Genomic DNA, 143,249 nt, shown 5'->3' on the forward strand with positions numbered 1-143,249 from the left:
AAATTCAATACCAATTCTGGAGAATGGCATTAAAACATATATAATATCATATAAGAAAAAAAAATACCAATTCTGTGTGACACAATGAATTGGTCTGATTCAACTAGGGTTGAAAGAAAGACTGTTAACATTCTTTTCAAATGCATTGGTGGGATTTCCTCTCAGTTTTTTTGATTTCCTTGATTATCATCAGAAATGCGTATTATATTCATCCATGCTATATGTATGGGAAGCATATTTTGGCCTGATGTCCTTACCTATCAAACCCAGACACAAGCATAGACAGACAGAACAGAGTAAATACTGAATACGGAGTGGACAACCCAGGTCCCACATAGTCTTTCCCAATCCAGGGCCACCACCATTAAAGCTTCTTCTCTTTACATTTGTTTCATCATCTGATTATTCTCTGATACCCTTGTTCCCACATCCTACCCTGTTCTATAAATATCAGGAACAAGTTTTTCAGGGTTTTGTTGTTTTTGCTTCTGCTGCAAGGAAACAACATGATGATGACAGCAGCAGCTTCTCCTGTCAAGTGTGGGCTGGACTCACTTCTGTGTCTCCCAGGTGGTGCTAGTGGTAAAGAATCTGCCTGCCAATGCAGGAGGTTCAGTCTCTAGGTCAGGAAGATCCCCTGGAGGAGGGCTTGGCAACCCACTCCAGTATTCTTGCTTGGAGAATCTCATGGACAGAGGAATCTGGCGGGCTACAGTCCATAGGGGCACAAAGAGTCGGACATGACTGAAGCAACTTAGCACGCATGCATGGACTCACTTCTAACTGAAAGACTATGGCATAAGTAAGGGTGTGTGTCTAGGTCACAAAAGGTCTCACAGCTTCCTGCTTGATCTCTTTCAGGTCATTCGCTCCGGAAAAAGTCAGTAGCCATGTTATAAGGACACACAACCAACTCTGTGAAGAGAGCTACATGGTGAGGGACTGAGACATCTTGTAAGTCCCGTGAACCATCTTGGAAGTAGAGCCTTCAAATGCAGTCAAACCTTCAAATAGCTGCAGTCCTGACTGACATCTTATCTGCAACCTCATGAGAGACCTGGTGTCAACATAGCCACTCCCAGATTCCTGACCCTCAGAAATATGTGAGACAATATATTTTTGTTGTTTTAAGCTGGTACATTTGGAAACAAGTAGTTATGCAGCCATAGATAACTAATAAGACTTCATGATAATTTGCTCCCTTCAAAAGGCAAACATATATATTAGTGGAAATGATATATGAAGTGGCCACTTTTTGTCCCCTGATTTTGTTTAACAATTCTCCCCATAAGAGACATCACATATCTGCTCTTCTTCATGTATTACTCAATCAGTTTTTTGTGGAAGCCATAGCATTTGCTTAGGGGTAAAACTGAATGAACAAGATGAGTACACCTGAAACTATAAGACCCAACCAAGGGGGACTTAAAGCCTGCCCCCAAAGAACCAAGAGATAAGAAATCAGCGTGGCTGGAGAAGGAAAAAGTGGTTTCAAAGAGGAGGTTAAATATTTTCAGTATATTCTGCATAGAATAAAATTGTTTTTCTAACCAAAAATAAAAAAGTAAACTAATATCAATTGAGAAATACTGAACTGGGAACAAATGGAAGACTGGACATTTTATGTGGCAAATTTTCCTATCCAGTTCACATACACTTCTATAAATTTGAAGAGCATGCTGTAACAGTTTGTGAACTATTTGTCCTTGATCTAGTCAACAAAGAAACCTTATAGAACAGAAGGAAAGTGTGTCATCACAATCAATAAACAATAAAGCCAACTTGTCAACTGGGAATAAACATACACTGAGCACCTACTGTGTACCAGGGAAGGGACTCTGCATGGAGAAAGGTGACTTGCCTTAACCACCCCTACTTGGTAGCTGCAACCCAAGTATAGACTCTTCTCCCCAGGGTTGGCACATTTCCTATTCTTGCTCTTTGACACTCTTCCTCCACAAAATAGATACAAGCAGGGGCAAGGAATCTGGAAATTGAGCTAAATGGGAAGGGGCAAATTCCTTTCACCGCCACAGACTTCATAATAAACATCAATTATGTAACATGAGTATAAACTAAAGATCATATTCATTTTGTCATTTAATCTAAGAACAATTTCATTTTCTCCAGCAATCTGTTTCTTTACCAAACTAAGACTGGTCCTTCCCCCTCCCTGATACTTGGTTTCTACTTCTTTGAAATGAGAGTAACAGTGTCCCCTCCTGGGGTTGATCTGAAAATGAAATGGCATCATATGTGTGGGAGAGCAAAACCCTGTGAAAATTGAACTCTAGCATCTTAAAAGGGTGTGGAGAAGGCAAGAGTCTCTTGAGGGAAACAGACAATGGTGTTGTTTACCAAGAGCACAGAGGACTTGGAAGAGAGGACTGGAAATGTACTTTGGATCCATGGAGTGGGAAGCATTGAATGCCAGCTCAGGACTCTACAAATAATGTCAGGAAATCCAGCCTGGATAATGTGCTTTTGGTTGGAGCAGGGGTAGGAATATTTTGGCATAAGAATGCCAAAAAGAATATTATTTCAAGTGATAACAGCATACAAGTGTTATCTTTTGTCTCTTCCACTTATTTCAAGATCTTATTTGTTGTGGTTAATATGCATCATGCTTTATTTTCTAGACTTTTAAGTTCTAAATTTCATCTCAAATGAAGCTGTACACTTATATAACATTTTTGATTTTACTCACAACTTTCTGACAACAGTATTATTCCAAGACCTTGGGAGACGGAGGGAGGTGACAGCTAGGTAAACAGTATGTCCTTCTGTTGATAGGCAGCGACATGTCTCTGAGAGTCTAGGTGATGAGATCACACCAACTTCAGGAATCCTCTTGGGGTTTAATGTGCTTCCCAGGTTCCCATGGAAGTGACACAACCCATGCTCAAGAAATATGACTTTTCTTCCATCTGAGACTCCATCCCCACTTCTTACCTTAACCCCAAACCTGTTCACTCCTAACTCAGGCCCCTGTAGGGTCCATGCTTTGTGGAAAATAAATGGTTCCACTTTGGGGTCAAAGTCACACCTCACATGAGGTTTAGCACATGATCAATACTCAGTAGATATTTTTTGAATGAATGAACAGTGGATGGATAGACAGATGGGAATTGGCCCCAGTGCTCTCTCACTGCCTCTTGCCTCCAGCCGTACTGGCATTCTCTCAGTCTCTTTTACTGCCTGCTCTCTCTGAACATACAGCCTTAATTAAGCCTTCTCCTCAACCTCCAGCTCCAATACAATTAGTCTCTATTCTTCTGTGACTTCTCAGCTCAATAAACATTCTTAGAACAACATTCCTGACAACCTTGACTAGTCAAATCTCCCCATTTCACAGGCCCTCATAGCATCATGGACCCCCTCTTCCCTGTACTTATCCTTACTGCAAGTGCACAGTTGTATAGATATTTGCATGCTATTTGGCTCCCCTACTAAGCTACGAGCTCCATGAAGACAGAGACCTTGTAGATGATTTTTGCTCACATCTGTTTCCTCAGCATCCAACATGCTTGGCAGTAAGTTGGCCCTCAATAAGTATTTTGTGAATGCATGAGTAGGCATTTTTAGCTGGTCTTTAAAAAATATTTCCCCCTGTCCAGCAGGTTAGACTGATATATACTACTAGAAGCACTGTCTGAGAATGCCTTCTATCAAAGAGGAACAGATCCAGACAACAGATAAAAGCAGTAAAGACAGATTTTATTCCTTACCTTGCAATAGGGGAAAAGAGACTTCAGTATAGAACTGGGCTCAACTCTGAATACAATAGGACATGTGGGGGTTTATAGCCAAAGAACAGAGTGAGAGAATCAGAGGATAGAAAAACTACTGAGAGGAGACATGAAAGGGAGAGAGATTCTTACTAAACTGACAATGAAATTCTTGCTAGAAGCAGGCCAAGATGATCAAATATCAAGGATGGGGGATGACTTTGCAGGATTCTTGCTCAAACTATGAGAGCCATCCTGAGGATATGACCACAGGATAGGGTCCCAGAACCAGGCCTAATTGTAAAGGAGACTTAGAAGAGCCTGGTTAAAGTTTGGTCAAGGAAAGAGTCTTTGTCAATTCTTCAGGCAGTTGTATTTTTATCATTATGACCTACCCTTCCTGTTAGTCTCCCCACAAAACATACCATATCTCCAGTATACTTATTACTCCGTAAGCATTTTAAATATTTATTTCAGGTATAATTTATATTCATAAAGTTCACCTGTTTTGTCTATAATTCAATGTTTTTTTAGTAAATTTAGTCATACAAACCATCACCACAATCTAAGCTTAGGACATTTAATGAAATGTCTCTAAAAAACCTTTCATGCCCATTTGCAGTCACTTTCTCATCCCCACCCCATAGGCACTTTGAAGACCCTCATGTTTGCCTAAGGATAAAAAATGCAGCCTAACTACCAAGCAAAAATCAAAACTACCACATGTGAAATAATTTGACAACCACCGAGTATGAACTGTATTTCATTATTTGCTCAAAAAGATTTAGGAGACAACAAATCAATATGAACTGAGGAATGAAAGAATATTTCAGGAAAGATGTAGAATATCTTAAGGCTTTCTTGCAGAGAAAAAATGCAAAAAAAAGAGGACAATAATATGAGTTGAGGAATACGAAAGCAGAAGATCCAAGATGTTTTCAGAACATTTTAAAGTTCCAGTGTGGTGCTATGACACCTGGCCAGTCAACAGTGGGAGCTTTTAGAACAGAAGAAAGAGGGTTAATCACAAGCCATAAAAGTTGAATCAACACTCAACTGAAAATAAGCATATTTTGAACGCTACTGTGTCCCAGGCCGGCTTCCCTGGTGTTTCAGTTGATAAAGAATCCACCTGCAATGCAGGAGATTGAGGAGGCCCATGTTCAATCCTCGGATCGGGAAGATCCCCTGGAGGAGGAAACGGCAACTCATTCTAGTATTTTTGCCTGGGAAATCCCTTGGACTGAGGAGCCTGGGGAGGCTACAGTCCATGGGGCCAAAAAGAGTCAGATGTGACTGAACCACCACCACCACCACCACCATCGTGTCCCAAGCAAGGGGCTCTTCATAGAGAAAAATAGATCACCACCTGCTCTCTGGGCTGCCCTGGGGTGGGGGAATGCTGGGCACGAGAAGCACAACTCCCCAGGGGATCAGCCCAAGATGACCCATGGAGGAGGCCCCAAGGAGGCTCCAGGGCCATTCCTTCCCTGGCCAGTAGCCTGGTTTAGCCTTGGGCCTCCTACTTCTAGTGCCCAGCTGGACCAAAGGGAGCCAGTGGGGCTTGGGAGGGGAAGGGAGGTTCCCAGGTGATGAAATAAAAATTCATATTTTAAGTTAAGTTCTTAAAATTCATATTTTAAGTTAAGTTAAAATCTTTTCTTTTTCATTTGGCCTCCTCCCTGCCCTCCAGTATATATCTGCTTTCCACGTTAACCAGATCTTGCCAGTGGCAGAAATACCTGCCCAGTCATAAAGATCAATTTTATGCCAGCCATGTAACTCCTTAGAAAATAGCATTCCTTTCTCAATCCTGTAAAGGGTCTCAATGACCCACCACTCACCTTGTATGTGTAGTCATCTTTGCTGAATGTTATGTACAGTATACATGCTAATATATCACTTTCCTTAAAGATAGTACAGAACAGACTGGTCATAGGACCTGGAGAGATACTGGGCCATATTTAGGGCAAGTTCTTAAGTTAAATACTTACTTATTAACTTATTAATCTTACTAGCTATATTCAGTTCAGTTCAATTCAGTCGCTCAGTCGTGTCCGACTCTTTGTGACCCCATGAACTGCAGCACCCAGGCCTCCCTGTCCATCACCAACTCCCGGAGCTCACTCAGACTCACTTCCATCGAGTCAGCGATGCCATCCAGACATCCCATACTCTGTCGTCCCCTTCTCCTCCTACCCCCAATCCCTCCCAGCATCAGAGTCTTTTCCAATGAGTCAACTCTTCGCATGAGGTGGCCAAAGTACTGGAGTTTCAGCTTTAGCATCATTCCGTCCAAAGAAATCCCAGGGCTGATCTCCTTCAGAATGGACTGGTTGGATCTCCTTGCAGTCCAAGGGACTCTCAAGAGTCTTCTCCAACACCACAGTTCAAAAGCATCAATTCTTCGGCGCTCAGCTTTCTTCACAGTCCAACTCTCACATCCATACATGACACTGGAAAAACCATAGCCTTGACTAGCTATATTACTTACATGCTATTTTACAAGATTATTGTTTCTTACATTACCAAATGTATGACAGCCTCCAATAAAAATAATGATGACCAGGCTACTTGAAAAAATTGACCAAATATAGTTCTGTAAGGTTAATGGTTGTAATAGTGTAACTTTAGATATGGGAAGAAACAACAAGAGGGAATCTTTTCCTGGATGATAACTGTCTAGTAAGACAGGTGGTCCAGAGACTTTTGGCTACTGTTAACAGGGCCTAGTCTAGGAATAGCACATTGAGTGACCTAACAATGAAATCCTGGTCTGACCTAGGAATGAGCATTCATAGTTCTGTGGGACAAAATGAAATGCCTCCCAAACTTTGGTCAAAATGAAGACCAAAGGGGAGGGTAATCATAAAACAATGTTGCCCACTATTCAGTTCTACAAGAATCAAGTTATTAGCCACTGAAGTTACTGACCTACAGTACACCCTGAAGTGAATTCAGGACAAAGCTCAGGATGAGGCACATTGTTCACTGGGAGAACTGGCAAAACTGGCCCTTAGAGAGTTAGATATTTCCAAGAGAAAATTTTATGAACCCAATTTATTGCATCTTCCTATATTTAGAAAAGCACGCGTGCACATGTGCATGCATGCATGCATGCTCACTTCAGTAGTGTTCAACTCTGTGACCCCATGGACTGTAGCCTGCCAGGTTCCTCAGTCCATAGGATTCTCCAGGCAAGAATACTGGGGTGGTTTGCCATTCCGTTCTCCAGGGGATCTTCTCAACCCAAGCTCGAACATGCGTCTTATACATTACAAGCAAATACCACTGAGCCAGCAGGGAAGCCCTTAGAAAAGCACAAAAACCATTAACTAAAGTATCTGTTCCTCAAAAATAGCAGTAACCTTATACCAAGACGTGTCCTTGATTTCAAATACCCTTTGTCAAGTAAAAAATATCAGTAGCTATCTGGCTCTACAAAGATTGAGCCATTTTGAGTTTATTTTTGTGTATGGTGTGAGAGAGTGTTCTAAATTCTTTGATTTACATGCAACTGTCCAGCTTTGCCAACACTACTTACCGAAGAGACTATCTTTTCTCCATTGCATATTCTTGCTTCCTTGGTTGAATAATAATAATCAGGTCCTTAACTGTGCCTTTTTAAGTCTGTCATTCATTGACAGTTATTGTCTACTCTGATGCCTTTGCAAAAAAGCTTCATCTTCAAGAAGATTCATAGAAAGGACTTTTTGACAAGTATGTTCCAACAAATTTCAGATCATACCACTGAATTGGATAAGAAATTAAATAATTCTAATGGAAACCCATTAGACTACTCTGATGCCTTTGCAAAAAAGCTTCATCTTCAAGAAGATTCATAGAAAGGACTTTTTGACAAGTATGTTCCAACAAATTTCAGATCATACCACTGAATTGGATAAGAAATTAAATAATTCTAATGGAAACCCATTAGAATTTAATGGAAGTGAAGAAGAACTAAAGAGCCTCTTGATGAAAGTGAAAGAGGAGAGTGAAAAAGTTGGCTTAAAATCCAACATTCAGAAAACTAAGATCATGGCATCTGGTCCCATCACTTCATGACAAATAGATGGGGAAACAATGGAAACAGTGAAAGACTTTATTTTGGGGAGCTCCAAAATCATTGCAGATGGTGACTGCCGCCATGAAATTAAAAGACACTTGCTCCTTGGAAGGAAAGCTATGATCAACCTAGACAGCATATTAAAAAGCAGAGACATTACTTTGCCAAAAAAGGTCTGTCTAGTCAAATGTCTATGGTTTTTCCAGTAGTCATGTATGGATGTGAGAGTTGGACTATAAAGAAAGCTGAGCACCGAAGAATTGATGCTTTTGAACTGTGATGTTAGAGAAGATTCTTGAAAGTTCCTTGGACTGCAAGGAGACCCAACCAGTCCATCCTAAAGGAGATTAGTCCTGAATATTCATTGGAAGGACTGATGCTGAAGCTGAAGCTCCAATACTTTGGCCATCTGATGTGAAGAACTGACTCACTAGAAAAGACCCTGATGCTGGGCAAGATTGAAGGAGGGAGGAGAAGGGGATGACAGAGGATGAGATGGTTGGATGGCATCACCGACTCAATGGACATGAGTTTGAGTAAACTCTGGGAGTTGGAGGTAGACAGGGAAGCCTGGCATGCTGAAGTCCATGGGGTTGCAAAGAACTGGACATGACTGAGTGACTGAACTGACTCAATGGAAACCTGATGGTTTCGTAAAACTGTTAACAAAAGATAAAGAATTAGCTGCATATGACTGAGTGAACTGATAAATATGGTTATAACTTTATGGGATTTTTTGGTCTGAAATATTATTGGCTTCTAATCTGTGTTCTCCAGACATAAGGAAACCTTTCTCCTTAAGCTAATTACAAAAAAAAGTGAAAGCACTAGTCACTCAATCATGTCTGACTCTTTGCAACCCCATGAACTGTAGCCCACCAGGGTCCTCTGTCCATGGAATTTCCCAGACAAGAATACTGGAGTGTGTTGCCATTCCCTTCTCCAGAGGATCTTCCCAACCCATGGATTGAACCCAGGTCTCCTGCATTGCAGGTGGATTCTTGACTGTCTGAGCCATCAGGGAAGCCCTATATTAATACCTTTGTAAGCAGAATTGATTCCCAGGTAGCACTAACGATAAAGAATATGCCTGCCAATATAGGAGACACAAGATCCCTGGGTAGGGAAGATCCCATGGACAAGGAAATGGCACCCACTCCAGTATTCTTGCCTGGGAAATCCCAAGGACAGAGGAGCCTGGCAGACTACAGTCCACGGGGTTGCAAAAAGTCAGACATGACTGAGCACACATACACACAAAAGCAGAATTGTAAAATTTATCTTTTCTCTCTGAATGATCCCTCCATAAATTGGAAATTCTTAGGTTTCCAACAGCCTTAACAGGCTGTTATCAGGCTTAAGAAAGGCCACCTACTGACAGATGAAAGAATTTCAAGATATCTTGGGGACCTCAAAAAGAGAGGAAGTCATCCAAGTCTATAGATACTGAAGGTGATAACTGATCACAAGTCCATGCCATGGCTTTCCTGGCCTGAAGGCCTTTTGAAATTTGAATCTAAGATTATGAAAAGTTCCAGCAAAGCCAGTTTTTTGAAAAACTCTGTATGCTCAATCACTTATGTAAATAATCAAGCCAAGATTATCGAAATCAGACTTATTTTACACACAAAATAGTCTTAATTTAGCTATAGTTAGTAGAAATAAGGGTAATTTTAGACAGAAAAAATTATGTTTCAATAATACAGCTTTGTAAACATTCTTTGACATAAATCATACGAATGTTTTCTTAGGTTAGTCTCCTGAGGCAATAGAAAAAAATAAAATAAACAAATGGTACCTAATCAAACTTACAAGCTTTTACACAGCAAAGAAAACCATTAAAAATGGAAAGACAACCCTATGGAATTGGAGAAAATATTTGCAAATGATGTGACAGACAAGGACTTACAACTCGTACAACTCAACAAAAATCAAACAACCCAATTGAAAAATGGGCAGAAGACCTTAATAGACATTTCTCCAAAGAAGGCATACAAATGGCCAGTAGGCACATGAAAAGATGCTCAACATCGCAAATTATAAGAGAAATGCAAATCAAAACTACAGTGAGGTACTACCTCACATCAGTCAGAATGGCCATCAATGAAAAGTTTACAAATAACATGGACTTCCCTCATGGTCCAGTGGTTAAGACGTCACCTTCCAAAGCAGGGAATACAGGTTTGATCCCTGGCCAAGGATCTAAGATCCCACATGCTGGCCAAAAAAAAAAAACAAAACATAAAACAGAAACAATATTATAACAAGTTCAATAGACTTTAAAAATGGTCCACATCAAAAAGTCTACAAATAACAAATGCTGGAGAGGATGTAGTGGAAATGTACGTTGGTACATCCACTATGGAAAAAACAGTATGGAGGTTCCTCATAAAACTAAAAATAAAATTACCATATTATCCAGCAATCTCACTCCTAGGAATATACTCGGCCAAAACTATAATTCAAAAAGATACATGCACCCCTGTGTTCACAGCAGCACTGTTCTCAATAGCCAAAACATGGAAACAGTCTATATGTCTATAGACAGATGAGTGGATAAAGATATATATATAATGGAATACTACTCAGCCATTAAAAAGAATGAAATACTGCCATTTGCAGCAACATGGATGCAACTAGAAATTATCATACTAAGTGAAGTAAGTCAGAAAAAGAAAAATACTATATGATACCACATATGTGTAATCTAAAATACAACACAAATGAACTTATCCACAAAACAGAAATAGACACGGAGAACAGACTGATGATTGCCAAGAAAGGGCTGAGGGAAGGATGGACTGCAAGTTTGGGAGTTTGGGGTGGGTAGATGAGAACTATTACATTTTGAATGGGTAAACAACAAAGTCTTAATGTATAGAACAGGGAACTATATTGAATATTCTGTGATAAACCATAATGGAAAAGAATATTAAGAAAAGAATATACATACGTGTATAACTGAGTCATTTTGCTGTAAGCAGAGATAGGTACAACATTGTAAATGACTACACTTCAATTTTTTTTTAATTTTAAAAATAATACACTTTTGTGGATATTAAGTTCTAGCGCTGAGGTTTGGTTGTTGTTGCTGTTTTAGTCGCTAAGTCATGTCTCTTTTGTGACCGCATAGACTGTAGCCCACCAGGCTCCTCTGTCTATGGGATTTCCCAGGCAAGAATACTGGAGTGGGTTGCCATTTCCTTCTCCAGGGGAATCTTCCCAACCCAGGGATCAAATCCAAGTCTTCTGCACTGGCAGATGGATTGTTTACTACTGAGCCATCAGGGAGGCCCCTGAGGTTTGGCATTCACTGACTAAGACTCCCTTCCTAGATGACTCCTTGTTGCAGTGTTATACTATTATAAAGCTTAATTAAATTACTAAAAGGATACCCTATAATAAGTTTCTTTCTGAACTTATCATAGTAATCTATCTTGGAATAAAGATCAGATGCCTCATGACCTGCAACTAGGATATTATGCAACTGGAAAAGATACCATTTAAAGGACTGCCTCCAACCTAGAAGGAAGGACCCTTTTCAGGTTCTCTTAACTAACTCATACACAGCAAAACTGAATGGAATTGACTCTGGATTCATATTTCTCACTTAGAAAGTGCTCCTGCATTGGACTGGTCTGTACAGAAGACTGCTGATCTCAAAATCACCTTAAACCAATGCTCCGACATAGGAGGAACTACACCCATATCATGATGAGAAGATGATATCAGAAGCAGAAAACTATCCCAAGGTACTGGATCTGACCTGTATATTTACAGTGCTTTCTTAATTTCTTGATTGTTGCTGCTTTGTCACTAAGTTGTGTCCAACTCTTTGGCCCCCATGGACTCTAGCACGCCAGGCCTCCCTGTCCCTTACTATCTCCCAGAGTTTGCCCAAGTTCAATTTCTTGGACTTTTGCATAAATCAATGTTTTTTCTAGCTGTTCCTCTATCGCTCTCCAGACTTCAGTCCCCTTTCCCCACAGCTAGCCCACTGAGTGGTAGGGAGAGGGTCAGGTAGGGGTGCCTCTGGAGGACAAAGAAAGAATCTGATAAGAATTCATTCTTCCCTCTCCTTGCCTGTTTTCCATAGATCCTCGATCCCACACTTACCTACATCCAATACTTCTGGGTTACCTTGATGGATTTATCCTCTCCAAGGCTCTAATTGGACGGCCCTTAGGAAATTTATTCTAGAAGAAAGAAGTTATAGTTCTGTTTTGGCCAGTATTGATAATTAGTAGATGGGATTCCCTCCCTTGGCCAATCAATCATACTTGCTCTGAGCATGACCATAAATGACTTTTCTTTTAAAGTTACTCAAGCTCAGTCAGAGAAACTAGCTAAATTTCAATCAAAGAATATAACCTTCTTCAGTTATGGAATAGATATGATTAACATCAGGTTACGATCATCTAAGTTTACAGCCCCCAATGTTAGGAACAAATGAATCATACGAAGGATAATCAGCCTAATGACACTAGGTAATTGAGCTGGGTGCCTTATGGGCAATGCCAAAATAATCATTACCTTGAAGATAGAGATTGGTATGGAACAGACCTGGGGATATACTGGGCCACACTTAATCAAAGTTCTTATATAAGTATGTACTTATAACCCTATTAATGTTACTAGCTAGGAATTCCCTGGTAGTCTAGGGGTTCCGAATCCATGATTTCATTGCTGAGTTTGCAGGTTCAATACCTGGTCAGGGAACTAAGATTCCACAAGTCACATGGTATGGCCAAAAAATAAACAAGCAGAAAAACACAATGTTATTAGTTATATTACTTGTAGTCTGCCTATTTTACAAAACTATTGTTTTTTGCATTACCAAAGTATGATTGAACCTCCAATAAAAATAATGATGGCTAGGTAACTTGGAATATTTGACCAAATATAGTTCTATAAGATCAATGATTGTAATAGTGTAACTCTAGTGTAACTCTAGATATGAGACTAAGCAACAAGAGGGAACCATTTCCTCGACCAGAACAGACTAGTACATTGCATGGCTTATCAATGAAATCCTCACCTGACCTGGGAATTAACATTCCTCATAGTGTGGAATGCTAAATGGTCATAAAATGCCTGCACTTAATATGCCAGCAAATTTGGAAAACTCAGCAATGGCCACAGGACTGGAAAAGGTCAGTTTTCATTCCAATCCCAAAGAAAGGCAATGCCAAAGAATGCTCAAACTACCACACAATTGCACTCATCTCACACACTAGTAAAGTAATGCTCAAAATTCTCCAAGCCAGGCTTCAGCAATATGTGAACCGTGAACTTCTAGATGTTCAAGCTGGTTTTAGAAAAGGCAGAGGAACCAGAGATCAAATTGCCAACATCTGCTGGATCATCAAAAAAGCAAGAGAGTTCCAGAAAAACATCTATTTCTGCTTTATTGACTATGCCAAAGCCTTTGACTGTGTGGATCACCATAAACCTGGAAAATTCTGAAAGAGATGGGAATACCAGACCACCTGATCTGCCTCTTGAGAAATTTGTATGCAGGTCAGGAAGCAACAGTTAGAACTGGACATGGAACAACAGACTGATTCCAAATAGGAAAAGGAGTACATCAAGGCCGTATATTGTCACCTTGTTTATTTAACTTATATGCAGAGTACATCATGAGAAATGCTGGACTGGAAGAAACACAAGCTGGACTCAAGATTGCCGGGAGAAATATCAATAACCTCAGATATGCAGATGACACCACCCTTATGGCAGAAAGTGAAGAGGAACTCAAAAGCCTCTTGATGAAAGTGAAAGAGAAGAGTGAAAAAGTTTGCTTAAAGCTCAACATTCAGAAAACGAAGATCATGGCATCCGGTCCCATCACTTCATGGGGAATAGATGGTGAAACAGTGGAAACAGTGTCAGACTTTATTTTTCTGGGCTCCAAAATCACGGCAGATGGTGACTGCAGCCATGAAATTAAAAGACGCTTACTCCTTGGAAGGAAAGTTATGACCAACCTAGATAGCATATTCAAAAGCAGAGACATTACTTTGCCAACAAAGGTTCGTCTAGTCAAGGTTATGGTTTTTCCAGTGGTCACGTATGGATGTGAGAGTTGGACTGTGAAGAAAGCTGAGTGCCCAAGAATTGATGCTTTTGAAATGTGGTGTTGGAGAAGACTCTTGAGAGTCCCTTGGACTGCAAGGAGATCCAACCAGTCCATTCTCAAGGAGATCAGCCCTGGGTTTTCTTTGGAAGGAATGATGCTAAAGCTGAAACTCCAGTACTTTGGCCACCTCATGCGAAGAGTTGACTCATTGGAAAAGACTCTGATGCTGGGGGGGATTGGGGGCAAGAGGAGAAAGGGACGACAGAGGACGAGATGGCTGAATGGCATCACTGACTCGATGGACGTGAGTCTCAGTGAACTCCGGGAGTTGGTGAGGGACAGGGAGGCCTGGCATGCTGCGATTCATGGGGTCGCAAAGAGTTGGACACGACTGAGCAACTGATCTGATCTGAAACTTTGTGCATATGCTGACAATAATGGGGCACTGCCAACTAAAGAAGGGCTTCCCTTGTGGCTCAGTTTGTAAAGATCCCCTGGAGAAAGAAATGGCTACCACTCCAGTATTCTTGCCTGGAGAATTCCATGGACAGAGAAAGCTGGTGGGCCACAGTCCATGGGGTCTCAAAGAGTCGGACAGTACTGAGCGACTAATACTTTCACTTCCACGCCAACTAAAGAAGATCATTCACCACCTGCTTCTACAAGAATTGAGTCATTACTCACTGAAGTCACTAACCTTTGTCGTGCTGTGTTGTGCTTATACATATTGACCTCCCCCCTTACCTCTTGGGAGCAGTTCCTCAGAACTTTCTGAGAAGCCATCTCCAGAGCTATAGTCTTCAATATCTCCAAATAAACCTGAAACTCACAGCTCTCGCTCTTTGTTTCTCTGAAATCTTCCCCTTCACCTCTTTGGAGCAGTGCTCAAAGTTCTTTAAGAGCTGGTCATCCAGGTTATAATCCTCAGGTTGGTTCAATAAAAATGCCCATTTCTTTCTTAAATTGACTATGATTTAATTTTTTCATCTATGGGGGGCCGGATTTAGCATGCCCTAGAATGGCAATCCACTCCAGTGTTCTTGCCTGGAGAATCCCAAGGACCGGGGAGCCTGGTGGGCTGCCATCTATGGGGTCGCACAGAGTCGGACACGACTGAAGTGACTTAGTAGCAGCAGCAGCAGCAGATGGTTACCAAAGTAGTTTTCACCCCTCTCAGAGATGGGCAGGGAGACTCCAGAAGTTTCTTCCTCCTGGAAGCCACCAACTGTCAGTCATCCCGCTAACCACGCCCCCTCGTACAAGGCCCGTGCTTATCCCAGAACGGCCAGGGCCAGACCTCTTCCCTATACCTCTTGGGAAAGGAAATACACCAGGGGGTTGGATGGGGAGTGTCGAGGGTCTCTGGAAAGCGGACGGTGAGAAGGAACAATGAATTCTTTCCAAATTCTTTCTTTGTCTTCCAGAGGGGCCCCTACCTGATCCTCTCACCGTCACTCGGCGGGCTAAGCCGTGTGGAAAGGGGACTGCAGTCTGGGGAGATATAGAGGAGCCGCTGGACCCAGCGCTGGTCAGCGCCACCCTCCTGACTCACGTCCCAGGGCAAGACCACCCTTACATCATCCCTTGAGGATCCGAGACATTTCCTTCTCTTTCCCTGGCCAGACGTCATTTCCTCTCCCTCCAGCATCCTGCTTCTTCACTAAAGACAAAGTTGATTCTTACTCTCCTAGAGACTCAGTTTTCTCATCTCTAAAGTGGGGATGGCCTTGACGTGATGACATGCGTGCTTGACAAATGAGCCCTGTGAAAGGAGGGAGGGAGGGAGAAAAAGGACTCTTGGAAAAAGCATTTCTACAGAAGCTCCAGGCGCAAACACCCTCTTTTCCCAAATGAGGTCTTGCACCACGCTAAGCTTGTGACCCCATGCACATGTGTGGGTTTTTTTTTTTTTTTTTTTTACATTCACAAGACCGAATTTTGATCAATGTGGGAGCAAGTTGTGAAATGGCCCTTGTGACAATCTCACCCTGGTATCACACACAGCAAATGGCATTTCTTTCCATCAGCAGCTGTTTTGCAACAGTCCTCGAGGCTCAGCTTGGAGAAATCCTCATTTTTGCTGACAGAATTTTCCCTGAAGGAAAAGACCTTGATTTGTAGATAAAACTTAACAGTGCAATTGTGTATCAATTCACAGGGTGGTTGAGGTGGGGTGGGCCGGGATCAGCCAAGGCTATCCTGGGGTTTGGTGACATCTAGTGGCTAACTGAAGAATCTTTGCTTATACTAAGAGAATGTTCTGGAAAATTAACTGAGCAGCCTGGAAAGCAAAAACTCCTACTTGTGAACCCTCTGAAAAAAGCCTCCTGAAAGCCTTAGGAGGGCAAAGTAAATAACTGGCTTGGTATGACATGAGTTGAAATGGTATCTTGCTTTCTTGGCAACTTTGACAGAAATTAGAAGTCATTGAGAAGACAATGGCAGAAGGCAATGGCACCCCACTCCAGTACTCTTGCCTGGAAAATCCCATGGGTGGAGGAGCCTGGTAGGCTGCAGTCCATGGGGTCGCTAAGAGTCAGACATGACTGAGCTACTTCCCTTTCACTTTTCACTTTCATGCATTGGAGAAGGAAATGGCAACCCACTCCAGTGTTCTTGCCTGGAGAATCCCAGGGACGGGGGAGCCTGGTGGGCTGCCATCTATGGGGTCGCACAGAGTCAGACACGACTGAAGCGACTTAGCAGCAGTAGCAGCAGAAGTCATTGAAGAATTTCAAATCACTACCCACTGTATCCTCAGCATGGTTTTCAATAAATAGTGTCCTATTCAAGTGTCCTGATTCAAAAATGGAATCAGGTAATACCAATTTGGTAGTTGCTTCCGACTTCAGAGCGTTTCTCTGGGCTCAAGCTCTAAACAGACCAAGGATTTCCAGGCTAGGCAGGAAATCTACAAAAACATCTATCAAAGTTCAGGTGCAACTGGTATTGGCCTGAGGGCATCCAGAAGTGTAATGGTTAATGACCACTATGATATGGGCAGAAGTGTAAGGTAACCTCAGATGTCACAGGTTTTCAAAGTCCTCACGGGAGATACAAAGTATTATAAATAGCCATATGCAATTTATACTTTCATAGAAAGTTTAAACTACTTGATACAGGATAGTGGGGGAGGCAATCAAAAATCAGGGAGCAAGCAGCTTCTTAGAGTTGCATTTTAGGGTTTATAGGCTTGTAGCCATTAGAGAACTATGATGAAGCACAAAACATGGTCTTGAGACCAGCCACATCAGCATATTCTCAAACACCACCCCCAAACTACTGAATTTCAATCTTAAGAGTGGGCCCCAGTAACCAACGTTTTAACAAGCCCCATAAGATGATTCTGGCGCATACTAAAGTTTGAGAACCAATGATTTAAAACAAGCTTTAAATGCCCCCTTAAAAACCTTAAAGAGCTGATTCATCTCATTGTACAGCAGAAATCAACACAACTTGTAAAGCAATTATCCTCCAATTAAAAAAAATACCTTAAAGAGTGTTCAGAGACTATTAACGAATTCATGGAGGACACTGAATTGTTTCTGTAACATAGGTCTACTTCTTCTTTTAAACATATAAAGGTGTCTCAGATCTTCTGAACTGACAGTTAAATGAAAGGAAGAGGATTATTTATTGGTCTTTACTTCTTTGGATTTTGGAGCATGCTGCCTTGAAAAAGTACAATGTCTCCAGAGTAGCTCAATAGTCCTGTGGATGTGATGAGGATAAACATAGAAACAAACACAAAGATGCTCCATCTCAGTATTAGTCTAAGGAAGACAAAGTAAAATAATAATGGGATACAACTTTCAACTAACAAACTGGCCAAGATCAAGGAGAAAAATGTGCTTCATTGAGGATGCTATGGGAATCCTATGAGGATTCATTCATATGAGGATGCTAAATTTTTAAAAATACACTCCTAGTGGAAACACAAAGTACCATAATCTTTCTGGCAATATAAATCAGAAGTCTCAAAAATGTGTGGACCTTTGACAAAGCAATTCCACTTCTAGGAATATATCTTAGAAATAAATAATGTGCAATGATGTATGCATAAAGATTTGAAGATATATTTATAATAATTAAAATTAAAACCAATTTAAATTCCACCAGCAGAGGACTGTATAAAAGAAATGGCTTGTAAGACAGAATGTAATAAAAATGAAGCTGTACAAGATTTTTCCAGTTTTTAAAAGGAAGATTTATTTAACAAGTTTCACTTAGTACAATACATCTAATGGAAATCACAATACAAGGAAAGATTTAAATCAAAGCCTCAGAATTTCATACAAACAACATGACCAAACTCCTAAAAGTATTGGTATTACATCTCAAAATTGTCCCAGAGCTTTTTTTAAAAAAAAATTAAAAGTGTACACTCACGTGCCTTACAGGATATTAAACCAAAAAGCTAGAATTAACAAACATGCCAAATGTTTTCACTTGAAATCGTAGACACAGCTCCTATATTTGAGTTTTTACAGAAAAGCATGTTTCTCAACATGCATCCAAAGTTTTCAATGTATCATGGTATAAGAGCAACATTTAACATAAGTGAAATTGCTTTAACCTAAATACGCTTACTGCTTAAGTACACTCCTATAACATAACTAACTTGAAGAAAGCTGAAAGTTGTTTTAACAGTTATGGTCAATACTGAACTTTGTTATTACATCCTAAGTGAATGTTTCAGTGTTCAAAATTACTGAGCTTGAAGTTTTAAAACAATCCTGACTTCCACTTTACAGTAAGCATGAATTACAAGCCTGTAATGCAAAACTGTTAAACTTAATTTTTGTTTCTTAAAAAAAAGAGAGAAAAAGAAACAAAGAAAGAGGGAGGGAGGGAGGGTAAGAGGGAGGGAAAGAGAAAGGAATGAAAGGAATGAAAGGAAAAAGAAAAGGAAGCTAGCTGACCAAGAGTGATCAGAATCAATGATAATTCCCAAGTACCAATCATACTGGATATGCCTGACACCATTCCTATTCTAGTTAACTCCCATAAATGCACTGCTGTTATTTCTGTTGTTGTTTGGTACTCCTTCTCTGCCTAAGCGAGGTTTGATTGATAGTCACTGGAGTTTTCCTGCAGAACTTGGTCATATCCACTCATACTACTCTGACCACCATATCCACCTCCGTAACCACCACTCAGCTGCTGACTGGCAGGACCTCCGTAACTAGACTGGTTGGATATGCCCATGCCTCCCATCATTTGGCTACCATATGCTCCACCACTTGCCCCGGCTGTAGAATTCAAAAAGAGTTCTACGTAGCTGTGATCATAGGCTCCCCCACTCGTGCCTGCGGTAGAATTCAAGAAGAGCTCCACGTATCTGTGTTGCATGTTAGCTTTGTCTTTTGCCATAGCTGCCACAGCATCTTCATGAGTAGCAAATTCAACATCTGCCTCACCAGTAACTCTGCCATCAGGTCCAATTTCAATGTGTACTCTCATGGGATTAAGAGGTGAGAAGAAATTGTAAATATCATTCTCAGTGGCTCTGTAAGGTAATCCCCTCATGTGTACACAGTGCCCTGTGGTGCTCTGAAAACTGGACCCACCATCTCCATATCTATGATCAGACATTCCTGAAAAACAGTAATTCAGGTCTCTTCCAAATCTATCAGATCCAAAGCCATATCCATCATTATAGCCACCATAGTCGTCATAGCCTCCATACCCTCCACCATAGGCACCCCTCCTCATCCTTTCAAAACCAGCCCCTCTGCCAATGCTATTATACCCTCTGCCAGCCCCTGGCCTGTCATAGGGACCTGGCCGCTGCATAGCCATGAGCTTTCGAGGGGGGTCATAATGGGTTCGGACTTCAGCTCGGCTACTCTTGAAGATTTCAATGTACCGGTGCCCTATTCTTTCCTTGTGTTTCTTTAAGGCCTTTTCAGCTATCTCCTGCGAAGCAAATTGCACAAAGGCCTCCCCTGTGCTCCGCCCCTGAAAGTCCACCGGCAGTGTCATCCCATTTGGCACAATTTCCAACCCTGAAAAGAACTGAACAATCTCTTCCTTGCTACAGCCAAATGGGAGTCCTCTAAGCCGGACGAAGCCATCATTGGCAGTATCAGGACTATTCGGACCTGTGTGCTTCAACACCCAATCCATTTCAACACTGTTGGACTTGAATACTTCAACATATCTGTGTCCCATGGTTTCTCTGTCCTTCTTCAGAGCCAATTTCACTTCATCTTCAGACTCAAGTTCAACAAATGCTTCACCACTTGGTCTGCCTTCTCTGGTGTAGATGAAACGAATACCTGATGTGCCATTTTGGATTTTACAATCGGAGAAGAAGCGCATCACTTCATCAGCTGAGCAGGACCAGGGCAGGCCCCTGACCTTCACCACGAACCCCTCCCTGCCTTCTGTGCTCAGCATCATGGTGGCTGTTGAATTCTTGCTGGCAGGTTCGGTTCAATGTAATTTTGGTATAGCTGAAAAAAAATTAAGACTACTGTCATGGAAAAATGTTCATAATATGGTTAAGAGAGAAAAAGCAAACTATTAATAGAAAATTACACTGATAGCTTTTTCTTAAGACACTTGTATAACAGAAAGACTTCACCAAATTTCTAACTCATTCATTCATTCAACAACTATTTGATACCTATTTTATGTGCTGGATACCATTAATGGTGGCTATTTCTGGGTGGTAAGATTATGGGAACTTTGTTTCAGGGAATGTTTTCTTTGGCTACTTCTGTATGTTCTAAGTTTTCCACATTCATCATATATAAACACAAAGTCAGGAAAGATATACAAAAGATGAAAAGATACACAAAATGAATGGCAACTAAATCAGTGAGAGACATCAAGACATAAAAGACAGCTACATCTGATTATATAAAAATGGAAAACTTCATTACATCAAAAGTAAGATTAAACATAAAAAACAAACAACAAACAAGATAACTACAACAAATACATTACTATCTTTAGTATATTGAAAAACTCATACAAATTAAAAAAAATCAAGTAAATATTAAGGCCAAAGAGATAAATGGAAAAAAGACACTACAGAGAATTTACATCTTCATTTTACGTTGTTCAGTTGCCAGATCCAGTACCAGGTTCTGGCATATAAGGATCAATAAGCCCAGAAATGACTCGTGGTCCTACAGAGGCACTGTACATCTGCACTGAAGACAAAATGGGCAAATAAACATTTCTCTACTATGACATAACTATGGACAGGGTGAAAGGGTGTTATAAAGCAGGGATTGACTGCTCAATTCTATCAGCGTACAATAGTTAAGTGAAAAGGACTAACCGGCTCAGGGATCCACAAATTCTAAAAATTATGATGGAGCATAAAATAGGAGGAGGCAAGGCAGGAGATATGGCTGGCAAGGTATTCATCCAGGAGGTCTTATCAGACAAAGGCTAGAGGCCTTTTAAGGGTTTTACATGGGGCACTGAGGGGAGGAGAGAGGCGGGCAGGGAGCTAAGGAGAGAGAAGTGAGGCGAGGAAGGAGAAGAAGGAAAGTGAGGGGAGGAGAGTCAAGTAGTCAGAACCTTTCAGAAAGATCACCATGGCAACAGTGTGACGCTCAAAGAGAGGGCGTGGGGGTGACACTACCAAGAGCAGCTAGAGCTCTGTTAGAGATATGTTAAGGTATTTATATAAGGCAATGGCACTTTTAAAAGGTGGGGGGAGGCAAGATACTTTTTAAAAGGGGGGAGAGGCAAGATAATGATCTATGCATTCAAAGCAGTGGACTCTGGGAGACTTGGTAACAGATTAAATGTATGGGAAATACAGATGTGAAGATACAGAAGAGTCTGGGAAATGTTCAATCCTCATCAATCACCAGAAATACAAGTTAAAACTACAATTAATTGCCATTTTTCATCCATCACCACAGTGAAAGTAAAATAGGAAGGATAAGTTGATACTGATATTCAGGGTTCCCAAACTAATATACTCCCAGAGCAGTGAAAGTTGATGCAGTATCTCTGGAAAGCAATTTGGATATATGTCATGCCTTTTGCTACATGTAACTTCTGGTTATATGCCCTAAGAAGATCTGAAATTCAGACAAAGGTTTATGGAGCTAAATATTTTTGAAAGATATTTTACTAAGAAAGATGAAATATTACCCACTTTAAAAATTGGAAATCGAATAACATAAGAAACTACTTATGCTATAATCTTAAGTGACCTAAGATCATAACTGTTTTATAACCACAACTGTGAGAAAGATATATGTTCACATATCCTTCGACCATGCTAGAATTCCTTCCAGGAACCTGGTCAACAGAAATACTCACAAATGTTCACTGTTGCATTGTTAGTGATGGCAGAAAATTAGAAACCTAATTATCCATTAATAGGGGAATGACAGTGAATTATACTTTAGCCTTAAAACAGAAAGCCATGTAGCTGTATTTTTTTTAAAATCTTCCCTGACCCTGGAAGATTTCCAAATTAAATTAAATGAAGGGATAATGTATAGTATGAACCTACTTATTTTAAAATATAAGCAGGAACATCTATATGTATGTAAATGCAGAGAAGTTCTGGAAGCACGTTAAGTTGTATTTTGAGAAAAGGAGCACTATAGGGTAGCAAGAATGTAGAGGAATTTCACTTTTTACCCTATATACTTCTAAATAGTTTAATTTTTAAAAATCATTGTAATTGGAATTCTTTTAAAAGTTAGGAAAGTACATGCATGGGGAATTTGTCACATGTTAATAGAGGCTACTCTGAGTAGTAAGTTTATGGTTTTTTCAACTTTTTTCAATTCTTTTGTGCATTCCTAATTTTCTATAGAGAGAAATTTTATTTCAGCAAAAAAAAAAAAAAAACAGAAAACAAATTAAAATGTTTACTTTTGTTATATTTCGTATAGCAAATTTGATAAAAATTTCTATTTTTGTATGTGTATGGCTTATCTGACATGGTCTGGGAACAGTGGGCCTCTTGGAAAGAAAGTACAAAGTGTACTAGTCCCTAATACTACACCAAAGATTCAAGTCAACATTCACTAACTCCCTAAGATGTGCCTGGAACAATGCATGTGCAGTGCTGTCTTCCTATAGATCATTTTCAGGTCTGAGTGACAGATTTACACACTGGTTTTTTGCTTGCCTTAACTCTTGGACGACCCATTCCATTTAATGTCCCTATAGCCCTCTAGGCCTTAACATCCCGTGTGGGGACACGGAGGTTCTGCTTCATCACTGTGTCTCCTGGGAAGGCCACGAGGACTCTGTTGCCTGAAGTAGGAACCCGGATTCCATTTGTGAGTTAAGAATTCGTGCATTTATGTGCGTGTTATATACAGACGTTTTACAGACCGAAATGCTGAGTAGTTATCTGCGAGTGATGAATTACGTGTATTTTTTTCAATTTATAGCATACCGTTATTTTTCCAAAGTCCAAAAATTGAACATGTAGCTTGTTAAAAGCCGGAAAAATAAACGTTATTTAAATATTTAATTCAGTAAAAACATTCATTGGGCGCCGCGGTCAGGCACGCAGTATTTGCCTAGATGTGACTCTACAGATCAAATTCGCTTGGTGCCTCTCCCTACAGACAATCAGGCACTGGAAACTGGGTGCCTGAATGGGTGGACTAGCATTCAGACCACTGGACTCAAGATCTGTTTTTCCTAATCCGGGGACGTGGTTTTCCAATGTTTTTCAGCTTACGGTTTCTCTTAAGGGTCCTTTGAGACCCGCCCAGACAGACAGATATACAAAAACACAGACAGTCACGAGCGTCCACCATTTCCCCACCAGGCGCAGCAAAGGCGGCTTCCCGGCACTGAGATGGGGGAAGGGGGAGCGGGGGAGGGGAAAGCAGGAACGAAAAAGGCGGAGGCGGCCCGCGGACCCCGCTTTGGTCTGCATCATCACCACCCCCGGGTCCCCGGTTCCCACCCACACACCAACCTCTAACGATACCGGATAATTTTCCTCTTTCTTCCCTCAAACGGCTTATAGCGAGACGGTAGACGACGACCAGAACTACTTCTGCTCACGTAAGCGATAGGTCACGTGAGGATCTACGTCATGTGAGATCTCGATCACGTGAGCACCGCTAGGCTCTAACCCCGGATCATTAAAGTGCGGCACTTCCTTCTGGTATAAAAATAGGGCGGGTCGACATTCAGAAAGAGAGAGAGTGGTTGGTGGCGGTGCGTCTTCTGTGACTGGTCATTGGTCAGCCTCCGGGGATAACCATCCCAGTTGCTGGAGAAACAGTCACGTCACGGCTTAATTACTCACCAGTGATTGGTGATGGGGACCAAAGCGGGTTCTGCGGACCGTCTCCGCCTTTTTACCCCCGTAGGTTAAATTTAAAACCCCAGGTGACTCTTGGAAATCTGTGCTGTATGATGACAGCGACGATGAAACCGGTGAGCAGAGTCCTGCGGCTGGGCTGCGTGCTGGCCTTTTGCTTCCAGGTCCTGGTTCCCTACGGGCTCCCTAGGGCTTGGGGCCTGGACAACGGCTTGGCGATGACCCCTACCATGGGCTGGCTGCACTGGGAGCGCTTCATGTGCAACGTGAACTGCCAAGAAGAGCCGGATTCCTGTATCAGGTATCAGAGATATTGGGTACCTTCTTCTCTTCGCCTTTCCGTATATTTGTCTGGATGTGTTTGGAAGGATGGAGGGTCTCAGCGAGAAAATTTTGAGCCGGAGGGAGAGCTCCCCTATCACTGCTGCTTTTTTATCCCCAGCAAACTGCCCTGGATGGGGACTAGCCCTGAATTTTCTCTGTGACCGCTGGATGGGGACTAGCTCTAGATTTTCTCCATGGGACCCCTTGGGGTAGGAGTCTGGCCAGCGACTTCTGCTTCTCCACTTCTTTCTGCCTGTTCACCCACCTAAGGTCTTTCTTCATTTAGCATCCAGTTCGTTCAGACCCTTATTGAAAGCTACTGCTCTGTCTTTGGAGAAGGCAGTGGCACCCCACTCCAGTACTCTTGCCCGGAAAATCCCATGGACGGAGAAGCCTGGTAGGCCGCAGTCCATGGGGTCGCTAAGAGTCGGACAGGACTGAGCGACTTCACTTTCACTTTTCACTTGCATGCATTGCAGAAGGAAATGGCAACCCACTCCAGTGTTCTTGCCTGGAGAATCCCAGGGACAGGGGAGCCCGGTGGGCTGCCGTCTATGGGGTCGCACAGAGTCAGACACGACTGAAGTGACTTAGCAGCAGCAGCTCTGTCTCTGCTGGGACTAGTACTGAGAACAGCTGTGGTGAGTAGGAGAGACAGGACTAAAACGCGTGTCATTTCTTCTCCTTTTGGAGTCACGGGTTCCTTGGCTCTAATTTGAGGGAATTTAGAGAGACCATAGTGTCTCCTAGATCTCCCCACCCCATAGCCCTTGGGTATGGCCTCTGGTTGGAAGGTTATTCGGAGGATCTTTAGTGGATAAGACAAGTATTGATCCTATCAGACCCACACATCCTTTGTCTGCAGATTGGGAAAGCAACTCTTACCTCAGGGAACCAACTCTGGTGCTCTGCAAAACAGTTCTTATCTCACACAGGTTGACTTTCAACTAGATAACCCATCTGAAGGGTTATTGCACAGTGCAATACCAAACCCCCTCAATTAGGCATATGGAAGGAATGTTCTTATCCTATGCTCATGCTCAGCCCACGCATCTGACTCTTTGGTAGACTGAAGCCTGCCAGGCTCCTCTGCCCATGGAATTTTCCATGCAAGAATACTGGAGTGGGGTGCCCTTTCCTCCTCCAGGGGATCTTTCTGACCCAGGGATGTAACCTGCGTCTGTTGCGTCTCCTAATTGGCAGGCGGATTCTTTACCACGGCTTCCTAGGTGGCACTAGTGATAAAGAACAGAGACACGGGTTCAATCCCTGGGTCAGGAAGATCCCCTGGAGGAGGAAAGGGCAACCCACTCCAGTATTCTTGCCTGGAGAATCGCATGGACAGAGGAGCTTGTCGGGCTACAGTCCATAGGGTCACGAAGAGTCGGACACGACTGAGTGAGGGCACAGGCAAGGAATGTTCTTAGCCTGGAATCTATGGGGAAATTAATGCAAATCTGCAAATGTGAGTATATGTGTTTTTCTGGAGAGAGGATCTTGAGCTTTGTTCAGATTCTCAAATAGATCTCCATCTAGAAAAGGTTAAGAATCACTGATAGATATTGTTTAAAAACATAATAAAGACACCCTTGGTGCAGAGCCCCCTCTATAAGTAGCGATTATGGTACATCCCAGTGGCCATAAGTTATTCCTTTGAATGTCTTTACAGATGTTGGTCAAACATGACAAAGTTAATTGGCTTTCTAAGTTTCAGACTAAATCCATCATGACCCTGGAGTAAATTATGGCCATCCCATATTTCTTTCTGTCTTTTCCTTTTTTTCCTGAGTGGTGGTTGTCTTATTTTTGTATCTGATTAAGAAATTAATGCACGATTATGGCAAAAAATGTGGATAGTAAAGAAGAGTATAAAGAAAATAGATTCCCCTCATCTCACCACCCAGAAATAATCATGGTTAAAGTGTTAATATGCGACCTTTCCTTTTTTTTTCTATGTAAATAAAAACACAAATTTCTTTTTAAAGTGTTTTTCAATAAAAATGAGATCACATTTATGTCTCGAGCAGTTAACAAGACTCTGAAGTCTGTCTGCCTGGGTTCAAATTCTAGCTTATTATTACTTTGCCAGGTGATCTTGGGCAAACTGATGATCCCTTTGTAAATTGAAGAGTGAGTGCTTGGCACAGAATGGGAGTTTCATAAGTGCAGATTGTATGTATTAGCCATGCTTTATTTAAACAATCTCCTGTTCATGACTACTCATCTTCAATTTTTCATTATTATGAACAAAGCGTACTAATAACCACCCTTGTACATCATCTGATTTTTTTTCCTTAGAAGTCTAAATCCTGGGTCCAAGGGTATGCTCATTTTGTTTCATATCAAACTGTCCTCCCCCAAAGTTTTACAAATGCACCTTCCCAACAACCATGTGGGCTTCTGTGGTGGCTCAGAAGGTAAACAATCTGCCTGCAATGCAGAAGACCTGGGTTTCAGTCCCTGGGTTGGGAAGATCCCTCGGGGAAGGGAATGACTACCCACTCCAGTATTCTTGCCTGGAGAATTCCATGGACAGAGAAACCTGGTGGGCTACAGTCCATGGGGTTACAAAGAGGTAGGACTGAGTGACTCACACTTGTGTATGAGTTCCTGTTTTCCCCCACAGTCTGGCCAACACTGCATTTTTGTTATTCTTCTGAAATTTGCCAATCTGGTAGGTGTTTTTATTTTCATTTATTTGATTACTGATAAAGTTGAACATCTTTTAATAAGTTAAATTGGCTGTTTGTTTGCATGATTTCTTTTCTGTGCTGCTTGTTTGTTCCAAATTTTTCAATTGGAGTGTTTGGGGTTATTTCGTTTACTTTTTGGTTTTTATTTGTTTGGGGTCTACCATAAGTTGTGAATTCAGTGGTTCTTTTTTTGGACAATTTCGCACAGCTTGTGGGATCTTAGTTCCCCAACCAGAGATCCAACCTAGGCCCTTGGCAGTGAAAGCTCAGAGCCCTAACGACTGGACCACTAAGGAATTCCCAAAACAGTGGTTCTTGCTATATGTTAGTTTTGATATTTATGTATCAAACACTAGGTTCTTCCTTTATGGTTTCTGGCTCTGGTATCATGCAAAGAAAGTTCTTTCCTATCTGAATATAAAATGGAATACAAAATTTATATTTTCTACTAGCATTTTTTATGGGTTTTTTAAGTATTTAAATCTTTAATCCAGCTGGACTTTGTTCACCTATAAGCAATATTATATTTAATATGTACTAAATTTTATGATATCAAATGGCTTGAAGGATCTCTTTTTTTGAACTTCCTCTTTGATTCTATTTATCTGTGTATTCTAATGCTAATAGTACAGCACCAGCTTCATTTATCTTTGGTAGACTATTCATGTATATAACTTTTGAGGTGACATTTTTGAGTCATGTTGCAAACTTCCTTAAAAAAGTCCTTTGGGGATTAGTTAAAGGTTTTAGTAAATGTCTAGAAGTGTACAGGGAGAGTTTGCTTTTTTTTAATACTGAGTTTTCCTATTCAAGAACAAAATAATGTATCTCCATTTATTCTCATAAATTGGAACATCATCAGTCAGTCAGTTCAGTCGCTCAGTTGCGTCCGACTCTTTGTGACCCCATGGACTCCAGCACGCTAGGCCTCCCTGTCCATCACCGACTCCCGAAGTTTACTCAAATTCATGTCCATTGACTGGGTGATGCCATCCAACCATCTCATCCTCTGTCGTCCCCTTCTCCTCCCGCCTTCAATCTTTCTCAGCATCAGGGTCATGCATCGTGCATTGACTCGTTTCATATATTATATTATACATATTTCAAATTCTTGAAGAGATCTCTAGTCTTTTCCATTCTATTGTTTTCCTCTATTTCTTTGCATTGATCACTGAGGAAGGCTTTCTTATCTCTCCTTGCTGTTCTTTGGAACTCTGCATTCAAATGGGTATATCTTTCCTTTTCTCCTTTGCCTTTTGCTTCTCTTCTTAGCTATTTGTAAACATCATAGTTTATTCAAATGAGCCCTGCACTTAGTTTTAAAATTACTTCTGGGTATTTTAGGTTTTGTCTGTTGGTTTTTTGGTTGCTCTTGTGAATGGTGTCTTTTTCTCTGAATAGGTTATTGTTGATATCTGAAGAAGCTACTGATTATGTTAACTTTGTAGTTTTACTTTACTGAACTGTCTTCTTAGTTCTAATAGCCTTTTCAGTTTCATGTATTTCTCATTCCTCTTTTAACTGTTTGGGGTTCTTAGGCGTAGAAGGGCAAGGAGTGAGAAGAAAAAGGGCCAGTCCATTTTACCCTCATTGGTTGTAATTACTACCAAATTATAACCGGTTGAAAAATAAATTGCAAAACCTTGAGATGCCTAATAAATCAGAGTACCCAAGCATTTGTCTAATGAATTGTAATGATTCTTGGAATTTGTCTTTCAGCGAGAAGCTCTTCCTGCAGATAGCTGAGATCATGGCCTCAGATGGCTGGAAGGATGTAGGTTATGAGTACATCTGCATTGATGACTGTTGGATGGCTCCGGAAAGAGATTCAAAAGGCAGACTTCAGGCAGACCCTAAACGCTTTCCTGGTGGGATCCACCGCCTGGCTGATTATGTGAGTGTATGGGTAATTCTCTTTTTCATTCAGGTGACTATAAGCATTTCTATACATAATCTTGCTCAAAACACTTGGAAAGTAAAATAGCTGTTACTATCCAAATTGTAAGGCTTATTTGGTGGGATTTTCATCCCATCAGCAGATCTGTGTTTCACAACAGTTCTTGAGGCCCATCTTGGAGAAGTTCTCTTTTTGCTGAAACTACTGAATTCTCTAGGAGAAAAAAGGAACTTGGTTCTTGACATGCATGCATATATTTCCATATAAATTTTGAGCAGTTATCACAATTGTACTATAGATTACAACTTTAGAAGATAGAAGGAATATGTTCTAGAGATTGTTAAGGAGTAATGGAGCCGAACACTAGTTTAAGGCAGTGAAGACAGATACTGAGTACAATTCAGTACTGTTGTAATAGGGGAAAGAGCCAAGTTCAATCCAAAATACACCAAAGATGAGTGGGGTTTTAAATAGCCAGATTGTGGGGGTCAGTGGATGAACAATTACTAAGAGGAGATATCAGGAGGAGGGGAAGCAAGCCAAGGACTTAGACATTAAGGGTGGGGCATAAGGAATTTGATCAGATATTAAAAGGTGGAGAGGGGAGGGTGAGTTTGCAGGATTCTTACTAAAACTAGACAGGGTAAGCTAAGGTAGAGGCCTGCTTGAGAGGGGGTTTAGAGGTGCCTAAGGTTCAGTCAAGGAAAGAGTCTTTGTCCAGATAAATCTATCATTGCCCTGAAAATGTAACTTTTAAGATCCCGTCAAACGAAGATCAGAGCAACTGACAGCTTTCATATCAGTTCTATGCTATTGTTACAGGTATAGTTTGAACTCAGCAGAACTGGGGTCTTTGCTCTTTATCTCCTGACAAACTAATCTGAATAATTTTATGGGCTGGGGGGCAGGGGAAAGCCCCCCGGTATCTACCTGGTGAAGGTCTCTGCCTCCAGCCTGAAGTGGTTCTCTCTATTTCATGATTGCCCTTCTAGCGAGGTGACTCTTTTCTCTCATTTCAGGTTCATAGCAAAGGACTGAAGCTAGGGATTTATGCAGATGTTGGAAATAAAACCTGCGCAGGCTTCCCTGGGAGTTTTGGATACTATGACATTGATGCCCAGACCTTCGCTGACTGGGGAGTAGATCTGCTAAAATTTGATGGTTGTTACTGTGACAGTATACAACATTTGGCAGAGGGTATGTTTCATCCACAAGATTTAGCCAAGAGCAAAAAGCAGAACTTTGAGGACAAGGTAGCTAAGCATCCAAAGAACTACTCCTCACTTTGGAAATATCCAGTCACAACACTGGAAATAATGATTCTCTGTGTGCCAGAGTTCCTGCCTCTTCTTTCAGCTTGTCCATACATTTATTCATTGATGCATGTAAAAGCCACATGTGCCCAACCACAGCTAATGCCGTGAACTTTTCATGTAAGAGAGCTCTGAGTTGACTCCAGATAATTCTTAACTCTCTGTCCATCACTGGGAAAAGAATCCCAGATGTCAAACAGTCACAGAGAGAAGAACATCTCCCTTCCTGCCCTTCTTCAATATAGCCACCATCCTGCACTCTCTCCTCAGAACAATCCCAGCAGTCTGGCTGGCACTACACACAGTGTAAGCACAGAACAGTCACCTCTCTGTGCTGCTGGTTTAAAATAGAAACGTGGCCCTTCCAGGCAGCTTCTATTAAAAATATACAGTCCCAGCTGGAAATCCCTTTCTTTATTTTACACATTGTTTTCTCATACAGGTTATAAGCAAATGTCCTTGGCCCTGAACAGGACTGGCAGAAGCATTGTGTATTCCTGTGAGTGGCCCCTTTATGTGTGGCCCATCTTTAAGGTGAGATAGTGAGCCCAGAATCCAGTAGAGCCTTGCTGATAGATTTTCAGAACTCAAGAGCAAAGGAGACGAAGGTCCCTGTCAAAGTCCAGCCTTACTTAACAGTCTCATCCTGCCATTTCTCCCAGGATCCATCCACTTCTCACCATCCCCACTGCTGTAACTGGAGACTAAGTCACCATCAACTGAGAAGCCAGTCATCTTTGATTGTTCATTTTTGTCTCATGGTTCACAACCTATCTGCAGCAATCCTTTTAGTACTGCCTACAAAATATATCCTGAATCAGCCCACTTCATTATCATGTTAACCTATTCAATTTCCTTCTATGAGCTTAACATTCTATGGAATTATTTGTTGATTTACCTATTGTCTGTCTCCTCCATTAAAATGTAAGCTTCAGGAGGGCAGGGACCTTTTCTGACTTTATCAGTGTATCCCTACCTTATGGTAAGTGTTGAGTAATTACTTATAGAATGAATCCGTTACCTCCTTCTAATCTCTGCAAAATTCTCTAACCTCTTTCTAAACATCTTAAACCTCAGATAGCCCACCTGCCTATCTACAAACTTTTATTTCTAATTAAACATAACAAATTATATGCCTGGGATTCAAATTGCCTTATCATCTGCTGGCTGAGTCCTGTGTAATTTGGAACTTTTACTTATTAAGATTATTTTAGTTATTTTTTAATTGAAGGATAGTTGATTTATAGTATCATATTAGGAAATCACTGTATTTGCTTCTGATTATAAAAGTAATACATGTGCATTTTGGAAAAATTTGACCGTGAAGTATAGAAAAAATTAAAATCCTCCATAATCCCAATACAGTAGTCCCCCCCATCCCACAGTTTTGCTTTCCACGGCTTTGGTTACCAAAGGTCAACCACAGTCCAAAGTATTAAATGCAAAATTCCAGAAATAAACAATTAATAAGTTTTAAATTGTACGCATTCTGAGTATTGTGATAAAGTCTTACGCCATCTCACTCTATCCCACCTGGAACATGAATCATCCTTTTTGTCCAGCATATGCATGCTGTATACGCTACCCACCCACTGGTATCTGTATAGGAAAAAAAGGTAGTACATATAATAGAGTTTAGTACTATCTGTGGTTTCAGGCATCCACTCGGAGTCTTAGAATGCATCCCCCGCACGTAAGGGGGGACTGCTGCACCTAGTTACTGTTTGCTAAATTTCCAGCAAAAACACTGTTAGAACCATTGTAAGTTATATAGCCTACTTCTGAAGCAAACGTCTTATAATGAAACTCCATTATATTAATGATAAGGATTTAGCTGTCCTCATAGAGACCTTTAATCTGTAAACTAAGGAGGCTACAAGTGCCTTTTAAAAACATGATTGTTTTCCTATCACAAGAATGTTAGTAGAAAGTAAACAGAAGAGTTCTCTCTGTTTTCACAGCCCAATTACACAGAAATCCGAGAGTACTGCAATCACTGGAGAAATTTTGCTGACATTTATGATTCTTGGGAAAGTATAAGGAAAACCTTGGACTGGACATCTTCTAACCAGAAGATAATTGTTCCTGTTGCAGGACCAGGAGGTTGGAATGACCCAGATATGGTAAGAACCTGAGCCCTCTGGTTCAAGCTCCTGAAGTGGACCTGTTTCCTTCCTACTTGACACCCAGGATAAATCAGAAGGGAGAAGTTCCTGGGAGGAGGCTTTATGTGAGAGTAATCAGAGCAGGATGCCCTGGAAGGTGACTTGTCTCTATGCTGCTGCTAAGTCGCTTCAGTCGTGCCCGACTCTGTGCAACCTCATAGACGGCAGCCCACCAGGCTCCCCCATCCCTGGGATTCTCCAGGCAAGAACACTGGAGTGGGTTGCCATTTCCTTCTCCAATGCATGAAAGTGAAAAGTGAAAGTGAAGTCGCTCAGTCGTGTCCGACTCTTAGTGACCCCGTGGACTGCAGCCCACCAGGCTCCTCTGTCCATGGAATTTTCCAAGCAAGAGTACTGGAGTGGGGTGCCATTGCCTTCTCTGTGTCTAGGTAACTTTAAGAATGTTTTATCTCGCTTGAATTCTTACTTCATTCTTTGTCCCAGTTGGTGATTGGCAACTTTGGCCTCAGCCGGGATCAGCAAATAACTCAGATGGCCCTCTGGGCTATCATGGCGGCTCCGTTACTCATGTCCAATGATCTCCGACACATCAGCCCTGAAGCCAAAGCCCTTCTTCAGGATAAGGATGTAATTGCCATCAACCAGGACCGCTTAGGCAAACAGGGTTACTGGCTTAGAAAGGTATAGTAAATAATGTTCTATGGGAAAAAGTAGGAATTGGCCAGGAACATCTTCTCTTGCTTTATCGTTTACAATTCATCCAAATGTTTATTTGGGGTGTGTATTTTAAGATGGTTTAATAGTCAAGTACCAAGTTTGTCTTGGACTGAAATGTGTTACTTTATGGAGGATATGCACTGATCTTTTAAGAAGGCATTTTTTAATGTTGATATCATAATCAGTAATGAGGCTCCTTTGTGCTACTTTTCTCTAGAAGTGCTCGATAATTCTAAGACATAATGCCACAAATAATATGGCAGCTTATTGCTAGTTACCAAACTATCACAACTCTTTTCCTTGCTTGCTTTTCAGGAGGACAACTTTGAGATGTGGGAACGCCCTCTCTTGAACTTAGCATGGGCTGTGGCTATAGTAAACCTGCAAGAGATTGGTGGACCTCGTTCTTACACCATCTCTGTTACTTCCTTGGGTCGAGGACTGGCCTGCAATCCCAACTGCCTGATCACAGAACTCCTGCCTGAGAAGAGGAAGCTTGGGATTTATGAATGGACTTCAACTTTAAAAACTCAAATAAATCCCACAGGCACGGTTTTGCTTAGGCTAGAAACAACAAGCTCAGCTCAGTTCAGTCACTCAGTTGTGTCTGACTTTTTGTGACCCCATGGACTGCAGCATGCCAGGCTTCCCTGTCCATCACCAACTCCAGGAGCTTACTCAAACTCATGTCCAATGAGTGGGTGATACCATCAAACCATCTCATCCTCTGTCGTCCTTCTCCTCTCGCCTTCAATCTTTCCCAGCATCAGGGTCTTTTCCAATGAGTCAGCTCTTTGCATCAGGTGGCCAACGTATAGGAGCTTCAGCATTAGTCTTTCCAATGAATATTCAGGACTGATTTCCTTTAGTATGGACTGGTTGGATCTCCTTGCAGTCCAAGGGACTCTCAAGAGTCTTCTCCAACCCCACAGTTCAAAGGCATCAATTCTTCAGCACTCAGCTTTCTTTATAGTCCAACACTCACATCCATACATGACTACTGGAAAAACCATAGCTTTGACTAGACTTCGTTGGCAAAGTAATGTCTCTGCTTTTTAATATGGTGTCTAGGTTGGTCATAGCTTTTCTTCCAGAGCAAGCATCTTTTAATTTCATGGCTGCAGTCACCATCTGCAGTGATTTTGGAGCCCCCCAAAATAAAAGCCTGTCACTGTTTCCATTGTTTCCCCATCTATTTGCCATGAGGTGATGGGACCAGATGCCATCTTAGTTTTCTGAATGTTGAGTTTTAAGCCAACTTTTTCACTCCTCTTTCACTTTCATCCAGGGGCTCTTCAGGTTTTCTTTGCTTTCTGCCATAAGGGTAGTGTCATTTGCATATCTGAGGTTATTGATATTTCTCCCAGCAATCTTGATTCCAGTTTATGCTTCATCCAGCCCAGCATTTCACATGATGTACTCTGCATATAAGTTAAATAAGCAGGGTGACAACATACAGCCTTGACGTACTCCTTTCCCAATTTGGGACCAGTCTGTTGTTCCATGTCTAGTTCTAACTGTTGCTTCTTGACCTGCATACAGATTTCTCAGGAGGCAGATCAGATGGTCTGGTATTCCCATCTCTTTTAGAATTTTCCACAGTTTATTGTGATCCACACAGTCAAAGGCTTTGGTATAGTCAATAAAACAGAAGTAGATGTTTTTTTGGAACTCCCTTGCTTTTCTGATGATCCAGCAGATGTTGGCAATTTGATCTCTGGTTGCTCTGGCTTTTCTAAATCCAGCTTGAACACCTGGAAGTTCATGGTTCACATACTGTTGAAGCCTGGCTTGGAGGATTTTGAGCATTATTTTGCTTGTGTGTGAGATGAGTGCAACTGTGCTGTAGTTTGAACATTCTTTGGCATTGGCTTTCTTTGGGATTGGAATGAAAACTGACCTTTTCCAGTCCTGTGGCCACTGCTGAGTTTTCCAAATTTGCTGGCATATTGAGTGCTGCACTTTCACAGCATCATCTTTTAGGATTTGAAATAGCTCATCTGGAATTCCATCACCTCGACTAGCTTTATTCGTAGTGTTGCTTCCTAAGGCCCTGTTGACTTCTCATTCCAGGATGTCTGGCTCTAGGTGAGTGATTACATCGTCATGATTATCTGGGTCATGAAGATCTTTTTTGTACAGTTCTTCTGTGTATTCTTGCCACCTCTTCTTAGTATATTCTGCTTCTGTTAGGTACATACCATTTCTGTCCTTTATTGTGCCCATCTTTACATGAAATGTTCCCTTTGTATCTCTAATTTTCTTGAAGAGATCTCTAGTCTTTCCCATTCTGTTGTTTTCCTCTATTTCTTTGCATTGATCGCTGAGGAAGGCTTTCTCTCTCCTTGCTATTCTTTGGAATTCTGCATTCAAATGGGTATATCTTTCCTTTTCTCCTTTGCCTTTAGCTTCTTTTCTTTTCTCAGATATTTGTAAGTCCTCCTCAGACAACCATTTTGCCTTTTTGCATTTCTTTTTCTTGGAGATGGTCTTGATCACTGCCTTCTGTACAATGTCACAAACCTCCATCCATAGTTCTTCTGGCACTCTATCAGGTATAATCCCTTGAATCTATTTGTCACTTCCACTGTATAATTGTAAAAAATTTTATTTAGGTCATACCTGAATGGTCTAGTGGTTTTCCTTACTTTCTTCAACTTAAGTCTAAATTTGTCAATAAGGTGTTCATCTGAGCCAGTCAGCTCCCGTCTTGTTTTTGCTGACTGTATAGAGCCTCTCCATCTTTGGCTGTAAAGAATATAATCAATCTGATTTCTGTACTGACCATCTGGTTATGTCCATGTGTAGTCTTCTCTTGTGTTGTTGGAAGAGGGTGTTTGTTATGACCAGTGTGTTCTCTTGGCAAAACTGTTAGCCTTTGCCCTGCCTGTTAGCCTTTGCCCTGCTTCATTCTGTAAGGCCAAATTTGCCTGTTACTCCAGGCATCTTTTGACTTCCTGCTTTTGCATTCCAGTCCCATATAATGAAAGGGACATCTTTTGGGCGTGTTAATTCTAGAAGGTCTTGTAGGTCTTCGTAGAACCATTCAACTTCAGCCTCTTCAGCATTGTTGGTTGGGGCATAGACTTGGATTATTACTGTGATATTGAATGGTTTGCCTTGGAAATGAACAGAGGTCATTCTGTCATTTTTGAGATTGCAAGCTAGACTGCATTAAAAAGCTTCCTTTACAAGTGACTACCCTGCTTTTGTCCATCTTCAGCTGTTTTTATTTCCTTGAGTAAGATTTTCCACATTTGAGCCATCTGAAAACATTTTGGGGAGAAGCCTTCGAACCAGATATGAATAGCTGAGAAAGAATAGCTTAGTAATATTAATAAGTAAAATAATAATTAACAGACATACATCATTTCGTTGCATTTAACAAATACTGTGGGGGTTTGGGGTTTTTTTCACAAATTTAAAGTTTGTGGCAACCCTGCGTCTGTCACAAGTCTGTCGACCCTATTTTTCCAACAGCATTTACTCACTTCATGTCTCTGTGTCACATTTTGGTAATTCCCGCAATATTTCAACCTTTTTCACTATTATTGTATTTATCATGGTGATTGTGATTTACTATGGCAAAAAATATTGACTCACTTAAGATTTAGATGCTAGTTAGCAATAAAGTTTTTTTTTTTTATTTTAATTTCATATCCCGCGGCTCCATCCGGCCCTAGCCCCGGCCAGCGGCGGGCCCGCGGGAGACACCCATGCTGGGCCGGCGGCCGGGGCTCAGCACGCCGGCTCCTCCGCAATAAAGTATTTTTAATGCATCTGTTGTTTTAAACATAATGCTATTGCTAATATTTAATAGATTACAGTATAAATGTTGAGTTCTATGTGCACTGGAAAACCAAAAAACTGGTGACTACCTTTTTATCTGTTGCCTGTATTGGAACTACAGACCAGGCACTATTCTAGATGCACAAGGTGTACTGACCTCACAACAACCCTGATGCAGGTACTTAATCACTGTAAATTACAGCCAGGAATTTAAACCAAGGCTGGTGGCTCAACTGGTGACGAATCCACCTACAATGCGGGGAGACCCCAGTTCAATTCCTGGGTCGGAAGATCCCCTGGAGAAGGGATAGGCTGCCCACTCCAGCATTCTTGGACTTCCCAGGTGGCTCAGCTGGTAAAGAATCCACCTGCAGTGCAGGAGACCTGGGTTCGATCCCTGGGCTGGGAAGATCTCCTGGAGAAGGGAACAGCTATCCACTCCAGTATTCTGGCCTGGAGAATCCCATGGACTGTATAGTCCACAGAGTGCCAAAACGTTGGACACAACTGAGCGACTTTCACTTTTTAACCCTTACATCGCTACTTACTTGGATGGCACTAATTCTTAGCCTAAAGGCCAGTACTTTGGCCACCTGATGCAAAGAAAGAGCCAACTCATTGGAAAATACCCTGATGCTGGGAAAGACTGAAGGCAGGACAAGGGGGCGACAGAGGATGAGATGGTAGGATGGCATCACCAACTCAATGGACATGAGTTTGAGCAAACTCTGGGAATAGTGAAGGGCAGGGAAACCTGGCATGCTGCAGTCCATGGGGTCGCAGGGTCAGACACAACTGAGTGATTGAAATGAACTGAAAGAGAATATACTTTCTCAGTTGAAGGGAAAAAAAAAAACCTAGCAGGAATACCCTTCATAATGGATGATTTAGAGGCAACCCATGCATGTGTACTCATTTGCTTCAGTTGTGTACTACTCTTTGCAACCCTGTGGACTATACCCCACCAGGCTCCTCTGTCCTTGGGATTCTCCAGGCAAGAATACTGGAATGGGTTGCTATGCCCTCCTCCAGGGGATACTCCCATCCCAAGGATCGAACCAGTGTCTAGTACGTCTCCTGAAAAGGTGGGTTCTTTACCACTCACTATGCCACGTGGGAGGCAATCCAACAGACCACATTACTGAATTTTTATGGGAGAATCTTGTCAGGAAACACCCCTACACACACACTTAACTTTCTAAATCTAGAAACAGTTGTTTTTATAATCTAGGTCCAACAAATGCAAATGGCTTTCTTTCACCAACAACAGTTGGTACATTATGACCTAAAATACCAAACATCTGGACAGAAGACCCCCTCCGCTCTAAGATGGATTGCCTTATCTTGAGGTCCCACAGTGAGGCAATGAACTTCAAATTGGGGTATGGAGGAATGAGTCGTTGGAGGATTTCCAACCTTCCTTTTCCTCTCATTGGTTTACCTAAAGACCAACCTAATGCTTCAGGCCTGCCCCTTCTCCACTTCCCCTTTTACCATTACCCTTTTCCCACATAAGCAAAAAAGCTATTCAGCTCACCCATCATGAATGCAGGACAGTACAAAAGGCAAAACACAATGTGCATGTTGTAACAATTCTTGGGCTGTCAGGTGCAACTTTTTTTCATAAAACTATGAACTATTAACTAAAATTGTCAGTTAATAAAATTGGAATAGAATTTGCAAATCCAAGACTTAATTCATCCACAGAAACCAGAAACTAATTTGGAAGGAAACACCTCCATCTCCAGTTACCAAAATGCATACCTTTTTTGCTTCACCTCCAGTTTTGCTGCACAAGAATGAGGAATACAAAAGCATACAGAGGATTCCAACTGTTAGGCATTTTACAACGTGAATAGGTCATTCCCCATAGATTCCACTGATTAAAATAACTTTTTTATCTACTTTAAAATTTGAGGAAGTTTAGGTGGGATGAGAGTAAGTCTAATACATATAAGGGCTTCCCTGGTGGTGCAGTGGTAACGAATCCACCTGCCAAGCAGGAGACTGGGATTCAACCCCTGGGTTGGAAAGATTCCCTGGGGAAGGAAATGGCAACCCATTCCAGTTTTCTTGCCTGGAGAATCCCATGGACAAGAGAGGAGCCTGGCAGGCTACTTAGTAGTAAACATGTGAGACAAATTATGTCATGCCTGGTGAACCCCATATTCAATATGGACATAATTGGTACTAATCTTGTCCTATGAGCAAAGTTTCAGGTCTCTACTTATATTCCATGATAACCAGTAACAGCTTTTTAACAATAAGTGCTGAAAGTACCAAACCCATCACAGCATCTGATGTGAGTTCAACCAGTCAGATTGAACTCCTAATGAGTCAAGAATCCAAAACCATCAAGCATAAATAAGAGGATTTTATTGATGGCATTTTTATTGTCTTCATAATAAAACAAAATATGAAGCTCAAAACTGGATCACTTGGCCCTGCAATAGAACAGGAAAAAAAAGTGAGTTTTTATATTTTGTGAAGAATCTTTACTCCATCAAGAATAGTGTCTATTCCTAAAAGGATCACTATCCCTAATTAAAAACCAGTCTTTTCATTTCCCCCTTCTTACATTAAAACTCCAAAATCTATGGATCTTTGTTATATTGAGAGGAATGACTGCCCCTGATCTTAATGAGGGGCCACAAAAAATGAGTAGGCAGAAATCACCTCTCAACATTCCAGTACCTCTCAACATCTTCCCTGGTAGCTCAGATGGTAAAGCATCTGCCTACAATGCGGGAGACCCAGGTTCAATCTCTGGGTCAGGAAGATCTCCTGGAAAAGGAAATGGCAACCCACTCCCGTATTCTTGCCTGGAAAACCCCATGGATGGAGAAGCCTGCTAGGCTACAGTCCATGGGGTTGCAAAGAGTTGGACATGACTGAGTGACTTCACTTTCTTTTCTTTCAACATTACAAAACCATATAGAAAAGATTGCACCTTTCACCCCATAATTACATACCTTTCTCTTCTTATCACCTCCCAGCTCAAAATGCTTGCATCTCTTAATAGCCAGCATTCTCTTTGATCTACAGTTGGGCTCAACACATTCAAGCCTCAGTACAATCTTCTTTGTAGTTTTAGCCTGGAAAAATAACTCAAAGCCTTCATAAATCCTGCAGAAAATCCTTCTTCAAAAATATGACTATGCTGGGTCAAGTACTACATAAAGCAAAGCTCTGCAAATTTTAAGAGTTGTGACAATTGTGAAAGTAAGTAGATGCTGTGGTGACCCAAGGAGGGTCTTGGAACGCAGAAACAGAAAAACAAAACCCTTATCATCCTTCCCTCCATGTTGTAACTATTAATGGATTTCAGTTCCTCCTGAGCAGTATAAACTGTCTCCCTTCCTACCCCATAGGGAGAAGGTATTTGCCTTACTCTTCCCCCTACCCAGTATACATGCCTCATCCAATCAGCAAATGACCCACAAGACCCCTATCCCACTCCTTGTACCCTGAGTATAAAAGTGGACTAAGGACCCCTGTTCAACGTCAGTTCTCCCTTGAGCTAGCCTGCTGTTCTAACAGTGTCTCCCATTCTAATAAACTTTATTTCCCACTCATTCTGTCTCATGTCTTGAAATTCTTTTCCAACCCACACCTGGACCACGACAGATGTAAGAGAAAATAGTGGCATTACTACTTGAAATCAAGTTCTCCATTCAAATCAAATATCATAGAGGGTTTCTTATCAAATGGGCCCTCATCATACCACCTTGGCCTTTTAGCAGTTAAGTATTCTCCACAGGCAAAAATGGGTCAACTGAGTCCATGCAACTATACTTCAAACAGCGTTTGCAACCCAATAAACAAGGTTAATAAGTATTAATTTGGGACTTCCCTGGTGGCTCAGACGGTTAAGCGTCCGTCTACAATGTGGGAAACCCGGATTCGATCCCTGGATCGGGAAGGTCCCTCCACTCCAGTACTATTGCCTGGAAAATCCCATGGACAGAGGAGCCTGGTAGGCTACAGTCCATGGGGTCGCAAAGAGACACGACTGATGATCTTCACCTTAAATCTACTCTTCAGAGACTACTAACAATTACATCGAGATTTTATATGATATTATGTAACTCAGAAAGTACACTTCCCACAAATACTCAACTTTTAAAGCCTGCTCCTGTAGTCAGAATTCTATTGTTACTAGTTTGCAGTTCTGAAAAGGGCAAAAACATAGATGCAATGTCCCCATCTCCTAAACAAGCTATCCAAATGTGGAAATGGAAATTACCACCTTGAGATCAAACCATTTACTGTATCTAAATGAACACTGAAATCATTCCTGAATACTTTCTGGAACCAGGCTGAATGAGGAGCTAAGTGCCAAAAGAAATGCTGTTTGTGGGAAGGCTATGCTCCAAGCATTGTGTACTTTAAGGGGTAGACAAATCGGAACAGAAACTCAGAAATTCAGACTGAGAACCACAGGTTATTTAGGAAGTCAGTGGCAGACCTAAATGGCTATTTTAAAGAACTTTTAAGACTTCATCAGGTAAGTAGCTGACTTCAGGCTTCTGAACAGAACTGAAACACAAAATAAGTGAAAGATTCTTACCGCAAGCGTAAGGACTCCTTAGGACATGACAACAGATAAGAACAGGACAAAGGAAAGGATTTACAGTTGTACTCAAACTTCAGTCCTTAGGAAAGCAGGTCTTATTCCTTGATGTTTGCCTCTTCACAAAGAGGAGGACAAAAAATATAAAAAACAGTGAGGCAGTGCAATACTGTACTCTGCAGTAAGACCTGGACTGCACTCCCAGCTACTAGATGTCTCCACTGGTAACTGAGGTAACTTCACTGAAACTATAAAAACACACACCTATACTCTAGACGTGTGTGGGCTAAAAACAAATGTAAAGTCTCTGCCACGGTCAGTGAGAAAAGCATATCAAACAGTAATTATTACGAACCTTTTTCCGGAAAATCGGCTTAGTCTGCCCACCATAGCCACTCTGTTTCCTGTCATAACGCCGCTTTCCTGGGAGAATGCAAGGTATTTGTCAGGGTTTATCAAACATAACCAATCAGAACAGACATGTGAAAAAGTCTTCTCATCGATTGTATCTTGGACTTTCCAGCAGAAATATCAATGCCCAAATGAGAAAGGGAAGGGAGACTGGGCTCGCGTATTCTATTACTACACAAATACCGCATTAAAACCAAATCACGTACAAACCATCTTACCCTGGGCATACAGAGAATCCTTGCCCTTCTTGTACTGTGTCACTTTGTGGGGCTGGTGCTTCCCACACTTCTTACAGAAAGTCCGGCGGGTTTTTGGAACGTTCACCTAGTAAATAAACCGTTGAGAACATACAGTGATATCAGACCACCGGCACAAAGCCCAACCCGACCCAGCTGAAGCTACGGCATCCCACGAGGACTTTCAAACTCCTCGCCAACATACAACACTGACTATAAGGTGGTCTAGCCCCATGTACTTCAAGTATAGCGGCCTCTGCCGAGTCCCAAACTAAAACAAAAACATATTCCCTCTACCGCTGCCTAGGTCTACCCCTTAGATCTCATCACTTCAATTCCTGGCCCCGAAGCTCAGTCCCTTTGGGCTCGACCCTGGCAACACTGTGTTCCTTTGGTACAACGAGTCCACGCAGGAGCCCGGACGCATCCCGAGACAACACCATCAACAGAGAGGCAAAGATTAAACTGGATGTTACCAGACCCCACTCCAAGGTCCTACCATGTTTGCGAGAGCGATACCAGCACGGAAAGAAAGAGACCGGGCCGGAAACGGAAGTATATAGGAGGTTTCTTGTCGCGCTTCCTCATGGGAGTCGGTGGGAACAACCATAGAGTCTCAGACTCTGTGCACACCTCCCTCTGGCGTCTGAGAGGACTCAACTCAGAGCTGCAGGCGCAAGCTTAAAGAAGAGCTCCGGCTGAGGCTGATCCACTCTCTTCAACTTCCTCTCGCCCTACTCCAGCTTTGCAACTTTTCCTCACTTCCTCACTTTTGGCGGATACTGCTGCGTAGCAGCGTTAAGTGAAGGAAGCAGTGCTTCCAGATCGTCTGGCTTCCATGTGCCTATCCCCGAGGGAAGCCAGGACCAGAGTGAACTGGACGAGCCCTCCACCTTCACTTCGAGGTCACTGGGAACAACATCTTTCAGTGAACTGTCGGTTCACTGAAGGCTTACAGGGAGCCAGTGCTCTAGTTCATCTATCACATCGCTAGTTGTTGCATTCAACAAATGTTTATTGAATGCCTATTCTGTGTTGGGCACCATTCTAGCGGAGGGCGGGCAGGCTTAGTTGCTTCAGGTGTCCAACTCTTTGCCACCCTATGTACTGTAGCCTGCCAGGTTCCTCTGTCCATGGGATTCTCCAAGCAAGAATACTGGAATGGGTTTCCATGCACCACTCCAGGGCATCTTCCCAACCCAGGAATCAAACAGGCAGTCTCTTAGGTCTCTGCATTGGCAGGTGGGTTCTTTACCACTGGGCCATGTGGGAAGCCCTCATAAATGTATAATTACAGACTAAATACTTTGTAAGAAAGGAACAGTGCTCAGCATTAAACAGCCCCCATTTGTTTAGGGAGCAAGTTGGCTGCCCTAGGTTCTGCAAAGTGAGGATGAAATTGTTCAGCTCCAACAACAGCAATAACCAGGCCAAAAGATAGAACATATCCAGCAGCTCACTTCTCTGCACACCTGGCAGAAGGCATGTGCCAGGTTTCAAGAGAGTCCATCAGAGAAAGACTGAAGGGTTCTGGGCATTTTAAGTGAATTGTCCCATAAAATTCTCACAGCAATTCTAGGAGGTATTTGATACTATTATTCCCATTTTACAGTAGAGGAAACTGAGGCCATAGGGTGTTAAACAATTTGCTTGATGCTGATAGTATTTAGTCTGGAGGAGGAAATGGCAACCCACTCCAGTATTCTTGCCTGGAGAATCCCATTGACAGAGGAGCCTGGCAGGGGTCTCTAACAGTCCATGGGATCTCAAAGAATTGGACACGACTGAAGGGACTTAGCACATACAATAGTATTTAGTAGAACCAGGGTACAAACACAGGTGATCTGACTCCAGAGCTTGGGTTCCTTTACCATAATATAATATGATTGTTGTGGCCTGGTAATTATAATCAATCAATTCAGTCACTCAGTTGTGTCCGACTCTTTGTGACCCCATGAACCACAGCATGTCAGGCCTCCCTGTCCATCACCAACTCCTGGAGTCCACCCAAACCCATGTCCATTGAGTCCATGATGCCATCCAACCATCTCATCCTTTGTCATCCCCTTTTCCTCCTGTCCTCAATCTTTCCCAGCATCAGGGTCTTTTCCAATGAGTCAGCTCTTCACATCAGGTGGCCAAAGTATTAGAGTTTCAGCTTCAGCATCAGTCCTTCCAATGAACACCCAGGACTGATCTCCTTTAGGATGGACTGGTTGGATCTCCTTGCAGTCCAAGGGACTCTCAAGAGTCTTCTCCAACCCCACAGTTCAAAAGCATCAATTCTTCAGCGCTCAGCTTTCTTTATAGTCCAACTCTCACATCCATACATGACCACTAGAAAAACCATAGCCTTGACTAGATGGACCTTTGTTACAAAGTAATGTCTCTGCTTTTTAATATGCTGTCTAGGTTGGTCATAATTATAATAGCTAACATCTATTGAACACTTATTATACGCCAGGCATTTTCCTAACTACTTCACATACTACCTGCTTTTATCCTAACAACCCAGGTGATATATACCTTTATTAGTATTTAACAGGTGAGAAAAACAGGCATGATGGAGAAGGAAATGGCAACCCACTCCAGTATTCTTGCCTAGGAAATCCCATGGACATAGGATCCCATAGAGCCTGGCGGGCTACAGTCCATGGAGTCTCAAGAGTCGGACACTACTGAGCAAGTAAACCACCACCGATGTAAATGGTAATGTGTTTTTAATTTCAGATTCCACTTGTTCTTTGTGGTTATATTGGAAAACAATCAGTATTTATATATCGGTGTTGCTGTTGTTGGTTATTTGTTTCAAGAGTGTTTTATTGATTTTTTTTTTTAATTTTGAATTTTCTGCATACATGATAAAGTTTCTCACTATTAGGTATGCTGTTTGCTGTATGATTTTTTATGGCTATTCTTTATCAAATTGAGAAATCTCTGTTTCTAGATTGCTAAAGGTTTTTATCATGAATGGGTATTTGATTTTATCAAATGCTTTTCTGTATCAATATTAATAATGATTATGTGATTTTTTAAAAAAAAAAAAAAAAAAGAAAAACAGGCATGAGACATTAAAGTTGATTTAATGGTATGACATTACCCAAAGTCACACCGGTGGTTATTATATGGAGCTGGAATTTGATCCCGGGTAGTTTCAAGACCACAGCTTTGTACCTCACCATGACATCACAAGGCGCAGCAGGAGCATCTACAGAGAATGATGAAGAGACAGAATTGGCAGGGACCCAGGAGGAGGTGTCGCTAGATTAGAGGCTAAGGAACCTTGACAGCCTGGCATCTCATGCTTGCATTACCCTCCAGGAACACCCATGAGTCTAGAGCTGACTCTCTGATCAGCTCTATTTTGTTGAACAGTGTCTGGGAATGAGATAAAAACATTACCACTGCCTACCAACATTTCCCAAAAGTTTCTTTGCCCAACAGCCAGTCTATAGGCTCAGAGCATTTCCTTCTTCTCCTCAGGCTCTTATGCAGTGTTACTGGCCTTCAAGGTGTTTCTAGAGATTTCTGACATTAGCAACATGGAAATATGAAGACCATGGACATGGCCCCTCTTAGTCTAATGGACTTTAGTTCTTTCTATCACACCTCATGTGGCATAGCTTTGGTTTAGATTCCTTCACCAATCCTGGTCTCTGGTTTGAACATTATCCTGCTCATTGATTTCCCTTAAGATGAGGAACTCAGAATTGAACACAGGACTCCTAGATGTAGCCTGGCCTCACAGTGTATGTGACTTGTTCACTTACCTACATCTAGACATTGGCACTGTTTTGGGTGCACTCCTTCTGTCACCTGGACAAGTGTGTGAGGGGAATGCGCATGGGCAGAGTGAGGGAAAGTGAGTGTCTGTGACCAACCCTCAGGCAGACCCCTGGAGCAGCTATTCAGAGGTGACTAGTGAAAGGATAGAAATTGTCAATAAAATACATCGTGCAATACTGGCTGCCCCTTTATCTTGTGTGGATCTGAGGATTAACTAGTCAACTAGCCTACAAATACTTTTGAAAAATGTCTTGTTCCCTTAAAAATTCTGACAGATGTCTAGTGGGATTTATGATCTGTTTCTACATATAGCACCTGTGCTGTGCTGTGCTTAGTCACTCAGTCGTGTCTAACTCTTTGCAACCACACGGACTGTAGCCCACCAGGCTCCTCTGTCCATGGGGATTCTCCAGGCAAGGATACTGTAGTGGGTTGCCATGCCCTCCTCCAGGCAATCTTCCCAACCCAGGGATCGAACACAGGTCTCTTGCATTGCAGGCAGATTCTTTACCAGCTAAGCTACCAGGGAAGCCCCACATATGGCGCCTCAGTTAAGTTCAGTTCAGTTCAGTCGCTCAGTCGTGTCCGACTCTTTGCGACCCCATAAATTGCAGCACACAAGGCCTCCCTGTCCATCACCAACTCCCGGAATTCACCCAGACTCACGTCCATCGAGTCAGTGATGCCATCCAGCCATCTCATCCTCTGTCGTCCCCTTCTCCTCCTGCCCCCAATCCCTCCCAGCATCAGAGTCTAGGACAAGTAAATATGGCAGTGGCTGATATATCAAAATGGGCAAGCAGATCAGTCACCCGGGGCTCTTTGGCCATCATGGTCTATAGCCAGTACTATCTGCATGTCCTAGGAGAGCCCTCCTGGTGATGATCTCTGCTAGAACGTGAGCTAGAAGGTAGCTGAGGAAACATTTAGATTTCAAGCAACACATCTAGTTGTCTTTTATGAGACAAAAGAGAAAATTGTAAATGAAGAGTTAATCCCCGAGGCTGAATCTAAAATGGAGAAAATCAACATCCACAGAAAATGGGAAGGACACATGTCAGTGTGTGGGCTTACCCTCAGACATTTTTATCTGTAGGAAAAAAAAAATGCTTTCTTAGAAAATGACTCAGCAGGGGGAAGTCTTGTCTCTACCTCTGTCAGGATCTGTACTTTGGGGTCCCTTCATCAATCGTCTCCATCCTTCATTGTCAAGTTTAACTGTGTGGCCTCGAGTCTCTGCCTTAGAGGACAAAAGAAGATAAAGACACCCTCCCTCTCCAGTCCCTTTGTTTTGTCTCCACAGATCTGCATTTCTCCTCTTTTCTGGAAGTCTCCGCTCCCTGTGTTGACCATCCCAATGGTCCTTTAGTGATGTCGTCCCTTTACGTTGGGGAGGTTGGCCTGAGGACGCGTCTGCTTAACCCAGCCCGGTCTAGAGTCTCAGTGGCCCCAGTCAAGTAGAGAAGAGTTCTTTCAGAGCAGACTCAACTAGTACTGTCAGAGGTCCCAAGCAAATGAAGGGCGGGGACTGCTGGGGGGGTGGGTGGAATAAGGACAGCAGCAGGGAACCAGATACCATGCTGCTGAGAAGAAGAAAAAAAAAAAAAAAGACATTGGTTTAAGTCAGGAAACAAAAAAAGGGAACTGAGTGGCTGTGAAAGGGTGGGGTTTGCTCAGACTGTCCTTCCTCTCTGGACTGTAAGAATATGTCTCCAGGGCCAGTGTCTTCTGACATCGAGTCCCAACTTCCAAGTCCCGGCATCTCAATGCATCCGGGGAGCTGCCTGCATTAAAGTCAGAACTGAGGTGGGTCCGGGGCATGGCAAGGGCTGGACAGCAGCAGCAACTGCCTTTCCTAGGACCTTGAAGGTTAGGACCTTGAAGGTCAGAGAGAAAGCGTGGCTGGTGCCACGTAGTCTGAGGCCGGAGGAGGCTGATGGAGGCTGGGAGTGTCATAGCCCAAGGCCCTGGTAGTCCCTTCTGGTAATCAGAAAAGGCTGGAAGGGTCCTTTCTGGGGAGGTCATAGTTGGGTGGAGACAAGAAGAAAAAAAAGTGGCATGAGGTGACCATCTGAACAGGTAGCAGATGTTGGAAAGAGGCAACTCTGCACAATTTGGCAGAAAAGTAAGCTTTCATGCCCATGGCTAAATAAGCCAGGATAAAAATAAACTGTTTGGGTAATATTGCCAGAAGACCCCAAATGGATCCTTGTGTCAATGAGACCTTTGGAAAAAGAAATTTTTAAGAGGCAGATTGTCTAAAAAAACTGGTCAAAACGCATATGCTTTTGAGCTCTGTAAGCTACAGACAGGGTCAACCAGAGTGGAAAGCCTCTGGCTGCACTGGGCCAGTATTGCTGGGATCAGAGCTGCCTTGTTGGAAGGACTGTGTGTGCCAACCTCGTGGTAACAGTGGGTAAGAGACTGGGCCAGAAGTCAGCCTCAGCCTCACGGCCCAGACAGTGTGGCCAACCCCTGAGGTCGCGGGGAAGCTTTTTCCTATTACCATTGCCTGCCATGTGCACGGCTCTCTTTATTTCTAGGCTCCATCATTTGCTTTTCTCCTTTCCTCTCCTCTCCATCTGTCTCCCCCTTCTCCTCCTCTTCCTCCTTCTCCTTTCTCTACCTGTATTCCCTCTTCTTTATCCCCTCCTTTATTTTGTTCATTACCAACCCGGAACAGAGTCAGTGCTTAATAAATTCGTGGGGGATCTCAGTGAATTCTTCTTGCCCCTTTCTTCCCCTGCTGTTTTCCCTTTGCCCTTTCCCCCTACTTGCCTAGTGCCTTCCCTATAGGATTGTCATGGGCAGTGTGTTATCCTATGTAAAGTAGTTAAAATGGGGCCCAGCAATAGTCAGTGGGCCTATCTCAGTGTTTGCTATTATTTGTATTCTGCCTGAGACCTGTCAGGGTCCCCAGAGGGCCTGCCTAGAACAAATACGTGGTGTCTAGAATAAAAGGGACGCTTGCTGGCCCTGACCAAGACATCCTTGGGTGAGTGTGGGACCTCCAAATGGAATTCCAGTCCAGTTTCCCGGTCACCCTGCTCTCCAAGCTCCAAGTCTCTGTCTCGTGTTGTTTGTTTCTGAAGGTAGGGCAGCAGCAAAGCCCAGAGGCAGGGCTCTGTACAGCTCAGGGGTTATCTTCTGTGCTATTAGTTACATGCTGCTTCTGCTCCTTCCCTCATTTTGCAAGCCAAGCCCCTGACCAAGGGTGCTACGGCCTCTTGGAGCCTCAATTATTTGATAAAAAATGTCACCTACCAAATAAGCCACAAGATGCAAATACCCTAAATAATCTAAAGCATTCTACTGAAATGGAATCCCTTAGCATTAGCCCTACTGGTCTATTCTGACCCCTTCAGACTACTTAAACTGTCTACTCGCTTTCAAGTCCAAATTCCTGTGGCTTATGGCTAGCGATGTGTTTGTTTAGAATCTTTTGTAAACTCCTCATGGTGAGAACTAGTGCAACTTTCCATCCACTTCTAGGGTCTGGGTGCAATTTAAAATTATCATCAGTATGATTTACTATTTCCATTCGAGCAAGTTTCCTATAGAGAGTTTCCTTTCAGCGGACTAGACCCATACCAGGAAGTGACTTAGGTATAAGGGGAAGACATGGCTTTTGAAAACCAGTCTGAATGTTCTCCAAAGAGTCATCAGACGCCTGCTGCTTTTTGCCCGTGGATGCCATGCCAATATCCGATGGCTAGGACCTGGGAATAAGAGTGACGTAGAATTTTCAGGGAGGCAGTGCTCAGTAAGAAGTTAGAGACAGACCTTGACCTAATTCACTCCAAAACTGCTGGGTTATGCAAATGAAGCCATCAGGGGGAGGGGGAGAGAGAAATGCTCTGAGGACCCTGAAACAAATGGGCCACGTGTGACTTTCGGTTTCTCTGGAGGTTCATGTGCACTGGCTGAGGGTGTTGGGAGAGCATTTGAAAAGCAAAAGCCTTAATCCCAGGCTTTCCACCTCCCTCTCTGTGAGCAATTACCACATGCCCTAGGGGTAACATCAGTTAGCTGAATTTCCAGGAGAAGCTATTCTGGCTGCCCTGCATCCCCAAAATGAAAATGAATTATAGTCTATGAACTCCTTCCTACAATTTATCTGTAATAGAAACAGAATAAAAAGAAACTGATTAGAAGTGGAGCAGAAAAGAGACAAAAGTATGGAAAAACAGGTTCTCCAAAACTGCTATTTGGAGTGGAAATCAGTTACAGTGTTTCTGGAAACTATTTTGTCAATATATTTCAAAATGTAAAAGGCACAAACTTTTTGACTCAGCATATGATGTTTATATAGAGATCCTAACAACATGGGAAAACATCTGGAATAATGTTAAACAAGAACTTTAGATATTTTGTGGACAACATATGTTGGGTGAATGGATGGATGGATGGATACTTAGGTAATGCTGCTGCTGCTGCTGCTGCTTAGGTAATAAGTATCTAAGTATAAGGATAAGAAAAATAAGCAAACTATAAATATTAGGTGCAATATGATCTCAAATACAGTCAGAAAAACACAGAGAAAAACAATGGAAGGAAACATGCCTAAAGATTAATGTGTCTGGATAATGAGCTTGTAACTGGTGTTTCCTTTTTAATATCCCTGTACTTAAAACGTTTTCTGTAATGAACTTGTTTTACTGTGATATTGAGGGAAAAATAATATATTTAAACCAGGGAAAACAAAAGCTAAATTGAAAAAGAAGGCCAAAGGGTCACACAAATCCAGAGTGAAAGACGGACATGCTAGCAGTCACCCTCAGGGCAAAGGAGCAATGCTGAAAGGATCACCACCAACCTGTTGCTCAAGGTAAACTTGCAGATTGGTTATCTGGCTCTCCTTTCATCACTTGGCCGGAATCTATTGTGTCTAGTGCAGGGCAGAAGAGCTGACAGAGACCCAGAAGTGTCCAAAACCATAGAAGAAAATTGTACAATGTTAACAACATGAAATGCTGAAGAAGAACCAGAGTGCTGAGACCTCTTAGAAACGATTGCAGTAGATGAGAATTTCCTAGGTTAGCCAGCAGCCAGAAAACTGATTTTGCTGGAAGTCTTCATCAAAAATTTGGTCACCTGTAGCAATGACCCTGAAACATCATCAAATAATTAGCTTTCACTGGGACCTGAACAGACCTTCTTGAGGACTTAATAAGAGTAATTATGGCTCTTTGTTGCTATGGGTATGATATTTTAATGACAACTTCTCTTCTGGTTCCAAGATGGGGAAATTCTCAATCAAAATCTCAATCAAAACCTGAGAGATGCTTCTTGGACCTGAGAAGAGATTTTTAGTAGGCCTATCAGATATACTCTACTCTACTTAGAGGCCACTGATAATTCTACCAAATTTCATAGAAAACGCTCAGGAAGATTGAACTAAAAAAAGAACAAGGGATTACATGAAGTGCATAGTCCAACACACAAGCTGGACTGGGTTTGCCACTTTGGCTTAGTAACTGAGGATTCATTCTGAGAGTGGAAAACTATGACCACAGGTACAAGAATGTTCATGGTAGCATTCTTTATAATTGAAAACAAATAACCTAAGTATCCATCAATAGGAGAATGGATAAATGTGATGTATTCATCAAATAGAATACTTGATACATATCAAAATGAATTAAAATGTATGAACTAGAGCTGCCAAGGTAAAAAAAAAATCATAAAATGTTACATTGAGAAAAAAAGCAAGTTGCTAAAGAGTATGTAACACATAAATTCAAATGTGAAACGTGTAAACCAATGCTAAATACCTCTTTTGCATACTTACTTAGTATTACCTATTACATAGTAATACCTACTATTACCTATTACATAGTAATAGTAATATTAGTAATAGTAATATTACCTACTATTACCTATTACATAGTAATAATATAAAAACATGCCTAGGAATGCTAATTGCTAAATTCCAGATATTAGTAGCCTGTAGGGAGGGAGGGGACTAAAACTGTGGACGAGCACACAAGGGAGTTTTGACTGTATGGATAGTACTCTAGTTCTTAAAAAAAAAAACAGAAACAAAGTGGCACAATGTTAGGATTCTATTAAGCTAATGGTGAGCAAATGAGTGTAATGTTATTCTCTTTTCTTTCTGCCAAAATGAGTGTAATGTTATTCTCTTTTCTTTCTGCCTATTTGCAATATTTCATAATATAAAAGAAAGTACATTCAAACAAAGTTTTATATGCAGAGTAAGCAATAACAACCCTAGAACAAACAGTTGGTATTCCGCCTAAACTCTATGCTTTTATCCCTTTAACAATGAAAAATCCTGAAGGAAAAAACAGCTGGTGAATCTAAAAATCGACCAGTTAAACAAGATCTCCTTAGAGAGGATTTAAAGGAAAACGTAAGAAAACCCTGGTGGCACTGAGAAGAGTCCTCATGTGGGAAAAAGTACTGTCGTCAGTTAAATAGGACAGACCATCCTTTCATGTGTAGAGGAATATTGCAGAGGAAAGTGCCCCTGGATCCTGAATTCTTTTTTACTTATCCCCACACTTAGCACCATTTCCTCCTTTGTCTAATGTTCTTAGAAGATGGAGAGGGTTCTGTCACCACTGCTCTTTGATGATAGCCAAGGGCAGTGACCGGAGAAGGCAATGGCACCCCACTCCAGTACTTTTGCCTAGAAAATCCCATGGACGGAAGAGCCTGGTAGGCTGCAGTCCATGGGGTCGCTAGAGTCGGACACGACTGAGTGACTTCACTTTCACTTTTCACTTTCATGCACTGGAGAAGGAAATGGCAACCCACTCCAGTGTTTTTGCCTGGAGAATCCCAGGGACGGGGGAGCCTGGTTGGCTGCGGTGTACGGGGTCGCACAGAATTGGACAGGACTGAAGCGACGCAGCAGCAGCAGCAAGGGCAGTGACAGAGTGCTGAGGTGAATGACATCACACTTAACTAAAGGCAAAAAACAAAATTTCCTCTGGGAGGCAATGAGGTACAACAGAAACAGCAAGGGTGTGGAGTCACAAATAGATAGATCCAGGCAAGTCACATAACCTCCGTGAATCTTGCTTTCCTGTTTGTCATAACGAGTAAATGAAAGAATGTGTGCAAAATGTCTGATGATGGACTGCACTAAGAGAAGCAGGAGTTTCCTCCCATTCCCCTGGGGAGAAAAGGGAATGGCTAGAATCTTGCTGGGCAATTAAGTAATGCTTTAAAGGAGAAATAAACACAAAATGCAGCTTACTGGATATTTCTGTCTCAGTAGTTATTTGAACTATGACTGACTGTTTCTAACTAGCATCTTCTAAGACCTTTCCTAATCATAGTCAGGCTGAGCCGTTTTCTGATTTTTGCTTTGATGTTGTCCCTAATAATCAGCAAAGATAGGAATCAAAGGTGGTTTACTTTACCAATTCTGCAAGTGCTATTTATATTAATTCCTTGGCATAGGGCGGTTTGTAAAATGGCTGAACTCTTACTACTAAGCATTCTCTTTTTGAATTCTACTGCTCCATAGGGCGGAGAAGGCAATGGCACCCCACTCCAGTACTCTTGCCTGGAAAATCCCATGGACGGAGGAGCCTGGTGGGCTGTAGTCCATGGGGTTGCTGAGGGTCAGACACAACTGAGCGACTTCACTTTCACTTTTCACTTTCATGCACTGGAGAAGGAAATGGTAGCCCACTCCAGTGTTCTTCCCTGGAGAATCCCAGGGACGGGGGAGCCTGGTGGGCTGTCGTCTATGGGGTCGCAGAGTCAGACACAACTGACACGACTTAGCAGCAGCAGCAGCAGCAGCTCCATAGAGAGACTAGAGGTTGTACAACATGGCCATGTGAAAATCCTGCATCTGTAGATTAATAAAGAGAATATCATAACACTGTAACTTTATGTTTTAAATAAGAGCCATGTGTGTCTATTCTTTTTTCTCCTCTTTCTTTTCCTATATGAAGTGTGTGTGTGTGTGTGTGTGTGTGTGTGTGTGTAACATTCATGTCACTTCCGTTTCCACCCCACCCCCACCACTTGAGTGAGGTGCAGGGTCAGCCCTCACTGTGCATCTTTTGTGGTCAATTGACTCTGTGGGCTGCTGAAATTGTTAGAAAAAAATTAGGACTTTCCATAATAAGTACTCAAAGAAGCTGCAACTATCCTCTAAAGCAAAGTGTCCATTACACACCAACCTTCAGGAAGATATAAAAGCAGATGCCTCTCCTTTCACCATTAATGGACCAGTGGTGACTAAGGAAGAGCTACCACATTGTCAAACCATGTGTGTCTTGAATGGATCACAAGGAATAGGGGGAAACAATCGAAGAGGGAGCAATCAGGTCGTGGAAATCCCAGCAGTCCTCCAGCTCAGTGATCTACAGGTAGAGGCCATTTCACTCCATGCTCAGAGGGGCGATGGCTAGTGAGAGGCTTACTTCCTCATACTTAGACCAGCTCTAAACCCTACCCCAACACAGATACTTGAAAGAGAGGAAGGCTTCCTCTTGTACAAACTGGATTTGTTCTGAAAAACAAAAAGAACAGAGGCAGCTTCCAGAAGGACCTGTCTTATGGGAAATAAGAGGAGAGGCCAAGGCTGAAGCAGATGCTGTGTTCGAGCAGGGAGTGTATTCACCAAGAGCTTGCAACAAACTTAAAGGTAAAATGAAGGGTGTGCTTTACTCAGCTAAAAGAGGAGCAGCTGGACGTGGTTTGTTCAGATGATCCAATTTACTGGTCATGTTACTTGATTTCTTTAGGGTATTACTTTCTTTTTTCTAAGTTGAATCTTTGGTTGTGAATAGGTACTTAATTGGGATTCACCATGGGAACAAACATGATATTAGTACAGGATCTCGATGAGTTGGTAGTACCTGAGAGCCGACCATTATTAGTTGGTTATCACTACTTCTGAGTAAATGAAAAATCTTAATGTTACAAGAAATCTCTTTGGGGATTGAGCTGGATCTGAAGGCTACAACTCTTATCAGTTTGTCAGTCCTGTGAGAGATGATTTAAACCTGGGAATCAGGGAAGAGAGCTGCGTGGCAAGGTGTAGGGAAAAGTGTACTCCTTGGCCCAATTTTCTCAAAAGATCATTTATAAAAAGTTGAACAAATCTATCACCAGAGAACAGTGGCATCCAGATGATGAACAAGTAGCAAAGTGATCATTCTGAACATCCCTGGTGTTCCTGTAATCTATTTTTGTCTCCTTAGTACAATAATAGAACTGTTTACACCACAAGAAAGAGCAAAATAATGGTGTGGATAGCCTCAGACTTCGATACAAACCATTCCCTTGCTTTCCTCGTGTGAGAAGTAACTTATGCTTGTCAAGTAGGAAAAAACTACTGACTTTATTCTGCCACCAAAAACATAAGGAATTTAGTTAAAACAAAACAAAATCTATCCCCTTCAGGAAAAGAGCTTACCTCCAACAAAACTGGATGGGGAAGGGGCTGATCATTTGGCGATTTTTTTTCAGAATTTTTTAGTGCTCTGTTTTTGTGTCAGTATTTATGTCTTCACTTTATCTTTCTAATGAAAGTTGTGGATTAGTATTACAAGATAGTGCATTTAAGTGAATAACTGTGTGTTTTGTTTGAATTTTTAAAAAAAAGCCAAGGATGAGTGTGTAACTTTCTTTGCCTTTGTATGTTTCAGTTACCCAAACTGAATCTTTCTGAATTATTGTTAAGTTTGGAGAGACTAAACAAGTTACTTTTCATAAATGATCAAAGACGGCATCTCTGAGTTGATGATCCTATCTGAAAGAATGAATCTAAGCAAAAAGGAAGGGAAAAGCAAAAACCAAGCAAAACAACTGCCTCTCAAAAATTGTTTTTCAATTTTAGAACAAAGCTCAGCCAGAGCTACAAAGGATGGGCAAAATCGGTTGGGTGGCAGTTAGTATATGTCCACAACTGCAGGTGCAGCCTCCATATCCTTATTAGACCCCTTGGTTACAGACCCCAGTGGGACAAGGTATGAAAAATTACACTCACTGTCTAGGAAACTGGGAACTGAAAGTCCAATATCTGCCTCAGTGGAGTTCTGGCACCTGCATTATACCTTCTGGGGATATTGGGGCCAACAGCTGCACCAAAACTTTTTATTGTTCACAGAGTCTGCACATTTAGTAAAAGGGTGGTTAGGGTAGAGTTGCTTCTAGACATTACCAAGCACACGGTACATGTCATTGATATCCAGAGCACTCCATTGACTTATGCAAGAACCCAGTTTATATGAACTCATGATGTAGAACCAATCACCCCAATTCAGTGTGCATCCATTATACCTGAAAACTGGCAGAAATGAGGGTTATGGAAGGAGGATGTCAAGGTAAGATGGTTCTTCGTTAGCTTTGAACATTTCTATTCTATTTGAAAGTAGGTGGCTAGGCTGAGGGGGAACCAGGAGGGATGAGGAGAATCAATGTGCTGGGTCCTCAAGAACTTTCATTATCAATAGCACCCAGTGAGCTGCAGAAAGAAGCGATGGCTACAGTGATACTGGAGAGCATCTTTCTGAAGCGATCCCAGCAGAAAAAGAAAACATCACCTTTAAATTTCAAGAAGCGCCTCTTTCTCTTAACCGTGCAAAAACTTTCCTACTATGAGTATGACTTTGAACGCGGGGTAAGTTTCTCTGCTGTGAAACCTGAGTTTTAAGGACTTGGCCTTAAATCTGCCGTGGTGAGGATGTAGATCCTTTTTGGTTGGAGTTGGGGGTGGAGCAGGATGGAAGGGACCTAAGTACACTTCAAACTCAGCAAAGTATTTCCTAACCCAGAACTGGGAAGTCATACTGGAACAAAAATTCAAAGGTGCTAAGAAGCTATCAGGGAAATCTTACCATGGATTTTTGAAGTTGGTGAGCACTCATTAAATGATTGTTGAGAATGAAATCCAAGAGTTGGAAATTGTTTCCTTATTTTTTTATGTTAAAAAAAAGCACACAAAGTCAACCACTCTTCTATAGTATTTGCTCTCCATCTGGTAGTCAAAAAAGATCAGGTTAATAGATCTGGAAGTTGTTTGGGTTTGGTTTGTCTGTTCATTTTTTCAAAATGACAGGTCCTGATACAGAGTGTGGGTGTCACCTCACTATGTTGAATGATGAAATAGCAAAATCTAATCATCTGGTTGCTTAATCGCTCTTAACCTTTCTCCATTTCTTCCTCATTCTCTTTATCAGAGAAGAGGCAGTAAGAAGGGTTCAATAGATGTTGAGAAGATCACCTGCGTTGAAACAGTGGTTCCTGAGAAAAATCCTCCCCCTGAAAGACAGATTCCGGTGAGAAGAGACCATTGTTAGAACCAGGCACAGGGGGTGGGGTAGAGTTCAGAAACTTGGAACACTTCAATTCTCTGTAAATAAACTGGTGATATTGTGCAGTGTGGGACACATAAAGGTCCCTTATACCAATATGCTCTTCACTCCACCACATATTGGTTATGCTGAGTCTCAACGTCTTTTTCCCCAGATGCAGAACAACTCACTTAACTGGAAAACTTGTGACACCAGTTTTAAGATGATATCACATCAAGTGTTCAAGCTGATCAGAGATGATTGGTTTTACTCCCTCAGTCACCAGAATCAGATTTACAGACTTGAATTAGTCTGCAAGCCAGAACCCCAGGGCTCTGAGTCTTGAGATTCTCACTGCTTCTCTCATTTCCCTGAGGACATAAAATCTACTGGTTTCCTGATTTTTTAAATATGATTTTTTTCTGATGACAAGAGTAAATGCATGTTTATTACAGAAACTCTGCAAAATACAAAGAAAGCACATAAAGAAGATAAAATTATGCATAATCTCATTAGTCAGCTAAAACAAGTATTAACATGCTCATGTACGGACTTACTGATGTTTTTCTCCATTAACAACACATACACTCACACTAATATGTATGTTACATATTTAAAACACAGAATCATACTAAACACCTTGCTTTGCCATTTACATTTAAAATTTTCCCCAGGACAATAGGTAATCTTTAATAATATGATTTTAATGACTATATAGTGTTCCCTATCGTGGATATATTCTAATTTGTTCAACCAGTCTCCTATTACTAGACATTTAAATTGTTTCCAATTATTTTATATCAGAAATCATGTTGAGGGGAACATTCTTGCATACATCTTTATGTATCTTTGTTATTCTTTATAATGACTTCCTAGGAGTAATATTTTGTTCTTTTCTTAATGAAATCTGTACACTTTGGTTATTTTTATAGTTTTATTCTATTTTGTAGAAGTAGAATTTGAATATTATATATTCCCACAAGCTGAATATGAGAGTATCTATTCCTCTACATTCTTTTCAACACCAGATAATTTAAATATTTGCTAATTTGAAAGCCAAAAATGATTTAATTTTTAAATATTTAGTTGCTGACTTATTTTCTCATTTTTTTTGCTACTCAATTATACATCCACAGCTCATTTATACTTTTTTCCATTTGTGAATTGCCTGTTGAATTTTTGGCCCTTTTTTCTATTGAAATATTTACCTTATTCCTAGTACTTTTTAAGAGATCTAGATATATTAACTTTATATGTTGAAAATATTTTTCCAGTTTTTCATTTATCTTTGAATTTTTTTTTAAACCATACTAGGTTTTAAAGTCTATGTCATCAAATTAGCTCATCCTCCTCTCAATGGTTCTAACTTTTAGCATTATATCAGAAAGGCCTTGCCTCTCACAAAATTATATAAATATTCACTTTTTTCTGTTATTCATAGTTTCATTTCTTTCATAAGCTCTTGAATCCATCGAGAATTTACTCTGGTGTATGGTGTGAAATAGCTACCTTAACTATTCTCCTACCTCTGCCAATATTAGTGGTTAAATGTTTGTCCCAGCATCATTTATTGAGTAACCTCCCTTTCCTCAGTAATTTGAGATTTTTTTGAATGAGGGTGTGCTGGATCCTATGGCTATGTGTCCCCACTGGAATATAGGAAGCCATCACTAAGGATTAGTATTGTCCATGCAGGATAGTCTTGTGGAACCACTGCAAAAGACTCCCAGTACCTAAGGAAATCCAGAAAAGAGTAATGCATCAACCAATAACTATGATTTTTTCTGTCATTGCAGAGAAGGGGAGAAGAGTCCAGTGAAACTGAGCAGATCTCAATTATTGAAAGGTTCCCTTACCCCTTCCAGGTGAGGTATTTTCTCTCATCAGCTCACAAGGGGACCTGTAATGTAATCATTAGGGATGGCATAGGCTGAGGGTGTTTGCTTTTCTATTTCCCAGTCAAACATAGTTTCTTTTACTCTTTACACCTCAAAGAGAATCCATAATGGCACTAATTCTATTATGGTGTGTCTTGTCTATGATAACTGTGTTGAGAAAGATGCTGTTTGTTGAGTGAGCATTTCACTTCCTTCTGGTTCTGCCTATCTATCTAATGGTGGTCATGTGGGTTGAAAAGACAGAAAAGGGGAGGGAAGGAGTAGTATTAGGAAGTTCAGTGTGGGGAAGCCTTATTAGATTTACATATAAACTTAAATTCTATTCAAGTCTGGGATAACTGAAGAGCCACATAGACATCTGTTTGACAGATGCAATGTAAGCCATCAGAGAGAGCAAGAGCTTCAGATTCAGTCAATCTCTGATTTGGTTTGCTTATGTCCTTAGAACTCTGTAGGCTTCATACCGTGAATAAAGCAGTCTCTGCAACAGTGAAAGCCAGAAAAGGAAGTGGAAAGTCTCAGGGGAGGGGGCTTTCTGTCATGGATTTATGAGCACAGCAAGACTAACAAGCAAAAAGAAAAAATGTAAAAGGATCTTGTTCATGTCCCTGACTATAACAAAGTTTACAAAACCTGTAAAGGGAGAGGTGTTTTAGACACAGTTTTTGCTACCATTGTTTTTCACTAAGTTGATGTTGTGACTGGCCTGGTGGATAATGGTAAATAGCAGATAATTCAAAATTAATTTACATTTGACTTTAGAACCTACCGTGACGTCTACTAAATCTGTGAGGGTTGAAACCATGTTTTATATGTTTTGTACATCTCCATAACACCTAGCACAAAGTCTTGTACATGTGTAGTGTTCAAAAACTACTGACTGATTTGATGATGATGCTTAATATACTTCACTCTTTTTGAAGTAGGTCTGTAATTCCAAACTTAGTTTATTTTGGCTAATATTGGCTAGGGGATGCCACTAGGCATTGGGGGGAAAATTAGCCATGAGTTAAAATTTTCCTCATATTGATGAAGTTTATAATTCATATGTACTAATCAAGATTTGTTATATAAATCATTACTTCAATTATCTTCTATACAAAGTTTAATAAGATCATAAAATATCTTTCATTGGATAAACACAAAGATTATGAACTAATTTTACACACAAATTGAAACACAATTCAGGAGGACCTAGGAGAACTCACAAAGCTAAGAGTTTCTTAATCCTACATCCTTGGATATGAATTGTTCAGGAATTCTTCGCATGACACCAGCCCCACTGCTCACTGAAGATCCTGCCTTTTTGTATTCTACTGTCATTATACAAAGTTGTAGCTTAAGATTAGTTCCTTCAAGGTCTTAATTTTTTTTTCTAACTCCTAACTGCTGAAGTCTGTGTGTCCATTGCCCCAGGTTGTATATGATGAAGGGCCTCTCTATGTCTTCTCCCCAACCGAAGAACTAAGGAAGCGTTGGATTCACCAGCTCAAAAATGGTGAGAATTACTTGGAAAATAAACTAGTTTCCAAAGGAAGGGAGGGAGGGAGGAAGGAAAGAGAGAAATTGAGAGAGAGGGAGAAAAAGATAGAGAAAGAAAGAAGGAAAGAAAATGGGGACAGGGAGGAAAGGAGAGAGGGAGAAGGAGAGAAGAAAAAAGAAGGGATGCAAGAAGGGAGGTGAAAAAAGAAAGGGGGGAAAGGGAAGGAGGGAGAGAATGAGAAAGGAGAAGGGGGGCAAAAAATATTTCATTTTCTTCAATATTAGTGATACAACTGACAATAGTATTCCTCCATATTTGATGAAAGATCAGGTGCTAGACTAAGAGTTTCAACTCAGTTCTACCACTGTCTCTTTAATGCAATTCTGTAATTATAGGCTCCTCCATTTCCCTACTTATAAAAAGGTCCCATTCTTTACACCAATTTACAATAGTGGTGTGGTATGGCACTCAATGGTTATTTCAATATTTTGAATCATAGATATGAAATATCTGGTTCCCAAAAAATTAATATATGATAGTGAGAGTGCTTAGGGTCAGAGTAAAGACCCTGGTTCCAAGTCTTCTTCTACCACTGATAAGCTGAGTGACCTCTGGTAAGTAGGCCAATAAGCTTCTTTGAGGTTCAAGTTCTTTTTCTGAAAGAGAAAAATGATGATAATGATGATGATGATGATGATAATGATGATGATGTTAATAATGATGATGACAATAATGATGATAATAATAATGATGTCCATGGTACCTTCCTCTGGGAGGTAATGTATGTGAAAGCACACGGCAACTGTAAAGCACTGTACAAGAAAGCACTGTACATCTTTTCATTGTTGGTAAATATTTTCCAAAGAGCTATTTTCTGTTCCTTGCTTTGTGAGGACCTCAATTAAACATAGTTCAGTTTTTCACATAGACCATATAGTGTGCTCAAATAAACTCGACTGTAAATGCTTACAGTACAGGATGCATGCACACATATTTGTGTGTATATATAGCCACATGTCAAGTGACTGAGAGATTAACTGGTTGAGTTGACATCAGGAAAGGCTGCCTAGAGAAACAGGAAGGATGGCAGACTGATAACAGCATGGTTCGGTTATTGCATGACAGCCCTTTGTCTTAATAAACATGTAGATTCTGATATTTGGTGGTTGACTACACCAGCTTTGTTCAGTCCCTTGAATGCAAGTCTGATTGGCCAATACAAAAATCATCAGATCTTTCGAGCCAAAAGAGGAGAAAGAAACAGAGGGGTCATTTACTTTGTTCTTTTTGTGTGCCAGACACTAAGCTAGATATCTTGTAATCATTATCTCATTTAATTCTCACAGCAACCTTGGGCTAAAAACAACTAACACCTAATGAGCATTAACTCTGTACCAGGCTCTATGCCAAGTGCTTCAAACATACTAGCACATTTAATCCTGTCAATAAGCTTATTTAGTATGTATTATACCCCTAATTACAGATGAGGGAACTGAGCTCTAAGAGGTTAAGTAAGTTGCTCAAGGGCACATAGCTAGTGAGTGGAGCCTGGGTTCTTACTACATCCCTAAGTCTGTTTGACGCTAAAGCCTAAATTCATTGCAGAGTTTTGTGCTGCCTGGTTCTCAAGCCCAGAAATTGCACCTGTAATTGGCTGCAAGATATTTTAAGAGTAAGGCCATGTGGACATTACAAATAGGCAATATCTTGCACCACGTAGTTCAGTTCCTGGCATGTTTTGAAGAGGTCACCTTTAGCCTTGAGGGTACAAAATGTGCAAACACTTCAGTAATGCTTATTATGATCCAAGATCTTAAGTCCTTTATGTACGTTAACTGATTTCTTCTTCCTATCAGCTACATGAGGCAGTTAATTTCACCATCCTCATTTTGGAGACCAAAAAAAAAACCAGAGGTGTAGGATGTTAAGTAACTGGCCCAAAGGCACTCAGTTAGTAAGTGGCATGGTCAGGCTTTGAACTCAAGCTCCAAAGTCTGTGCTCTAAACCAAGATGCCACCTCCAAGGCAGAGAAATACACGCAGAGGCTGAGCTGGAGTTCCAAAGGGCATATATATTTGTACTTCTTTGGTTCTCTCCACAGTACCTTATACATCGCCTTGCACACAGAAGGCGGCCAACGAATAGATGTGTTAAATGATTTTTCTGCAGAACAACCACCACCAACTTGGAATCCACACTGATGGGCAGCTAGGATTTAGTTTGGATATAGGGGAAGGTGGGACATACTAGATGAGCGAGAACCAAAAGGGAAAAAATGTGGTATGTATAAGTTAGTAATTCCTTTAACACTTCAAACACCAATTTCAAAACCAGTTGTAGGTTAGCTCAAAAATATATAGAGTGCCCACTATATTCAATTTATGAGTAATGACTGAGGATAAGACTATTCAACATGTAAATTTGTTTTATTGACTCTCATATTAACCTTACTATGTTGATTATGCCCTGCTATTAAAGTTTCATAGGTAAGTAAAATTCCAACAGTAAAAACAAAACCAAAACAAACAGAAACCACTACTACTTCAGTTGGTTCATTGGTTCAATTTTGCCTCCTCTTCCCTTGTGTTTTACTGAAAGCATTTTTTTTTTCATTTACTCCAGAATCTACTTGGGCTGACAAGCCCCAAAGTAGCTGCCTTGCAACAAACACCACAGTTGTTGGGAGATTTAGATGCAAATCCTAAAGATCTCAGAATAGCCCCAGATGCTGGCAATGCCAATAATGAGATACTCTGGAAACTGTAAAATCCCACTGTAGTGATGTTATCCCACTCTGGAGTAAAATGCACCAATTGCAAATCACTAACATGAGAAGGGAGCCTCATGGTATACAGGCTACCTCTGTAGCAGTATTGGCTGTGAAGAGGCACGAGGGAGCCTTCTGAGGTACTGGATCTGAGTGGTGGTTAAATGGTTTTACACAAATGTGGCTAGCTGGATACCTCAGATTGCATGTTTTATTATATATTAGCTATACCTCAATTTATATATTTATATGTAAGCTATACTTCAAGGGCTTCCCTGGTGGCTCGGATGGTTAAAAAAAAAAAAACAAAAAAACTGCCTGCAGTGCAGGAGACCTGGGTTCTACCTCTGGGTTGGGAAGATCCCCTGGAGAAGGAAATGGCAACCCACTCCAGTATCTTGCCTGGAAAATCCCATGGACAGAGAAGCCTGGCAGACTACATGGAGTTGCAAAGAGTTGGACATGACTGAGTGACTAACACATTCACATTCATACCTCAATTTAAAAAGTAGGATGCCAGGTATCTCATATTAAACTGCCATCTCTTTTCAGTGGTACTTTTCATGCAAACCTTGTATCCTTGAGCCCTGAGCTCTCTCCTTCCATTTCCTTGAACATGGCAGTGGACACTTCAGTATTACAGCACCACAGATACTTGTCTTCATTTGGTCAAGCTCAATAGAGCCTATCCTAACTGTAGCTTCAAAAATGAGCAAAAGACCTGACCTCACCAAAACGAATGAGTGACATTTGTGAAACTCCAATGATGTATACGGAGGGTAATCAATCACTTATGCCCCAAACAGAATTTGAGCCATTATCCTGATAAAAATGGATATGAGAGATCAGTCCATGATATACTTGGAATGTGCATCAACCATTAGTGTTTCCTGGCTCCATGCACTGGTGAAGTAAGCAGTTTTCTCCTAGTTCTCCCACTTGGATGCTGTCATAATCAGCTTGGGATGCCACAACAAAATATCATAGATCAAGTGACTTAAACAACAAACATTTATTTCTCGCAGTTTTGGAAGCTGGGGAGTCCAAGACCAAGGTGTTGGCCAGTTTGGTTGCTGGTGAGAACTTTCTACCTGGCTTGCTGACTGGTCACTTTTCTCACTGGTTCTCATATGGCAGATAGAAAGAATTTCTCTCCAGTCTCTTCTTATAAGGGTACTAATCTCATCTTGGTGGCTCAGATGGTAAAGTGTCTGCCTGCAATGCGGGAGACCCAGATTCGATCCCTGGGTCGAGAAGATCCTCTGGAGAAGGAAATGGCAACCCACTCCAGTATTCTTGCCTGGAAAATCCCATGGATGGAGCCTGGTAAGCTACAGTCCATGAGGTTGCAAAGAGTTGGACATGACTGAGTGACTTCACTTCTTTAGTTCACTTCAATCTCATCTTGAGGTTCCACTCTCATGACCTGAGTACGTTCCTAAGGCCACATCTCCTAATATCACATGGGGGGCATCATTATATGAATTTCAGTTCAGTTCAGTTCAGTCGCTCAGTCGTGTCCAACTCTTTGTGACCCCATGAATCGCAGCACGCCAGGCCTCCCTGTCCCTCACCAACTCCCGGAGTTCACTCAAACTCATGTCCATCGAGTCAGTGATGCCATCCAGCCATCTCATCCTCTGTCGTCCCCTTCTCCTCCTGCCCCCAATCCCTCCCAGCATCAGAGTCTTTTCCAATGAGTCAACTCTTTGCATGAGGTGGCCAAAGTACTGGAGTTTCAGCTTTAGCATCATTCCTTCCAAAGAAATACCAGGGCTGATCTCCTTCAGAAGGACTGGTTGGATCTCCTTGAAGTCCAAGGGACTCTCAAGAGTCTTCTCCAACACCACAGTTCAAAATCAGCAATTCTTCAGTGCTCAGCCTTCTTCACAGTCCAACTCTCACATCCATACATGACCACTGGAAAAACCACAGCCTTGACTAGACAGACCTTTGTTGGCAAAGTAATGTCTCTGCTTTTGAATATGCTACCTAGGTTGGTCATAATTTTTCTTCCAAGGAGTAAGCATCTTTTAGTTTCATGGCTGCAGTCACCATCTGCGGTGATTTTGGAGCCCCCAAAAATAAAGTCTGCCACTGTTTCCACTGTTTCACCATCTATTTCCCATGAAGTGACAGGACCAGATGCCATGATCTTCGTTTTCTGAATGTTGAGCTTTAAGCCAACTTTTTCACTCTCCACTTTCACTTTCATCAAGCGGCTTTTTCGTTCCTCTTCACTTTCTGCCATAAGGGTGGTGTCATCTGCATATCTGAGGTTACTGATATTTCTCCCGGCAATCTTGATTCCAGCCTGTGTTTCTTCCAGTCCAGTGTTTCTCATAATGTACTCTGCATATAAGTTAAATAAGCAGGGTGACAATATATGAATTTAGGGGGACACAAACATTCAGTTTGTAACAGACACTGCCTTTGCAATTCTAAGTAGTTGGAAATACAAGCTCTGCATTAACCAACAGAAGAAGAGTGTCATCTTCAAGGGACCTCTTAATTATTTGGAAATGTAGGGTGGGTTCTTAATGACTGTGCTGGAGGTAGGGGGGTAGGAAGTCCTATAGCCTCTCATTAGCATATTAGGATAGCTTAATTTATCAGAGCAGCTAGTTGTTGATTAAGAATTTTGAAATGTCTACTGGTGCCGAAGCCTGCACCCAAGGTTCTTCAAATCCCTCAGTGATGGGCGTGGCACAAGGGAAGGGTGGGGCGGGCAGAGGGTAGGAGTAATCAGTTCTAGCTAGGAAGAGTATCTGAAACATTGTTCAGAATTGCTAGAGTTCAGTTCAGTTCAGTTTCTCAGTTGTGTCCAACTCTTTGCAACCCCATGGACTGCAGCACACCCAGCCTCCCTGTCCATCACCAACTCCTGAAATTTACTCAAACTCATGCCCATTGAGTCGGTGATGCCATCCAGCCATCTCATCCTCTGTTGTCCCCTTCTCTTCCCACCTTCAATCTTTCCCAGCATCAGGGTCTTTTCAAATGAGTCAGCTCTTCGCATCAAGTGGCCAAAGTATTGGAGTTTCAGCTTCAACATCAGTCCTTCCAGTGAATATTCAGGACTGATTTCCTTTAGGATGGACTAGTTGATCTCCCTGCAGTCCAAGGGACTCTCAAGAGTCTTCTCCAACACCACAGTTCAAAAGCATCAATTCTTCGGCACTCAGCTTTCTTTACAGTGCAACTCTCACATCCATACATGACTACTGGAAAAACCATAACCTTGACTAGACAGACATTTGTTGACAAAGTAATGTCTCTGCTTTTTAATATGCTGTACATATTATACATATGTACATATTATACATGTATAATATGTATATATACATATGTATAATATTGTACATATGTACATATTGTACATATCATAGCTTTTCTTTCAAGGAGCAAGTGTCTTTTAATTTCATGGCTGCAATCACAATCTGCAGTGATTTTGGAGCCCCGAAAAATAAAGTCTGCCACTGTTTCCACTGTTTCCCCATCTATTTGCCATGAAGTGATGGGACCAGATGCCATGATCTTCGTTTTCTGAATGTTGAGCTTTAAGCCAACTTTCTCTTTCACTTTCATCAAGAGGCTCTTTAGTTCTTCTTCACTTTCTGCCATAAAGATGGTGTCATCTGCATATCTGAGGTTGTTGACATTTCTCTTAGCAATCTTGATTCTAGCTTGTGCTTCATTCAGCCCGGCATTTCACATGATGTACTCTGCATATAAGTTAAATAAGTATGGTGACAGTATACAGCCTTGACGTACTCCTTTTCCTATTTGGAACCAGTCTGTTGTTCCACGTCCAGTTCTAACTGTTGCTTCCTGACATGAATTCAGATTTCTCAAGAGGCAGGTCAGGTGATCTGGTATTCCCATCTCTTTCAGAATTTTCCACAGTTTATTGTGATCCATACAGTCAAAGGCATTGGCATAGTCAATAAAGCAGAAATAGATGTTTTTCTGGAACTCTCTTGCTTTTTCGATCATCCAAAATGATGATGTTGGATGTTGGCAATTTGATCTCTTGTTCCTCTGCCTTTTGTAAAACCAGCTTGGACATCTGGAAGTTCACGGTTCACGTATTGCTGAAGCCTAGCTTGGAGAAGTTTGAGCATTACTTTACTAGCATGTGAGATGAGTGCAATTGTGCAGTAGTTTGAGCATTCTTTGGCATTGCCTTTCTTTGGGATTGGAATGAAAACTGACCTTTTCCAGTCCTGTGGCCACTGCTGAGTTTTGCAAATTTGTTGGCATATTGAGTGCAGCACTTTCACAGCATCATCTTTTAGGATTTGAAATAGCTCAACTGGAATTCCATCACCTCCACTAGCTTTGTTCGGAGTGATGCTTCCTAAGGCCCATTTCACTTCACATTCCAGGATGTCTGGCTCTAGGTGAGTGATCACACCATTGTGATTATCTGGGTCATGAAGATCTTTTTTGTACAGTTTTTCTGTGTATTCTTGCCACCTCTTCTTAATATCTTCTGCTTCTGTTAGGTTCCTACCATTTCTGTCCTTTATTGTGCCCATCTTTGCATGAAATGTTCCCTTGGTATCTCTAATTTTCTTGACAAGAGCTCTAGTCTTTCCCCTTCTATTGTTATCCTCTATTTCCTTGCACTGATCACTGAGGAAGGCTTTCTGATCTCTCCTTGCTGTTCTTTGAAACTCTTCATTCAAATGGGTATATCTTTCCTTTTCTCCTTTGCTTTTTGCTTCTCTTCTTTTCACAGCTATTTGTAAGGCCTCCTCAGACAGCCATTTCGCTTTTTTTTGCATTTCTTTTTCTTGGGGGATGGTCTTGCTCCCTGCCTCCTGTACAATGTCACGAACCTCTGTCTGTAGTTCATCAGGTATTCTGTCTATCAGATCTAGGCCCTTAAATCTATTTCTCACTTTCACTGTATAATCATTAGAGATTTGATTTAAGTCATACCTGAATGGTCTAGTGGTTTTCCCTGCTTTCTTCAATTTAAGTCTGAATTTGGCAATAAAGATAATAGAAGGCCTACAGACTTTTGGTTGGCTTTATTATTGTTTTAAAATCCTCTACAGACAATGTAGCCCCTTTTAGCTTGCACTCCATCTGATCAGCTCCCAGCACTTTGCATTTGGTGCAATGGTGAAGGGATATGCTGAAAAAGTGAGGGGTGAGTGTGTGGGCAGGAGATACTGGTTAGAAGTCTTCAAATCCATGTTTAGAAAAGCATCAAGATGGCACTTTAAAAAAAAGAGAGACAGCACTTTTTCTTCATTTGCCTGTAAAATGCACCTGGCCACCAGTAGCTTCTAGGCCTCCTCCAAAGTCTTGAATGAGTAGAGTGTGGCTAGCAAGCTCTTAAGGACTTAAGGTGATCTCTACAAAGGAAGGTTTTATTTTGTTTTTATTTTTATCTTTTAAAAAAAGTTATGCAGGGCTTCTTTTTAGCATCAAATGCTGAAATGAGTATGTCCTCAAATATGCATATTCTTAGGCTAGCCTAGATCTTTGGCCCAAGGCTAGCTATTGTCAGTTATTTCCTTTGCCTTTGCTTCTCTGTCACCTGGCAACAGGATCCCAGGATGACTTGTCTAATCAACTTCTGGTTAAAATTCTTGCAATACCACAGTATTAAAAACTATAAAATGAATTCCTCTTATCTGAAACCCACCCTGTTGTCTTTTCTGAGAGATCTTTTGGGCCTCACAAACCTGTGAGGGAAATAGAACTGCTGTGTTTGTCTCCCTCAAGGAACTCAACCCACCTCAGTGGCCCTAGGAAGACTGAACTATGTTTATTCTAGAGACAAAATCACCTTCCTTTGATCCTGAGCTGTGTTCTGTTGACTGTTTTCTGAACACAGAAAGTACGAGGCAGGAGTTTTCACCAAGATAAATAGCTCTCAAAGAGCACTCCAGAAGCTGAGGCATTGGTATATTGAGAGCTGGAGTGAGAGCTGGCTTGTCACATTGTTTCCCTTTTCTGGGAAAGACCACCAGAGTCAACACCTGCTTTACAGGAAGATTGTAATGGCTGCCGGGAAACCATAGATAACATATTTTTGTTCTGGGCCTCTGGAGACATCAGATATTCTTATCGCTTTAGTCACTGGTTGGGAGATAGTCATCGTAACAGAACCACTGAAGAGAATGACACAGAAACTCTCCACGTGAGCCAACTGGTCCTGTGTTTGCTTCCCTTCAGGGTGGCTGAGGACGGGGCAGTTGTCTGAAGCTCATCACTATACTCAAAGAGGAAAACATGCCTATGGTAGCTTCTCCCACAAGTCAAATGTCACCTCTCTCTCTCTCTTTTCTCCTCTTACAGTAATCCGGTACAACAGTGATCTGGTACAGAAATACCACCCTTGCTTCTGGATTGACGGGCAGTATCTCTGCTGCTCTCAGACAGCCAAAAATGCTATGGGCTGCCAAATTTTGGAGAACAGAAATGGAAGTAAGAGATCTGATCAGTATAATCTCTCCCTCCTTTGACCATATCCATCACTTTCTCAGGGTTCTAGCAAACCCAGGTTTGTACATTTTGGCCAGTGTACAAAGGAGCCTGGGAGAGGGGATGGGTGGGAATCAAAATCCAGCTGATGCTCTGTTCTTTCTAGCTGGGAAAACTGGCACTGGGCTGTAGCCATCAAGACTTTTCATAACTTATGTGAAGGCACCAAATACAAGAGTAAAGTTCCTGACCAAACCTGTCCCTGGGCCCTTCCCATATATGCACTCTGTAGCTATTATCACTGGTTTCTTACTTTGCAGGCTTAAAACCTGGGAGTTCTCACCGCAAGACAAAAAAGCCTCTTCCTCCCACACCTGAGGAGGACCAGGTATACAGGGAAATTGGGTGCTGCTTCAATGGAAACTTAGTCACACCCAGAAAACAGACCAGAGTCTTAGAATTCTCCCTGGGATATGGCAGTGTAAACTGGTATTCTTCTTGAGATAGGGGATTTGGCCTTCTAAGTAGGACTTCCTCTTCGGTGGAGAGACAGAGGCTTATTAGGAAGCTCTTGGCAACCATTTAATCAAATCACTTGTTTAGAACAAAACAAAGCCTGATTTTTTTAAATGAAAAATATTTTCAAACATAAAATTGAAAATTTTTAACAGTGAATGCCCCCCCAAAAAACTGAATGCCCATATACCCAATATCTTGATTTTACCACTAATATATTACTTTAAAACTTGATTTTGAGTGTTACTTTTGGAGGTCTAGAAAGGCTTTTCTCATATATTGTAGGTAAGCAAGGCAGGAATTCTCATTATGTTCATTTTACAAACAAAGAAAAGAAGATTCAGAACCACTTAGTGGGTCCATGTACTAGTTTAGTGCTAGTTTTCCAGATGGTGGCTGTACACGGTTTTTGCCCAAGAAGCTTTATGAACACTGATGCCTGGGTCCAACCCTCAGAGATTTTGACATAATTGGTCTTTTGAAACTGCTTGGGTGTTGGGATTATTAACTGCCCTCAAGATGGTTCTGATGCGCATTCCATGCTGAGAGACCCTGCAGGGGTGCTTAAAAATGGTTGTTGAGTTGAATGTTGAATAAACCTTTTATTTTGCCTGATTTGGGTTAGAATGGTTGGGGAACAATAGGAGAGTGCCTGATATCTAGCCAATCTCCCCAACTGTTTTTCCCTAACAACACAGATCTTAAAAAAGCCATTGCCCCCTGAGCCAACAGCAGCACCTGTCTCGACAAGTGAGCTGAAAAAAGTTGTAGCCCTTTATGACTACATGCCAATGAACGCAAATGATCTACAGCTGCATAAGGGCAATGAGTATTTTATCCTGGAGGAGAGCAACTTACCCTGGTGGCGTGCCCGGGATAAAAATGGGTGAGTTCATGTCCGCTCTCCCTGAGCCTTGTATCCATCTACTTTGTGCTTAGTCACTCAGTCGTGTCTGACTCTTTGTGACCCCATGGACTGTAGCCCACCAGGCTCCTCTGTCCATGGGGATTCTCCAGCCAAGAATACTGAAGTGGGGTGCCCTCCTCCAGGGGATCTTCCCAACCCAGAGATTGAACCCAGGTCTCCCAGATTGTGGGCAGATTCTTTACCATTTGAGCCACCAGAGAAGCCCAAGAACACTGGAGTGGGTAGCCTATCCCTTCTCCAGGGGATCTTCCCGACCCAAGAATCAAACCAGGGTCTCCTGCATTGCAGGTGGATTCTTTACCAGCTGAGCTGCCAGGGAATCCCTCCCACCTACTCTGCTACTGCTAAGTCACTTCCAACTCTGTGCGACCCCATAGACGGCAGCCTACCAGGCTCCCCTGTCCCTGGGATTCTCCAGGCGAGAACACTGGAGTAGGTTGCCATTTCCTTCTCCAGTGCATGAAAGTGAAAAGTGAAAGTGAAGTCGCTCAGTTGTGTCCGACTCCTAGCGACCCCATGGACTGCAGCCTACCAGGCTCCTCTGTCCATGGGATTTTCCAGGCAAGAGTACTGGAGTGGGATGCCATTGCCTTCTCCGCCCACCTACTCTACACACATGCAAAATCCTGCATCATAACTCCCCTACTCAGTATCCTGATCAGAAATTGTTCTTCCCACATCAAAGGGAATATGCTCTCCCTCCAAGTACTTCCCAGAGCGCAGCTCTGCACGTGGCCCCCTCCCTGAGCCCACGTGTTGTGGAGCATATGTAATCAGTGCTGCAAGTGCAGAAGCTACACACTTCACTGGCCTAGCTGTGCATTGGCAACATGATCCTCTTTGAGGGCAGGACATTTTATACACCATCATTTGAGACTGGTTCTGAGCCCCAGGATACAAGGTAACCAAATCTGTCTCTCACCCAGATTGGGGAGTTTTGGATGATCAACCCTGTTGTCTCCTCTACAGGCAGGAAGGCTACATCCCTAGTAACTATGTAACTGAAGCAGAGGACTCCATAGAAATGTATGAGTGAGTATGCTTATGTTCCCAGCACAGAATCTTCACAATACAGTATAAACATTTTTCATATTTTCAACAAAATTTTGATATCAAGATACTTATTAAAATCAGCATCAACTGGGTCAGATGATGCCACCAGTTCAAGTGATAGTGCCTACATCTTACCCTTATCCCAAACACCCTGTTGATGGAAGCTGGAGAGGTCACCATACCCCCTCCTCTCCAAATCCAAAGAACTACTGAAAGGAAAACACAGCCTGATAGGAAACACCTGAAAGGGTGAAAAAAGGCAAACTGTTCTGGTTGCCCATTCTCCTGAATCACGGAAGTGGGTTGTCTTCGAAGGCCCTGACCCTCATCTGTTCCCTGCAAACTTCTGCCACTTGCTCTCCATTTCCACAATTCTTCAGCAACAAGCAGGCTTTGGGAAAGGGATATAGTGTGCTGTGCACATGATAGGCACTCAGTAAATAGCAGTTGAGTGAACTGACTGACTCAATGGCATGGGTGAGCCACAGACAGCACTCTTAAGCCACTCAGGCCATGGCCTAGAAGTCAGCCAAGCACTCTCCCTTTCCAGGTGGTATTCCAAGCACATGACTCGGAGTCAAGCTGAGCAACTATTGAAGCAAGAGGTAAGTGTGTGACCACAAGTAAATGGCAGTCTCTTTGCACTTCAAGCAAGGATCCTGAATTGAGGGCTTGCTGCTGTCTGCACCTCCAGGCAAGGCAGTGTCAAGGCTCTCATTTTATGGGGTCCCAATTATACTTTGCAGGGTCAAAAGCAATGAGGCTGCAGCTCAAATGTGGAACTTGGCAGTGAAATCAGGGTTTCTATTTTGTCTTGGGTTTGGGCAGTTGGGATGCTGGTGGCAGTGCCATTTCCTCCTGATGGTCAGCTTCTTTTCCCATCTTTTCAGGGTAAAGAAGGAGGCTTCATTGTTAGAGACTCCAGCAAAGCTGGAAAATATACCGTGTCTGTGTTTGCGAAATCTACAGGGTGAGTGTTACTGTTTTAAGGCTCTGGGGACAAAGAACAGGGGCACCCATCCAACAGTTCCTTAATGAAGTGCTTCTCCCATTTCCTCTGTCGCTTAAACTCAAAACTCACCTCACTTCACTTCTTGGGTCCTTTGGGCCCTTGTTTCCGAGTTGCTGACTCAGCGTCCACTTCTTCAGGGAACCTCAAGGGGTGATACGCCACTATGTCGTGTGTTCCACACCTCAGAGCCAGTATTACCTGGCTGAGAAGCACCTTTTCAGCACTATCCCTGAGCTCATTAACTACCATCAGCATAACTCTGCTGGTAAGTACCAGGGAAACCAGAGAAGAAGGGTGTGACAAGTAGCAAGAGAAGGAATTTAGGACAAGGTGGTTGGGTGAAACATTAAGCCTCATAGGGTAGTGAGACTTAGCTGTGAAAATGAACCCCTGTGATGCTGGATTGAGGTCAAGCGAAGAGGTGGTCAAAGGCAGACCTTACACCCAGTAGGGACTGACTTCCTATTTGGTGATTGATGCTCAGTGCTAAGGAAGGACATAGAAGAGACTGGTAATTAATCAATCAGCAATATTCATTGAACTAGTGTCTACTCCATAATTTTCTTGTTACTAGAGAACACAAAAAACTATTACTTTAGGTTCTTGCCCTTAAAGAACATACAGGTTCAAAAACATCAGAAGAGAATTTCTAAGCAGTGTAGACATTCTAAAAACTGGGAGATTGGGGAGAACATGAATACATGGGAAAAGCTTCATCAAGAAGGCTTGCAGCTGTCCACCATGTCCAGGCAAGGCAGTATCAAGGCTGTCATTTAATGGGGTTCCAATTATACTTTTCAGTATCAAAAGGAGAAGGAGGATGTGAGTTAAGCCTGGACTGGGAGGTGGGGATATATTTAGCTGGGGAGCATACTTCAGTTAGCATTTTATTTTTTTTGTCCCTGAAAAACATTTATAAGAGGAGAAACTTCCAGAAAAATTCAGGTTCATGGCAATCTTTTGGGATTCAAGATGTACTAGAAAGATGAATACTGAAAGTGTGAGGCATTAAGTGTGCAAGGCATCTCAGTCCCTGCTCTGCACCAGCAGCATGACCCTCTCTGTATGTTTTAGGACTCATATCTAGGCTCAAATATCCAGTGTCTCAACAAAACAAGAATGCACCTTCCACTGCAGGCCTGGGATACGGTAAGTGCTTATTTCTCTAGGGCAGGGTGGACCAGCCAGTTGCAAGCACTACTACATCTGGCAGACCCAACCAGACCTCGCCATCCAATCATTCTTGCAGTGCAGTGTTCCATCCCAGCTGCCACAAGGAATGTTAACACATTATAAATGTTAACACCTATAAACGCCGGAGGCGTTAGTTTCTGCAAAAATCTCCCAGTCAATAATGTGTTATGCTATGCTATGCTAAGTCACTTCAGTCGTGTCCGACTCTGTGTGACCCCATAGACAGCAGCCCACCAGGCTCCCCTGTCCCTGGGATTCTCCAGGCAAGAACACTGGAGTGGGTTGCCATTTCCTTCTCCAATAATGTGTTAAGACAGAGCCAAATCAAAGTTATCTAATGAGTTTTCTCCCTCTGGTGGCTCCTACTGAGACTGCAAAAACATAGATTCATAAAGGTTTGTTTTTTTTTCAATTGTGGGGAAAATATCGTAAAGGGATTTTTTAAAGTTGTCTAGTTGATCTTCTTGCTCTATGCCTGACTTGTACCAAAAATTCCCAGACTCCTTCAACCAGTAATCCCCTGTCCCTGAGATTTACCTGAGCAAAGATGAATTAGTACCCCTGAGAATTTCCCTTTTACTGCTTGTCTATTTCTACCCGCAGTAGGGATTCTAATCTATTGTAGAAATTATACATACATGACTCAAAGAATCACATCAAGGCGTTGTCATTATAGGATCATGGGAAATCGACCCAAAGGACTTGACCTTCTTGAAGGAGCTGGGGACTGGACAATTTGGAGTAGTGAAGTACGGGAAGTGGAGGGGCCAGTATGATGTGGCCATCAAGATGATCAAAGAAGGCTCCATGTCTGAGGATGAGTTCATTGAAGAAGCCAAAGTCATGATGTGAGTTACAGTCCAAACTCAACTCTCCATCCAGTCTAGGAATTACAAGGATGGTTCCCACTGTGGTTTAGGGTGATTTATAACAAGGGAGATTTGGGACCTGGGCCTGAGGTCAACCTTTGATTGGTGTGAGTCCTAACTTGCTAAGGTACTCATTTCTCTCTGATACTGATGGAGAATAGTATTGCTCATAGGTGGGTATCATCTTGATACCATTTGAGGGTAAATGTAGAGAATGAGACTTTCAAAAGGAAGACATTCTAATGTACCCTTAGTGTTCACTCAGCCCTGGACTTGTTCCCTGGACTTGTTGCCTGTTCTATCGATGGCTCCAAATCCTGGTTCACCCTCACATGTTAGGCGCTTTCAGAGTTTAGGGTAGGAAAAAGGTTATTATGATTTCTCATTTGACACTCTACTCCAAGGCCAACTCCTTTCCTCCTCAGTTCCTTTCTGAATGATATTCAGAGTCAGAAAGGGAGGACTGGTTCATTGCCTCTCCTGTAGGAATCTTTCCCATGAGAAGCTGGTGCAGTTGTATGGCGTCTGCACGAAACAGCGCCCCATCTTCATCATCACTGAGTACATGGCCAATGGCTGCCTCCTGAACTACCTGAGGGAGATGCGCCACCGCTTCCAGACTCAGCAGCTGCTGGAGATGTGCAAGGATGTCTGTGAAGCCATGGAATACCTAGAGTCTAAGCAGTTCCTCCACCGAGACCTGGTAGGATCTCAGAAGGCTTGGTCTGGGTCCGAGGGATGAGGGGGTGGAAGTAGCACAGGAAGACATATCATCCATGGCTGAGGAAGGTGGCTGGAGCCGTGATTTCAGTTTTATCTAGAAAATACTAAAAGTTTGGTGAGCCTCTAGCCCAGTGGTCAGCCGGTCAAGGAACTCCAGCCTCAACACCATAAGTTCTGCCACAGTGGGAGCTGGAATGCTCACTCCCAGCCCCTCCTACTATGACAAGGAAATGGTAGGAGTCTTCCAGGGGCAGAAGGGCAGCCCTCATCCTGATGAAACTGCTTTTTAGCACAGAACCATCATTCTGGTTATATGAGAATCACAAACTGGGTGTCTGTTGGTGCATTTTTCAATGTTATATTAATATATTAGTTAGCAAACACTTAAAAACATTTCACATTAAAGAACTGAATTTACAGCTTCTCATGAAAATTGACATCATCTTGTATCATCAGACCCATATTCTCATAGGCCATCTTAACTGTCGGCCTATAAAATACGGGCCTGGTATTACAAGATGGTCTAGCTGCTCACAGGAAAGTGGCTGACCTCCCTTAGACCAGACACTTATCTGACATCTCCACCTACCCACTTCACTCTATCACTTCCCCTGCCTGGCCTCCCGGGGCATGTTTATTTCAGCCATGCCAAGGCGGAAATAGCCCTAGTCCTGTTGGTAGAAAAGCAGAAAACAAAACACACTTGCCTTCCGTCCTCCCTTAATTCTCTCGACATTTCAATGCACGAAGGGTTGTCATGGAATTATCAATGTGAGTGAAATCATGCTGCAAGTCCTCAGTGCTTTACTTATGACTTTACTTATTATGGGGGTTGCTCTATATGTGATGGAAGCATATCAAAATTCTTCAGTGGCATCAGCTGACTCCTGTTAGGTGGGAAGGTGTCTCTAGATAAAGGAGATGAGGCTTCCCTCCCCTGGTGGGCAGAAGCTTTGTGCCCTTAACCTGTGCACCAAGGACAGAGTCTCACTGGTATCTGTTGCACTACAGGCAGCTCGGAACTGTTTGGTTAATGATCAAGGAGTTGTTAAAGTATCTGACTTTGGCCTGTCCAGGTGAGTGCAGTCTTTTTCACCTTTCCCTTTAAAAGTAAAACTGGCACAGTACAAATGTGAGGTGACACTGTAACTTTTAATCGTCTCCCTTTCCCCCTATAATTCTAGTTTTTTCCACCATCTTTCTATACCTTTTCTTTCTCTGAATGGTTTAAGTCACTTTTCATCCGTCTGTTTTATTGTTATAGCCCTCTCTTCTCCTTTCTCCTTTGCTCTTTTTTTAAAAAGCTAATTTCCCCGATACTCTGTCTTATTCTGTTAATCCTGTTGACTTTACTCTGTCTCCTTTCCTAATGAGCCTAATTGCCATTGTTGACTGCAGAATTGAAGGAAGGGAAGGATGGGAAAAGAGAAAAGAGGGAAGGGAATACCTATTAGACCTTATGCCACTTCATCCTTGCTGTATCTATACTGTCAATCAGGAAAGCTAAGTTGGATATGAAAACAGGAATATGTTAGCAATGGCATTTGTAAAAGACACTGTAGTATTTAGCCTGTAGTATTTGTGCAACTCTTATGGCTCTGCCAAGAAAATTTAATCAAATATCAAACTCTCCAAATTGTAACAGCAACAAGTCCTGAATCCTTTGCAGGTATGTTCTGGATGATGAATATACAAGCTCAGTAGGTTCCAAATTTCCTGTCCGGTGGTCTCCACCAGAAGTTCTTATGTACAGCAAGTTCAGCAGCAAATCTGACATTTGGGCTTTTGGTGAGTGGATACGATTACATGGATTATACAGCTCAAAGGAAAAGGAATGCTGTTGGGAAGTTCACACTCTGCAACCTGCACAGAGAGACTGTTATTTGTTCTTGCTTTCATTCATCTAATCCTTAGGGAATCGGGCACCACAGGGGTTTCTGGGGATTAAAAACAGTAAAGTAGACACGATTCCTGCCTTCTTAGAACTTAGAATCTATTGAGGGAAACAAACAATTCATTCAGTATTCCACAGCTTCTGAATACTAATTATGTACCAGGGACTCTGCCAGACTCTATAACCACAAAGACAAATAAGATGCTGTCTCTCTCCTAGAGGAACTAATGGTCCAGGGCAATCCTGATTACCTCCAGTGTACTCAGTACTATAGCAGAAGTTTGAACAAAATTTTTAAAAAGCCCAGGGGTGGGGTGGGGGGTGGAACCACCTGAATGTAATGTTTGAAGTTGATCTAGGAACACTAGGATCCCTCTTACCCAGAAACAACACATTTTGTTTTTTCATTGTCTAGGGGTGCTGATGTGGGAAATTTACTCTCTGGGGAAGATGCCATATGAGAGATTTACTAACAGTGAAACAGCTGAACACATTGCCCAAGGCCTACGTCTCTACAGGCCTCATCTTGCTTCAGAGAGGGTATATGCCATCATGTACAGCTGCTGGCATGAGGTAAGTGTTTTAGTGGGACCTCTTAAATTATTTCCTTGAACGTACTTTCCCATGTACCTGACCAAGCACTGACACCCTACTCTCCCTCGTCATATAGCAACTGAGCACAGACAGATAGCTGTACACATTCTCAAACCCCAGCCTACATCCCAATCCTTTCATGACTAGAAGTTTTTCCAGGCCCACTCCAATTCTCACTAGAGGATCATTCAGTTCAGTTCAGTCGCTCAGTCATGTGCGACTCTTTGCGACCCCATGAATTGCAGCACGCCAGGCCTCCCTGTCCATCACCAACTCCCGGAGTTCACTCAAACTCATGTCTGTCGAGTCAGTGATGCCATCCAGCCATCTCATCCTCTGTCGTCTCCTTCTCCTCCTGCCTCCAATCCCTCCCAGCATCAGAGTCTTTTCCAATGAGTCAACTCTTTGCATGAAGTGCCCAAAGTATTGGAGTTTCAGCTTTAGCATCAGTCCTTCCAATGAACACCCAGGACTGATTTCCTTTAGAATAGACTGGTTGGATCTCCTTGCAGTCCAAGGGACTCTCAAGAGTCTTCTCCAACACCACAGTTCAAAAGCATCAATTTTTTGGCACTCAGCTTTCTTCACAGTCCAACTCTCACATCCATACATGACCACTGGAAAAACCATAGCCTTGACTAGGTGGACCTTTGTTGACAAAGTAATGTCTCTGCTTTTTAATATGCTATCTAGGTTGGTCATAACTTTCCTTCCAAGGAGTAAGTCTTTTAATTTCATGGCTGCAGTTACCATCTGCAGTGATTTTGGAGCCCCCCAAAAATAAAGTCTGTCACTGTTTCCCCATCTATTTCCCATGAAGTGATGGGACCAGATGCCATGATCTTAGTTTTCTGAATGCTGAGCTTTAAGCCAACTTTTTCACTTTCCTCTTTCACTTTCATCAAGAGGCTTTTTAGTTCCTCTTCACTTTCTGCCATAGGGTGGTGTTACTCCAATACCATCTCGGCTTTAGGGAGAGGGGTGTCATGGGGCCATGTCACCTAGCATAAGTAGGCAGCCAGAGGCATTCAGACAAGTGTATGGACATTAAAAAAGAAAACTAATTAAAATTTGTGTTCATTCCTTTGGGAGTCATTGGCCCTTTCTTCTGCTTTACTAACTGCACCCTTTCTCTGGCTGTGGTCCTAAATGAGATTTTTTTTTTACATGCTAACACCTGAAAGGGAACTAAAATAGGTAGTTCTCGTGGTTTTTCTTTTTTTTTTAAATACAGTGCATTATGGGATATGTGGGTAGATGTGGTATTTTGAAAATAAAGAGCCTGTCCCACTATTATTAAAATCCTTTGCTGCTCTCACCTTGGGTTCTTCACGGGTACCTACACCATTTTCAATAGATCCTTGGCAACCTTAATTTGGCAAACTAAATCTCTAGTAGGAAATGAGTGCTCAGCTCTTAGTTCTGCCCCATTAGTAACAGGGAAAGACTGACAGTGTCTAGCAAACACGTATGTGAATCTGGAGCCATCTTTGTGGGGTGAAAAGTAGGCATTTGGATCAGAGCATGGCTCTTTTCCCTTTGACAAATGACTCAGGTCAAAGAAAGTGTGGCGAAAGGGAGAACCCTATGAGCAATTTCCCTTCTCTCTCCTGTGCTGGGCAGGATTGAGGGTAACTGACTCTGCTGCTCCCTCCCAACTAGCACATCCTCACTCTGCTAGTTAAGTATTTCAGATAGGCACTTTCTCCACAGCCTGTTAATATAGTCATGAAACTGGAATCACATCAGAATCTCTGTGGAACTCTTAAAACTACAGATGACTGGGCCTTACCTCCAGAGATTCTGACTAGGTATGTCTAGAGTGGGCCTCAGGTATATTTTTTTAAACTTCCCGGGAAATTCTGATACTCAGGTTTGAGAATCACAGATTCAAAGGAACAATAAGTTGATGACTTTTGGGTTCTGATGGATTGAGACTTTTCTTGCATAAATATATCTTGAATCACTAAATACCTCAGAGGCTTATGGACCATGGCTGTCACAAAAGGCCTTAGTCTGGAGGCCAGATGGTAGTAATAAGAGGTCCCAGGTGCTTAGGAGGCCTGCCCAGTGAAGCAGCTCCTGCTCTTGACATGTTCGTTCCTTTGTTAACTTTGGCTTTAGGATGGTTGAGACCAAACAAAAATTATCACAGCTTATAGGATTTCAGTTCAGTCAACCACTTAAATTTGTTTGGTAGCCACTTGAGGGTCCAAAATAAGAATGCATTGGTGTAATGAATTTGGCTTTAGTTTCAATCAGTGTTTGTAAGAATAATTTTCAAAATTTCCTCCCCACATTAATAACCCGATTTACTAAAGATTTAAAGTGCACAAGCACTTTATGGAATACTTCTATTTCTCCTCTCTCTCTCTTTCTTTTTTTGGATAATCCACAGGGTATGCTACTGGGCATATAGCATAAATTTCATAAACATTTGCTGTTTACTCATTGTGTTTCCCTTGAATTCTGGACTCTAGCCCACTATAACGCTCCATTTTTTTCTTTGGTTTTAGAAAGCAGATGAACGTCCCACTTTCAAAATTCTTCTGAGCAACATTCTAGATGTCATGGATGAAGAGTCCTGAGCTCACCAATAAGCTTCTTGGTTATACTCCTCTCCTCCACAATCTCAATTTCACTTTCTCTGAGGAAATCCCAGGCCCTTTGTGCCCTTGCTGAATACACAGAGGCCCCTCTCCACATATAGGAATGCCTTTCTATCTCTTCCCTGGGATACTATTAATACCTTCTGAGCAAAGGCCAAGGAATTTTTGTGCCTGGTATTTTCCCCCAGAGAGGAAATTTCCCAAAAGTATTAAAACAGACTGAATGTGGGATTGAATCATTTGGAGGGAGGGAGGGATGTAAATAGCCTCACAATGGGGGTCCAACAGCTCTTTGGGTAGGCAATAGAGCTGGGTGGGGGGAGGTAGAACTTGGCAGGAATAAAATGGTGTCATAAAAATGGAAGGGGAGGGTGTTTTGATAAAATAAAATTACTGGAAAGCATGAAGGTTTCTTGCTATTTCGATTAATCATGCAGCCTTCTGGAAGCGCCCTATCTCAGTGTTCCGGGAAACTGCTGTGTGGGATTGGTGTGTCACATTTCTACTTTCGGAACTCCATGGGATTCTCCACATTTAATCCCTCTGTGTTAGTCGCTCAGTTGTATCTGATTCTTTGCGATAGGAGGGACTGTAGCCCCAGGCTCCTCTGCCCCTGGAATTCTCCAGGCAAGAATACTGGAGTGGGTTGCCATGCCCTTCTCCAGGGGATCTTATCCACCCAGGGATGGAACCCAGGTCTCCTGCATTGCAGGCAGATTCTTTACCATCTGAGCCATCAGGGAAGCCCCTTTAGGCCCTCTGGCTCTTGGTAGATTCTGCTTCTGAATCAGGTGGTGGTGGTGGTGGTGGTGGTGGTTTTGTTGCTAAGTCGTGTTCAACTCTTGCGACCCCATGGACTGTCGCCTGCCAGGCCCTTCAGCCCATGAAATTTTCCAGGCAAGAATACTGGAGTGGGTTGCCATTTCCTAATCCAGGGGATCTTCCTGACCCAGGGATCAAACCCTCGTCTCCTGCCTTGTAGATGGTCCGTTGTATTGCAGGGTGATGCTTTACCGCTGAACCCCCAGGGAAGCATCTGAATCACAGACAGCGATCACAAACCAGAGCTCACACCCTGGCATGCGGTAGGCATTAGATACCATCGGAATAAATCTGACAGGTGAAGACAAAATCTGCCAGCGCCACTTTTTGCTACGTCAGGCGGGGTAAATTCCATTAAAGAACTAGAGCCAGGGGCCCAGGACAGCAAAGCTACGGACCCAGCAGTCCCTGCCGAGCACCAGCGCGGCAGCGGGGAAAGCGTGGGTCAATTTGGAACCCGACTGGGGCGGGGCTGTTGGGCCGGTAGCGAACGGGCCACATGGTCCGAAGTAACTTCCTTTTTTTAACCTTTCTTTTCTTTTTGAAATAACGTCTCAACAGCGCCACGGAGCTGGGCGGACAGTCCTGAGACCTCCGGTCGCAGACACGGCGCCGCCGGAGGGTCGCGTACAGGGCGGAGCGAGGCGCGTGGACAGCTGGAGTAGAGCCCAGAGCCCGAGACGGGGTGGGGGCGGGGGCGGGCCCCCGCACAGGGCCCCGCGCCCGCGCAGTGCGCGCGCGGGGCGGTCCCAGAGGCAGCGGGTTGTGGTTCCGGTTCCGCCGCGGAGACACGTGAAGGTCGGTGAGTTGGTGTGGAGTTCGTCTCCGCACGCGTGACCGCGCTGGGATGGATTCCTCCTCGTCTTCCTCCGCGGCGGGTTTGGGCTCGGTAGACCCGCAGCTGCAGCATTTCATTGAGGTGGAGACTCAGAAGCAGCGCTTCCAGCAGCTGGTGCACCAGATGACGGAACTTTGTTGGGTGAGGAGCCTGGGGCTGGGACCTGGCCACTGTACCTACTTGCCTGTCCTTGCCTCGCGCACTCGCCCCGACGTCTAGAATTCGGGGAAGGGACAGGACCCGGCAGAACCCCTTGGTTTCCTTAGGTTCCTCAGGCCAAGCCGGGAGGGGAAAAGGGTGACTCCGCTTCTCAGGGGGGTGTCGCTCCGGACCTCAGCTTTTTTAGTGCAGAGGATTGGGTATTGTAGAAGACTTATGCTGTTGTCTCAACCAGAACTGTAGGCATTCAAGGTTGAAGCTACCTAGTGCTGGTCACCAGGACTGATGAGCGCCCCCACTATTGGTATTTAATGTTTGGTATCCTGAGTCCCAGAGAATCAGTGAATCTCCCATCCCTGCACTCCTCAGAGTTTGCCGTAATTACTTAGTTGCTCTAACCGTCCCTGCCGAGGAGTGACTCTAACCCACGAACCAAAAAAGTGGAGTAATCTCTACCAACATACACACTTTTTTGCCTTCTTGTTGGATTGTTGTGTAATACCAAGCCGTTTCAGGTCTGAAGGTTGAGGAACTGAGTATGCCCTGTTAGGGGACTTTGGCAAAAGGGTTGAAGGCATTTATTTGCAGCTTGGAATCAAAGTGTTCTCTGGCTGCCAAGGACAGCATAACTACTCTGCCTTGACATACAAAATTCACAGAATTCAGAAGCCAAAGATAAATTTCCTTGGAAGTGGAAAGACTGAGGCTTGTGTACACAACAGAATAATGAACGAAATTCATTTGAATTATAAACTTATGGTATCGCTGGACTCTGACCCTCAACAAATGATTACTTAGCTCCCATCTGCCTTGAACTAGAGCGGTTTGATTCTTTTAAATATCTGGTTCGTTACATTTGGACCAGGCAGTGGTGTGGTTCAAGACTCCTTTAAGAATCTGAAAGCAGTGGGCACTTTAGGAAAATTCATACAATTTTCCATTCGTCTTGAGAGAGAGGATTCAAGAGCCTCTGGCTTAAGTAGATATTATAGAATCTCCAGTCATAAATATTTTTTTTTCCTTTGGTAGCTTTTATGGTGTCTTGCTGCAATGATCTGTCCTTTCACCCATTTATCCCGCAGTTAGTTTAAAGGCATTTAACGTAAGCAGCATTGTAGAGTTGTAACCAAATTCAGCAAAGGGTTAACTTCCCTAGTATTTTCCTTGCATTTTGTCATTTGTCTTGCTCTGTAATATCTCAACACCATCATTTTCTGACTTACTATCTCTGTGCCACAGCTTCCCTCTTTGTAAAATGAAGATTAATAATAAACTGAATCTGTTCCATAGGGTTGCTGTAAGAATTTAAGGCTGTGGAAAATTGCCACACAGTAAACTGCTGAATGTGAACTGTGATTAACATATCAGATACTGTTTTTAGGTGAAGTTTTTCCTCTAAGCAACAAGAAGCTCCACCTCCTTTTTTTTTTTGCCAAGTTCCCTTTGTGATTCTGTATCTTGTCCTGAGCAGGAAAAGTGCATGGACAAGCCTGGGCCAAAGTTGGACAGTCGGGCTGAGGCCTGTTTTGTGAACTGCGTTGAGCGCTTCATTGACACAAGCCAATTCATCTTGAATCGACTGGAACAGACGCAGAAATCCAAGCCAGTCTTCTCAGAAAGCCTTTCTGACTGACCTCAGCATTACCTCTTTGGAAAAGGAAGGTAGTTCAAGAGATGAAGAGCAGTTGATGGGGTAGTTGAAGAAAAGGCTATGGGGGAGTTGGCCCCCACCTTTGTCACTCTTGGGACATCCTGTCATCTGAGAATGAACAAAGACCAATTTTTGATGTGGGGGATTTGAGGGTCAGATGTATTTGGGGTTGTGTTTTTTTAATGCTAATCTTGTGAAACAATTGACAGATGAATGAAAAACTCTACTAGATGCATATTGCTGTTGTGGGATGATGCTTTTCTTGTAGTCCCATTAACTGCTTCCTATAATTTTAATAGTGGAATTGCTCTATAATTTGATACTGGGACCAGATAGGTAATAATCTGTTATTTGTGTGGATTCATTTCAGATTTTTGGGGAGATCAGTATACATCTTTGTGTCTCTCAGAAATGGCAGCAGTAGGGGAAGAGTAATTTGGTACTCAACTGTAGGCCTCCTTATCCAGTGTTTAATTATCAGTGCTGGAAAAAATATATTTCAACTTTCTAGATTCTCTGTCTCCCTTATACCATGATTCACTTAAATATCTATATGACATATGATCTCGAGCTAGTACAGGTTGCCTGAGAGTCTAGAGGCCTTTAGTTAAAGGAATCTAGCCAGTGAACGTAATTTTCATACTAAACTGCCACAAGGAAGAAGTTAACTTACCCTGTGTATCAGGGTTCAAAAAATTTTAACGATGTGCCTCAATGAAAAAAATTAAGATTTGGACCAGTCAGAAACTAACAGCAGTATCAGGTCGAGGTGCATGCCTAATGTAAATCAGTGTAGTTTCCATTTACTGCGTCTTTTAATGACTGAAATAAAGGCTACAAGATTCAAGTCTGTGACTGAGAAGGCTTTCTATTCTGATTATCACCTGCACCCTGGAGAGATTTGGATCCAAGTGGGCTGGTTCCAAGGCTGAAATGTAGTCAGCCTGGGTACCTGTTCTGTGCAAGTTATGGCACGGTATTACAGCAACCCCTGACCTTTCTGAGAGAAAAGAGACTTTGAAATGAGATGGAGGGGAAGGAGTTCAGTACTGATGGTCAGTTCCCTGAGTGTAGTGGAAGAGATTCTTGAGACTGGATTCCATTCCTCTTACTTCACATCCTAGTGGAATGGAATGTAGACCTAAATTGGAACTCTTGCTGGGAGCCTCTAGTGCCAATCCATGAAGATTGGGAAATACACATTTCTAGAAGCCTCTAGTCCCTGCTTAACTTCCCACCGTATAGGCACTACAAGGAAAGTTTGAAAACTCTAGAAAACACAATAAAATAAACATTTAAGTACTTATTCTGCCACATACCGTTTTGGGGACCAGGATGTCAGCAGTGCTCAGAAATAGTCCCCGCCTTCATGTAGCTTCTGTTTTCGTGAGGGGAGACAGGCCACAAACACATCCATGTGTCAATATAGAGTGCCATGCAGAAGAAGCAGAGTAAGAGTGTCAAGGAATGTTTGTGGGGCATTGTTATTTTAGCTAAAGATGGTAGGAGAAGGCCTCCTGGGGGAGGTGACCTTTCAGCAGAGACCTGAAAGAACTAAGTAACCAAGCCATGTAGGTATCTGAGAGAAGAACATTTCAGGTAAGGGTGATGCCAAGTCCAAAGGCCCTAAGGAGGGAACACCAGTGTAGTAGAAGAATCTGAAAGTCAGTGTGGCTGAAGGAAAAGTGAGTAAAGTGAAGTCGCTCAGTCGTGTCTGACTCTTTGCGACCCCATGGACTGTAGCCTATCAGGCTCCTCCGTCCATGGGATTTTCCAGGCAAGAGTGCTGGAGTGGATTGCCATTTCCTTCTCCAGGGGATCTTCCTGACCCAGGAATCGAACCCGGGTCTCCTGCGTTGCAGGCAGACGCTTTACTGTCTGAGCCAATGCAGGAATAGTAAGAAATACATCAGAGACTGATTGAAGATGGGGCCTGGGGACGTGTACTGATCTTTTTTTGTTGTTGTTGTTCAGTCACTAAGTTGTGATTCTATGTAACCCCATGGACTGCAGCATGCCAGGCCTCCCTATCCCTCACAGTCTCCTGGAATTTGCCCAAGTTCATGTCCATGTCCCACTGGAGGAAGGAATGGCAAACCACTCCAGTATTCTTGCCTGAAGAATTCCATGGACAGAGGAGCCTGGTGGGCTATAGTCCATAGGGTCACAAAGAGTCGGACACGACTGAACAACTACCATACACATGTATTTTTTTTACTGTATCATTTCTTATTTTACTGTATCAATATTTCTTATTCTTCATTACCTTTGGACACAAACCAGTTTGTCTGTTCTTACAAAGTAGTATTGCTTGCTCAGCTAACATACATAGTAAGAAAGTGGGTCTGTCATATTCAGGCAGTACACTTGAGCACCAAGTATGTGTTCGCTGCTGCTAGACACAAGGGGAAAGAAAAAGTAGACCATTTGCCCACATCCTCTTGGAGGTTAAGTCCAAGAGCAACAATTTGAGCTCTTGTTTGTCAGTCTCAGAAATTTATTTCAGAACCTTGATAGAAAGGGTACTCTCAGCCGTAATGACATCAAAGTCCTCATTTCAAATATTGAGGGTAGAAAATTCAAACCTCAACTGTAAAACAAGAGGACTGGATTAGTAGACTTTTCCTTAAACAAAAAGGAATCTTAAGATATAAAATAGAAACACAAAGCTGCTCTGGTGGTGGGGGTATCTGGAGGCCTTCTTGACTCCTCCCCCTCCCTGTGCAGCAGCTCCCCCTGGTGACTAAGGCACTGTCTCTAGGGTCTACCCAAGCATACTGTGAAAACTGGAACCATACTATCCCTAAGGCCCTTGCACATGAATGAGCATCAGGGATAACTGATACACGGAAATCAAGCAAGAACTTGGTATTTATGCTAACAAATCATGAGGCGTGTGAGTTAAACAATTCAGTAAACCCCATGTAAAATAGCCTTTACATGGAAAGCAGTCGACAGCCCTTTTTTAATCCATTTTCCCTTAGTACAAAACTTTGGCCTAGGGAGATTTTAATTCAGTCCTCCCAGTAGGGCTTCTTTTAAGGTTCCTTATACTCTCAGCCTCATTTTTTTGTTGTCATTTTGCTGGACTCAAAAGAGATTGGTGGAAAAAAAGTCTGGTAACTTTCATTTTCATTCCATGGAGGAGTAAGGGTATTGTTTAGATTTATTGATCATAGACAATAGGGGCTTCCCTGGTGGCTCAGATGGTAAAGAACCTGCTTGTAATGCAGGAGACCTGGGTTCGACCCCTGGGTCAGGAAGATCCCCCTGGAGAAGGGAATGGCAACTCACTACAGTATTCTGGCCTGGGAAATCCCATGGACAGAGGATATAGTCCATGGCGTCACAAAAGAGTTGGACACAACTGAGTGACTTTCACTTCATTCACAAAAGACAATAGGTATGGACCAAAAGGAATATCTTAAAAGGTATATAGGAAAAATGGCCAAGAGCTGTGGAAATGAAGCCACAGGAGGTACCACTAAAGTTGTTGAGGGCCATAGGCTACCATTTCTTGAAAAGAGGTCATGACAGCAGTAGGGAAAAGGAAATACTACATGGAATGACTGCATAGTTACTGAAAATACCCAAGGCCCTGTTCAGATAGTTTATCTGAATGCTTATACAAAGCACAAGACAAATAGTATCCAGCCCAGGGCTGGTTTTGTGATTGGCTTCCCTAAAAGAAAGGGTCGCAAAAAGTCAGACATGACTGAGCGATTTTCACTTCAAGGCAATGTCCAAACTTAATACCTGACACAGAAAGTGAGCCAACAGAAGAGCAGATTAGAATACACACGAGGAGGTTACTCTGGCCATCCTGAGGTTCCACTATGAAGACAAGCAAGTAGAACTACACACAGGGCAAAAAAATGTGAATGCTGCAATACAAGAATTACTATTGTTAGCATTTATATAAGAAATGCTAAAGCAACTTGACAATTAAATCATTACATTCTTAACACCCTAACAAGTGAGCAGCATTTGAGCAATTAGCTGTTTAATGTATGAATTAAAATTAGTGTATCTAGAGCTATGTCTTGGAAAAATCACTCAAAAAGGAAAGCCTATACAATATAATTACGCTACACAGAAATGCATAGAAGGGACAATTAGGGTATGGCAAATCAGGATTCAGATGTACTGACCAGGAATTCTAGATGAACAAAAGGGACAACAGAATTTTGAGATGAACCTGCAGTATAATGATAATAATAGCTATGCTTTATTGAAGTTATGCATACTATTTGCCACACATTGTACTAAGTATTTTATATTGGATCATCTTTTAAAAACAATTCTGAGTGAGAAGATCTATTGTACTCATTTTACAGATGGAAAAGCTGAAGTTTGGAGAAATTGCCTTATTCAAGGTTACACAGTTAGTTGGTTGTAGGGCTAGGATTTGAACCCAGGTAGTTTGCCTCAGAGAAGGCAATGGCACCCCACTCCAGTGCTCTTGCTTGGAGAATCCTATGGACGGAGGAGCCTGGTAGGCTGCAGTCCATGGGGTCGCTGGGAGTCAGACACGACTGAGTGACTTCACTTTCACTTTTCACTTTCATGCGTTGGAGAAGGCAATGGCACCCCATTCCAGTGCTCTTGCCTGGACAATCCCATGGATGGAGGAACCTGGTAGGCTGCAGTCCATGGGGTCGCTGGGAGTCAGACACAACTGAGTGACTTCACTTTCACTTTTCACTTTTATGCGTTGGAGAAGGAAATGGCAACCCACTCCAGTGTTCTTGCCTGGAGAATCCCAGGGATGGGGGAGCCTGGTGGGCTGCTTCTCTGGGGTCGCACAGAGTCGGACACGACTGAAGCGACTTAGCAGCAGCAGCAGCAGCAGTTTGCCTCGAGCTCATAGTCTGAAATACTATACTAAGCTGCCTCCTAAAGTGTTAAAGATAAGAAGTAATGTTCCTCTAGATGATGGGGCCAGAATGCTGGGAACATTTCATTCTAGAAATAGCATGGAAGAGTGGAAAGAGCCTAAGTTTTAGAATTAGGCAGAACTGGGTTCAAATCTTACCTCGGCCAGTACCTGTGTCCCATTGGGGAAGTCACTTAACCTTGGATCCTCAGTTTCTTCATTAAAAAAAAAATTAGATGGTAATGCCTGCCTTACAGGGTTGAAAAATGAGATTATATGTAAAGTGCTTGACACACTGTAGATACTTTAGATATTATTATTCAGAACTGAGCATCTTTTTACAATTTTAATTATTTTTTATTTTTTGGCTGTGGTGAGTGGCATGCAGGATCTTAGCTCCCCAACCAGGGATGGAACCTGGGCTCCCTGCATTAGGAATGCAGAGTTTCAGCCACTGGACCACCAGGGAAGTCCCAGAACTGAGCATCTTTGATAACCTAGCAGAGTTGTTGTCTGGGAGAAAAAGAGAAAAGCAAGGCGTCACTTTGTGAAGCTCATTGATGAAGTGATAGAGCTAAAGGAGACTGTAATGTTAAGTTTGAGTTTTATCTTGAAACCATTGGATAGCTGTTGGAAAATTTTAAAGTGGAATAATATGATATTTGTGCTTGTTTCATGACAGAAGTACTAAATGCATGGTTTTAAAAGTTTCAAACAATATAGAATTGCTTAGAATAAATGAAAATCCTCCCCTTACCCTCTTATATACATTTAGAAAGATCATTTTTGCAGCTCTGTGGTAGTTGGATTAAGACTGGGAGAATAGTAAGTGTATTTATTTTGCTAGTTCAGGCAAGAGGCTGGAGGATTGAATTCAGAGTGAAAGTGGGGATGGACAAGAGGGCACATTTTAGAAATATGAGAGCTGTGGGAGGATAAAACTGGAGTAAAGTAGAGAGCATGATAGGGAAAGAGGTAGGGGATAGAAAAATATGCCAATGAGATGATGGCTTGGGACTCAAAGGGGTGTAAAAATGACTGGGAAGAGAGGAGGATAATAGAACTTACCTTACAGGAAGCAAGTTATACAAATGGTCATTCTCAATGTCTGGGTAACCCATGGAATTTCTCTCTGCCCCCAAATTTAAGGGACAAGTAAACTTTTCAAAGGAAAAGTTAGAAGCAAGCTAAGAGGAAAAAATATACTAGTTGAGTTTTAACTCTGTATTCTGATAAGGAAGAATGAGTAGAAATACAACAAGGAAAAAGAAAAAGAAGAGGTTGAAGAGTCAGCCATAAAGGCATCCCTCCAGGGGTATTGGTTCCAGGACACACACCCCCACTCCTGCAGAAAGTAAAATCTCCAGGTGTTCAAGTCCCTTATAGAAAATGTAGTATTTGCATATAATTTATACACATCCTCCTATATACTTTAAATTATCTCTAGATAATGTATAATGCATAATACAAGGTAAGTGCTATGTAAATAATTGCCAGAGTGCAGGAAATTAAAAGTTTTGCTTTTTGGAATTTTTGGATTTTTTCCGAAATATTTTCAATCTGCAGTTGGTTAAAATCCACAGAAGCAGAACCTGTGGACACAGAGAGCCTACTGTTAAACTGTACTTCAGACCTGGGGCTTCTCAGGTGGTTCAGTGTTAAAGAAATAATCTGCCAATGCAGGAGACGTGGGGTCAATCCATAGGTTGGAAGATCCCCTGGAGTGGGAAATGGCAACCCATGCCAGTATTCTTGCCTGGAGAGTCCCATGGACAGAGTCTGGAGGGCTACAGTCCACGGGGTCGCAAAGAGTTGGACACGACTTAGTGACTAAACAACAACAAACTTCGGACCTATAGTTATTTCCTTATAGCTTAAACCATTTGCTACATAACATGACTGACCTGTGCACTAAAACAGTATTACTCAAATTAAAAATCTCAGGTGGTCATGATATTGCTGGATGTACCTTGATACTACAAAAGAAACATCAGCATGGCCTAGTTGCTTTTCTGAACACCTATGCATCATTGTTTGGCTGCATACACCACCAGGTCGAAAGAGTTGATCCCTTCTTTTCAAGCATTTTTTTTCCATTCCCTCAGGCAGATTCCAGGGATGCTTTATTTTCTTCTTCTTTCTTTTTTTCCTTAAAACTGCCAACACTTTGAGGTTCTTTTCCCCATCAGATTAGTTATTATTCCTATTTCACCCCATTCTCCATAAGACAAGCACATCTTAAGGGTTTTCTTATAGATATTAAGAGTTTTGCTTTGAATTACCGTGGGAGAATAGCCATGGGACAACACACAGAATAAATATGGGTAATTGCAAAGGTTCAGAATTTTACAAGTTTTAACAGTCAACTCTGATTCATATTCTCTTCCTTACTGATAAGGTGATTAACAAGCTCTCTCTTGGTCTTTATTCTTTAGTGGGCTTCCCCAGTTCACACAAAACTCACAAGCCAAAAAAGAAAAGATTATTAATTTTGTCTACATAAAAAAATATCTGAACAGCAAAAGCTTCCATAAGCAAAGTTAACAGGAAAACAAATGGGGAATAAATATTTGAAAAATTTCAACAAAGGACTAATTACCTTCTCTGGTGGTGCAGATGGTAAAGAATCTGCCTGCAACATGGGAGACCTGGGTTCGATCCCTGGGTTGGGAAGATCCCCTGGAGGAGGGCATGACAACCCACTCCAGTGTTCTCGCCTGGACAATCCCCACGGACCTAAGAGCCTGGCAGGCTACAGTCTGTGGGGTCGCAAAGAATCAAACATGACTGAGCGATTAACACGACTAAATCTATTCCAGAAGTCTGACTTCTAAGAATTCATCCTACAGATACACTTACCATGTACAAAATGAGGAACCACTTTATATATTGATATGGAATGAGCTCCAATACATATTGTTAAATTAAAGCAGCAAGATTCAAGTCACAATATGCTGCAATTTGTGCAAAAGGGGGGATTAAAATAGATGTACACATTTGTTTGAATAAGCATAAATTATCTCTTGAAAGTGAAAGTTTTAGTCGCTCAGTCATGTCCGACTCTTTGCAACCCCTTTGTAGCCCATCAGGTTCCTCTGTCCATGGGATTTCCCAGGAAGGAATAATGGAGTGGGTAGTCATTCCCTTCTTCAGAGGATCTTCCTGACCCAGAGATCGAACCCAGGTCTCCTGCATTGCAGGCAGATTGTTTACTGTCTCAGGCACCAGGGAAGAAGGATATTGTTAACATTGTTTTCAGGGAGAGGAACTGGATGGTTAGAAGGTAGGAGTGACAGGGAGACTTTTTACTATGTATCTTTTCTCTGTGCCTTTTGAATTTTGAATCATGTGACTATATTCCCTATTAAAAATAAATACTATTTTAAAGATAGAATTTCTCCCCACTTCAGAACTCTGAAATGTATACTAAGAAGCAGAGAGGTGATAGAAACAACTTCTAGGAATAAAAATCCTATATCAGCTACAATAATTTCAGATGCCCATTAGTTACAAATGGATTATTTATATATCTAAAGACATCAAATAGGGATGGGATAAGGGTGGGGTAAGTAAGACATTCACCTTGTGTGCAAAATTTAAAGGGATGCCAAAAAACTCAGTGATCAGAATAAATAATGTAATAGTTTAAAAATTAGTGCAAAAATCCATGATGAACAAAAATGTAAAAAATTTAAATAAAGACAATGCCATACCAAGCCATACTGGACTGTGAGGAAAACGGGAAAATGTGGACCCCATGTACATGTTTTTGTGTGTTCTTGAATGATTAAATTTTTTCCAAAAAATTAAAGCAGTTGGAAAAATTGAAAAGTAGATACATTAAAACTCACAGCATTGTCCCTACGCTAGATTTTAATTTGAAGGTGACGGTGAACCTCTAAAGTATTCCTGAAGTATTTCAATCTTCTTGTAGGAAGATTACAATCACACCAGTGACAAAGTCCAAAAAAGGGTAAGACTGAAAGTAGGGACCTGATAGATTAAGTTAGAAATGTAATTGCAAGGTAGATTGGGTAAATTCTGATGACTAAATAAGAGGAGCAAGGGACTTCCTTGGTGGTCCAGTGGTTAAGCCTCTGCACCGCAAGGGGGAATGGTTGGATCCTAGGTCTGGGGACTAAGATCCCACATGCCTCAGAGTGTGACCAAAAAATACTTAAAATTTTTTAAAAAATAAGAGGAGGAAAAGGGGAAAAATGAGAAAAGAACAAGAAATTTTTTTAAAAAGATCAAATAATTTCGAAAGAGAATTCTACAAGTTCAAAAAAAGTTTTAATATTAAAAACTCAATGAATAGATTAAACCATAGATTGGGCACAGTTAAAGAGAAAAAGTGGTAAACTGGAATACAGATGTACAAAATATAACACAGAGAGATAAAGAATTAAAAATATGAAAGAGGTAAAGAGACAAAGAGGACAAATGGGGAAAAAAGTAATATTCAAAGAAGTAATGGGTAAGAGTGTTCTAGAACTGATGAATTAATGATGTGAATTCTGACTCAGGAAGTGTGAGTCCTGAGCAGGAAAAATACAAACTAAATTCACATCTAGACCACTTCTTATATCTTAGAACATCAAAACAAATGATCCTAATGATAATACTCTACATTTTCTATGTGCCAGGATTGTTCTGAACATTTCACTCAAAAGACAATCATTTTAATATATTGGGGTATTTTTCTTCCAGTCTTTTATCCATGCATGTTTATGTATAAAAACAAAAATTTTGAAGAAAAATACACTACACATATAATTTTGTATTCTAGTTTTTTACTCAGCATTTTTCCATAAGCATTTTCCCATGTCATTAAGCAGCAGTAGCAATAAAGGCATAAATAACAACTAACATTTTACTGTTGTGGTTATGAACATGGGTTTTTGAAGTCAAGCTTTCTGTATTTGAATCCCAGGTCACTACATACTAGCTGTGTGGCTTTGGATAAGTGACCCATTCTCTCTCTGCTCCCATTTTCTCATCTATGAGAACCTACATCCTAAGAGTTATTGTGAGTTATTGTTTACTAAGCTATCTGCCAGGCACTGTGCTAGACACATGAATAATCTCATTCAGTACTCACAGAGTTCCTATGGGTTAGAACTGTTATTGCCCCTGTTTTACAGATGAGAAAAGTAGGGCTTAGAAAGACTGTTAAGTGATTTGCCTAAAGTCACACATCCAGTGATGGTGCTTAAACTTGAATTCAGATGTCTCCAAAAACTATTATCTTGATTGTCATGCTACACTCTTCTTCAATATGTTTGAATGGCTTCATAGTATGTAGGGATCATAAAGCTCATCACAATATCCCCCAAATGTTGCACATTTAGATCTTTTTTCACTTACTTCCTATTACAAATAACCCAGTGAAGAACATCTTTGCCCATAAAATATTGTGTGCACTTCAGGTAAACTGTTTAGGGTAGTTATTCTGAAGTGGACTTAGACTAAGTCAAAAAGTTTGAACATTTTAAGGCTCTTAACAAAGTTGGCAAACTGTTTTCCAGAAAGGTTGAAACTATTTACATATCCATAGGTAATTAACAAGAATAAAGTTGAATAATTTTTTTTTACATATTGACCACCTACTTAAATGCTTTGCCCATGTTTCTTCAGAGATGTTCATTTTTCTAATTTGTATGCTATATAGTTATATATTATGTGAGGGGTATATATTATATAGGCTTCCCAGGTGGTACAGTGGTAAAGAATCTGCCTGCCAAAGCAGGAGATAGGAGTTTGATCCCTGGGTCAGGAAGATCCCCTGGAGGAGGGCATGGCAACCCACTGCAGTACTCTTTCCTGGAGAATCCCATGGTCAGAGGAACCTAGTGGGCTATACAGTTCATGGGGTTGCAAAAGAGTCAGACATGACTGAGCAACTGAACAACAGCAAATTTATTCCCAGGATGCCTATCTTATTTGGGTAATTTTCCTAGCAAAGTTGCTCCATCCTCAAAATAGAGTAAATATTCAAAGACTGGGACAATCTCTCTTCTACTTCCTCCCTCCCCTTCTTCGTTCCTTCCTTTTAAAAAAGTTTCTTCCTTATAGTGCAGGCCTTGAGAAGTGAGATTCAACTGTAACTCTAGGCCAAGGCAACAGGAGCTGAAGTTAAATTTGGTTTTGCTTAGCCACACAGAAATGGATCTGAATGTAGGGCAGAGACAGAAATATACTCTTGAGATGATTTTTTATTATGTAAAAGTAAGTAAATGTATATCTATGCTTATGTAACTATGTCTGTGTATGTGAATGTGCATGTAATTATGGGAGGAAATGAGGTTTTACTGAAAATATCTGGGAAAAAGAGAAACCCTGAATGCTTGTTGGCTTATTCTAAACCTGACTGTGATCCATGAAAAAAAAATTGTTTTTAATCTGAGCATTGAGTTAAATATAATTCCAATAGGTTATACATTGAAGAATGCTTACTGAATATTAGTCCAACCCACATTCCTTCAGGTGTGTAGCCACTATGACCTAAATAAAGGCAGAAGTATTATTAGTCTATTAATTCTAAAACAGTATAATATAATAAACTTATATTGCAACTATTTATATTTTTCTTCAGGTGAAAAGAGAATTGAAAAATGTAACTTGTTTATAAGCTTTAGTAAGGAACTTGGATTTTTTTTCTTATTAACATTAGTTAAATTTCTTTTATTCCATTTGTGAAACAAGATATTCACCTGATTTTTAAAAAGCTCAATTGTTTTTTCTGATTATTATTAACATGCATATTAATTGCAAAAATAAATCAGAAAATACAGAAAAGTGCAAGGAAGAAAATGTGCTAATGGAAAGAAAAAGAGAAGAAAAACTAAACAATCACTTTAAAGATGTTGGGATTACTCTAATAGAACTGCTGCTGGTCACTTTAATAAGGCCTATCTTCTATAAGACAAAGTTTCCTCCAGTGAAAATACTGGAGGTGAGAACCAAGACGAGGCCCATGCAGAAGTCAGAGTAGCCAGACCCTGTGTCCTTCTAGCAATGATTCTCTGTTGAGATAAAATACTGAGATGGGCAATTTCTCTTGATTAAAACATAAATCCTGTGTTTGAGTTACATCTGTGAAAAAATGGCAGATTAGGAAACGTCAAAAATCCTTCCCTTCACAAAAAAGCAAATTGTCAAACACTGTCAAAATCAACTTTATAAGAACTCTGGAAACAAAAGTTTGTAGCAACTGTAGCTGTTGAGTGACATCACCAAAAATGGCAGAATAGGGAACTCCAGGGTTGTATCTACACAAAAAGAAATAAGACATCAAAATCTGTCAAGTTTTGCAGAATTCTAGAATCTAATTAAAAAATACAACAAGCAGTGGAAAGTTTAGTGAAGAAAAAAGTGGATACATTGCAGTAAGAGTGCTCTGGTGCTTTCAATCACCTGCCTACCAACTCTTCACTCCCCAGGTCAGTGGTGGCAATGAAGAATGACGTCCTGCACTCTTGGCTCAGGTTGATATTGCCAGAATGAGCAATACACACCTTGTTCCCAAACATTATGGGTTTCCCTGGTGGCTCAGATGGTAAAGCATCTGCCTGCAATATGGGAGACCCAGGTTTGATCCCTGTGTCAGGAAGATCCCCTGGAGAAGGAAATGGCAACCCACCCCAGTACTCTTGCCTGGAAAATTCCATGGATGGAGGATCCTGGTGGGCTACAGTCCATAGGGCTGCAGAGTCGGACAAAACTGAGTGACTTCACTTTCTTTCTTTCCCAAATATCGTGATTGTTTGTTTCAACCTGACTAGTGGCTGTCTGGTATAAGGACCTGACTTTATTTCACCTGAATTAGAGCATTCCCATGGCTTCCTCGGTGGCTTTTGCCAAAAGCATTTAAAAGCAAAAGTGTTATCTGGAGTAGCCCAGGGAAAGGGATGACAGTAGGGATAGGAAATAGCTTGAAAAGCCTGGAAAAAAGAAGTTCAGAAAGGAAATGTTCCAACAGTTTTCATATATACCAGCGAATTGAGAAAGCTACATGTATACCAACAGCTGGACTCATGTTCAAAAAAGACCATGAGAAGATCTAAGCTTTCACCTCTACCTGATCTTCAGGATTTGTGCAAACAGGAACCGACAGTTAAGGCAGAGTTCTAAATGTAGTGGCTAAGCATTTATACAGTCCCCAAACACATAGCCAATCTACAAACATTGGGAGAGTACTTTTTTTTTCTCTTTTTTCCTTTCTGTATTTCTTTTCTTGACTCCAAACAATTAAGCAAATTCTGTCAGAATACTAGTTGACCACTCAGTTAATGGAATACAAACCTGACTGGCCACATTACACACTACAGTAGTTCCCCCCATACCTATGAAGGATATGTTCCAAGACCCCTAGTGACGAAATCCTATATATACTATGTTTTTTCCTATACATACATATTTATGATAAAGTTTAATTTATAAATTAGGCACAGGAATCCCTTAGAAGAAATGGAGTAGCCATCAGAGTCAACAAAAGAGTCCGAAATGCAGTACTTGGATGCAATCTCAAAAACAACAGAATGATCTCTCTTTGTTTCCAAGGCAAAACATCACGTAATTCAAGTCTATGCCCCGACCAGTAACATTGAAGAAGCTGAAGTTGAATAGATCTATGAAGACCTACAAGACCTTCTAGAACTAACACACAAAAAAGATGTCCTTTTCATTATAGGGGACTGGAATGCAAAAGTAGGAAGTCAAGAAACACCTGGAGTAACAGGCAAATTTGGCCTTGGAGTACAGAATGAAGCAGGGCAAAGGCTAATAGAATTCTGCCAAGAGAACACACTGGTCATAGCAAACACCCTTTTCCAGCAACACAAGGGAAGACTCTACACGTGGACATCACAAGATGATCGACACCAAAATCAGATTGATTTTATTCTTTGCAGCCAAAGATGGAGAAGCTCTATACAGTCAGCAAAAACAAGACCGGGAGCTAACTGTGGCTCAGATCATGAACTCCTTATTGCCAAATTCCGACTGAAATTGAAGAAAGTGGAGAAAACCACTAGACCATTCAGGTATGACCTAAATCAAATCCCTTATGACTACACAGTAGAAGTGAGAAATAGATTTTAGGAACTAGATCTGATAGAGTGCCTGATGAGCTATGGAATGAGGTTCGTGACATTGTACAGGAGACAGGAATCAAGACCATCCCCAAGAAAAAGAAATGCAAAAAAACAGAATGGCTATCTGAGGAGGCCTTACGAATAGCTGTGAAAAGAAGAGAAGCGAAAAGCAAAGGAGAAGCATCTGAATGCAGAATTCCAAAGAATAGCAAGGAGAGATAAGAAAGCCTTCCTCAGCAATCAATGCAAAGAAATAGAGGAAAACAACAGAATGGGAAAGACTAGAGATCTCTTTAAGAAAATTAGAAATACCAAGGGAATATTTCATGCAAAGATGGGCTCGATAAAGGACAGAAATGGTATGGACCTAACAGAAGCAGAAGATATTAAGAAGAGATGGCAAGAATACACAGAACTGTACAAAAAAGATCTTCACGACCCAGATAATCACAGTGGTGTGAACACTCCCCTAGAGCCAGACATCCTGGAATGTGAAGTCAAGTGGGCCTTAGAAAGCATCACTATGAACAAAATTAGTGGAGGTGATGGAATTCCAGTTGAGCTATTTCAAATCCTGAAAGATGATGCTGTGAAAGTGCTGCACTCAATATGCCAGCAAATTTGGAAAACTCAGCAGTGGCCACAGGACTGGAAAAGGTCAGTTTTCATTCTTATCCCAAAGAAAGGCAATGCCAAAGAATGCTCAGACTACCGCACAATTGCACTCATCTCACACACTAGTAAAGTAATACTTAAAATTCTCCAAGCCAGGCTTCAGCAATATGTGAACCATGAACTTCCTGATGTTCAAACTGGTTTTAGAAAAGGCAGAGGAACCAGAGATCAAATTGCCAACATCTGCTGGATCATGGAAAAAGCAAGAGAGTTCCAGAAAAACATCTATTTCTGCTTTATTGACTATGCCAAAGCCTTTGACTGTGTGGATCACAATAAACTATGGAAGATTCTGGAAGAGGTGGGAATACCAGACGTCATGACCTGCCTCTTGAGAAACCTATGTGCAGGTCAGGAAGCAACAGTTAGAACTGGACATGAAACAACAGACTGGTTCCAAATAGGTACAGGAATAGGTCAAGGCTGTATATTGTCACCCTGCTTATTTAACTTATATGCAGAGAACATCATGACAAACGCTAGGCTGTAGGAAGCGCAAGCTGGAATCAAGATTGCCGCGAGAAATATCAATAACCTCAGATATGCAGATGATACCACCCTTAGGGCAGAAAGTGAAGAAGAGAGAGAGCCTCTTGATGAAAGTGAAAGAGAAAAGTTGGCTTAAAGCTCAACATTCAGAAAACTAGGATCATGGCATCCGGTCCCATCACTTCATGGCAAATAGATGAGGAACCAGTGGAAACAGTGGCTGACTTTATTTTTCTGGGCTCCAAAATCACTGTAGATGGTGATTGCAGCCATGAAATTAAAAGATGCTTACTCCTTGGAAGGAAAGTTATTCCTTGGAAGGAAAGTTATGACCAGCCTAGACAGCATATTAAAAAGCAGAGACATTACTTTGCCAAAAAGGTCCATCTAGTCAAGGCTATGGTTTTTCCAGTGGTCATGTATGGATGTGAGAGTTGGACTATAAAGAAAGCTGAGCACAGAAGAATTGATGCTTTTGAACAACTGTAGTGTTGGAAAAGAGTCTTGAGAGTCCCTTGGATTGCAAGGACAGCCAACCAGTCCATCCTAAAGGAGATCAGTCCTGGGTGTTCATTGGAAGGACTGATGTTGAAGCTGAAACTCCAATACTTTGGACACCTGATGCGAAGAGGTGACTCATTGGAAAAGACCCTGATGGTGGGAAAGATTGAGGGCAGGAGGAGAAGGGGATGACAGAGGATGAGATGGCTGGATGGCATCACTGACTCGATGGACATGGGTTTGGGTAGACTCCGGGAGTTGGTAATGGACAGGGAGGCCTGGCATGCTGTGGTTCATGGGGTCACAAAGAGTTGGATACGACTGAGTGACTGAACTGAACTGAACTCAGAACAGTGTGTAATTTAAAACCTATAAATTGTTTATTTCTGGAATTTTCCATTTAATATTTTCAGATCATGGCTGATTATGGGTAGCTGAAACCATGCAAAATGAAACTTAGCATGCTGCTGCTGCTGCTAAATCGCTTCAGGCGTGTCTGACTCTGTGCGACCCCATAGATGGCAGCCCACCAGGCTCCGCTGTCCCTGGGATTCTCCAGGGAAGAACACTGGAGTGGGTTGCCATTTCCTTCTCCAATGTATGAAAGAGAAAAGTGAAAATGAAGTCGCTCAGTTGTGTCTGACTCTTAGCAACCCCATGGACTGCAGCCCACCAGGCTCCTCCATCCATGGATTTTCCAGGCAAGAGTACTGGAGTGGGGTGCCATGGGGGCACTAATGTAGAGATTTTACAAAATAGTTTAGAAATGTTATTAAACAAACACAAGCCACAATAGGGAGCAAAGATACACCCTGAGGAAGGGGAACAATCATATTTCAAAAGTTACCATATTGTAACATTCAAAATATCCAATTCTCAGCAAAAATTACAAGACAGGCAAAGAAAGAAAGAATGGCACATTCACAGGAAAAAAAGAGAAATTAATAGAAACTGTCACTAAAGGAGCTGAGACCAAGACTAGACAGTTTAAGACTTTAAATCAACTGTGTTAAATATGCCCAAAGAACTTAAGGAAACCAAGAACAAAGAAGTAAAGGAAACAGTAGAACAATGTCACATAAAGCAGAGAATATCAATAAAGAGATATAAATTATAAAAAGAATCAAAAAACTTCTGGAGTTGAAAAGTACAATAACTGAAAAATTTCACTAGAGAAGAGAGTTTTTAGCAAGATTTGAGGAAGAAGAATCAGTGAAATTGAAGATAGATTAATTCGTATTATCCACTCTGAAAAGCAGAAAAAGAATGAAAAAAAATTAATAGAGCCTAAGAAACTGATGAGACACTGTCAGTCATACTAACATATGAAAAATGGGATTCCTGGATGGAAGGAAGAGAAAGAAAAGGGAATAAAAAACATTTAAAGAAATAATAAATGACCGATAACCTCCAAAATTTAATGAAAGACATGAATCTATATAAACACCAAGAAGCTAACAACTTCCAAGCATGGTAAATTCATGCGATCCACACTGATACACATTATAGTCAAATGGTCAAAATACAAAGCCAAAGAGAGAATTTTGAAATATCACCAAAAGAAGTGACTCATAATGTGCATGAAAGCCTCAATAAGATTTCAGCCTATTTCTCTTCAGAAGCCATGAAGGCCAGAAGACAATGAGGTTATCTATTCACAGTGCTGAAAGAAAAAAACTGTCAAGCAAGAATCCTATATGTGGTCAAACTATCATTCAAAAAGGGGTAGAAATTAAGATATTTCCAGATAAGCAAAAACTGAGAGAGTTTATTACTAGTAAACCTGTCCTACAAGAAATGCTAAAACTCATCCTTCAGGCTGAAATGAAAAAAGACTAGAGCATAACTCAAAGCCATATGAAGAAATAATGAACAACACAAAGATAGCTACAGAGGTAAATGTATAGGCCAGTATTATTGCATTTTTCATTTGTAACAAAGATGGAGGACAGGGCTATATAGAAGTAGAGTTTTTACATGCCATTTAAGTTACATTGATATCAATTTAAATTAGATTATTATAACTTTAGGATGTTAAATGTCTTCCCCATGGTAACCACTAAGAAAATATCTATAGAATGTACACAAAAGGAAATGAGAAGGGAACCTAAATGTGTCACTACACAAAATCAACCAAACACAAAGGGAAATGAGGGATAAAAAAGCTTTAAGACATATAGAAAACAAATAGCAAAATAGCAGAAATTCTTTATTTTTCCTGAGGAGTAAGGGATCTGAGCTCCACACCAGGCACTCTAACTCTGATCCTGCACAGGAAAGAAAAGACCCTCAAAGTCCTGGCTTTGAAAACAAATGGGTAATAATCCAGGAAAACTGTAAAACTACAGAGAACAGAAACCCACTCTTGAAGGGCTTATGTGTAACCATAGCCCTGGCACAACAGGAGGGTGCAAGCAACCCACATAGGGGACATCCCTTGAGTGCCTGGCTCTGGTGACCAGGTGGGACTGAACTTCTGGGCCCCACAGACATCTACGTAAGGCCATTCCTTCAAGATTGTGAGAGGTAACCAATTTACTAATGCATAGAAACAAACGCAGCTACTGCTGCTGCTGCGTCGCTTCAGTTGTGTCCGACTCTGTGCGACCCCATAGATGGCAGCCCACCAGGCTCCCCCGTCCCTGGGATTCTCCAGGCAAGAACACTGGAGTGGGTTGCCATTTCTTTCTCCAATGCATGAAAGTGAAAAGTGAAAGTGAAGTCGCTCAGTCGTGTCTGGCTCTTCGTGACCCCATGGACTGCAGCCTACCAGGCTCCTCTGCCCATGGGATTTTCCAGGCAAAAGTACTGGAGTGGGGTGCCATTGCCCTCTCTGAAACAAACGCAGAGAGTTGAGCAAAAGAAGAAACAGAGATTGTTCCAATAAAAAGAACATGACAAAATCTCAGAAAAAGCACTAAACGAAATGGAGATAAGCAGTCTACCTCATAAAGAGTTCAAAGTAATGGACATAAAGATGCTTACCAAACTCAGGAAAAGAATGGACAAACACAGTAAGAACCTCAACAAAGAGACAGAAAATGTAAGAAAATACCAACAGAACTACCAAGTGACCCAGCTATTCCACTTCTGGGTATTTTCTGAATGGGACAGAAACACTAATTTGAAAAGGTACATGCACCCCCGTGTTCACTGCAACATCATTTACAGTAGCCAAACTAAGTGTCCATCAATGTATGAATGGATAAGGAAGATGTTGAATATATATACAATGGAATACTACTCAGTCACAAAAAAGGTTGAAATCCTGCCATTTGTGACAACATGGATGGACCTTGAGGGTATTATGCTACATGTATAAACATATATATTCTGAGATTTCACCATGCTACTCAGAACAGTGTACAATATATACATATATATTCTTTTTCAGATTCTTTTCCATTATAGATTATTATAAGATATTGAATATAGTTCCCTGTTCTATATAGTAGGTTCTTACTGTTTATTTTATGTATAGTAGGGTATATCTGTTAATCCCAGGTGCCTAATTTATTCTTCCCCTCCCTTTCTCTTCTTGTAACCATAAGTTTGTTTTCTTTGTCTGTAATCTACTTCTGTTTTGTAAATACATTTCTATCATTTTTTAGAGTCCACATCTAAGTGATATAATGATATTTGTCTTTCTCTGACTTCACTAGTAGGATAATCCTAGGTCCATCCATGTTGCTGCAAATGGCACTATTTCATTCATTTTCATGACCAAGTAATATTCCATTCCATATATATCAACATTTATGTTGCTTGTTATTTATGTCTTGGTTACTGTAATAATAGTGCTACTATGAACATTGGGGTGCATGTATCTTTTCAGATTTAGAGTTGTCATCTTTTCCAAATATACTCCCAGGAGTGGGATTGCTGGATCATGTGGTAACTCTGTGTGCATGCATGTGTGCTCAGTTGCTTCAGTCATGTCCAGTTCTTTCTGACCCTATGGACTGTAGCCTGCCAAGCTCCTCTGTCCATGGGATTCTCCAGGAAAGAATACTGGAATGGGTTGCCATGCCCTCCTCCAGGGGATCTTCTCAACCCAGGAATCAAACCCGCATCTCCTGCATTGCAGGCAGATTCTTTACCTCTGAGCCACCTGGGAAGCCCCGTATGATAACTCTACTTTCAGCTTTTAAAGGAACTTCCATGCTGTTCTCCATAGTGGCCACACCACTTTTTATTCCCACCAACAGTGCAGGAGAGTTCTCATTTCTCCACACCCTCTCCAGCATTTATTTTTTGTTTTTTGCTTCCTTTTATTTGTTTTTTGACAATAACAGAAAATCTGACATTTATTGGTAGTGAAAAACCAGGATAATATTTAATAGATTTAATTCTCATTTGAAAAATTCAGAAAACTGAGGTTTCCCTAAAGGAAAACTAATCATATTCAGAATGTTTTTTAAGCATTCTGTTGAATTCCTTGAATTTCTGCTTACAACTCTGTCCTTGGGGAGTACAAGTGGAACTAGCAGATGATAACAACATTTATTATTTGTAGACTTTTTGATGATGGCAATTCTGGCCAGTATGAAGTGGTACCATGCTCATTGTATTTGTGATTTTCAGTTCTCTAATAATTAGTGAGTTTGAGCATGTTTTCATGTGCCTGTTGACCATCTGGGAGATGGTCTTTGGAGAAATGTCTATTTAGGTCTTCTGCTCATTTTTTATATTGAGCTTGGAAGTTGTTTTCATATTTTGGAAAATAATCCTTTGTCAGTCACATTGTTTGCAAATATTTTCTCCTATTCCATAGGTTGTCTTTTCATTTTGTTTATGGTTTCCTTTGCTGTGCAAAAGTGTATGTGTTTAATTAGGTCTCATTTGTTTATTTTTGTTTTCATTTTCTAGGAGATGGATCCAAAAAAATAAAGCTGTGGCTTATGTCAAAGAGTGTTCTGCCTATGTTTTCCTCTAGGAGTTTTATAGCATCCAGTGTTACATTTAGGTTTTAATCCATTTTGAGTTATTTTTGTGTATGGTATTAGAGAATGTTCTGATTTCATTATTTTAAATGCAGCTGTCCAGTTTCCCCAGCAGCACTTATTGAAGAGACTATCTTTTCTCCAGTGTATATTCTTGCCTCCTTTGTTGTATATTAATTGATATGGTCAATTGATTTTCCACATGAGTGCCAAGACCATTCAATAGGGGAAAGGACAATCTCTTTGACAAATGGTTTTGTGAAAACTGGATAAGATGTCCACATACAAAAGGATGAAGTTGGACCCTTACTTTACACCACATATAAAAATTAGTTCAAAATGAATCAAAGACTTAAATATAAGACACAAAAATATAAAACTTGTAGAAGAAAACATAGGGGAAATCTTCATGATATTGGTTTCAGTAACAATTTCTTGGCTATAACACCAAAGGTACAGGGAACAAAAGAAAAAATAAATTATATGCCATAAAAACTAAAAAAAAAAAATTGTGTGTCAAAGGATTCTATCATGATTATGAAATAGTAATCCACAGAATGGAGGAAAATATTTTCAAAGCATATATAATAAGTGATTAGTTTCTAGAATATATAAAGAATGTCAACAACTCACCAACAGCAAAAGATAAAAACCAACCAACTCCACAGAGTGTACATATCTCAACATAATAAAAGCCATATATGAAAAACCTACAACTAGCATTATACTCAATGGTGAAAAGCTGAAAGCATTCCCCCTAAGATCAGGAACAAGATAAGGATGTCCACTCACCACTTGTATTCAACATAGTTTTGGAAGTCCTAGCTACAGCAATCAGAGAAGAAAAATAAGTGAAGGGAATCCAAATTGGAAAAGAAGTAGTTAAACTATTACTGTTTGCTGATGATATGATACTATACGTAGAAGATCCTAAAGATGCTACCAGAAAACTACTAGAACTCGTGAATGAATTTGGTAAAGTTGCAGGTTACAAAATTACTACACAGAAATCTGTTGCATTTCTATACATAACAATGAAAGATCAGAAAGAAAGTCAAGAAGCAATTCCATTTACCACAACATCAAAAAGAATAAAATACCTAGGAATAAACCTACCTAAGGAGACAAAAGACCTGTACTCCCAAACTGTAAGATGCTGATGAAAGAAATTGAAAAAGACATAAACATATGGAAAGATATACCATGTTTGTGGATTGGAAGAATCAATATTGTCAAAATGACTATACTGCCCAAGGCAATCTACAGATTCAATGCAATCCATCTCAAATGGCGTTTTTCACAGAGCTAGAACAACAACAACAAAAAATCTCAAAACTTGTATGGAGGCACAAAAGACTCCAAATAGCCAAAGCAATCTTGGAAAAGAAACACAGAGCTGGAGGAATCAGCCTCCCTGAATTCAGACTATACTACAAACTACAGTCATCAAAACATTATGGTACTGGTGCAAAAATAGAAATATAGATCAGTGGTACAGGATAGAAAACCCAGAAATAAGCCCATGCACCTATGGTCAATTAATCTATGACAAATGAGGCAAGACTACACAATGTTGGAAAGACAATCTCTTCAACAAATGGTGCTGGGAAAACTGGACAGCCACATGTAAAAAAAATGAAATTAGATCATTCTTTAACTCCATACACAAAAATAAGCTCAAAATTAATTAGAGACCTAAATGTGAGACTGGACACTATAAAACTCCTAGAAGAAAACGTAGGCATAATATTCTCTTACATAAATCACAGCAACACCTTTCTCAATCCATCTCCCAGAATAATGGAAATAAAAGCAAAAATAGACAAAGGAGATCTATTTAAATTCAAAAGCTTTTGCACGACAAAGGAAACAACGAAGAAAATGAAAAGACAACCCACAGATTGGGAGAAAATATTTGCAAATGATGTGACCAATAAGGGATTTGTCTCCAAAACTTACAAACAGTTTATGATGCTCAACAGCATCAAAACAAATGACCCACTAAAAAAAATGGGCAGAAGACCTGAATAGACATTTCTCCAAAGACAACATACAGATGGCCAACAGTCATCTGTCCAACACGGCTAGTTATTAGAAAAATGCAAATCAAAACTGCAATGAGATATCACCTCACACTGGACAGAATGGCTATTGTCAAGAAATCCACAAACAATAAATGCTGGAGAGGGTGTGGAGAGAAGGGAATCCTCCTACACTGTTTGTTGGTGGGAAAGTAAATTGGTACAGCCACTATGGAGAACAGTATGGAGGTGCCACAAAAAACTAAAAATAGAGCTACCATATGACCTTGCAATCCCACTCCTGGGCATAAATCTGGAGAAAAACATGATCCCAAAGGATACATGCAATGCAGTTTTCATTGCAGCACTGTTTACAATAGCCAAGATTTGGAAGCAACCTAAATGTCCACCCACAGAGGAATGGATAAAGAAGATGTGGTACATATATACAATGGACTATTACTCAACCATTAAAAAGAATGACACCACACCAGATAAAAATAATTAGGGATTGGGAGAGAATGTGATTATTTATTTAAGACAAGGGACCTATCAACAGCGATGGCACCCCACTCCAGTACTCTTGCCTGGAAAATCCCATGGATGGAGGAGCCTGGTGGGCTGCAGTCCATGGAGTCGCAAAGAATCAGACCCGACTGAGCGACTTCACTTTCACTTTCAGGCACTGGAGAAGGAAATGGCAACCCACTTCAGTGTTCTTGCCTGGAGAATCCCAGGGACAGGGGAGCCTGGTGGGCTGCCGTCTATGGGGTCGCACAGAGTCGGACACGACTGAAGTGACTTAGCAGCAGCAGCAGCAGAACAGCCAGTAAGGTTCACAGTTGTTAAGAGGTGGATGGAAATTGGGTCTGAGTTTCCTAGCAGCCATAAAAAGGAAAGTTAATTACATAATTCACACTGTCCATAGGATTCTAAACACGCGATTACTTAACTATCTCATTTATGGAAAATAATTTTCCTTTGAATTATTATTAAATATTTTGATAAAATAAATGCCATCAATAATTTTCTACAGGAAATAAAAAAACTAGTTTCATCGGTCCATTTTGTATTGCAATCCTCAATGTACCCCCACCAAATAACGCTAAAGTTCAGTGGCTGAATTCTCAAAGGGACAAAAACGGTTCTGCGTAGATCTGAAGCTCTGGCAGTTTAGCTTCACTGAAGGAAAAAATCGCGTATCCAGAAGAAATGAGGATACAACAATTAGTTTTCTAAAAATATTTATTTCTTACCATGAAGTTTAGATAAGTGAAGGCAACGGAGGCCTCATGGCTATAATCTTCTAACAGGAACCCCATAATATTTCTAATATTACCCCTGTGTCTTTAAGGGGGATACCTCTGACATCATTTTAGGAAACCCTGGCGTCTGTTAGATCTCATGACGCAACAGGAAGCCATTTTAACAATCTCAACGACATAGACCACAGAGCTCCCTGAGGCACGTCCCCTCAGTTTCTCGGAATTTAATCCAAAATCAGGAGTAATGAGCCTCCAAGATTCCCAGATTCCTGCTGACCATGGAGCTGAAACTTCTGGCGATCATGGAGCCCAAACTGCTAGTGACCAAGGCATCCAAACTCCTGCTGATGACCCTCCCGGTGATGCCGCCATTGCTGCCACTGGCACCCAGGCTGCTGTCCAAGCCTCAATGGAAAACTTACCCCAAGAGAAAGGTAAGATGTTTTTTCCTCTAAGAATCTTTGCCAGAAACGGACTATTATAAGTTTGAACTCCGGTGACCACAAGAAAAAATAAACGGACTACCTGCTATCTCTTGTAAAAACGATATAGTGACCTCGTTGAGAAGGGATCAGTTAATTCCGTAGTGACCTCGTTGAGAAGGGATCAGTTAATTCCGTTAAAGTAGCTGGGACTCGGATTCTGGTATTTAATGGGTTTGTGCGGCAGTGTATTTGTCACCAGGCGAGGTCACTTCTCTGAGGGACAAATCCGTCGAACCCAATGGATTTTGCAGTGCAACCGATTGTGCCAGCCCTTGTACAGATATCACTGTGTACTGGCAAAACTCCCACGGCCGTTCCAAGGGTCGTCCCTGGGTCAAGGGTGTTTGTTCTGCAGCCTTGTTCCGTGAGGCCCCAGAGCGGCTGTTACCCCGTGGTGATCAGAACCCTTCGTGCCGCCCCTCCCAGGCACGCGGCGAGCTCGCCGCCGCCTCGAGGCCACCCTCCAGTACGCTGGGCTGGCGGTGGAGGAGGCGTGGCGAGGTGGGGAGGGGTGGCGCGCGAGGCTCCTACCTGTGGCTACAAAGTCAGCCGGTCGCCTGCATCCCGCCAACGCTGGACGCAGCCTGGGAGCCCGCTCGCCCTCTGGAAACCCTCTGGGCAGAGAGGCGGTCCCAGCGCCAATCAGCGGAGGAGCGGGTGAGTCCGCCGATCGAAGGGCGCATGATGGGCACCAAAGGGCTTCGTGCTGTGCTACCCTTCCAAGCTGGCCTGGGGTGACGCTAAGGCTTAGGGCCCCTTGGACCCGAGAGAGATTTTCTAGGGAAATGGGATCAAAGACTCGGAGCCGCGCTCTGCCCTTGGGAGCTTAGTGCCCCCCTTGGGTAAGGATGGAGTGGTTATTGCCTCCAAACTGCAGCCAGCGGCAATGAACTTGAGAAAGTACCAGCTTAGGCTTGTGCTGAGTTATGCTGCTGGGAGCACGCGATCAGGCACTCTCCATCTAGCTATAATTCTAATTCCAATTCTAATTCTGGTGAAATGAGGTTGAGCTGGTGAAATGTGTGTGTGTGTGTGTGTGTGTGTGTGCGTGCGTGTGTGTGCTCGCGCGCGTGAGAGAGAGAGAATGGTGAAGAGCAGTCCTGTTAATTTAATTCGGTATCAAAGAGTGCTTGCTGCAAAAAAGTGGATGCTTTTCTTGAAGATGATACAACCAGTTCATTGTATAAAGTGAAAGTGTGTTAGTCATTCAGTCATGTCTGACTCTTTGCAACCCGATGGGCTATAGCCCGCCAGGCTCCTCTGTCCATGGAATTCTTCAGGCAAGACTACTGGAGTGTGTAAGCCATCCCCTTCTCCAGGAGATCTTCCCGACCCAGGGATCGAACCCGGGTCTTCTGCATTGCAGGCGGATTCTTTACTGTCTAAGCCAAATTTTCAGGTAGCAGATCTTTAAAAAAAAATCATTAAAAGTCATTTCAACTAAGGGTGATTACCTTCTTTGAAATGATTCCAAGTTCTTACATTCTTTCTTTCATAAGAGAGGAGTTGCCAGGAAGCACTGAAATGAACAAAATGCCCTAGTCTTAGTTCTGCTGAGAAATCTAAAAGTTACTACTGATCTGATAAAATCTTGCTTAGCAGCTAGTTCTTCTGTACTTCTGCTACTTCTGTGAATCTGTACTTCTGCTCCCTGTCATAAATGTTTGTTGCTTTTATATTAGGCAGTGTACCCAGTTCCAAGATTTTTTAAATTAACTTTTCCCCTTACCTTTATATTTAGTTTTTGTATTTATGAGTTGCATGTGTTTGTATAACTGTATGAAGCAGGAAAAAGAGAGAAATGACTATCACAAATCATCAGTCCCTTTTTTTCCCTTTTTCTTTCTCTCTCCCTCCCCCTTCCCTTGCTGTCTCATCCTGGATGTCTCATCTCAGTTCTTGATTTCTCTTGTGCTCCTGTGCTATTCTGGTAGTTTCTGAAGTCAACCTAAAGGACTGAAACCATAACTAGTGAATGATTTACCTATAAAAGGGTCTCAGACTCACTTGTTTTTGTTTTTTTTGGTTTTTGTTGTTTTTTTTTTCCCCTTTTTCTCTATGTTAACTGATAATGTTAAATATTCTTTGTCCCCTCCTTTCCAATGTCTTCTTTAATTGAAGTATAGTTGATATGCAGTACTATATGTTACAAGTGTACAATATAGTGATTGACAGTTTTAAAGACTATGTTCTGTTTATTATTATAAAATATTGGGTACATTCCCCATGTTGTACAGTATATTCTTGTAGCTTATTATTTTTTTTTTGTAGCTTATTTTTATACCTAATAGTTTGTACCTCTTAATGTGCTACCTCCAAATTTCCCCTTCCCTTTCCCTCTCTCCACTGGTAACCACTACTTTGTTCTGTGTATCTGTTAGTCTGCTTCTTTTTTGTTATATTCACGTGTGTGTGTTTTTTTTAAAAGTTCCCATTGCTTTTAAGTGAGATTTAAATAGAAAACTCAGAACTCAATTAATGGTTTACAGAATATTAGGAACTGTACATTATCTGGAGCTTTTTGTCTAACTTAAAAGTATAAGATTTCATAACTTGGTGTATAGCATAGTGTCCTTAGAACATAAGAAAACTTTGTCAGATTTCATATATGTACATGGCTTTATTTCCATTTTTGAGAAAAAATTCCTCAGAAGTAGTGTGGATCCTGAAACCCAAAATGCAAGCTATTACAGATGTATCTCAAATAGAAGTTAAAATAAGATTTTAAAAATGAAGATTAACTTGGAGATTATTCACTTTACAGAAGGTGTATTTTATATGTGTGTTGCTGCCAAGTCGCTTCAGTCGTGTCCGACTCTGTGCGACTCCATAGATGCCAGCCCACCAGGCTCCCCCGTCCCTGGGATTCTCCAGGCAAGAACACTGGAGTGGGTTGCCATTTCCTTCTCCAGTGCATGAAAGTGAAAAGTGAAAGTGAAGTCGCTCAGTTGGGCCCGACTCTTAGCGACCCCATGGACTGGAGCCTACCAGGCTCCTTGGTCCATGGGATTTTCCAGGCAAGAGTACTGGAGTGGGGTGCCATTGCCTTCTCCTTACGTGCGTATGAAGTGAAGTGAAAGTTGCTCAGTCGTGTCTGAATTGTTTGTGACCCCATGCCAGGCTCCTCTGTCCATGGGATTTTCTAGGGAAGAATTCTGGAATGGCTTGCTATTTCCTCCTCCAGGGGATCTTCCTGACCCAGCAATTGAACCCACATCTCCTGTGGCTGCTGCATTGCCAGGTGGATACTTTACCACTTGAGCCACGAGGGAAGCCCATATTTCGTTGTGTGTGTGTGTGTGTGTGTGTGTGTGTGTGTGTAGCTTCCCAGGTGGTGCTAGTGGTTAAAGAACCTGCCTGCCAATGCAGGAGACATAAGACACACAGGTTCGATCCCTGGGTGGGGAAGATCCCCTGGAGGAAGGCATAGAAACCCACTCCAGTATTCTTGCCTGGAGAATCTCATGGACAGAGGAGCCTGGCAGACTATGGCCCATAGGGTCCCATATCTTTGGACACGACTGAAGCAACATAGCTCACATGCTCGCAAGATGGCTTTTAGAAATAATCAAGATATATCAAATAAGGTGTTTCCAAGCTGTATACACATCATTCCAGTGAGGGTTATTAGCAAGATATCGTATAATTTAACCATTACTACCAGAAGTGGTCGGTAGAGGGAGCAAGAGGAATTTTTAGTAACTTTCTGTTGGTTTTATTTCTGTTTTCAAGAACTCGAAAAAAAAGAGATGAGTAGCAGCCAGGATGAACCTCCTCACGAACTTGAGAACCAGTTTATATTGCGTCTGCCTATGGTAAGAAACCCTTGTATCTCAGACCAATTATCTTCACTGCATAGGTATTAGCTTTGCTTGGATTCTTAAATATTTCTGTTTATTTAAGATAGGCTATAAAACCAAGAACATTTGTTTCCCAGGAGTCATGTTCTATTGGCAGTTCTATCCCAGCAGGTACTCTTTTAAGCAGTATTTTTTTTTCATCCTGCACATGCCACTTATCTTCCTGGTTGAATTCCTGGCAAACGGGTAGGACGATGATGGATTCAGTCACTTATCACTGATGCTAAGAGCTTTGATCACTGGACAGCCAAGACAGGACTCTTCTAAAATAGAGTTCTTTTCTGTCACCTCAAAAGGGGCAGTCGAGTGGTCAGCACTGTCTCCTCAGATTCATCACCATGCGAGGCTGTCGAAGCTCACCTCAACATTGTGTTAGGGTTTCTTCCCCTGTTGATACCTGTGTTCAAGTGTTATTTAGTCTAAGAAAGGTATATTAAGGATGGGCTTCAGAAAGGTATTTCCTCACTTAGGGTTAATTAATATACCCTATAATTAGTCAGACATGACTGAGCAACTGAACAACAACAACAACAAATATATCCAGTAAACTGCAGCTAAGCCTTCCCTTAGCAACTACCACTGAAGGAACAGTGAAAACCAGGAATGTACAGCTAGGAGAAGGCATTATCTGTAGCTACTGAGAGACAATAGTGAGATTAGAGTCAACTTCTTCCTAACTTGACTTCACAGTGCACAGTATCACATGGTACATGGCACTCTTCCTAAAGTTTGAGAAGTTTAAGGTTTTATTTAAAGGAGGACTGTCTCTGACATATCTTTCTATTAGCTGCTAAGTTGACGGTTGATCCTTCTGATTTTTCAATTTACCTCCTTTTTAGGAACATGCTTCCACTGTCAGAAAGATGGTGCATTCTGGAAGTTCCTCCATGAAGAATAAACTAAAAATTGACTTATTTTGTAAGTAGTTAATATCCATTCACCATACATTGAACAGTAATTCATTAAGGGATTGCTGTGTGTCAGGCATAGTATTAGATGCCAAGGATGTGGCAAAGAATACAATGTGGTCTCTGCCTTGATGAACTCAAAGAGAGGCTTCAGTCACTCCCATCTCTTCTTTTTAAGAGGAAAGAAAATAGAACTTGCATAAAACTTGAGGTAATTATCATGGTGTGTATAAGAAAGAACTTGGAGGTCAACTGTGGGATTTACATACTGGTGATTGTCTTCTAGATGCAAGTTTTTCTGACTGTCTAGGGGAATAACAAGTGAATTTACTATTTTTTGTTCACAAAAGTGACATATCTTTATAGTATTTATTAGATTTTTAAATATGGAAAGGTATATGAAGAATAAAATTTTAAATGGCCCATAATCCCAGCACTCAGGTAGTATATTGTTTCTCTCTCTCTCTGGCTATTGTATAGAATTTTACCTTTGTGACTTCAACTAGAGATTATAACTTGAGACTTACTAGTACTATTCTAGAATCAACTCTTCCCTTTGAAAACACCCACGTTCAGTGACATGATCTAGTGCTCCTAATGGTGTCCAAATGAATGGGTTTGAACGAATGGAGTTGGTCTTTCAAGATGAGAGTGAAGATTTAATGCTTCATTCACTTTTAGTTCACAACCATTACCAAGAAACTTATCTACTTTTGACTGAGTGACATAAAACTGGAAAAAAAAGAGCTCCATATACTCCATTTTCTTTGCTCTGGGAAGTTGCTAGTTGTGTACCCAATTCTAGCATTATGAGAAATAATGTTTCAATGAAAGACTCATCTGTCTCACATAAGTCTTCATTATTCAAACCATCAGTTTTAAGAGTACATTGGGAAGATGTGAACCTTAATTTTTTCTACTTTTCTTTAGCTGACACACGTCATGCAGTTGTTGAGGTAGACAATGTCTCACTAGCTGCTAAGCTGGTTGATTTGCCTTGTGTTATTGGAAGCCTAAAAACTCTGGATAGAAAAAGTTTTTATAAAACGGCAGATGTTTCCCAGGTATGGACAAGCTTTCTTAATCTATTCACCCTCATACCCTTTTAGGATTTCCTTTCTTCCTCCTTTTCTTTCTTTCTTTCAATTCTCCTTTCACCTGTTTGTCATTTCTAATTTCCAGCTCAATTGCACAGGAATACAATGTCATGTGCTAGTTTGGTGTTTGATCCATCACTTTTCCCTACTTAATTTTATCCAAACAGCTTTTAGAGCCTCCTGTTTGCCATTTATCATTATTTGAAAAATATGAACATCTGGGATCTTCGTCTGAACTTCCTGCTAACTCTGGAGGTTTACACTGGTTCTTGTTCATCATCTCTACTGTTGATTTTTTAATTTTCTTTCTAAATCAAAATGCTAAGATATATCTTTTTTCTCAGCCGTATTCCTTCTGCAGTGGTAAGCACTTGAGCAAAAAACAAAACAAAACAAAAACCCCTCAGCGTCCATATGCAGTGCTGCTGAGATAGAGAGGGAATGAATATGAGAGTATGTAATACTTGGTTTTCTGGAAATGCCAAGTATCATTCTCCTTCTGTGCCCCAGGATTTCTGGTGGTAAGAATGATCATGATCTATTACTAACTGAAGATTTGTGGCCATGGTCAGCTTCTCTGTCTTTGTCAAATGTAGATGCTTGTGTGCACTGCTGATGCTGATGTTCAGCCTTCTCCTGAAGAACCAGTAACCTCTACTGATCCTAAAGCAATCAGGAAAGCTGAAAAGCAGAGAAAGAAAAAATATACCTGGAAGCATGGCAGTAAGTCACCAACAGTCCCTTGCTCATTCTGGCTAACTATATTTATCTGCTGAGTTCTGATTACTTGTGAGCCAGGGATCTGTTGTCACACTTAGGTATTTGGTTCAGGAGGCATCTAGACACTCTTAAAAGAACAAGTTGTGTCACGAGTCTGTAGCTTATAGTGTGAGCTTTCTCTGTCCAATTCAGATAGATATGTGACTACCATCAATCATACATACATTTCACCATGTTGAATTTATTTCAGTTACTCCACCACTTAGGAATGTCAGAAAGAGAAAGTTCCGCAAAACAATAAAAAAGGTTTGTGGCATGCAATTTCTGTGTCTTCTGGGTGGATTGGAAGAGGATTATGGGGGGGAGGAGGGAGACAGTCAGTCGGATGTTCATTTGTTCACTCATTTATATGTCCAGTAAACATTTATTGAGTGTGAGCAACATGCCAGGCACTGTGTGCTAACAAATGGAAATATGTAATGAACAAAAACAGACTGGACTCTTGAAGTTATAGGCTAGTGTTTAGGAAAAGATGTGTCATGAATTTGAAACTTCTGCTAATGCTTTCAAACGTTTCCAGCTTCAAAATCTTATTTTAAAGTGAACCCAGCCAGAACCTGAGAATTGGGAAATGTGGTTGTATTCCTAACCTTACCTCAGATTTGTAGAACCCTGGAAAAACTACAAGAGTACTATGCCTTGGCTTCTTTTTTAATTAAATTTTTTATTTTGAAATAATTGTAGATTCACATGCAGTTGCAAGCAATAAAAAAGATACGCCATGTACCCTTGACCTAGTTTTTACCATTGTAACTTTTTGCAAAACTGTAGTACAATATCACAAACAAGAAATTGACATTATCACTATTCACTAATCTTTTTCAAGTTGCTCCAGTTTTACTTGTACTCCTCTGTATGTGTGTGCATGTGTTTGTTGTTGTTTAGTCACTAATGCACGTCTGACTCTTTGCAACCCGATGGACTGTAGCCTGCCAGGCTTTTCTGTCCATGGGATTTCCCAGGCAAGAATACTGGAGTGGGTTGTCGTTTCATTTTCCAGAGGATCTTCCCGATCCAGGGATCGAACCCATGTCTCCTGCATTGACAGGCAGATACTTTACTGCTGAGCCACCAGGGAAGTCCTTGCATGTGTTTAGTTCTATGCAGTTATCCCATGTGTATGTTGGTGTATCTACCTACACTGTCAAGATACTAAACAGTATTGTCACTACCAGGATCCCTCATCTTGCCCTTGAAAGCTACACCCACCTCCCTCCAACCCCCACCACCAGGCTGTAACCCCCGCTAATCACTACTATGTTCTCCATCTCTATAATTTTGTCATTTTGAAAATGTCATATAAGTGGAATCATACAAAGTATAACATTTGAAACTGGCTTTTTTTCCACTCAGATTAATTCCCTTAAGGTCCATGCAGACTGTTGCATGTATGAATAGTTCCTTCCTTTTTATTGCTGAGTGGTAGGCTGTGTTATGAATGTACCATAATTTGCTTAATTGTTCACTCATAGAACATCTGGGTTGTTTACAGTTTTTGACTGTTATAAATAAAGCTGCCAGCAGATTTTTGTGTGAACATAAGTATTCATTTCTTTGGCATAAATACCCAGGAGTACAATTACTGGATATGTTGCATATTTAGTTTTATAAGAAACTACCCATAGCATTTTCCAGAGTGGCTGCACCATTTTACATTAGCACCAGCAATGTTCACACAATCCAGTTCTCCATTTTCACCAGCATTAGGTGTTGTCGCTAGTTTTCAGTTTTAGTCATTCTGATATTGTGTAGTGATCTCACTGTGGTATTTACTTTTCCCTCATGGCTAATGATGTTGAGCATCTTCTCAGGTGCTTGTTTTCCATCTGTATGTCCATTTCAATGAAGTGTCTGTTCATGCCTTTAGTCCATTTTCTAAATGGATTGTTTTTACTGTTGAGTTTTGAGAAGTTCTTTTTTATATTCTAAATACTAGTTTTCTGTCAGATATGTGGTTTGCAAATATTTTCTCCCAGTCTGTAACTTGTCTTTTCAAATTCTCCACAGGGTCTTTCAAAGAGCTAAAGATTTTTGTTTGATGAAGTCCAATTTATTGATTTTGTTTTCTTTTAAGGATCTTGTTTTTCATGTCAATTATAAGAACTATTTGTCTAGCCCAGATTTCTCCTATTTTTAAAAAAAGTTTTACATTTTAGTTTGCAATCTATTTTTGTGTTAATTTTTGTACTTGAAGGTTAGTTCAAGATTCTTCCTGTTTTTTTCTTTGCATGTCCAAAATCTGCAGCACCATTTGTTAAAAAGGCTGCCCTTTGTCCATTGTATTGCTTCTGCACCTTTGTCAAAAATAAGTTGGGCAAAAAAAAAAAAAAAAAGTTGAGCATATTTGTGTGAGTTTTTTTCCTGGGTTCCCTATTCTGTTTGACTGATCCGTGTGTTGATCACCAATTCCACAATGTAGCTTTGAAATAAGTCTTGGAATCAGGAAGATTTATTTTATTTTATTTTGTATTCAAGATTATTATAGCCATTCTAGAGCCTGTACCTTTCCATATACGTTTTAGATAAGTTTGTCATGTATTACATAAAACGTTGTTGGAATTTTGATAGGAATTGCATTAAAGCTATGGAACAATTGGGGAAGAATTGATAGTTTTACTATGTTTAATCTATGAACACAGTTGCTTTGGCTTTATACTGTTAGTCTAGAGCATTTATTGAGTGTCTACTAAATAGAAAACTATGTTAAGAATGGGTCTAGAACTCTTTAAACTTTAGTAAGATAGAACAACTTCATCGTTTACTGTCTTCTCGTTCATAGGTTGCTGATTTCAAACAAATTGAAGAAATGGACCTTCCTGTGGTAGACAAATCATAATATAACCTTATTGTTTATCTAGAGTGGATTTTATTTTGCAGCTTTTAACAAACCCAAAAAATTATCAAGTTTACTTTTGTGCCTTCCTTCTCACCTGTAACCCCCACTCCCGTACACATAGACTGAATTTGATTCACTGAAAAATGAAGAATTCATTGTTTAATGTTTGACAGCTCCTAGAGCAGAAGATGCAATTTGATCAGTAGTCTTGGTATCTTAATCTGCTTCTTTTCTGTGATATTTATTTTAAAAAATTTTCTTGGAAGCCAGAGTTCACTTTTACCAGCAGTTTTTTTTTTGCAATTGCTTATTCCCCCTCAAAGTTCTAATTTCTATTTGTGGCACGTTGAATTGGTTGCCATGGAGATAATTGTCTAAAACTGGATTTAAGGGAGAATGTGTATAAAAACAGGCTAAGGTCCTGTTTTTATAGGAAACTCTCTAATAAAGATGTGGGAAAGTAGAATCTGGGAATTTGGGTCTTTACACAAAATTATGTCTAAGTAGCAAAAAATCGTAGTTTTTTGCTAGTAAGGGTCAATGCAAATAATTAATAACTGCGACTTAAGGGTGGTACTTCTGAGAGAGCCTTTAGAGTTGCAGATTGAAAAGATTAAATGTCTCAAGTAATTGATTGGGAAAAATAAGCTTGCTGTACAAAAATATAGACCCTGATCAAAGTTTCCTTCATAAACAGCATTGTTTAAAGTAGAAATTTGATTGGATGTATCTTAAGCCTAAATTTTTTAATTCATTCATATGTAGGAAAAGGCCATTCCTGCAAAACACAGGGTGTTAAATAACATTATTGGTATCCCTTTTTTCCCTACTGTGGTTCAGCACATTGAATCTCCTGAGGTGGAAAAGGAAGTGAAAAGACTGCTGTGTTCAGATGCTGAAGCTGTCAATACCCGTATCCTTTTATACTAAATATTTTCTGTGTAGTTTGTTCCACCTCACATGCACTTGGTGACAAGCCCTCATTTCTGGTATTTGTGTGCTGACGTTAATGTATAGAACTTAGAATTTGGGGTAATGTTACTTTCTAGCTAGGAACAGTACATTCATATAATAGAAATAATCTACTTGTGTAATTCAATATAAAACATTTATCCATACTAGGAATCCAGCTACAAATGGCCTGAAGTTGGACTAAATTAAATAGCACTTTCAGATAGAGAGGCTTTTCCCTTTCAACATTGCCTTCTTTCTTTCTGCCTTTTCCTTGACTTCCTCTGCTTTTAGGGTGGGAGGTCATTGCTGAAGATGAAACCAAGGAAATAGAAAGTCAAGGCTCCATTCCTGGCTATGCAATAGCCTCAGGAATGAGCGACTATAAGCAGCGTCATACCTTACCAGGTACGCTAATAAAGGCAAAGCAGAAGATTCAGAGAGAGCAAGTGTTGACTGTGTGTGGGCCCATTCTCCACAGACTCACAGGCCAATCACAAAAAAATGATCCCTTTGCCCTTCTTGCCTCTTATTGGTCCCTCAAGTTAAAGGGTTTTATATTGGGGTTCTAATATCCCATCCATCACTGCTATTCTAAAATTCCTATGGGCCCTTGGTTGTCTAAATATTTTGATCATTGAATACATGGATGAATCTTACACTGTTTTGTATTTTCTGTCCTTGTTTTATAAAGGGAATCATCTTCCTGGGAGAAAAATTATTTATGAAATTCATTGGTTGCCCAGTAAACTTGAGGGGGAGTATAATTGCAGCTGGAGTGGGAGTCATTTGAAAAGCTTCAAATGTTTTCACCTTCCTCTTTTTTAAAACCCTTAGAATATTATGTGCTTCAGGAGATGCGCAATGATTCTAGCAATAACACTGAGGAGGATGATAAAGACGAGGAGGAGGAGGAGGACTATGATGATGAAGAGGAGGAAGATTATTATGACGAGGATATGGAAAGGGAGCTACAGACCAGGTTCACTGAATATGACCAGTATGAGGCAAAGGAGGGAACCAGCTCAATGGGTAAGTTAGAGGGAAAAACAAAAGGGTGGGCCAGAGTGGGTGCCAGTACTAAAGACTGACTTTGAACTTGCATTAGATGCAAAGTTAAGTTTGAGAAATTATTGCTCAAATATGTACTGGAGTTTTAGTTGATTTGGACCTTGGTCCACTAGTTTAGGCCTTGTTTAATAGATACCTGAGGTTTTTGTCTATCTGTGTTAGTCATGGAAATTCAGAAGTACACTCAGTACGCAGAGAAAATGCTCCATGAGATTCAGCGCAGGGCACAAAGACAGAAGGATCTCATCAGGAAAGTGGAAAACCTGACACTCAAGGTAAATTCTTGTTGGCTGGTATAAAGATATCTTGATATCTTACTTTCAAAGTCCCATCTCTGTGTTTTCCGCTCATCTCATCTCTGCGCAGTTCATTCATGAACCTGAGCAACCGCTTTAGAAATCCCTAATAAAAGATAGCCATATTTTGTTTTACCTGAGTAATTTTGTTCATCCTATATAAGCATTTGCGAGAAGGGACCAGCAGACTTGAAATAATAATTGCCAATATTAAACATTTAACAATGTGAAAGGCATACACAGAGCTAAGCATTTTACATGTGTTACTACATTTCATCCTGACATCCCTGAAATACAGGTACTGTCCCTATTCCCATTTAATAGATAAGAAATTGAAATTCAAAGTTCAGTAATTTGCCAGGGACCACAGTAAGTGGTAGAGCATAGATTGAATTCTATTCCTCTGTATCAAAATGTATTCATTGCAATGAAAGAGAATTAAAGTTAATTTTTAAATTTCATGATGCCTGCTTGAATAAAGAATTAATATCATGCTTGAGTTTTATTAATACAAATTAATGCATATTTTATTAATACACATTTCAGCAAAAGGAAAATGTATGTCTAGGCCATGTTTCTTCCCCTTTTATAGTGAGGGAAATTCTGAAGCATTTGGGGAATTTCTTGCCAGATTGTTTTTCTGTAGAGCTTTTCTCATTGAAGGGGAGAAACTTGATACAGAACTGTACTTATTCAGAGTGTTGTCCTTCAGAATAACCAAGTGAGATAATAGATGTGGACATACTCTGAAAGATACAGATATCGTGATTACTATTGCATGCAGTATTAGTTGAGAATGATAATATTCTGTCCGAGTGCAGGGGAATGAAAGAGTCAGCAACCAATTCCAGGCCAGCTTTTTAAATGGTTCACCACAGTCAAAGGATTTGTGCTAAGCTAGAGAAAGGTAAAATGGAGGCATTCCAACTGTTTGTTTTAGGGCAAGAAAAAAACTGCTTTGTAGGGTCAAAAAATCAAATCAAATGGCCCTGTAGTTGGAGAGCATAGTTTTTAAACTCTAAATCCTTTAAAAATTTTTTTTATTGAAGTATAGTCGATTTACAGTGTTGTGCCAGTCTGTTTCACAAAGTGATTCAGTTACACACATAAAGACAGTCTTTTTCTAAATCCTTTTTAAAAGCCTTTTGTTACAACAGTTTTTTTTTTTTTAATTTATCAAATTATTTGCCAAACTCTTTGTCTCTCTTGGTTCTCTTTTCCTTTGAGACTCAGCATTCATCATTTATATGATTTGCTTTCCAGAATCATTTACACTCTGTGCTGGAGCAGCTTAAGTTACAGGAAGAAGAAAAAACTGAGCAGGTGAGAAGTGTGTTTTCACATCAACCAGAAAATTATTTGTTTGATACAATAAATTATTTGATAGAAAGAATCCCCCAATCTCATTTCTGGCTGTTCTTTTCATAGGAATAGTAGTGGCCCAAATCTTCTAAATGAAGGTAGCAGGTTGAAACAAAGTCTTTGTGAAAATTCACTCATTCAGCAGGTCTTAAATGCCTATTAAGTGAAAAGCACTGGATGTACACACAGTGTTGAGTAAGACAGATACAGTACTTGTCCTAATGGAACGAACAGTCTAGCAGGGAAGATCAACAGTAAACAAATTATAATGCAAATATAAAGGTGCAAATAATAAAGGAGAGCTATGAAGGAGAGTCCGGGTGTGCTTTGAATAAAGAGAGTCCTGCGTTAAATTGGGAGGGGGGATCATAATCAGCCTTTCTGAGGAAGTGATATTTAAGCTGAGACCTGAAGGGTAAGTCCAAGCAAAAAGGATATGAAGAGCTTCTTGGGTGGAGCATATGCCAGGTCCCACAATGGGAAAGAGCTTGGTCTCTTTGAGGACCTCAAGTATTTAAAGCAAAGAAGTGACTCAACGTGAGGTTGGTGAAGTATGCAGAGGCCATATTGTATGGTCCCTTGCAGGCCATGATAAGGAGGATGGGTTTTAGTCTTAAGAATGCAATGGGAAATCTTGGAGAGTTTAAAGCAGGAAAGTGACATTTAATTTAAAAGTTTTAAAGATCCCTTTGATTATTGATATCTGGAGAATGGATTGTGGGAGGACAGGACTAGAAGCTGAGAGGGCAGTTAGGAGGCTGTGTTGTAGTCTAACAAAAGATGATGGTAACTTGAAATAAGGAGGTGGAAACGGAGAATAAATATTTTTTCTTTTTTTACTGAAGTATAGTTAACTTACTATGTTGTGTCAGTTTCAAGTGTACAGCAAAGTGATTCAGTCATATTTGTGTGTATGTGTGTGTGTATATATATGTGTGTGTGTGTGTATCCATCCATCCATCATGTGCTCAGTCGTGTCTGACTCTTTGCGACCCCATGGACTGTAGCCCGCCAGGTTCCTCTGTCCATGGATTTCCCAGGCAAGAATACTGGAGTGGCTTGCCATTTCCTGCTGCATGGGATCTTCTCCACCCAGGGATTGAACCTGAGTCTCCTGAGTCTCCCACATTGCAGGTGGGCTCTACCACTGGAGCCATCTCTTTGCAAACTCTTTTCCATTATTGGTTATTACAGGATACTGAGTATAGTTCCCTGTGCCATACAGTTGGTCCTTGTTGTTTATCTAGTTTATACATAGTAATATATATATGGGGTTCCCTGATGGTTCAGTGGTAAAGAATCCACCTGCCAAACAGGAGATGTGAGTTTGATTCTTGCCTGGGAAGTCCCATGGACATTGCAAAAGTCAGACACGACTTAGCTACTAAACAGCAACAAACACGTATATGTTAATCCCAAACTCCTAATTAATCCCTCCCCACTCTTTCTCCTTTGGTAACCATAAATTTGCTTTTATGTCTGTGGGTCTATTTTGTTTTGTATATAAGTTCATTTGTACCATTTTTTAGATTCCACATACAAGTGATATGATATTTGTCTTTCTCTGACTTAATACTTCACTTAATAGGATAGTCTCTAGATCCATCCATGTTGCTGAAAATGGCATTATTTCATTCAGAAAGAATATATATATTTGTAAATGCAATAAGATGTTTTATAACTGTTTATTGGGATATAAATTCATGTGCCATACAATTCACCCATTTAAACTGTACAATTCAGTGACTTTTAGTATGTTCACAGAATTGTGCATTCATCACCACAACCAATTTTACATTTTCATCACCCCCAAAAGAAACTTGTACCCATTAGCAGTCACTTGTCTTCTGACCCTCCCACACACTCCATACCCATCCCCACCCCCCAGCTCTAGGTAACCACTAATCTTATTTCTACTAGCCTACTTTGCCTATTCTGATTATTTCATATAAAAGGAAATATAAAATACATGGTCTTTGTGTTTGGCTTCTTTCACTTGGCATAATGTTTTCAAAGTTAACCATGTTGTGGAATATATCAGTACTAGATTCTATATTATGGCTGAATAATATTCCATTGTACAGATATACAACATTTTGCTTATCCATCAGTTGACACTTGGGTTGTTTCCACCTTTTGGTTATCACGAATTATGCTGCTGTGAACATTTATATATGAGAGAATATATTTTAAAGTTAGAATTGATGGGATTCAGGTCAGTTTCTGGGCTTTGAAGGAGAAGGGAGCGTTAAGGGCATAGGCTTGATTTCTAACTTGAAAGACCATTATTTAAAGCCCCCAAAGGGTGAGCAGAGAGAAGAGAGCAGTGTGGGATTAGTGAAGGTCAAGCAGCTGTACAGAAATGTATGCTGGTTAAGAGTAGGATAATGGTTTTAAAGAGACTGGTGGTCTTATTATGAGGATGGACTTAGCATGGGGCTCTTTTTAGTTATTTATTTTTGGCTGCCCCATGCAGATTGGGGAATCTTAGTTCTCTGACCAGGCATTGAACCTCAGCAGTGAAAGTGCAGAGTCCTAACCACTGGACCACCAGGGAATTCCCTAGTATGGGGCTCTTAAGGTAGTGATGCCATCCCCCCATGTCCATCCCCATACCAACAAGGTCAGGAGAATTCTCACGTTCCGTATATGCCCTTCCCCTTGGCACATCACTCACCCAAGTACTGCTTATATACAACCATGTGAACAGTTAATGCCACGATTGCTTTAACACCCACTAAACATCTTTATTTTCCTCCATATAAGTAGTTAATATTGGGGAAGTGCTATTTTCAACATAGAACTATTGCTGTACTCTTTATTCACTTAGAGTCCTTTGTGTGATGTGTGCTGAGTCACTCAGTCATGTCTGACTCTTTGCGACCCCATGGACTGTAGCCCACCAGGCTCCTCTGTCCATAGGGATTCTCCAGGCCAGTACACTGGAGTGGGTAGCCTTTCCCTTCTCCAGGGGATCTTCCCAACCCAGGGATCAAACCCAGGTCTCCCACATGGCAGATGGATTCTTTACAAGCTGAGCCACCAGGGAAGCCCTTTATGTTAGCTCATTTATTCAACACAGATTCATTGGGTTCCTACTTAAAGCTAGGTTCTGCAGGGAACTACAAAATGCTTATGACACAATCTCTGCCTCCAGTTGGGGAGAAATCCATGAGAGGGATAGGAATTTAAAGGAATGAGAGCTCACTTTTCTCCATGGATATTAGAGGAAACTTCATAGAGAGATGGTGTTTAGGGCCTTAAGAGGTGGGTAGGGTTTTAATAAGCTTCCCAGGTGGCCCAGTGGTAAAGAATCTGCCTGCCAATGCAAGAGACTGGGTTTCGATCCCTGGGTCGGGAAGATTCCCTGGAGCACAAAATGGCAACCCACTCCAGTATTCTTGCCAGGAAAATCCCATGGACAGAGGAGCCTTTGTGTCCATGTGGTCACAAAGAGTCGGACACGACTGAGCAACTGAGCACACACAGACACAGGGTTTAATAAAGAGACTGAGAAACAAAGGCATTCTGTATAGAAAGTAGCATGCACAATGGCTCAGAGGTGGTGATGCCAGGCTTAAGAGTTTAGATTTTTGGTGTAGTTCATAATAAACCTTAAAAGCTTTTTCACCTGGATAGTAACTCAGGAAAACTTCTGTGCTAGAAGTATATAGGAGAAACTGAGGTAGGAAAAGATTAGAGGAAGATGCAAGTGATGGAATCTGAACTTAAAAGTTGACTGGCACTGTTCTTTTTTAACATTTTAAGACTATGTAACATAGCCTTCAGTTCAGTTCAGTTCAGTTGCTCAGTCGTGTCCAACTCTTTGTGACCGCATGGTCACAAAGGCCTCCCTGTCCATCACCATCTCCTGGAGTTCACTCAAACTCACATCCATCGAGTCAGTGATGCCATCCAGCCATCTCATCCTCTGTCGTCCCCTTCTCCTCCTGCCCCCAATCCCTCCCAGCATCAGAGTCTTTTCCAATGCGTCAACTCTTTGCATGAGATAACCTTATAAATGCCAAATAACAGTCTTTCCATTTGGTTTACATAAGTAAATTCTAGATCAAGTAATGGGACTTAAGATTTCAGATGAATTTTTCATGTTTTTTCTCCCTCTCCCTACAGCTCAGTTATCTACAGGAAAAACTGAACTATTTCCTGAAGAAGTGAGGAGAGTCTTCAATCTGGCACCCAGGCCTTCGATTCACCATCCAGACTGAAGTCTAGATAAACTGTGCCTGTTTCTTTTCCTTTCATTGCCCTATGCCAAATCATTTGTATTTGCTTCTCTGAACCTTTTTTTTTTTTTTTTTTGGCTAGTTCTGTAGGACTTGAAGACCCAGCTCAACTATGAGACTTGGCTTCTTTTTATAAAGTTTTAAGAATTTCTTAAATGCTTCTCTACTATGGTGCCATCAGATAATTCGGCCATGCTTGCCAAAGGCAGACAGTCTTAAATCTGAAGGCTATATAGCCAGTCTGCATAGATTTTACTTTTTCTTCTGCTTGTTTCAAATATTTACTGAAACAGAACAAAGTCAAACCATTTCTGCCAAGTGCTAGAACCCGCCACAGTGAATTTAAGTGCCTTCCTGGCAGCAATTGATACTAAATTGTGAGATGTCTTTGTTCAGGCATTAGCAGCTGTTTTCCTGCTCAGGGGAAATTTCTTGCTGCCACCATCTTCTTTCCATTGTTAATATTTTTAGAATTGTGCCTGGTTGTTATTTGGCAGCTATGGGAATAGTTAGAGCAGAGGTGAAATTCTGAGCTGTTATCCTTATGCTGAACCGCTTCATCCTAACCCCCACCAGAAAAGGTTAGGAAAAAACAGATACCTGTGAGTATTCCCTGGTAGCCTACTGGTTAGGATTCCAGGCTTTTCACTGGCGTGGCCAGGGTTCAGTCCCTCGTCTGGGAACTCCTGCAAGCTACATGGCACAAACCAAAAACAGATGCCTGTGAAAACATCCTTAAAAACCCTGGGCCAGTTCATTTATTTCTAGCTGTATTAAGATTTTCTAGTCTGTGTTTTTAAGCAATAAAATTCTTTAAGTGGATTACTGTCACTTTATTAAAACAGTTCCCACGAGAAGTACATTCAAATCCAAAAGGAAACTGGTGAGACAAGCAATAAATTCTGCAGTTAGGAAATGACAGAAGATGCTGTCAGCACTGGGGCATCCTTCTAAAGAGCTCTTAGGATGATTCCTAATGAACTAAGCAAATTGTCTCATATTCACAATACATCATTGGGCTTTTGAGAAAAGGTACAGAGAAGTGATTAAAAATGGCAGCTCCAATATTTGCACTGAATTATGTTGTAGTGGAAGGAACACAAGGTTAGAATCCTGGCTCTGCTACCTAACTTGGGCAAGTCCCTACACCTCTTAGAACTTCTGTGTCCTTATGTGGAAATTAAGGGTGATAATGCTTATCACCAAAAGGTAGCTGAAGGTTTTCTGGGAGTAGCCCAGCTTGACCCAGGTCTGGTCTCAATTGATGAGGTTGGTGCCACTCTAGGAAATGAGCCCCCAAGTCTTCTCTGCCACTTTTAGTGCTCCCATTCCAAGTTGAAAGTAATAAGCCAAGGGCAGAGAAGGGGAAGTCAGTATGTATGGGCTGGGCCTGTGCAGAAGGGATGAAGACACAAGGAATGCTTGGGGGAAAATGCAGGAGAAAAGTGGGACTAAAGGGAAGGAGAAAATGAAGCCAAGCTTAGGAGAGAAGTTAGAGGACAGTTTGAAAACCAAGATGTTTTTTCAGAAACCCAGAATTTAAAAGATGAAAGAATAGGGAAAAGGAATTGTCATAGGCAGACTGTGGGGGAAGAGGCAGGATTTGAAAAGAAGGTAGGCCTTTCCAGGTGAAAGATGGCAGAGGACTAGGGCAGAAATATAAACAGTGCCCTGGGGACATGGCTGGAGAGACTGCGGCCAGAGAACGTGGCACATATGCCACATATGGGGCCATCGTGTGGGAGTAGAAGAGCCTTGTTCCGGCCTCTGTCCGATACTGCACCCCAAGAGCAGCCAGAGCTCTGGTGAGAGGCCGTGGGGAAGAGAAGACAACAGGAAGGAGCAAATTCATGCATCTGTGGCGCCCTTCTGTTCCCTCCACCACCACATCTCCTAACCCTGGGTAACTGCTTCACCACTGTCCTCCAATCCCCCCGAGACGGCAGCAATAAGCTGCCCTGACTCCTTCCTCACCCCCAACACACACACATGATACATCATGAAGTTTTCCTTCTCTACAGCCCGGTGGTTCTGACTTTGGCATGTTACACAACTGCACTGTCCAATATGATATCCACTAGCCACATGCAGCTTTTGAGCACTTGACCTATGGCTAGGCAAAATTGAGGTGTGTCTTTCCACGTAGGCAAGGCTCAACTGCAGGAAGCCCTAGGCCTTGGCAAAATGCTCCATGAGCCTCCTGGAACCTGGAAAGATAGGCAATCTCATGGGGATTCGAGACACTCAGCTTTCTGTTTGGAGGGAGGCTGTCATGGGGCAGTTTCTCGTCTGCCTCCCTCATTCTGGTGAGGCATGGGATTTTTCTGCCTGCCTCCCTTCTCCCCTGTCCTTGCCCCAGAGGGTTCTGCTGCAAGCCATAGAGCTGCTTAGCGGAGGTGTGGAGTTGCTACTCAGGAACGCAGTGTGCCGCCCTTCCTGTTGCATGTCATCTGGCCCCTTTTGTTTCAGTGTCATCCTGTGCAACAGGGACACAGAGAACGGATCCCATTGCTGGCCTTGCTTTTACTGTCTCTTCAGTAATAAAGTGCCTGGCTCTATGTGGGTTTCTAGTTTTTTACCAGCTGAATTTGTACCCTGCTTGACAATTTCTGAAAGTGTAAGCGAAAGTTGCTCAGTTGTGTCCGACTCTTTGCGACCCCATGGAGTGTAGCCCACCAGGCGCCTCTGTCCATAGGGATTCAGGCAAGAATACTGGAGTGGGTTGTCATGCCCTCCTTCAGGGGATCTTCCCAACCCACAGATCATACCCAGGTCTCCCACATTGCAGGCAGGTTCTTTACCTTCTGAGCCACCAGAGAAGCCCAAGAATACTGGAGGGGGTAGCTGTTCCCTTCTCCAGGGGATCTTCCTGATCCAGGAATCAAACTGGGGTCTCCTATATTGCAGGCGGATTCTTTACCAGCTGAGCTACCAGGGAAGCCCCTGACAATTTTTAAGGCTTATTTAAAAAACAATATAAAATATGTCAGTAATGGTTTTCTACTGATTACATGATGAAATGAAAATATTTTGGATATATTGGGCTATTATTAAAATTAATTTCATTTGGGTTTGTTGGGCCTTTTTTATTATGGCCGCTAGAAAATTTTAAGCTGCATATGTGACTCACATCATATTTCATGTCAACTTCATTGACAATGAAGTCATAGATTGGTGAGAAAGAATATTGGTGGTGGGGAAGAGGGACTGACGGGGTTTTATTTTGCCAGAAAAGTGTATTAAAAAAAACTTACCACCAATTCACAGGGACATTTAACACAGACATTCCCCCAAAATATATAACCATAATCTCAGAATAAAGGATATATTTTTAAATTGAATATATGTAACTTTATGGAAACTCACTGCATTGTCCATATTTTTCTCTTACTGCTTTAGGGTGGTGAAATATTCCTCAGACTGATGAGGACAGTGTTGAAGAACCATTGCTATAAAGAGCTAATTCCACGAGTGAATAACTAGCTAATTTTTATGGGACCTTTAGAGGTGACCACTCCAGGTAACAGTGGTGGATGAGGCTAGCGGGGTGTGTCTTTTTTGTCCTGTAGGTGTTGGACTCTTCTGGTGTGTTTTGCAGTGTTCTTGTGGGTTTGTGGCCCCACCCTCTCCTCCTCTGCGCAAATAAGGGAACAATATAGAGTGTCAGAGTCAAAGAGCATAACCAGAGGAACCAAAGTAAACAAATACGAATTTATTCTTTCAAAGCAGAATTTAAGGGAAAGGGAGAAAAGCACCACAGTGAGTGGCAAAGTTAACCAATTTGTTCCCAGCCCCGCCCTTTCATCCCAAATTTTTCTAGACTAGTATGCCACCCTTTCTGCTTCCCCGAATACCACCCTTGTGACCACCAGCTCTTGTAGCCAGCGAGCAGCATCACAGGCTTCAATCTGGCCTCAAGACTGCCCTAGGGACACCAAAGACATTGAGCAGGTGCCCTTCCAAATGTGGCAGCTGTGGGAGGAGATGAAGCCTGGGAGCTTAGCCTTGGCCTTGAGCCTTTTGCTCTCCCACAGTCACTGGTGTTTAAAGAACAACAAGGAGCTGATGTATTCCTTTGTTCTCAGAGTCAGCTTTTGGCAGGAAGGCCCAGAGATAGAGGTGCCCAGCTGAGTAACTATGTCTCCACAGCCCTAGGGCAAGCCCCCACCTTTCTCCTCCAGAACTGTTTGTCTCAGGACAGTTACATTCTTAATTATCTGTCACTTACATCAACAGAACTTTGATGAGAGTCCTGGCTTGAAATGGTCTCAGAGGCCATGATTCTGTCATTGAGAATGCCTGTTCAAGGAATGCTCTAGCCTGAAGTTGAATATGGAGCCCAGATCCCAAACACACACCGCAAGCATCATAGGTATTCCTTAAAATTTATCCGGAAGGAAATCATCACCCAGGATTGGCCTCTGTTTGACCTCAGGGTTTCTCATTACCATGGCCTGCCAGCCCAGCCCCTAAAGTACGACAAACTCAAGCAAGTTTCTCTACAAGGAAATATCTCCAAACTTTGGACCTTGAAGGAAATGGGCATTTGAGGGCCTTGGTTTCAGCCTTTCCATCCTGGAGGGAAGGGGGCATATCCTGGGTTGGACCCTCTCTAGGGAACCACGCAACAAACAGCCGGATGTCCTCCAACCAGTCAGCCTTCCTCAATAATTGCCCAGTCAACCTGACTCCACTCTGCTCTCACTGGAAGTAGAGGTACCCTCCTAATGGCTTTTTGGCCTCTGTCAGATTCTGTCGAGAATATATCACCTATCAATCCTAACTGTTCCCCGTACTATATGCCACAACCCCAGCAAACACTCACTTTCCTTACCACTGATGCTAATCCCACAAGTCAAAGGTTTTCATTAGGCCGCCTAATGAACCAGCAACCCCCTTGACCACCCTTCCAGTGTGGGGCCATAAACAACGCAGCATCACACACTATACCTCTAGGAGATAAGACACACAACAGACGGCCTAACACACAACACATCTCAGGAAATCTCACCTTCATCTGAATTCACAGTGCCCAAAGATCTGTTTACCTCACTGTGGGCAAACTGTGAAGTAGTGTGGGCAAACTGTGCTGCCGTGACTGTCACTGGACCCTTGAGCCATATACTCACCTCAGGCATCAAGGTAAACACAGGACCACAAAGTGTCAGTGACCCTATTACTGAGAATTCAACTCTTGACCTGCTGCTTCAGTCCACCTATAACACAAATCCTACATAACGAGATCTACATCTTCTCTACCATGACCCACTGCAGTTGTCATAGGCCCTCAAGAGCCCAAGATCTCTCAGGCAGAGTAGAGATTATGGAAAAGGAATTTGCAGAACTTTCCTGGTAAGATTGTTTCATAAATGTGCTTTCTTCAGGCTTAGGCAGGCATATACCTCATAGATCCTGAGCTCTCAGTCCCATAGAAAGTTTCTCCTATCCTTAATGTGCTCAGTTGCTCAGTTGTGTCTGACTCTTTGAATTACAGACCCCATGGACTGTAGCCCACCAGGCTTCTCTGTCCATGGAATTCTCCAGGAAAGAATACTGGAGTGGGTTGCCATTCCCTTCTCCAGGGTATTTTCCCAACCCAGGGATCAAATCTGGGTCTCCTGTATTGCAGGTGGATTCTTTACTGTCTAAGCCACCAGAGAAGCCCCTACCTATAATCTTGGAGAAGGCAATGGTACCCTACTCCAGTACTTTTGCCTGGAAAATCCCATGGACGGAGGAGCCTGGTGGGCTGCAGTCCATGGGGTTGCTAGAGTCGGACACGACTGAGCAACTTCACTTTCTAGGCACCTACAAATATAGGTCCCTTGCCAAGCCTGCTAACCAATGTCCAGGCTCTTTGTTTGATGCCTACCTGCCACCTGCTCACCATATATTACCAGTTTTCCTGCCCTGAGACCTCATGAGCACCAAGGCAATTGTCATGAAAAAGTCTGACACCCTGAACCTGTGGCTTAGTGCCCCTTGGTGATTCTAGAAGGAGGCAATCCTAGGTTTCTGGACCAAAGCCACTGCCTTCCATGCCCTGCAGTAGATAAATCTAGTTTCCCAGCAGTTCTACCCACTGGCTACTGCTTGATTATAAGACAGCACTCCAACCATCTCACACCCTTCTAACCTTGTTGGCAGTTTCTACTTTCTTTAAAGCCCTGAGTCAGACTTAGAAATTGGAAGGTGCAAGAAGATGTACTCTGTGTCTTAGCCTGGCTATTTGTTCCTCCCTTTATGCACAGGGTGGGTAGAGCTTGGATTTGCTCTATTTTGGCCCCTGAACCATTATTCAGAGAAGCCCAGAAAAATTCATCCCAGGACCAGGTCTTCAGGGAACAAGATTTGGAATGAATGAAGAGAACAGAGTGACTCTTCCTGTTAGATTCCTCTGTGGCCACAGGCTTTCTGTTGCTTTGGTCTTGAGGATGGCTCACCTCAAATATGAATGGAGAGACATCCTAAATGAGCAGCTAGGAGGCATCTTATCTGTCCATCCAGAGGCTGGGACTAACAAAGAGCAAGGCAGAACATTAATACTTCAAGAGGTATTAGAATTTAATGTGTAAATGAGGCTGGGGTAGTACTGATGTACAGTAGATATGAAGGATAGCTAAGTATCTATATAAACTTAGGCAAATTAAGTCAGTTGCAGGATTCTAAGTTATAAAGTTCCTTTTGACAGAAATCTGCCTAAATGAGACCTGACTCTGTTCAAAGTTCCCAAGCCTGCTCCCCCGATGCTCCCCCCTCCCATTATCTACTCTGAATAGTTTCTGGATAAAGGGATCATGGTATGTGTTGCCTAGGAAAAGTTAGATAAAATTGCCTAGGCAGATTTATCCAGAAATCTGCCTAAGAAATTTGAGAATTAGGTTCATTTTCCAGAGTTAGAAAGAAAGGTTTTATGCGAAGGAAGGCCTTGCTGTTGTCTCTGTGGAAAGTGGCCAACTTGCTGATTTGAAGCCTGTGGACCCTAGGAAAGGGCTACTATTCAGGGTGGACTGTTGCATCTGCCTTCTGATTAGCTGAGGGATATCAGCCACCTCATCTGATTCAACTTAAGAGAAAGAAGGGTCACAGCTGTCAAGGGTGTGGGACAGTCATACTCCTCTGGTCTAGAGGAGGGCTTTCCTTTCCTCACCGAAGGAGAAGACCCCCTTGCTGAGAAGCTGCCAGCCCTCCCTCAGGGCTGTGAGGGCCGACTCAGAAGAGTTGGTCTCTCAGGATGCTGAGCCTTTCAGGAAAGAGGAGGATCCGGGGAAAATATCTAAGCCCCTACATATTTCTTTACTGTTTCCCAAAGTAAGGTGAAAATAGGAACCTGAATGAACTGTTCCCCCTTGAGAAAGGTCTGCCAGGGACTGAGGCAGACGAAACTGAAGATATTCACAGAGGAAACAACATCTAGGTAGCATCAGGAGGACTAGAGCTATACCCTCGAGCTGAAGTTACATGACACACATTGCCCAGATTTTTCAGGGGTACTTTGGGGGGTGGGACTGTCTTCAGGCCACCCCTTCACCTCCTTTGTGTTGGGTCAGAGAGTAGGGCTAAGTTCTGTGTATTCATAATGCTGGAGCCTTGGGGTCATTAGGTGCCCTCCATCTCCATCATTCCATAGAGAATGGAAAGGGACCAATGGGCACTGCTTCACAAGGCAACCCATCTGAATGGCTTCCAAGTGCCATTAGCCTGGGCTGCAACAGAAGCGTACTGAAGGGACTGACCTCAAACTTGAAGTAAAGGGCACATTTCTAGAATCAGAGGAATCATGCCTCTCCCTCCCCCAGCCCCTCTACCCCCACCTCGCATACCACCAAATCTCTGCTGCTGCCCCGAGCACAAATAACTCCAGCTGAGGAGAGTGGGGCCAGCGGGGACTGGGAAGGTTGGGTGAAGTCTGAGGAAAGCCTTTGGCCAGACCAGGAGAGGACCATGGACTATAGGATGGGGCTCTGGTTCCCTCAAGAGGCCAGCAGTGTGTTGGCAGTCACATCAGAACTTCGTACACTGGGGAAGGCATGGCGGAGCTTCTCCATGATGTCCTCCAAGCAGAGGCTGACATCTTGGCTCTTCAATCCCACATCATCTGAATTGGAAAAGAGAGATTTGGGAAGACAACTAGAGATCCCCTTATGAGGTCAAGGGGCCGAGGTAGGATGCTGCCTGCTGAAAGATAAACCTATAGCATGTGTATCTTCCCAGCAAGATGCCTAGATACGTATGAGGTAATCAATATACATTTGTAGAATAAAGAAATGAATGAATCAGTCAATAATCCAATCATCCCTGACCCTAAGCTCAAAGACATGAGGAGGAACCAGTCCCAGCCCTAGCAGAACCTTGGGCAGGAGACCTGAGGCAAGACAAAGCCATGAAGGAAGGGGTTGAGGGAACTCACCTGCAGCTTCAGTGTCTGGAGTAGTTTGTCCTTTCTCTTGGGGGTGACTGCCTTCTGACTGCTGTGGAGAGGAAGCCAGAGACGAGCCTGCAGAGCCATTGCCATTGGATTCAATAGGTGGCTGGAAAGAGGTAAGGCATAACTTAAGTGACTTTTGCCTTCCTGACCTTACTTTGACAGACTCTTGAGCTTAGAAAGGTCCTTAGAGACCTCATGCCCATCTCTTTACCCTAGGACTTGAAGAAACTTTTGATGGTGCCCCAGTCAGTGGCTTCTCCTTTCAGGAAACTTCTTAGAATATTTAATTACTAAATACCTTCTTCCTTCAACACCAGGTATCAAAGGCTCCCAGTTCTTATAAGGATGGCATTGCCCCCAGAAGATCTCTTGCTTGTCATTTCAGTTATAATTAAACTATTTAGAACCCAATTCCATCTGGAAATATAGAGTTGCACCCCTGATCCTTGGTTCATGACATAAAATCATTTGTTAAGACCTCCAGAAATTGATCCAGAGGTCATCCCTTGGAAGATCTGGTGTGGTATTCCCTGGTATGGATAATGACAACAATAGGTAACACTTATGAAGTGTTTACTAATATTTCTGGTATCATGCTAAATTCAATAAATGTATTATCTCATTAGATTTTTACCACAATTCCATGAAGTTGGTATATTTTTATCCCTGTCTTACAGATGAAGAAACTGGGGCTTAGTGAGGCTAAGGAAGTTGCCTAACATTCTAAGGCCACTAATTGGCAGAACCATATTCAATTCCAGGGCTGTTGAACTCCAGAACCACACTACATCCTATACACTCCCTCTCAAAGAGAAAAGGAATAAAAAGTAACAAGTGATCTGTCCATAGCTAAAATCTTTCTTTCCCCAAGCATGCCAATTTGCTTCTTTCCAGCAAACATCAAAGCAGCAAAATCAACCTTTTGGATGGTTCTTTGAACTCGTTCTTTCAATACCAGATTCAAACGGGGGTTGGGGACATGAGCCCCCAAAAGCCCTCCCTCTGCCCAAGGCCCCACGGTGACTTGAAAGTAACACAGAAGGATGGAGTGGAAGCTCAGTGCAAGAAAATTGGCCGAGTGCTGTGATATAGTGGCTCCTTCATTACCCCATCTTTTCTGATTGTCAGCTCAGTGCTCTTTAGAAAGCCTTCCCAGCCCTCCCGTGCCCAGAAGCTGCTCAGGTTCTTCCCCTGGCCCCAGACCCACCTGTAGGAGCAGCTCCCTTAAGCGCTGCAGCTGGGACTCCAGTTGCTTGTTGTGGTCTTCAAGAATCTGCATGCGCGTCTCCAGGCGGCTCTTGTGCTGCCGAAGGATCCGGGCCTCAGCCAGCAGCTCCTCATTGCAGTGGCCCTGCGCCACCTCAGCAGAGCCCTCAGTCAGGGCGGGTACCTCAGTGGCCTCTTCATGCTGCCACTTCAGGCGCCTCAGCTCTCCCTGGAGAATCCTGTCAAGGATGGAGAAGCCAAGGCTGAACGTCCTCATGGGGTATTGACTGTCCAGGGCCCAGTGTCCCCTCAGAGCCATGCGTGAATAATCCCTTTGCATTCCCATTCCCATCCCCACTCCAGCCGTGCTCTTGCCTTAATGGCCATATCCATTTCCTCTCCAGCGTATGTGTCATTTACTCTGCTGTTCTTAGGCTGCAGCGCAGAGAGCTGACATTTAGTATAACAAATTTCTCAGCACTTTGATGTGCTGCTTTGGGGATTAATTCTGACCTTAAAGCCAGGCAGAAACACATTCTGCAAAAAAATGAGGCATTCGAGTCACTGACTCACCTACTCCACTTTTAGATTTTTAGATTACAGGGGAAGACATAACATAAACAAAAGATCACCCATCTTTCCTCTTCTCTCTGCCACCCTCCTCTTTGGCCCACTTTAAACACCCACATTGGGTCATCAAGGAAACAGATTCCAAAGAGATGGTCTCCTTTGGGAGATATTACTTTTTTTTTTTCCTTTTTTACAATAGAATCACTCTGTCTCCGGTGCTTCCCAGGGCCTCCCCACCACTGCTCTAGCACAGCACTTCTCAAAACACCCATAAGAAAAAACCAGGGGGATTTTTCAATCCATTGTGGATCAGTGTTTGGTCTGAATGCATATGGCTAGTACACTGGTCATGCCACACAGCACTTGCCACACAAAGTTCAACAATACTCAAACTGGTCTACATCCTATTCAATGAAGACAAGTCCACTCATTATATGCTTGGATATCATGGCAATGTCGAATTGCTATGAAAGTTTCTAAAAGCTTACTCTGTATTTATGTATTTATCTTGTCTTGAACCAGTAAAAGATACTTTGCAAACAGGCACTGTTCTAAGGACTAGCGACTCCAGACACAGTCTGTTAGGCCAGCAGCATGGGCAACTTCTAGGTTAGAACAGCAGGAACTGAGGCCTCACCCCAGGTCTGCAAATCAGAACCTGCATTTCACCGAGCTTCCCAAGTGGCCCGTATGCACATTGATGTTTGAGAAGCACTGTTCCAGGGGGTGATATTTATTCTAGGACACACCCCCAAAGTGGCTTAGATGCTCTTCAGACTCCTGCTGCCCTCTGTGCTTTAGGGAGATCAATGTCATCCCTGTAATCATCTTCACCTTCGCTCTTCCAGTCCTCACATGCTCTATGAAATATCATCCTCCTCTTACCACTTTCACTAAGTGATAAGGATTTCTTTCCAACAACTGAAAGTTCCTTGAGGGCAGAGACAAGCAGCATCTCTTCTGTATTCTCTGTGTTTGCATTCTCTCTGCCGGCATCTCCTGGGTACTTGGAGATACTCAGCTTGAGTTAAAAGGATTCAAATAATTATTAGTATTGTGTGTGTATGTGTTTATTTGCTCAGTCATGTCTGACTCTTTGTGACCCCATGGACTGTAGCCCACCAGGCTTCTCTGTCCATGGGATTCTCCAGGCAAGAATACTGGAGTGGGGTGCCATGCCCTTCTCCAGGGGATCTTCCCAACCCAGGGATTGAACACACATCTCCCATGTTGCAGGTGGATTCTTTACCATCTGAGCCACCAGAGAAGCCCAAGAATACTGGAGTGGGTATTCTAACCCTTCTCCAGAGGATCTTCCTGATCCAGGAATTGAACTGGGGTCTCCTGCATTGCAGGCAAATTCCTTATCAGCTGAGCTACAACAGGGAAGACCAATTATTAGTATAGCTAGCTTTTATTTTAGCTATTGAAAGGGCTATTTTAGAACCCTTTCAATAAGACAGACACTGGCTAACACATAATACGCTTGATCATTTTATCTTCACAAATGACTCTCAGACATAGGTATTTTACAGCAGCTCCTCATCCCCATTTTACAGATGAGGAAATGGAAGATCACAGAATATAAGTCACTTGTTCGAGGCCACAGAGTTAGGATGTGGAAGTCCAGGACTTGAGTTAAGCTGTCTGTCTCTAGAAACCACACAGATCTCTGCCATTGTCACACCCACCGGTTCTCATCCTCTAGGTGGGCTAGGATCTTCTCAAGCTCCCCTTTGCTCCCCGTGGCCATGTTGTGCGGAGCCTGCTGTCTGAAGGCTGGCTCCCGGTCTGTAACGGGGCTGGAGTGCCGTAGCAGGTACTGGTCCTCATCTCTGTGTGCGTGTGGGGAGAGGAAAGAGGGGCCGGGCATTGAACAGGGAAACAGCTCAGGGTGTGAGTTCTCAGCTCCCAGCTCAAGCCCCAAGACACATGTTGGGGAAGTCCCTTTTTAACTTGCACACGGCAGGAAGAGGGACCAAAGTGTTCAAAGGTGCAAGGGTCATGCTTGGGGGTGACAGAATGCTGGGGCTTCTGGGTTCTGCTTGTAGTGATCTGGGAAACAATGAGCAAATCAGTTCCCTTTCTGTGATGTTCCCCCACCCCATCCCCCTTCGCTTTCCCATCCCCAAGGGAATTGTGGCCTGCCTGAGTCCCAGTTCCAGGACTGGATTTATCCATGTAACTGACAGTTCCTAGGTCCTCTGAGAAAGCTGGGAACCTGCCTAGAAATGACAGGTCCCTTCTCTGGGCTAGAGCATCCAGGAATCTCTCTGGCCACACTTCAGTCAAGCCCCTGATATCTCCCCAGGGTTGATGTAACCCAAGATGGGGCACTGGCATTTTGAGCATAAGATACGGCTCATTTGTGCAACTTTAGATGAGGGCATATTATTCTTCCCTCAGAGTTGGGAATAGAAGGATGGGATATTACAACAGGAAGGGACCTTAATGGATGGCAGGGAGGTAGTACATCCTTCACTGCCCAGTTCAGCTGATAGAGGACACACTGCTTCTCTCATTAAACACTGCCCAGAAAGCAGCCTTCTTTCCTTAGGGTGTCAAGGACCCTAACCACCACACCCCTCTTCCCTTGAGGATATACCCTTCCCAAATAGTGGCCAAGGAGAGCTATTTTTGGCAAATAAGCAGCTGTGAAAACTCACATGCTGTCATCTGGGGACAGGCTGTCATTAAAGAAGGAGCAATTTTGACTTTCCATCTCAGCAAGCCTGGGAAGAAAGAGCAGGAACATAAGGGAACACAGAATATGAAGCTTGCTTTCATCTCAAGGACTCTAATCACACAAGGGGATAATCAGGGAGTTTGGGGGGCTGTCCCAACTCTCCCTCCCCCCAAACATTGGGCCTTGCTGGCTGCTGCATATCCTCACTGTGCCCGTCCCCCTGGCTATGGTGCCATTCTCTTGCCCCACCTGAAAACCCCTTCCCCCTTGGACTCCTTACAATTCTCCTCCCCCAAATGTGGTGGTACCTGCTGGCAAAATGCTCAATTCGGGAGTGTGTGTCAGCGTGTGGCAACATCGGGGAAGAAGCTGGCCTAGAAAAAAGCAGCAAAGACTCAGAAGACCAAAGAGTGCGTAGCTGGGCAGCCTGTCTCCTCACCACCACCCATCCACACACACCCCATCACCACCACCGAATTAGAGAGCTGGGCAAGAGCTGATGGGAACAAGATCCAGAGACTGGATTCAAATCTGTTTCTCGGGTCAGATTCCTGGTCAAGCCCCAGCTGAATTGTGCTGTCACTAGTTGGGTTTGTCCTGGAGCACTGCCCTAGCCCACGCAGGACTCGGCCCCTTCACAGCACACCCTACGCTCAGTGAGGATGCCTGCAGCCCCTGCTCAGCCTCTGGTACTCACGTCTCATTGTAGTCAGCCTCCAGCACCGATTGAACAGGCAGATAACCTCGCTGAGGGTGTTTGCTGAAATAATGCTTTGAGCGGAATTTGTTCTTTAAGGTAGTGGCAAAGTCCCTCATGTTCTCACTGGATGTGGTCTGGGGGGAGACAAGACAGGGGGACTCACCCTAATGGGCTTTTCTATGGAGGTGTGGCTGCTCCACTGGAGCAGGAAACGTGACTGGTAATCAACTCTCATTCATCTTTACCACATCTCACTCCTAGAAAAAGATCTAGAAGGATATGTGCCAAACTATGAACACTGGTTGCCTAAGGGAAGTTGGGCTGGAGGGGTGGGAAACATACTGAGAAAAGGGGACTTTGTTTTATACTTTAAACACCTCTAAAAATTAGAATCTTTTACAATGATCATATATTTGTTAACTTTTAGATATCTTTTACATAAATTCTAGAGATGCAGAAGATGAGCAGGAGTTAGAGGATTATCGGTCTACCATCTCAAGCCAGTTTTCGTGTATGATTTTAATAAATGTTTATTTTTGCAGTGCATGGTAAGTCGCTTCAGTTGTATCTGACTCTTTGTGACTCCATGGACCGTAGCCCACCAAGCTCCTCTGTCCATGGAATTCTCCAGGCAAGAATACTGAGTGGGTTGCCATGCCCTCCCCCAGGGGATGTTCCTGACCCAGGGATTGAACCCGCATCTATTACATCTCTTGTATTGGCAGGCAGGTTCATTACCACTAGCGACACCTGGGAAGCCGAATGTTTATTTTTAGATGATAATAAAAGAAAAAATTTAAAGGGCAACATCACTGCTTCCATTGGGTCACACATGTTTCTGTGCCAACAAAACATAGAGAAGAAATGACAGCTCATGGAGATGGATTATGGAGATGAGGAGAGGAGATGGGAGAGAGCAGTGGGGAGAGCTAGGGATATGCTTGGGACTTTGGTCTTATCTGTGGGGAGAGGGATAAAAGAGTTTAGGAAGCAGAGTTAGCTCAGGAAGCTAAGCCTGGAGCTGTGGGTCCTGAACACAACAGAGGAGAAACTCTGTGGCTAGAGTTCAGGGATGCTGACCAACCTGGTCTCAGGAGGCTATGAAGGGCCCAGTTTTCAATGAAAGCCAAGTCAGTTTTGGAGACCCAGGTAAAGAGCATTCCCTCCCTTTCCCGCAAGAGACTGAGTAATGAATCTGAGCACAAAATTTAAACTTTGGTGTTGACTAAAAGGGATAGAAGCAATGACAAAGTAGCAAGTAAAGACCAGGGAACAGGAACGATCCAGGAAGCTAAGCAGGAAAAACTAAATAGAGGGATCAAAGGCTAATCACCAGGAACTGCCTTGCTCTATTTTTTTCCTAGACTTTTCTCTGCAGGAGAATAGTGAGTGCCTTTTAGATGACCAAGAATGTCCTGGGCTGCTCCAACCAGTTGTAGCCCAGGTGAGGATGAAGGACAAGCTCTGCTAGAAGAACAGGCCTGGATCCCTCAAACCAGTCAGTCACCAGGCCTGTATGGAGGATGCTCCCCAGTGGAGAGCACAATACAGTTAGCCAATGCTGGGCAAAATGGACCAAGCACCCAGAAGCTGAGAGCTGCCGGCCCCTTCCACCCAGCCCAGAGGCTCCATACCGGGGTGTAATACTCCATGATGGGGTAATGAAGTTTGTTGCCCTTGCTGGCCCTGCCAGTCAGGAAGCAGGTCTGGCAGATGTCCACGTTAAACTGTTTCAGACTCCGGTACCTTGGGGAGAGGAGAGGTTGTGGGAAAGAGGATACGATGTACTCTAGTGACCTTCCCCTCCCCCAAACATCCAAATTCACACCTACATTAGAAGAGGGTGAAGCATGGAACTATAACCTCCTGTACATGGAGCATTTAACCTCCTACACATAGCAGTGGCAGAGTCCTCACTAGCTGACTAGTCTTACTCCAGAGACCATAAATCTCCATGAAATCACATACTCAGAGTTACAGGAAGTTTGGGAAATAGCATTGTCTCACCATCTTTTTTCAAAGGGAGGGTGGTATAAACAACAAGATCCCACTGTATACAGAAAACTAAATTCAATATCCTATGATAAACCATAATGGAAAAGAATATTTAAAAAAGAATGTGTATATACACATATATACATAGATGTGTATATATACATTCTGAATATATATATAATGTATCCAAGTCACTGCTGTACAGCAAAAATTAACACAATGTTGTAAATCAATTATACTTAATGTTGTAAATCAGTTATATTTTAATTAAAAATATATAAAAGGGAGGGTGGGACAGGGGTAAAGAGCTCATTATATCAAATGGCCTTCTAAACAATGGTGGCCTGAAAGGGTACAGTTTCACAGGTATGATCAGCTTCCCTGGAGAAGGTACACCTTCATTATGAAGACAACTGATTCTATCAGCTGTGGGCATGTTGACTAAAAGTTATTCCTCAAAGTTATTTATAATAACTGTATTATGACTGAATACAGACCAGCCATTCAGATCCAATTCCAAAGCCTTCCTGGACTGCCCAGACCCAGTAGCATAGCATGGTGAAGTATCTAGACTTAGAGCAGTTAGAGGGTCTGACATCTTGTCCTAGAGCTACACCAGCCAGTGGTGTAAACTCCGCCTCTGTGCCTCATTTGCTTATAGAAAGCAGACTGGTTGTAAAAAGAGTATGTGCTAGAGCTTTTTCTCTAGCACAAAAAAGTTATTATTTAGTCAAGAGGTCATGTCCAACTCTTTTGTGCCCCCATGCCCTATAGCCCTCCAGGCTTCTCTGTCTGTGGGGTTTCCCAGGCAAGAATACTGTAGTGGGTTGCCATTTCCTTCTCCAGGGGATCTTCCTGACCCAGGGATCGAACCCACATCTCCTGCATTGGTAGGCATATCTTTACTGCTGAGCCTCTAGGGATAAAAACAAGCATTTTATGATGAAAGCCAAATTCAGGACAGTAGTTATCTGTGTGGGAGTAGGAGGGAAAATTCATCAAGGAAACTTCAAATATATTGTTTTGCATATTATATAAATGTTTATGATATATAAATTAGTAGACATAAAATATATAAATATATAATGTATATATAAATATATTGTAAAATCTTGTTTATTTCTTCAGCTTGGTGATGGGTGCCCACCATGGGGT

At 41.8% G+C, this 143,249-nt stretch overlaps 7 protein-coding genes across 11 annotated transcripts in view; 4 read left to right on the forward strand and 3 right to left on the reverse strand.

Moving 5' to 3' along the window:
• Positions 1-18,056: 18,056 nt before the first annotated feature.
• On the reverse strand, positions 18,057-23,955 carry HNRNPH2 (heterogeneous nuclear ribonucleoprotein H2). Of its 2 annotated transcripts, none has more exons than XM_019955977.2 (2): positions 23,811-23,955; positions 18,057-20,331 (listed from the first exon to the last, which is right to left on the reverse strand). In XM_019955977.2, the coding sequence occupies exon 2, from the start codon at positions 20,276-20,278 to the stop codon at positions 18,929-18,931; it is 1,350 nt and encodes a 449-aa protein (XP_019811536.1). In that variant the 5' UTR covers positions 20,279-20,331; positions 23,811-23,955; the 3' UTR covers positions 18,057-18,928. The 2 variants fall into 2 exon arrangements, with proteins under 2 accessions (XP_019811536.1, XP_019811535.1); XM_019955976.2 differs by having other exon boundaries at positions 23,799-23,951.
• Positions 23,956-24,039: 84 nt separating this feature from the next.
• On the forward strand, positions 24,040-36,417 carry GLA (galactosidase alpha). Its single transcript, XM_019955978.2, has 7 exons — positions 24,040-24,450; positions 28,886-29,060; positions 30,083-30,260; positions 30,819-30,910; positions 32,338-32,499; positions 32,986-33,183; positions 33,535-36,417. Exons 1-7 carry the CDS (start codon positions 24,242-24,244, stop codon positions 33,838-33,840), a joined length of 1,320 nt encoding a protein of 439 aa, XP_019811537.1. The 5' UTR covers positions 24,040-24,241; the 3' UTR covers positions 33,841-36,417.
• A 2,945-nt stretch (positions 36,418-39,362) lies between these two features.
• On the reverse strand, positions 39,363-42,829 carry RPL36A (ribosomal protein L36a). The gene is made up of 5 exons (XM_019956298.2): positions 42,728-42,829; positions 42,211-42,316; positions 41,937-42,004; positions 39,981-40,103; positions 39,363-39,452 (listed from the first exon to the last, which is right to left on the reverse strand). The coding sequence occupies exons 1-5, from the start codon at positions 42,728-42,730 to the stop codon at positions 39,432-39,434; spliced, it is 321 nt and encodes a 106-aa protein (XP_019811857.2). The 5' UTR covers positions 42,731-42,829; the 3' UTR covers positions 39,363-39,431.
• Positions 42,830-47,673: 4,844 nt separating this feature from the next.
• On the forward strand, positions 47,674-81,687 carry BTK (Bruton tyrosine kinase). Of its 2 annotated transcripts, XM_070784633.1 has the most exons (20): positions 47,686-47,820; positions 54,465-54,646; positions 56,460-56,626; positions 57,186-57,284; positions 59,096-59,164; positions 60,614-60,695; positions 69,767-69,895; positions 70,213-70,280; positions 71,107-71,294; positions 72,306-72,368; positions 72,940-72,994; positions 73,280-73,359; positions 73,539-73,666; positions 74,476-74,550; positions 75,272-75,443; positions 75,951-76,167; positions 77,199-77,263; positions 77,857-77,975; positions 78,497-78,654; positions 81,192-81,687. In XM_070784633.1, exons 3-20 carry the CDS (start codon positions 56,486-56,488, stop codon positions 81,261-81,263), a joined length of 1,980 nt encoding a protein of 659 aa, XP_070640734.1. In that variant the 5' UTR covers positions 47,686-47,820; positions 54,465-54,646; positions 56,460-56,485; the 3' UTR covers positions 81,264-81,687. The 2 variants fall into 2 exon arrangements, with proteins under 2 accessions (XP_019811932.2, XP_070640734.1); XM_019956373.2 differs by lacking the exon at positions 54,465-54,646 and having other exon boundaries at positions 47,674-47,820.
• Positions 81,688-82,862: 1,175 nt separating this feature from the next.
• Positions 82,863-85,601, forward strand: TIMM8A (translocase of inner mitochondrial membrane 8A). The gene is made up of 2 exons (XM_019956268.2): positions 82,863-83,085; positions 84,575-85,601. Exons 1-2 carry the CDS (start codon positions 82,954-82,956, stop codon positions 84,734-84,736), a joined length of 294 nt encoding a protein of 97 aa, XP_019811827.2. The 5' UTR covers positions 82,863-82,953; the 3' UTR covers positions 84,737-85,601.
• A 22,970-nt stretch (positions 85,602-108,571) lies between these two features.
• On the forward strand, positions 108,572-127,331 carry TAF7L (TATA-box binding protein associated factor 7 like). 2 transcript variants are annotated; one of them, XM_070784634.1, is made up of 13 exons: positions 108,572-109,053; positions 112,837-112,919; positions 113,804-113,882; positions 114,803-114,936; positions 115,566-115,692; positions 115,940-115,995; positions 118,529-118,570; positions 119,426-119,498; positions 119,831-119,944; positions 120,374-120,568; positions 120,770-120,882; positions 122,167-122,226; positions 126,397-127,331. In XM_070784634.1, the coding sequence occupies exons 1-13, from the start codon at positions 108,864-108,866 to the stop codon at positions 126,439-126,441; spliced, it is 1,311 nt and encodes a 436-aa protein (XP_070640735.1). In that variant the 5' UTR covers positions 108,572-108,863; the 3' UTR covers positions 126,442-127,331. The 2 variants fall into 2 exon arrangements, with proteins under 2 accessions (XP_070640735.1, XP_070640736.1); XM_070784635.1 differs by lacking the exon at positions 108,572-109,053 and adding an exon at positions 109,503-109,761.
• Positions 127,332-130,201: 2,870 nt separating this feature from the next.
• The window catches only part of DRP2 (dystrophin related protein 2), a 46,619-nt gene continuing 33,571 nt past the window's right edge, over positions 130,202-143,249 (reverse strand). For both annotated transcript variants that reach the window (XM_019956371.2, XM_070785412.1), the window contains 8 exons: positions 141,734-141,845; positions 140,097-140,233; positions 139,708-139,773; positions 139,380-139,445; positions 138,405-138,548; positions 136,145-136,382; positions 134,920-135,040; positions 130,202-134,607 (listed from right to left, as the gene is read on the reverse strand). In XM_019956371.2, the coding sequence (XP_019811930.2) occupies positions 134,483-134,607; positions 134,920-135,040; positions 136,145-136,382; positions 138,405-138,548; positions 139,380-139,445; positions 139,708-139,773; positions 140,097-140,233; positions 141,734-141,845 (1,009 nt within the window). In that variant the 3' untranslated portion in view covers positions 130,202-134,482. The remainder of the gene's footprint in view (positions 134,608-134,919; positions 135,041-136,144; positions 136,383-138,404; positions 138,549-139,379; positions 139,446-139,707; positions 139,774-140,096; positions 140,234-141,733; positions 141,846-143,249) is intronic.

Source organism: Bos indicus, chromosome X (genome assembly GCF_029378745.1).
Source record: "Bos indicus isolate NIAB-ARS_2022 breed Sahiwal x Tharparkar chromosome X, NIAB-ARS_B.indTharparkar_mat_pri_1.0, whole genome shotgun sequence".
Taxonomy (NCBI): Eukaryota; Metazoa; Chordata; class Mammalia; order Artiodactyla; family Bovidae; genus Bos; species Bos indicus.

Excerpts from the sequence above, each read along its gene's own strand:
- HNRNPH2 (XM_019955977.2), bottom strand. The coding sequence starts at position 20,278 with ATGATGCTGAGCACAGAAGGCAGGGAGGGGTTCGTGGTGAAGGTCAGG.
- GLA (XM_019955978.2), top strand. The coding sequence starts at position 24,242 with ATGATGACAGCGACGATGAAACCGGTGAGCAGAGTCCTGCGGCTGGGC. Across the intron at positions 24,451-28,885 it reads GAGCCGGATTCCTGTATCAG|CGAGAAGCTCTTCCTGCAGA; the intron begins GTATCAGAGATA and ends TTTGTCTTTCAG. Across the intron at positions 32,500-32,985 it reads GTTGGAATGACCCAGATATG|TTGGTGATTGGCAACTTTGG; the intron begins GTAAGAACCTGA and ends TCTTTGTCCCAG.
- RPL36A (XM_019956298.2), bottom strand. Across the intron at positions 42,005-42,210 it reads GGATTCTCTGTATGCCCAGG|GAAAGCGGCGTTATGACAGG; the intron begins GTAAGATGGTTT and ends GCATTCTCCCAG. Across the intron at positions 40,104-41,936 it reads AGCCGATTTTCCGGAAAAAG|GCTAAAACTACAAAGAAGAT; the intron begins GTTCGTAATAAT and ends TTATTTTTCCAG.
- BTK (XM_019956373.2), top strand. The coding sequence starts at position 56,486 with ATGGCTACAGTGATACTGGAGAGCATCTTTCTGAAGCGATCCCAGCAG. Across the intron at positions 56,627-57,185 it reads AGTATGACTTTGAACGCGGG|AGAAGAGGCAGTAAGAAGGG; the intron begins GTAAGTTTCTCT and ends TCTCTTTATCAG. Across the intron at positions 71,295-72,305 it reads CGTGCCCGGGATAAAAATGG|GCAGGAAGGCTACATCCCTA; the intron begins GTGAGTTCATGT and ends TCTCCTCTACAG.
- TIMM8A (XM_019956268.2), top strand. The coding sequence starts at position 82,954 with ATGGATTCCTCCTCGTCTTCCTCCGCGGCGGGTTTGGGCTCGGTAGAC. Across the intron at positions 83,086-84,574 it reads AGATGACGGAACTTTGTTGG|GAAAAGTGCATGGACAAGCC; the intron begins GTGAGGAGCCTG and ends TGTCCTGAGCAG.
- TAF7L (XM_070784634.1), top strand. The coding sequence starts at position 108,864 with ATGAGCCTCCAAGATTCCCAGATTCCTGCTGACCATGGAGCTGAAACT. Across the intron at positions 119,945-120,373 it reads GCAGCGTCATACCTTACCAG|AATATTATGTGCTTCAGGAG; the intron begins GTACGCTAATAA and ends TAAAACCCTTAG. Across the intron at positions 120,883-122,166 it reads TGGAAAACCTGACACTCAAG|AATCATTTACACTCTGTGCT; the intron begins GTAAATTCTTGT and ends TTTGCTTTCCAG.